The sequence below is a fragment of the Ornithorhynchus anatinus genome, chromosome 4 (genome assembly GCF_004115215.2).
Source record: "Ornithorhynchus anatinus isolate Pmale09 chromosome 4, mOrnAna1.pri.v4, whole genome shotgun sequence".
Lineage (NCBI taxonomy): Eukaryota > Metazoa > Chordata > Mammalia > Monotremata > Ornithorhynchidae > Ornithorhynchus > Ornithorhynchus anatinus.
Window position 1 is genome coordinate 89799556 of NC_041731.1, and position 144179 is coordinate 89943734.

At 41.4% G+C, this 144179-nt stretch overlaps 1 protein-coding gene across 2 annotated transcripts; it reads left to right on the forward strand.

Annotated features, from left to right (window-relative positions):
• Positions 1-17973: 17973 nt before the first annotated feature.
• On the forward strand, positions 17974-116847 carry PLPPR5 (phospholipid phosphatase related 5). 2 transcript variants are annotated; one of them, XM_029062053.1, is made up of 6 exons: positions 17974-18374; positions 54229-54361; positions 59444-59694; positions 84502-84678; positions 93533-93667; positions 114464-116847. In XM_029062053.1, exons 1-6 carry the CDS (start codon positions 18039-18041, stop codon positions 114494-114496), a joined length of 1065 nt encoding a protein of 354 aa, XP_028917886.1. In that variant the 5' UTR covers positions 17974-18038; the 3' UTR covers positions 114497-116847. The 2 variants fall into 2 exon arrangements, with proteins under 2 accessions (XP_028917886.1, XP_028917887.1); XM_029062054.1 differs by having other exon boundaries at positions 93533-93652.
• The last annotated feature ends 27332 nt before the right edge of the window (positions 116848-144179 follow it).

Genomic DNA, 144179 nt, shown 5'->3' on the forward strand with positions numbered 1-144179 from the left:
GACAGTGTGATTGATAGACTATGTGACTAACCAACCTCACTAGGTTGAGCGCATGTGAAGATTGTCTCTAGATGCATTTCTTTATTTGCTACCCATGGTAATTGCACCACCTAGTGCTAAAATCGCCCTGAAGCCTCTATTCCAAAATAATCAACCCTTTACTGAGTGCCACATGCCAGCATAATCTATCTCCTACTCTGCTCTGCCTGCTATTTTGCTGGAGGTTTTTCTTCAGTGTGGATTTTGTGACCATCTGCCCACATTTTTTCCATTTCCTCGTTGCAGCTTTCCAGTGAGCAGCCATAGCGTGTCCTCTGTTGTACAACTTATTAGATGAAAAGCATTGCTTTGATGCTACCGACTTAGTGAGGCATCAGGGTTTTTCCAAGACCTCATTTTTTCTGGTCCTGTCTGGATATCAGATATTAAATATTGCACATAGAAAGTGGTGGTGGATCTGCTCAAAACGTTGGATTTAGTGTGTTTTCAAGCTCTTCCTGCAATGGAAAGCTGACCATATAATAGAAATATGGGTACTATTGTTGATCTTTGGCCCTTAGGTTTGGTCTGAATCTTGATGCCACGTTGGCAGCGTATTTTATCAATCTTCCAAAGGTCATACTGGCTTTTTTTGAAAAAAAATAATGGTATTTGCTAAGCACTTACTACAAATCAGGCACTGTACTAAGCACTGCAATAGATACAAGCTAATCAGGTTGGACACAGCCTGTCCCCCATGTGGGGCTCCCAGTCTTGATCTCCATTTTACAGATGAGATAACTGAGGCTCAGAGGATATAATGACTTGCCCAAGGTCACATAGCAGATATATGGTAGAGCTGGGATTATAATCCAGTCCTCTGACTCCCAGACCCATCCTCTCTCCACTAGGTCACACTGCTTCTCTACTTCTTGATTCTTGATTTTCTTTTCTTCCATTTTATCTATCCTTCAGTCATTGAACAATGAGCCACCTAATATGCATAAGTTACTGACATCTTTCAACATTAGCAATAGTAATAATAGTACTACTAGATATGCAACCTGGTCCCCTAGAGGCTCACGATCTAAGAATGAAGGGGGTAGGTGGTGGGTAAGAGAGACATATGGAACAAAAATATGAACGATAAGGATGACGATAAATATGACAGGAGTGTAGGGTTTCAGGATCTCCCTGGATCTAACCAAAGGTTGGAGGAGTTTCAGCTGCAGCAGTGGCGACTGGCCAACCTAATGTTTTAAAAGTTGAGAAAGCCACCTGCTGCCACCATTTGAGTCCTTCCCAGGCTGGAACAGGGACTGGTGGTAGTCCTGGTGGCTTGGCAGTGGGACAGCTTCTCTCCGGTGTAGTGGCCCCAGAAACTGAGTGTAAGGTGAACACAGCTCAACACAGTGCTATTTGTTTAGCAATTGGCCAGAGTGCTTTGCCGATGGAGAGTCATGCTGAATAATAATAATAATGGTACTTGTTAATCACTTACTTTGTGCTAAGCACTGTTATAAATGCTGGAGTAGATGTGAGTTACTCAGGTTGGACACAGTCCCTGTCTCACATGAGGTTCACAGTCTTAATCCTCATTTCACAGATGAAGTACTTGAGGCTCAGAAAAGTTAAGTGACTTGCCCAAAGTCACACATCAGACATGTGGTGGGAATTACTACTAATAATAATAATTATGGTATTTGTTAAGCATTTACTATGTACAAAGCACTGTTCTAAGCTCTGGGGTTGATACAAGGTAATCAGGTTGACCCACAAAGGGCTCACAGTCTTAATCCACATTTTACAGATGAGTTACCTGAGGCCCAGAGAAGTTACGTGACTCTGCCCAAAGTCACACAGCAGGCATGTGGTGAGAATTGGAACACAGTTCCTTCTAACTCCCAGGCTCATACTCCATTCACTAGGCCACACTACATGGCTTAGTAGTTTAGGGATGCTAGCAGGCCTTGCTCATCGGTCAAGGTGTCACCATCCAGAGTTTTTCTCTGGGATGAACCTCAGAAAAGCTTCAAAGTCCAGCACTATGCTCCTTGGGAAGAGAGTCCAAAGACAGCACCTCTGCTAAATTTCTATATGCATTATTTGATTACTAACACATAAGTGTAGTGAATTAATCAATTCACTAATTCATAATAATTTTATTTCATCAGTGGAGTCTGTAGAGCAACGTGTTTCCTATATCTCATTCACACTACAGAGTCAGCACGTACATTATCTCATACATACATCAATCAACCAATCAATCAGTGGTGTTTATTGAGCGCTTACTATGTGCTGAGCATTATATTAAGTGCTTGGGAAAGTACACTACAACAGAATTAGTGGAAATGTTCCCTTTCCATAATGAGATTATAGTCTAGAGGTAGAGAGAGACATTAATATAAATAAATAACATATAATTTAAAGATGTGTACGTAAGTGTTGTGGGTGAGGCAAATATCAAATGTCCACAGGTCACAGATTAAAGTGCATAGATGACACAGAAGGGAGAGTGACCCAGGGGAGAAATAGGATTTAATCAAGAAAGCCCTCTTAGAGGCGATGTGAATTTAACAATGCTCTGCAGGTGGAGAGAGTGTTGTTCTGGTGTATATGGAGGGGGAAGGAATTCCAAGCTAGGGGGAGAACTTGGGAAAGTGGTCGTCAGTGAGACAGATGAGATTGAGGCATAAATAGTAAACTGGCACTAGAGGAGCAGAGTGTGTGGGCTGGTTTGAGGTAGGAGATTAGTGCGGTGAGGTAGGATGGGGCAAGCTGATTGAGTGCTTTAAAGCTGATAACAATAATAATAATAATGATGGTATTTGTTAAACACTTACTATGTGCAGAGCACGGTTCAAAGCGCTGGGGTAGATACAGGGTAATCAGGTTGTTGAGGCTCACATTCTTAATCCCCACTTTACAGATTAGGTAACTGAGGCACTGAGAAGTGAAGTGACTTGCCCACAGTCACAAAGCTGACAAGTGGCAGAACTGCGATTTGAACCCATGACCTTTGACTCCCAAGCCCGGGCTCTTTCCATGGATTTTCTGTTTGACGCAGAGGTGGGTGGGCAGGAATGGAGAGATAGATTGAATGTTTTCTTAGAAAAGTGAAAAATAATAGAAAAAAGGGTAACACATATTTACAAATTGTAATCAATAAAGTTCCAACTTGGACAAACCATGGAAACTTTTGGATAATTGATTTTTCTGAACATTCAGAGTTAGATCTTCAGAATTCTTATTCTTCCTATTTGAGGCATTACCATGTTGACTTCGGGGAAAAAATCAGAAAAAATTCAACTGGTCCATAATGAGACATTTACGTCACATCACCACCTCCTACCAATTCTGTTATGCTGTACTCTCCCAAGTGCTTAGTACAGTTCTTTGTACACAGCAAATAATGGATTGATTGATTGGGTGTTACAGGTCTAATAGGTCACTGAGTATTGAATAGTTTTGGAGAAAGAGCATGCATGATATCTATTGACATTGGGTTTTCCCCTACCGAATTTCAGATTATAGTATCACTCATATTTGAAAGAGAATGACTAATAGTTTCTTGGGGTTGAAAACTTGACATTTTGCTTTCAAAGCTTAGAAGCTTCACCTTCTAGGGTAGATCTTTTCCTCATGTGGAAAACATGGCATCTTCATAACCCTTCAACTTGCTATCTCTGCTGGAGCATAAACTCCTTGAGGGCAGAAATCATAATAAATACTGATTGACTCATAAAGCTTAATGTCCCATTGTTGCTATATTTCATTTAACCATCTCCAAATAACCAATTTTGCCTCCTGAAATTGATTTCCTATTGCTAAACTTCTCTGACCCCCTCCAAATAACCAATCTTGCCTTCTGAAATAGATTTCCTACTTATCTGTTCATCCATGAGTTTTTGAATAATAGACAGAGAGTGGATTTGGTGACAGCATTATGTCAATTGCTGAGAAAAATCTTTGTTTGTGTGAAGAGTTTCCCGGAACATAACTTCATATTTCATCACACTCATTGTCAAGCTATTTCATTCTGCTCACTCTGCAAAGTCATTCATAATCATTTGCACTTCTTGTGTATGTGCCTCAAAAGCACCAATTCAGGACGCTGCCATTCCTAAATGACTGATTCAAAGACTTTGACCAAAGTTTGCAGGAAAGGTTTTCTGGTAGATTGGAAGTATATCGTTAAACCAAAGGTTCAAGTGCCTAGATATGACTTCCAACTTGGAAGTATAGCCTTGATTGAATAGATATGAATTGAGGTAGGGTTGTCACTCAACAGAGTGAATGAAGCTTTGTTATAATAAAGCTCCTCGTTGGTAGGGAAAGTGTCTCTTAACTCTGTCATATTGTACATTCCCAAACACTTATTTCAGTGCTCTGCACACAGTAAATACTTAATAAATACCAATGATTGATTGATTATAATATTGTAAGAATGAAGCTCACACGTGTAGTTTTCTGGCTTATCTGTTTTGAGTGAGGACACTAAACACAAGACTGTAAACTCCTTGTGGACAGGGAATGTGTCTACCAACTTTGTTATATTGTAATCTCCCAATTAGTGCAGTGCTCTGCACAAAGTAAGCACTCAATAAATATAATTGATTGATTCATCTGTCAATCTTGCATTAAAAATGGGTCCCACGGTGCAGTTGAATGAATAGCTTCAGATTGCAATCAAACAGTGTGTTTGAAACTGTAAGCTCTTAGATATAGTCTTTAAAGATGTTATATGCTGGAGATCGCTGCACCAACATTTTCTGTGATTTTGTGATATGTAGGCATTGTAATATGTAGGCTTTCTTTCCTGTTAAACAGGTATGTAGTGGAGGTGGAAAGGAGGAGGCACTGAAACTCATTTACCCAGTATGAATGTGTGGATTAACCAACTTTTATAAAATTTCTTTGTAGAAAATTTCTAAGATTATGATTCTGTTTCATATTGTACCTTATTATCTGTCAGTGAAAGATCTGTGGTGAGCACAGAGCTTCACACAGTTCTTTATCTGAAGCAATTAGATCTTGGGCACAGGGTTAGACAATCAGTGCTTTACACACAGTTCCCCATATCTTAATCATTTTACATCATTTCTTGCTAAATGAAAGCACATATAAGTCATTAAGACGTGCACAGTTTCAGTTTTGAAACCTCAGTGAGGTTTGTGTATTAAAATTATATTACTGAATACAATAGTCGGCCATTCTATTTCAACTCAAGCTTTAGAATTGATAACTTGTAAACCATCGGTTGGTTTCCACTTTATCAAAGTCCCAGCTGGGATTAATGGCACGATTTTACATTTTTAGGGAAACGTGATTAAAGATGGCTCTTTTAAAGTAATAAACTCTCAAGTGAAAACAGGGACAGGAACTGTGTTTGACCTAATTAACTAGGTTCCTACCCCAGGGTTTAGAACAGTGTTCCACAAGCACTGAGCACTAAGCACTTAGCAAATACAAGCAAAACAAGCAATAAAACAAGCAAACAAAGGAACATCACTAACAGCATCACACCTGTTACTCCACACAGTAGTAACTGCTGCTGCTTCAGCAGCAAAGGACAATATGCCATACAGCAATTGTAAAACTGAATTAAAATTACTTAAAATTTAATTTTTATTATTGCCTTTATCCCTGAATTGAGCAAAAGCTGATCACCTACGGTTGTTGGAAATTATATTATTGTGAGAAAGAAGCAGGTCTTTTCACATATTCTTTCCTTTTCTACTTCACTTGAACTTCCCTCAAGGACAGCGGGTTTTTCTGATCTATTACTAAAATTCTATTACTAAAATTCTATTACTAAAATTCACATTTTTATGTCATTATAGTAAATGAAAAATGTCAAATATAATTCTTTGGTCTTGAATGAATTATTCTAGTGTGCTGTGAACAATTCACACCATGTAAACACTTATTTCCTTCTGCGAATACAATTATTGAAATGGAGAAGCAGAATCAAGTTCAAGGAGGATGAAACATCATTTTTATCCACATGCAAGTGAATGTACAATTTGGACTTGTCACAGTTGAAAAAAGTCAGCAGCTGGTTTAGTTGTTTCTTGCTAGCATTTCTTCAGTACATTTAGTAACAACAAATAAATGCTTATTAGCATTTGCATTTGTATCCTTGACAAAGAAACAGCAGCTGTAGTCTGTTTAATTTTGCCTATATGCTCCCAATTTCTGCTTGGGGTGCTTCCCAGGAGCATCAACAATATTTGGACTTTACCCCAAGTGCTCACCATTTAGCACTGCATAAATCATATATAATTTTATTGAACTCATTTTTAGTTTGATTTTAAAAGCCCAGTTGTGCAAGTTCTGATACAAATACCACTTATGTTCAATTAGAGCTTTATTTGCCCTGTGAATACAAAGTTGGAGTATGTTTATGTAAGCTCCCCCTTTAGACTATAAGCTCCTTGTGAGCTAGGAACGTATCTACCAATTCTGTTGCATGATACTCTCTTAAGGGCCTAGTATAGTGGTCTTCACACAGTAAGTACTCAGTAAATACCATCGATTGATTGATTGATGTGCTGGTCCCAAAGTTAAAGCCACACATTTCTCTTCAAAGGCCTGTTCCTCTCAAGACAGAAACCACACTTATTTGAAAAAAGATCTTGAATTCACACGTAATTTACAGTGGAAATATTAAATCCTTCTTTTTGCTCAAACAAAAGAGGGAGTGGAAATCTGTTGATTTGTTTGAAATTAGGGAATTGGCGAGAAGCCATGTGTTTGAGGTTCTAAAAGTGGACACAATTATTAAAATCACATATCTTTCAAGAGGCCTTCCCCTAGTAAACACTCCTTTCCCCTACTTCTTCTTTCTGTATCACCATGCACTTGGATTTGTATCCTGGATTCACCCCAACCTCAGCCCTACTGCACCTATGCCCATATCCATAATTTATTTTAATGTCTGTCTCCCCCTCTAGACTACAAACTCCTTGTGAGCAGGGAACTTTTCTACCAATTCTGTTATAGTGTAATTACTAGACCATTTGGTAAGTGCTCTGCACACAGTAAGGACTCAATAGCTATGATTGAGTGTATCCTTCAGATCTTCCAAATAACTCCAAAATCCCGATTCCTGGCTGCTGTCCAGGATGCTAGTATTGCCTCTGAACTCATTCATTCAATCGTATTTATTGAACTCTTATCGTGTGCTAAGTACTGAACTAAGCACTTGGGAGAGTAGAGTGAAACAGTGAAAGGAAACATTCCCTGCCCACAACGAGATCCCTCATTCCACAGTCTGCCTGGACCCTGGAAAACTCCCAAGGTAGCCCAGTGTGCGGGAGAGCCAGAAATGCCTTGTTCAGTCAGAAAGATACTCTAAAAACATGATAACCAGGGGCGATTCCAAGAGGAAGTAGTGTACATGGGCTTGAAACCAGTACTTTTGTCAGAGCAGTCATCTTCCTGCATGTTCACGTTTGGTGCTGGGGGTAAGATTTGCTTTGTGCAGATTCAGGTCATAAACAGATATTAAAAATGAAAAATGTTTTTACAAAAATGTACTTGCCCTGGATACAGAAGGCTAAAGATTGTTCCAACCATCTCTTGGGAAATGTTAAGAAATCTTAACAAAGTACTGTATGAAATTCACAATGATAATTAGCACAGTCTGCCTTTTAGCACTAAAGTTTGTTATGAAAAGTAAATTTAACTTTGACAGGAATAAGGACTTAATTTTATTAGTATAGTAGTTAACTCATTTTGCTCTTGGTTAACAAATATTATGTTACATGACCCAGCATATACCTTATGTGAAAAACTCTGGCAACAACCCCCCTGCACACACACACACACCCCCCACATCTACACACATACATAACACGTTTTTTGATTGATTCCACCCTACAAAGTGTGCTTTTTCATGAACTGAAAATGTAATTTAGCTTTAAGATACTACACTGCTGGCAGCACCTTTCATTATTTGCAGTGAGGCATAGTGGAAAGAATGCGAGTCAGAAGACCTGGATTCTCATCCCAGCTCCATCCTGCTTGATGTTTGGCCTTGGGTACATAACCAAGCCCCTTGGCACTTAGCCTCTCTGTCTCTCAGTTTCTTCATCTTTAAAATAAGGATTAAAGACCTATTTTCCCTCCCCTTTAGACAGTGAGCCCCATGTGGAACAGGAATGTGTCCAACCTGATTGTCTTGGATCTGCTTCAGTACTTAGATCAGAGTGTGCATATACTGTGTGCTTAACAAACACCATGATTATCACTGTTATTTTTGCTAATCAGTCAACCAATGGTATTTATTGAGTGCTTACTGTATTTAGAGCATTGTATTACACTCTTGGAACAATACAGTTATTAATAAAGCAATTGCTCTCCATCCCTTATTCACCAATATGGTGGGAACTTTAGAGGTTCTAGGTTGCTCTTGCTGCTTCTCACTTGGAATATTCTGTGAAGTTTGAGACCCTGTAAAATATACCAGTTTTGCATTGAGAATATCTTACTTTTTTGCCTATTGTCTGTGACTTGGTCAACATATCATACGTGGTGTATTTGATCAATATTGTTTGCCCAACTTGATCATTCAAACCATACTGTGGCTTGAATGACCTAGTATGGCTGTCTAGGTTGATCCAAATAATCAAGCCAACCAGAAAATCTCCATTTCAGCTGCATGGTGTAGGCACCAAAGGTATGTTTAGCACAGGGATGGACACAATGCTGCCCAGATTCCACATCCAATTCACTGACTGATTCCTTCAGCTCAGCACTGTTCAGAAAACGGGAAATGCACTCAGTTCTCATCTGCTATGGAGGTTCCATCTGCAGAACCCTATACTGAGGAGAAATCTTACTGTAGAATGTACATGTTAACCAATGCCCTGCACATATGTACACCATTTCTTCATATCACGTTCTATCAAGACAGGGTGGGTAAAAATAGAACTGAGAGTCAATACTTGCAAAACAGAATTCTGTTACATAGACAGCACCCTATCCAACAATGCATTGATCTGTACAATGTATGGCCTAGTGGAGAGAGCACAGGCCTGGAAGTCAGAAGGACTCAGGTTCTAATCCCAGTTCTGCCAATTGCTTGGGCAGGTCACTTCATTGTGCCTCAGTTTCTTCAACTGTAATATGGGGATCCCTGTTCTCCCTCCTACTTAGACTGTGAGCTCCAAGCAGGACAGGGTCTGTGTCTGACCTAATTAAGCTGTACCTACCCCAGCTCTTAGAACACCAGCTCTGTGATGGTACTGCTAGGAAGATAGGGACTGTGATTGGTCATCGTTTTGTAAGCAAAAACCCGAATTGTTAGCTAGCAACATGTGAGGGGAATTTGCGCTAGCATTGAGTGAGAGGAATTCACTGGTATTCTATTCTATTTATTGCTCTTGATTCTATTTATTGCCCTTGATTCTATTTATTGCTATTGTTGTTGACTGTCCGTCTCCCCCGATGAGCTTACAGTCCGTCAAAGGGCAGGGACTGTCTCTGTTTCCGATTTGTACATTCCAAGCACTTAGTACAGTGCTTTGCACATAGTAAGTACTCAATAAATACTATTGAATGAATGAATGAATGAACAGTGTTTTACACAGAATAAGCTGTTAAATACTTAACCTCTCTGTGCCTCAGTTTCTGTATCTTTAAATTGGGGATTCAATACTTATGCTCCTTTCTACTTAGACTGTGAGCCCTTTATGGGACAGGGACTTATATCAGACCTTATTATCTTGTATCTGCCCCAGCACTATAGTGCTTGGCACATAGTAAGCACCTAAAAAATACCACTATGATTATGATTATTACACTAGTAACAACTTCTGCAAACCTAAAAGATAGCTAAAATCAATATAGTCTAATGGGATGATCACAGGCCTGATTCCAGAGAACCCCTTTGATAGCTATTTAACCTTGGGCTAGTGACTTAACTCTCTGTCCCATAGTTATTTCATCTGTAAAATAGGGATAAAATACCTGATCTCCCTTCCTATTAGACTGGGATCTGTGTATCTACCCCAGTGTTTATTATTAATAATAATAATAATAATAATAATAATGATGGTATTAGTTAAGCTCTTACTATGTGCCAAGCACTGTTCTAAGCACTGGGGGAGATACAAGGAAATCAGGTTGACCCACGTGAGGCTCACAGTCTTAATCCTCATTAAGCAGTCTTAATCCCCATTTTACAGATGAGATAACTGAGGCACAGAGAAGTGAAGTGACTTGCCCAAAGTCACACGGCAGGGATTAGAACCCATGATCTCCGACTCCCAAGCCCCTGCTCTTTTTCCACTGAACCACTTAAATATTATTGTTAGTATTATTATCTCTCTCAAGGTTCAAATATTGCATTTAAATGGTGTTTCAAGTGATAATTCATTCTCACAACATTTACATTTACACATAGAAAATGGTGGCAGACTTTATCTATAATCACTGCAGATTGTATTAAGTGCTGGAGTAGATACAGTGTAAGCAGATGGGACATAGGCCCTGTCCCACATGGGGGTCAGTATATTGCCACATTCTTAGACCTTGTAAGCAAGTTAACTAATGCTCGAACTTGATGAAATTAGCAGTATCTTTCTTAAAAACAATGATAAAACTGCATAGACTAAAACACTGCCAGCCAAGCCCTAAATACAACTGAGCAAATTATATTAGCAATATAGAGGTAAGTGACGTCCCACATATAGGCAGCACACTCATTGTTAAAGATGCAGCGAGAGATGAGGAAGTAGAAAACCTAATGAAGAAGACCAGCACACCCTTTGGGAGACTGTCATAGTGCGACACAGGGTTCTAGACCAAGTTAAAGTTCTGCAGAGTTGCAATGTCTATCTTCTCTGTGGCTGTGAGAACTGGACACTACACAGATTTCCCAATTTGCCACCTTGAGCAGTTCAATCAGCTTCATTTACAGACTCCACCCAACATCAGATGGCAAGACAGACTCCGAAATACTGAAATCCTAGAACTAAACTACACTCACTGCAACCCAACAGTGTTGGGTAGGACTTGCAAGGGGAATAGAAAACAGCATGATATTGAAACGGCTATGGAATGGTGAATAGGAATTGGAAACCGAAAGTAAGGTGGGTAGAGGACGTACGTATTCTAAGGATACATTAAACCAAAGCTTCAGATAATGCTGTATCCCAAGCAGAAAACTGGGAGTCAGTTGCAGCACAGAGAACAGAATAGTGAACAGTGATCAAGAAAAAAGAGGCTCTTTTTCACCAGAACTTTCATAAGGATAGTGAGACAAGGAGTCAAAAGTGAAAAGTATCCAGGTGTTACAAATAAACAAATATGCCAACATATCTAGGGAGACTCGTGTGTGTGGTAAAGACAATATGTCCCACATGGGCCTTTTCAGCTACACACATCTGTTGATGAATTTCAACATCAGTGACATCATCTTTGTCTATGTTTGTATGCTTGTGTGCATGTAAATGGAAAAAGGCTAGCATGGCTTGTATAGAATATGTCTCTAGTTTAAATCATAGTACTATAAATACTAATATTTTTCAAAATCTGAGTTTAAAAAAGAACCATTCCTCAAGTGAGAATAATATTTTGATTATAACTTTGATTTTTTTTTTTACATTGGTCAGTCTGGGGCATGAATTTAAGTTTAGTTCATTATGTTTTCTTCTTTGCATATTTACCTAATAGGGTCATGGGGATTTTTATTCCCTGAAAAAAATATTTTATATGAATTAATTTACACTTTTTTGTGGATGAGCAGGGCTACTCCTTAATTTGCAACTATTTTAAATGAAAAACTATTTATTCAGCAAGAACCTGCCATTTTTCTTCAATTATTCACTCATTCAACTTTCTAAACCAAAGATATTATCTGGGAAACATTGTGAAATAGCTTAATTACTTGGTTGATTAAGAATAATATTTCTTTTACTGTTGTTCTGCGAAAGGCAGAAGATGGAAAAAAATAACTTCCCAATGTGCTTTCCAGACCAATGATTATTTTCTGAATAATGAAATACCATTGTTTCTAGGATTTATAATTGGGCTATGGCTGTACCCAGCCCATCAAGATGCTGATTACTCTAGGAGGGTAAGGCTGGCTGTATTAGTGTTGGGGAAATAATAATAATGATGTTGGTATTTGTTAAGCACTTACTATGTGCCGAGCACTGTTCTAAGCACTGGGGTAGATACAGGATAATCAGGTTGTCCCACATGAGGTTCAGTCTTAATCCCCATTTTACAGATGAGGTAATTGAGGCACCGAGAAGTTAAGTTACTTGCCCAAAGTCACACAGCTGACAAGTGGCGGAGCCAGGATTAGAACCCATGACCCCTGACTCCTAAGCCCATGCTCTTTCCACTGAGCCATGCTGCTTCTGATTTATAAAAGACCCCTCCATCACCAGTAGAATAAAAGCAGGGCTCTAGAGTAGACGCTATCTTCATTCAACCTAATCCCCACAGCCACGTTTAAAGGACTCTGATATCAAGAGCAAAATTCCAATACTTTAAGAAACTCTTTCAGTTCAACAGGCTGAGAGCATCAGGCTGAGGAAAATCACTTGAACAGACCTGATCTGGAGGCACAGACCCACGAAATCGTGCATACGGTTATGAGCCCACTTCTCAGAATCAGCAAAGAACTATGAATTGCATTTAATCTGAAGATCAGTCAATCAGTGGGATTTATTGAATGCTTATTGTGGATACTAAGTGCTCAGGAGAGTACAATAAACACAGTGACTAGACAAAATCTCTACCTATAAGGAGCTTGCAGTCTAGACAATGCGGGCTATGCCTTGTTCCAACATTTAGCAAACCCTCTGTGTAAACAGGAGGGCAGCGTGGTACCCAAAATAAAGATGGGATGGGAGAGAAGGCAGTTGCTGGCAGAGTACGAGGAGAGCCTGGGCACAGGCTGTAGGGAGGACTAGAGCCTGTAGCCCTTCCATGCCCAAATAGGCAGGGGTACCATCTTCCCTCCCCAGCTGAAAGAGCTAGAGCAGTGGGTGGGGGCCTGCTTTTCCCCATCCCCACCTGGGAGTGGCCCCTGTGACAACCTTGCCTCGTCCAGAGCCCTGCTGACGAGTGGTCAGCTCTGAGACGTCTGCCTGGCACATGACTCCTGGTCCACCGCAGTTCAGACCCAAACTCCAGCCTTGGGCAAGACTAGCTATGTGTCAGGGCCAACCCCTTTCCTCCACACTGCAACAGTGCCAGTGAGGAGTGGGCTGATTGCCCAGCTCCTGCCTCTCTGTGGTTTTCCCAATCCAGAAGCATCAATTATTCTTCTGGGACCCCCAAATTGACAGATTTTTTAAATTATTATTATTAATGTGCTTTTTCAAAGACTTCCAGCTTTCAGCGTTGGCTTTCACAGGCAGATTACCATCATCGACAAAACCATCTCCAAACCTGAAGGTGACTATATACATCTAGAAGTTAGGTATGTAATTGTGTTGTAATTATTTTCAAAGGACTGGAGGGGAAAACTTTTAGGTTACTTAATGAAACCACCCTTGTTCAAGAGATAGCAGTAAATATCTCTAAATGACGGCATCCAATTTCCTACTTGGGAACCCACGCACATTTTAAGCACCTGTCCCAGAACTTCAAAAAAGCAACCTATATGGGGTGCAAAGTCCGGCTCTTGTTCAGGATAATGGGAGCCATTCTAACACTGTTGTGGCAGTGGAGGGAAGGGAGGAGAGATACCTACCTAGGCAAGAGGTCGCTTTTTTTTCAACATGGTATTTGATAAGTGCTTACTACATGCCAGACACTGTTCTAACTGCTGGGGTAGATAGAAGGTAATCCAGTTGGACCTAGTCCCTGCCCCACATGGGGCTCACAGTCTTAATCCCCATTTTTCTTTGAGGCACAGAGAAGTGACTTTCCAAGGTCACCCAGCAGGCAAGTGACAGAGCCAGGTTTAGAGCCCAGGTCCGACTGACTCCCGGGCCAGTGCTTTAACCACTAGGCCTCACTTGCTTCTCCACTTTCCCACTGCACCTGATAGACTCAGGCCTGGTGGCCCAGCTGCTTCTGGAGTCTGTGATTTTCTTGCCCAGGAAACCAAGATCAATCAACCACACAGTATTGAGCACTTACCTTGTGCAGAGCACTGTATTATGTGCTTGGGAGAGCAAGAGCTGGACGACAGTCCTACAGTGCTGGAAGTAACTTCTGGTAGCCGAGCGCAGCAGCTAAATCCCTGTTCCCACCCTGCTCTTATTGCCAAAGCTGCAGCTGGGCAGGGGCCGTTTAGCTAGTTTTTCTCTCTGTTGGCCCACGGTGGCCACTGAAGACAATCAGGTTGGGGCAAATTATTCAGTGTTCCTCTTTATATTTTGTTCCTTTCCTGTCCTCCCCTTCTTTCCCTCCATCTCTCCTTCATTCCTCCTTTCTTGGCCCTGCCCTGTGGATTCTGTCACTTTTCACTGTCGACAACTTTATTCATCAATTATACTTACTGAGTGCTTCCTGTGTGCAGAGTACTGTACTAAGCACTTGGAAAGTATAATATAGCAATAGAGAGAGACAATCCCTGCCCACAACCGGCTAGTGCTTATCAGGTGCCAGACACTGTACTGAGCACTGGGGTGGATAGAAGCATATCAGTTTGGACCCAATCTCTGTCATTCATTCATTCAATAGTATTTATTCATTCAATAGTATTTATTGAGCGCTTACTATGTGCAGAGCACCATACTAAGCACTTGGAATATACAAATCGGTAACAGATCGAGACAGTCCCTGCCCTCTGACGGGCTTACAGTCTAATCGGTGGAGACGGCCAGACAAAAACAATAGCAATCAATAGAATCAAGGGGATGAACATTTTATTAAAACAATAGCAAATAAATAGAATCAAGGCGATGTATATCTCATTAACAAAATAATAGAATCGTGGGGCTTACCATCTTCATCCCCATTTTCCAGATGAGGGGCCGGAGACCCAGAGAGGTGAAGTGACTCACCTAAGGTCACTACAGCATCACACTCCATCCACTACAACAGAATGAGCTGACACGTTCCCTGCCCACATTCATTCATTCATTCATTCATTCATTCATTCATTCATTCATTCATTCAACTGTATTCATTGAGCACTTACTATGTGTAAGTAGTACATATGGCCACTGGCCCACATCCTACCGCTGCCCTGGAATGCCCTCCCTCCTCACCTCTGCCAAACTCATTCTCTTCCCCTCTTCAAAGCCCTACTGAGAGCTCACCTCCTCCAGGAGGCCTTCCCGGACTGAGCCCTCCTTTTCCCTCTGCTCCTTCTCCCCTCATCGACCCGACTCCTTCCTTCTGCTTACCCCCTTCCCCACCCCACAGCACTTGTGTATATTTGCATATATTATTTATTACTTTATTTTATTAATGATGTGTAGATATGTATGATTCTAATTATCTTGATGGTATTGATGCCTGACTACTTGTTTTGTTTTGCTGTCTCCCCCTTTTACACTGTGAGCCCATTGTTGGGCAGGGATTGTCTCAGTTGCCAAATTGTACATTCCAAGCGCTTAGTACAGCGTGGCTCAGTGGAAAGAGCACAGGCTTGGGAGTCAGAGCTCATGGGTTCGAATCCCGTTCTGCCACCTGTCAGCTGTGTGACTGTGGGCAAATCACTTAACTTCTCTGGGCCTCAGTTACCTCATCTGTAAAATGGGGATTAAGACTGTGAGCCTCATGTGGGACAACCTGATTGCTCTGTATCTACCCCAGCACTTAGAACAGTGCTCTGCACATAGTAAGCGCTTAACAAATGCCAACATTATTATTATTAGTAAGTGCTCAATAAATACAATTGAATGAATGAATGAATGCAGAGCACTGTACTAAGCACTTAGAAAGTTCAAGACAGCACCTTGAGAAGTAGCATGGCTCAGTGGAAAGAGCACAGGCTTGGGAGTCAAAGGCCATGGGTTCTAACCTGGGCTCCGCCACTTGTCAGCTGTGTGACTTTGAGCGGGTCACTTCACTTCTCTGTGCCTCATTTCCCTCCTCTGTAAAATGGGGATTCAGACTGCGAGCCCCCTGTGGGACAACCTGATTATCTTGTAGCCCCCACCACTCAGAACAGTGCTTGGCCCATAGTAAGTGCTTAACAAATACCATCATTATTATTATTATAACTGTGAAGAGAGGCAATCCCAGCCCACACCGGGTTTACAGTCTAGAGGGGGTGGAGATAGACAACAACACAAGTAAACAGAGCCCCTTGTGGGGTAGGGATTGTCTCTCTCTGTTGCCAAATTGTACTTTCCAAGCACTTTGTACAGTGTACTGCACACAGTAAGTGCTCAAAGAATGAAGATAAATAAATGGAATTATAGGTCTATACATGGCATAGTGGCTAGAGCCCGGGCCTGGAAGTCAGAGGATCTGGGTTCTAATTCTGACTCCGCCACTTGTCAGCTGTGTGCCTTTGGGCAAGTCACTTAACTTCTCTGTGCCCCAGTTCCCTCATCTGTAAAATAGGGATTAAGACTGTGAGCCCCACGTGGGTCAAACTGATCAACTTGTATCTGCCCCAGTGCTTAGAACAATGCTTGGCATTCATTCATTCAATAGTATTTATTGAGCGCTTACTAGGTGCAGAGCACTGTACTAAGTGCTTGGAATGTAAAGGGCTTGGCACATAGTGCTTAACAAATGCCTCAGTGGAAAGAGCATGGGCTTGGGAGTCTGGGGTCATGGGTTCGAATCCTGACTCTGCCAATGTCAGCTGTGTGACTGTGGGCAAGTCACTTAACTTCTTGGTGCCCCAGTTCCCTCATCTGGAAAATGGGGCTGAAGATTGTGAGCCCCACATGGGACGACCTGATTACCCTGTATATACCCCAGCGTTTAGAACAGTGCTCTGCACATAGTAAGCGCTTAAGAAATACCAACATTATTATTATTATTGCTACATATATGTTCACCCAAGTAGACATATATACACAAGTAGTGTGGGGGGGGGGCAATGGCCCGCAGGCCTCACACTTCTGGAAAGAGCACAGGCTGGGAAGTCAGAGGTCATGGGTTCAAATCCCAACTCAGCCGCTTATCAGCTGTGTTACTTTGGGCAAGTCACTTCACTTCTCTGTGCTTCAGTTCCCTCACCTGTAAAATGGGGATGAAGACTGTGAGCCCCACGTGGGCCCCAGGTTGACCTGATCACCTTGTATCCTTCCCCGCGCTTAGAACAGTGCTCTGCACATAGTAAGCGCTTAACAAATACCAACATTATTATTATCATTATTATTATTACACATATATATATACCCAAGTATATCTGTTACCAATTTGTATCTGTTACCGATTTGTACATTCCAAGCGCTTAGTACAGTACTCTGCACATAGTAAGTGCTCAATAAATACTATTGAATGAATGCATGAAGTAGACATATATACCCAAGTGGTGTGGGAGGTGGGGATGGCCCGCAGGCCTCGCACTTCTCCACCCCTCCCGCCTCGGGTGGAACCCGCGACCCCCGCCGCCGCCGCTCCAGCCGGGTGCCGCTGGGGGGCGCTGCTCTCCCTGCCGCCCCCGCTGCCGCTCCAGCCGGGTGCCGCTGGGGGGCGCTGCTCTCCCTGCCGCCCCCGCTGCCGCTCCTGCCGGGCGCCGCTGGGGGGCGCCGCTCCACCCGCCCCCGCCGCCGCTCCCGCCGGGCGCCGCTGGGGGGCGCCGCTCCCCCCCGCTCCCTCCGGGCGCCGCGACTCCCCCCGATACCACCGCCGCTCCCGCCGGGCGCCGCTGGGGGGCGCCGCTTCCCCCCGCCCCCGCCGCCGCTCCCGCCGGGCTCCGCTGGGGGGCGCCCCTCCCCCAAGGCGGCGGCGGCGTCCTCGTCCTTCTCCCGCCTGAGCCGTTGCACGGCTCGGAGCCCCAGGGGGGCCCTGCACCTCCTCCTCCTCCTCCTCCTCCTCCTCCTCCTTTTCCTCCCTCCTCCTCCTCCTCCCGCAGCTTCCCCCGCAGCCCCCCGGCGCATGCAGCCGCCGAGCGACGGCTCCGCCGGGGAGGGGGGCTGCAGCGCCGGCCGCCGGCTCAGCCCCGGCAGGAGTGCATGCCCCCTCGGCTGCTGCTGCAGCAGCAGCAGCAGGAGCAGCAGCAGCTGCAGCAGGAGCAGCAGCAGCTGCAGCAGGAGCAGCTGCAGCAGCTGCAGGAGCAGCAGCAGCAGCCGCCCGCGCTCACCAGCATGCTTTACTTCCAGATGGTGATCATGGCAGGGACGGTGATGCTGGCTTACTATTTCGAGTACACGGACACGTTCACCGTCAACGTGCAAGGCTTCTTCTGCTACGACGGGGCTTACCGCAAGCCCTACCCGGGCCCGGAGGACCGCAGCGCCGTGCCCCCGGTGCTGCTCTACTCGCTGGCCGCCGGGGTGCCCGTGCTGGGGGTAAGCCCGGGGTCGCCCGCAACCCCGCCTCACCCTTCTCCCACGGCCCTGCCCCGGACCCTGCCCCTCCTCCCACCCCCCTCAGCCCGGACCCTTCATCTCCTTCTCCCCCAGACCCTTCTCCTCCTCTTCTCCAGGACCCTCCTTCCCCTCCTCTTCTCCAGGACCCTTTCTGTCCTCTTCTTCAGGACCCTTCCCCTCCTCCTCCCCCAGACCCTTCTCCTCCTCTTCTCCAGGACCCTCCTTCCCCTCCTCTTCTCCAGGACCCTTTCTGTCCTCTTCTTCAGGACCCTTCCCCTCCTCCTCCCCCAGACCCTTCCCCTCCTCTTCTCCAGGACCCTTTCTGTCCTCTTCTTCAGGACCCTTCCCCTCCTCCTCCCCCAGACCCTTCCCCTCCCTTCTCCAGGACCCTTTCTGTCCTCTTCTCCAGGACCCTTTCTGTCTTCTTCTCCAGGACCCTTCCCCTCCTCTTCCCCCAGACCCTTCCCTTCCTCTTCCTCTGGACCCTTCCCCTTCACCTCTCCAGGATCCTTCCCCTCCTCCTCTCCAGGATCCTTCCCCTCCTCTTCTCCAGAACCCTTCCCCTCCTCTTTTCCAGAACCCTTCCCCTCCTCTTTTCCAGGACCCTTCCCCTCCTCTTCTTCAGGACCCTTTCTCCCCTCTTCCCCAAGACCCTTTCTCTCCTCTTCTCCAGTACCCTTCCTTTCCTCTTCCCCCGGACCCTTTCCCTCCTCCTCTCCGGCCTCCCCTGGACCCTTCTCCTTCCTCCTCCCCCCAGCCGTCCTGGACCCTTCCCCTCCTCCTCCCCGAGCTCTTAGGAAAACGCTTGGCACATAGCGCTTGGCACAAATACCATCATCATCCCTTCCCCTCCGCTGACCCCGGCAGCCCAGGACTCTTCTCCTCCCTGTTACCGGCCTCCAGGGACCCTTCCCCTTCTCCTCCTCCTGTTCCCTGGCCGGCCCGGACCCCTCCATCCTCACCCCCTAACCCCTAGACCCCCACCCTCCCCCCCACCATGCAGGTCCCTGTCCTCCCAGTTCTCCAACTTGTTGGTCTTCTCCCCGTCACTCTCCGGCAGGGACCGGCCAGGGGCCGACGGGGATGGTGGTCGCTGGGCCGTGCCCAAGGCCGAGGGGCTGGTGGACACTAAATCCTGCTCCTTCATTTCGGTCCCTTGCCTCATTTGGGTTTCCCTCCTAACCCTCATCCAGCCCAGAGCCACCTGGGCCCAGGGTCATCTCCCTACCCCGGGACTCAGCCGTCCATCGGGAAAATGGGCCTGTAAGACCAGGGGACCTCTTTGGAAGAGGGGAAGGTGCTTCCTAAAGGGCAAGGTGGAAAATCTGTCGCCGATTCAGTGAACGAAGGGATGCCAGGGTCCAAGGATCACTTGCCGGACATGCTCAGAATACGCCAAAGCCGTTCAGGTTCGGTCCTTTAGGGCTTAGTACACGGGCATGCCTCGAGTTTATTTTCAGCATAGCTTACTCTCCTGGACACTTCTCTTTCTATTTAGAAAGGCTCCTTTAGATTGGCTTTTCGTATGGTAACAATTTACTTTGACTCACTGTGTTCTGGTGGATCATGCCTACGGACCTATAACCCCACAGTATTTGCCGATCTCCATAAGGTAATATGCAAGAAGCTGCAACATTTAAGCGTGATGTGGGCATATGCAAGATTGTTGAATCACAAACCAGAATAGGCAGTATTCCGTTTTCAGGAGTACATCTGGTGACACTTTTTTTATAATCCTTCAAAAGGTAGGTATCTTTTCTTGTCATTTTCCTCAATATAGGAGTTTACCAAATAAGGACTGACTTTCAGTGACTTGAATATTCTTGTTAGAACCTCAGTGCTAATATAGTGATCACAGAGCACACTGATATATGTGAAAAGAGGGAGAAAAAGGGAAAACATTGTAACTTTGGCCTTAGGCTTCATTTTAATTTTACAAGTTTCAAAAGCATCAGTTCAGCCATTTTAAGTTCCAGGGGAGAGGAAAAAAAAGTCTATTCATCTCTGACATATATTTGTCTTGTTCAGATGCTTAAAGGCATTTCTTTTCATGCACATATTTTCCAGTGGACTGAATAACTCAGGACATTTGTCAGGGGAATTCAAAAGCCTGTCACTTCCAGGTCACTGATTTGGTTATAGTCAGATCGATGGAGACCTTATCCCTTTACTAAGTAATCACTCCGTGTATTTTGAATCAATAATAATTTCAGCCCCACTCAGCTATCCCAATCACAAAGCTCGATCTTATGGAAAGGTCGTATATGACAGAAAATACTATGTTGGTCCCAAAAGCGGATTGCTCTCGTCCTCTGAGAGCTGGGCTATTGAAGTAGATGGGTTGCAGGGTCACCGTTGTGTTATATAACATACACGTGTATTAGTGTTACCTATATAGTGAGAGCAAAACCTTTTTTGGAGGGTAGTGAAGAGAGATTGTCCCAGACAGGGGGCAGTTACAATATGCACTGTACCAAGGTTTTGGAAGAGTACAATACACTAGAGTTGGTAGACACAATCCCTGCCCACAAGGAATTTACATCTACAAGGGGGAGACAAATGTGGAAATGAATTACAGGTGAATATGCAAATATCTAAGTAGCTGAAGCAATTCAGACCTAAATACATAGGCAGTGCAGAAGGTAGAGGGAGTAGAGGAAATAAGGACTTAATTGGGGAAGGCCTCTTGGAATATATGTGATTTTAGTAGGTCTTTGAAAGTGGGAAGAGTGGTGGTTTGTCCTATATGACGGGGAGGAAATCCCGGGCCAGAAGGAGGATGTCAGCAAGGGGTCAGAAGGGAGGTCGATGAGGTCAAGGTACAGTAAGTAGGTTGACGTTAGAGGAGCAAAGCATGCCAGCCGGTTTGTAGTAGGGAATCAGTGAGGTAAGATGTCGGGGGTGGGCGGTGGGGAAATGGGGGGGACAAGCTGATTGACTGCCTTTAAAGCCAGTAGCAATGAGTTTCTTTTTGTTGCGGTGGTGGGTGGGAAACTATTGGAGGTTTTTGAAAAGTGGGGAGACATGGACTGAACAGATTTTTAGAAAAATGAAATATACAGCAAAGTGGAATAAATACAGAAGGTAGGGAGGTGAGCAAAGAGTGAGAAGCCATATGGCCTAAGGATAGAGCATGGGTCCAAAGGTTACAAGGACCTGGAATCCTAGCTCTGCCACCTATCTGCTCTGTGACCTTGGGCAAGTCATTTCACTTCTCTGTGTCTGTTACCTCATCGGGAAAATGGGGATTAAGACTGTGAGCTCCATGTGGGACAGGGAATGTGTCCAACCTGATTAGCTTGTATCTACCCTAGCAGTTAATACAGTGCTTGACACATAGTAAGCACTTAACAAATGCCACTTAAAAAAAAAGGATGATGCAACAATTAGGATATGATAAGTGCTGGGATCAACATATTAGCAATTTGGATGGAGAGGAAAGGGTGGATTGTAGCAATATAGTGAAGGCAGAACCAACAGGATTTGATGACAGATGAAATATGTGAATTGAATGGGAGAGATGAGTCAAGGGTAATGCCAAGATTAAGGACTTGGGAGAACGGGAGGAGAGTAGTGTCCTCTACAGTGATGGAAAAGACAGGGGATGACAGTTTGGAAGGGAAGATGAGTTCTGGTTTGGACATGTTAAGTTTGAGGGGTTGGCAGGATATCCAGGCAGAGATATCATGAAGGCGGGAGGAAATCTGAGACCGAAAAGAAGAGAGGTCAGGGCTGGAGATGTAGATTAAAGAATCATCTGCAGAGAGATGATAGTTGAAGCCATGGAAGCGAATGAGTTTTCCAAAGGAGTGGGTGTAGCTGGATAATAGAAAAGAACTCAGCTCTGAGCCTTGAGAGACTCCAGATGCGAATGGGAGGCAGAGAAGGAACCTGGGAAAGACACTGAGAAGGCATAGCAAGAGATAGGAAGAGAAGCAGGAGAAGAAAGTGTCAGCGAACCCAAGGTCAGATCATTTTTCCAGGAGAAGGGGGTGGTCCACGATGTCGGAAAAAACTGAGATGTCATGGAGGATTAGGATGGATTAGAAGGCTTTTGGATTTCCGCTCCCAAAGATCAAAAATCAGGTATGTTTCACAATAGAGCTTTTTTTCTTACGGTACTAGGAGGGGAAAAACGTGTGGCAGCTGAATCCACAAACACACATTTATTTGAAAGTTGAAAACTTTAACTGAATCCACATGCTTAACTGTTGCATAGCATTTGCTTTGTAAGCAATTTAATGCTAGGAAGTGTGCTAACACAACCTTTTATTTTATTTCAAAGGGTTGGAAGTCACATTTTTTTCCTATAAGAGTATAACCTTGATATCTCTTGATTGATTCCCTCATTGATCTATTGGTTAGCAGAAAGTTGACTTATTTTAACTACTCTTCCTGTTGGCTTCTAGGACTTTAGAGGGTAGACTATTGGACACCAGAAGCCCCCCAGGAAGTTAGTTACAAGGACTGAAGGACACAAAAAGTCCAAAATGCCATGTCACAGAGATATGCTGATTCCAGAGTTTGTGGTGGGTAGAAAAGCACAAGAGTCAATGAGTACTGAAATTTGTTTGTCATTTAGGTTATTCTGTGCAGTTTTAGACCCACAAAAATAATCTTCTAATATAAAATTCCTTCAAATTTATTTCCTAGAATGTTTTTGGCATTTTGTAGATACAGATAGTAATTGTCAATTGTCATCAACAGGAAGAAAAGATAAATGGAGGGAAATGTAATTTTAAAAAAGTAATCTAATTTCGGCCACCACCAAACATTGTTCAATTTCCAGAACAAAAAATTTTGAGGAATCTTGTCCCTTACCCATCCCTTTCCCAGCTTGAAAGTCAGGCGAGGCTCTACAAGGTCTAAGAGTTCTGGGATCATTTTGTAGAAAAGAAGCTCTTGTTAGCAGCAGTGGTCTAGAGGAAACTCCTCTGTGAGAAACCTATTACAGCAATTAGTTCCTTCTGTCTGTTAAAGACAGCCCTCAGATTGTGAGGGTTTGAATTACCATAAATGTCATTTAAATTGTTTCTAAATTTACACCCCTTTTCAGCTTTACAATTTTTCAATTTTGACTCTTTAACACTACTCTGGTTTACAACACTGGTTATGATGACACAAGTGGGTAGCTGCCCGGGCAGTAAATGGGGAAATATTTTAATAGCTGCTGATGGGGAGGGGAAAAGCGGCAAAGTTTAAAGAAGATGATGAGGGAGAGGGGTTGGGGGGTGTTTAGTCACCAGAGCAAAGCCTTCAGGGAAAGTCATTGTTACATTTTATTTACTGTGAAGTAAAAGTTGGCCACCTAGTGGAAAATCTCTGATTCAGTTTGAATGAGCCTGTTATATTATTACCTATTCATAATTGATTGGGTAGAGGAGTCAATCCCCAGTTTCTAACAGTGTCCTATGAGAAAATTGGTTCCAAATTATCTTTCAACTTGAAGCAGTTTTCAGAAACCTATTGTCATATACCCAAGACCTGTCTGCAATTAGTAGTGCATTCTTATTTTGTTTCAGGAAAGAAGATAAATTTAGACAGTGAAAGGTGTTGCTCAATAAATTGACTATATTTATTGAGCCCTTACTGCATGCAAAGCAATATTTGAAGTGCTTGGGAGAGTACAATATAGCAGTGTAACAGGGTTGGTAGACATGTTCTCTGCTCCTTTCCTTCCACCCATTCTTCTTCATCTTTGGAGAATTAAAGTTATTTCCTTGCATGGTTTGCTCTCAGGGTTTGAGGTAGGGAAAGGCATTAAAATCTCATTCAGGTCTTTCACCCTTTCAGTTTCATTCCAGTGAAGCATAGGTTTAGTGTGTATTGAAGGAAATGGCTTTGAAACCTGATAAATTGGAAATGTAGAGCGGAAAGACAATGAAGGGATCTGAAGAAATTTGTGAACCTCAAGCAGTGCTTCATGACTTTACTGTAACCTCCCCAGGTAGCAGCCACCCTAGCCTAGGCTGTTCCTTCCTGAGTTAGTGAAGAGGCATGCCCTAGTGGAAAGAGCAGAGGATTTAGAGTTGGGAGACCAGCATTTTAAATCTGGCTCTGCTATTTGCCTCTCAGTTGACATTGGGCAAACCCCTCAACTTCTCTGTGCCTCAGTTTCCTGGTCTTTAGAATGGAGATAAAGAATGGAGATAGGAAGCAGCATGGCATAGTGGATAGAGCACGGGCCTGGGTTCTAATCCCGTCTCCACCACTTGTTTGCAGTGGGACCTCGGTAAGTCACTTCACTTCTCTGTGCCTCAGTTACCTCATCTGTAAAATGGGGATTGAGTCTGTGAGCTCCATGTAGGACAGGGACTGTGTCCAACCCGATTTGCTTGTATCCATCCCACCACTTAGTACAATACCTGGCACATAGTAAGTGCTTAACAAACACAAAAATTATTATTATAATTATTTGCCCTGCATCCCTTTTAGACTGTGATTGTCCTGTGGGACAAGGATTGTGTCTGATTCGATTATGCTTGTATCTATTTAGAGAAGCAGCGTGGCTCAGTGGAAAGAGCATGGGCTTTGGAGTCAGGGCTCATGAGTTCGAATCCCAGCTCTGCCACTTGTCGGCTGTGTGACCGTGGGCAAGTCACTTAACTTCTCTGTGCCTCAGTTCCCTCATCTGTAAAATGGGGATTAAGACTGTGAGCCCCACGTGGGACAACCTGATTCCCCTATGTCTACCCCGGCGCTTAGAACAGTGCTCGGCACATAGTAAGCGCTTAACAAATACCAACATTATTATTATTATTAAATTGTGTTACTCATTGGTGGTGGTGCAGAAGGAGGGTTTAACTGTGATTTTAAATCAATCAATTAATGGTATTTATTGAGTGCTTACTATGTGCAGAGCACTGTTCTAAGCACTTGAGAAAGAACAAACTCTCTCACTAAATTCAGTCACAAAACCAGTGTATGGATGCAAAACAGCAACTGAATGTATTCCAGTGCCACTTCTTCACAAATGCACTTTCAAAATCTGTGTGCTATTTAAATGACTTGTAATTGGAAGGGGGCAGGGATATTTTGCTAGCTAGCCCTGAAGCATCATCAGTGATAATGGAGTAATAAAAGAAAAGTTCTGATGATGGCTAGTAGGGTAATCATCCCAAACCTGTAAACATTTTTGTATCTGTCGTGACAACACCATTGTCCTTATCATCCACATTTTTTACCAAGCATCTACAGAAAACTGTGCACCATGTAAAGATAAACATGACACTCACTGCTCTTGAGGAGTTTATGGCCCATATGGTAAGACGTGCAAATATAAATTGGTGCATTTACAACCAGACATGAATTAATCAGTAATGGGTTAATTCAATCCGGTAATGACATTTCTTTTGTTATTATATTATAATGTTGCTGATGAGACTCATTGTCTAGAAGTGCATCAAAGCTCTTGAATAAGCAAAATCGTGCTGTGCTTAGCATTCCTTGATAAACAATCTGCATTTCAGGACCTTGGATGTGAAGTCTGCAGTAGTTTCAAGTCTAACAATTATACAGGAGATTGGGTAGAACTACATAGAACTGCACTGCATAGACTTCTAGTTTGGTCTGAAGTCCAAAGTCAAACGACTTTGCATACTGCCTGAAATCTCCCAAAGGCATTGGTCTTCATTTGGTTTTCGGTTTCTTTGCCAGTAGAAGTGTTCAGTGGGCTGATGGGGTAACAGGATTCAGTGAAGGCTTTTAGTCAGCTGCACCAATGAAAGTCTTTTTTGTGTGTAGGATTTTTCTGATGTAGGTTGGTACATAATCTTCAGGTTTATCATCTGCCAAAATTCTCTGCTGACCTTGTGGAATGTTTTTATCATTATTGTTTGTCTTAGGTTTGCTCCAGAGCAGTTATCATTATGTGGTGATCCTAGGATTGCTGTCTCCAGGATTTCCAGTGATGCTCATAGCCTGTTGAGTTGGAGTAGTTTCTGGGGAATGGGAAATGTATTTTCAGCCCAGTTTCCAGGCCCTTGGATGCATCCTCAATCATGGATGAATATAATAGACTACACTTGTAACTATTGAACAGACCTACTTCACTCAGTTATAATGGGGATAGGGTCTGAGAAGAGACTTTGATTGATATTCCCTCTGCTTCGCAAGCATTCAGAGAGCAGGGAGGTCGTGACTGTTGGGCTTCATTGTGGCTATAAGCTCCCTCTAGACTGTAAGCTCCTGTCGGCATGGAACGTATCTACTGCATTATATTGTACTTTCCCAAGTGCTCTGCACTCAGTAAGGACTTAGTAAATATCATTGATTGATTCCAGGGATAAGTGATGGATTATGTTCTCCTCTAGTACTTGCCGAGAGACAGCGGGTAGGATCTTGCTAACAGTGGAGAGCCGTCCTGATTTTCAGAGTCAACATTTCTAATTTTCACCTTAAAGATTGGATGTGGTTACAACTTTGAAACCCAGGGGTAATTTCTCAGTTTTTCATAATAAATGATTACATTAGCATAATGCCTGGTACAGTGGCACTATAAATCAGAACAGTCAATGAAACCCTTTTCACATTTGGCCTTTTGTATCCTTCAGTCAATTTTTCTTTGGAATTCAAGGTGTCAGCATTAGGTGAAGATTTTCTGTTCTTCTGAATGCCAGAGCAGTAATCTTTCCTTGTGTAAAAAGGAAGAAAATTATACTTTGAAAATGAAAAGAAATATACTTTTGATTGATGGAATTTAAAAATATGTGAATTGAAATTTTCTATTCAGTGCTATTTAAGCTGTTTCCAAAAATGCCAGTTTTCACTCAGCAGACTGGATGCTTTTTTTGGTCTTGTTATGACAGCTACAGTTTGAGAAAGTTAGTCTAATTAAATCTTTAGGATGAAAAATTTGAATATTTTTTCAATATAGTTTCTCATGTGGCTAAATATAAAAAGCAATATCTTCTTTAGCATGGCTCATTAAAAGTATTTAGTATTTCTTTAAAAACATTGAAATTCTCCTGGCCTATCATCCTAAACTTGCATTCATTTAGTCTATATAAAGTAACTGTGAATTTGCAAAAACCCTCTTGTAGAGCAAATTACCCGCTTATTTTAGTGATGTGTTTAATATCACTTCTTAACTCTTCCTATGGTTTAATGCTTATTTTTACTTTCAATTATCAAGTTTATAGTTTTAAACGATTTACAATGCAAGTATCATTCTTATCAGATTCATAACACATTTTACAGAGAATCAACCAGAAACTTAAAACATTTATTTTCATATTGACTGCCAAACTGTTGAACTCAGTATATATTCTTTGAGGACATGTCTCCATGCGGAAATAAAATTTAAAAAACAGCTAGAGAAATAGTGTCTTGGATTAATAGAACTGATTTATAGTAGATCAGTTCATAGACATCAATCAGTGGTATTTAAATGCTCATTCATGTGAGGAACACTGTACTTAGTGCTTAGGTGAGTATATTGATAATAAAAATGATAATTGCAGTATTTGTTAAGCTCTTATTATTTGTCAGGCACTGTACTAAACTTTGGGATGGATACAAGCAAATGGGATTTTTGCACACTCCCTGCCCCGCTTAGGGCTCACAGCTTAATCCCCATTTTACAGATGAGGTAACTGAGGCACAGGGAAGTAAAGTGACTTGCCCAAGGCCACATAGCAAACAAGTGGCAGATCAGAGATTAGAACCCATGACCTTCTGACTCCCAGACCTATGCTCTAACCATTACGATATGTTGCTTCTAGAGTACGTAGATATGTCCCCTGCTCTCAAAGAACTTTCAGTCTCTTCAGTAATAGAAGAACCATTCCAGGACAGCAGTGAATCATTTATAGAGAACATCTTTTGTGGTTGGCTCTTTCCTGTATAAATAAAGTGGAGAATTGAGATAAGTGGATCCATCAATTCAAGTTAAAAAAAAAAACAAACTTTCCCATTATTATCCTGTACATAATAGTAATAGTGATAATTTTGGTAATTGCTAAGTGCTTACTATGTGCCAAGCACTGTTCTAAGCGCTTGGTATATACAAGGTAATCAAGTTGTCCCATGTGGGGCTCACAGTCTTAATCCCCATTTTCCAGATGAGGTAACTGAGGCACAGAGAAGTTAAGTGACTTGCCCAAAGTCACGCAGCCGACAAGTGCCAGAACTGGGATTAGAATCCACAACCTCTGACTCCCAAGCCCGTGTTCTTTCCACTGAGCCCACACCGATTCCTCAGTATTAGAAGAAAAAGTTGTTTTGATTAAGGGAACAATGATGTAAACTATTTTCCACAGTATGCAGTCTTTTTTCCAAAAATAGAGGCAAATATCCTTAAATCAAAAGCAGAGAAACAGGGTGGTATAGTGGATAGAGCACAGGCCTGGGAGTCAGAAGGACCGGGGTTCAAATCTCAGCTCCGCCATTTGCCTGCTGTGTGACCTAAGGCAAGTGACTTCACTTCCCTGTGCCTCAGTTACTCCATCTGTTAAATGGGAAGTAAGACTGTTAGCCCTATATGAGACAGGGACTGTGTCCAACCTGATTACCTTGTATCTACCTGGGGACTTATTAAAGTGCCTGGCACATAGAAATTGCTTAACAAATGTCATAAAAAACGGAAAGCATTAGTGTGATAATAATAATAATTATGGTATTTGCTAAGTGCTTACTATGTGCCAAGCAGTGCTCTAAGTGCTGGGGTAGATACAGGTAATTGGGTTGAACACAGTCCCTTTTCCACATGAGACTCACACTCTTAATCACCATTCTACAGATGAGGTAACTGAAGAACACAGAAGTTAAGTGACTTACCCAAGGTCACACAGCAGACAAGCAGACCTTGGCTTCACGGACTCCGTCCTCTCCTGTTTCTCCTCTTATGTCTCTGGCCGCTCATTCTCAGTCTCCTTCATGGGCTCCTCCTCCGCCTCCCATCCCCTACCTGTAGGGGTTCCTCAAGGGTCAGTTCTTGGTCCCCTTCTGTTCTCCATCTATAGGCAATCCCTTGGTGAACTAATTCTCTCCCACGGCTTCAACTAACATCTCTACACAGATGACACCCAAATCTACATCTCATCCCCTGTTCTCTCTCCTTCCCTCCAGGCTCGTATCACCTCCTGCCTTCAGGACGTCTCCACCTGGATGTCCGCCCACCACCTAAAACTCAACATATCCAAGATTGAGCTCCTTATCTTCCCTCCCAAACCCTGTCCTCTCTCTGACTTTCCCATCGCTGTGGATGGCACTATCAACCTTCCCATCGCCCAAACCAGCAACCATGGTGTCATCCTTGACTCCGCTCTCTCATTCACCCCACATATCCAGTCAGTCACCAAAACCTGCTGGTCTCACCTTCACAACATCGCCAAGATCCACCCTTTCCTCCATCCAAACCTCTACCTTGTTGGTATAATCACTCATATCCCGACTGGATTACTGCACCAGCCTCCTTTCTGATCTCCCATCTCCTGCCTCTCCCCGCTTCAGTCTGTACTTCACTCTGCTGACTGGATTATCTTTCTACAGAAACACTCTGGGCATGCACCCTCCTCCTCAAAAACCTCCAGTGGTTACGTGTCAACCTTCACAAGAAGCTGAAACTCCTCACTCTTGGCTTCAAATCTCTCCATCAGCTTGCCCTCTCCTAACTCACCTCCCTTCTCTCCTTCTCCAGCCCAGTGCACACACTCGACTCCTCTACCTCTAACCTCCTCACTGTGCCTCGTGCTTGCCTGTCCCACCGTCAACTCTTGACCCACGTCCTATCTCTGGCCTGGAGTGCCCTTCCTCCTTACATCTGCCAAACTAGCTCTCTTCCCCCCTTCAAATCCCTACTAAGAGCCCACCTCCTCCAGGAAGCCTTCCCAGATTGAGCCCCCCTTTTCCTCTGTTCCTCCTCCCCTCCCCATCGCCCCTACTCTCTCCCTCTGCTCTACCCCCTTCCCCGCCCCACAGGACTTGTGTATATTTGTATATATTTATTATTCCATTTATTTTATTAATGATGTGTAACATCTTTGATTCTATTTATCCATTTTGATGGTATTGATGCCTGACTACTTATTTTGTTTTGCTGTCTGTCTCCCTCTTTTAGACTGTGAGCCCATTGTTGGGTAGGGATTGTCTCTATCTGTTGCCCAATTGTACTTTCCAATTTATTAGTACAATGCTTTGCACACAGTAAGCGCTCAAAAAATGCGATTGAATGAATGAAAGTGGCAGAGCCGGGATTAGAACCCACGACCTCTGACTCCCAAGACCTTACTCTTGCCACCAGGCCATGCTGCTTCCCTTTGATGAATTGTTAAAATTAAAGGAAAGGAAGTCAAGCTTGTAATTACAATGGCCCAGCTTCCCAGGATGGGGCATGTGAGGAGAATGGCTAACGGTAGGATTCCCAGCCTGCTGCTGCAGCACTGAAGGCTGTTTAAAAGATGGCAAAGCAGTGGATGGTTGGGGGACAACTGCTGCAGACACAGGAGCCTGACATTCACAAGAGGCCTTTGAACAGAGTTTTGGGAAGAAGCGGCAGCGTGCCCTACTGTCTTGGAAATCCATGGACCTGGGTTCTAGTCCCAGCTTTGCCATTTGCCTGCTATTTGACTGGGCAAGTCACTTAGCTTCTCGCTCTCAGTTCCATGTCTCTAAAATGGGGATACCTTACCTGTTCTACTTCCTGCTGTGAGCCCCATGTGGGTTATGAACTGTTTCTGACCTCATTAACCTGTATCTGTCCTAGTGCTTAGTATAGAGCTTGACACATAGTAAGCTCTTAACAAGAGCCACTGTAGATATATAAAAACAGCATCATGTTAAAAGAGACAACCATATCAACCCAACAATGGAAAGTCTTTAAGGGCAAAAAGTGTATGAGGGATTTTTCACACTGAATACTCTTCAGTTACATCACCGGTATGGATGAAGTCTAAATGTTGGTAGATCCTCGATACGGTTTATTTTATTGGCTGTCTCCGCCCCCTCCCCCCCCCCCCCCGGCCAGTAAATTATAAGCTCCTTTTGGTAGGAAGCAATTTTATTATTTGTATTATGCTTTCCCAAATGTGTAATACAGTGCTCTGTACACAGTAAGTGCTCCATTAAACCACTATTTTTTTTTCCTGAAGAACAGCACTCATTTTCTTTTGGGCTTTCTCTCCTTCCTTCTCTCTCTTCTGGTACCTGTCTTTCGGGTTACTGATCGCTGGGTCTGTCTGTCCTTTGAGTTTGTCTGTCTCTGGGTCTGCACATCTTTGTCCACCTGTCTCTGGGTCCTGCCTTTCTGTCCATCCTTTTCTGGGTCTGGCCATCTGTCTCTGGGTTAGCCTGCCTGTCTGTGTCTCTGTGGCTCTTCATGTCTCTGTGGCTATCTCTGGGTCTGTCTATGTGTGTGCGTCTCTGCCACTGACCATCTATGTCACTGTCCATCTGTCTTCCTGTCCTTGACTGTTGCTATCACTGACTGTTCTCTATTTCTCTTTTTCCCTCTTGATAGAGAACTATGTATGTATGTGTGTGTACTTGTATGCATATTTGTATAGTTTTATATATAGATATGTATATGCATATACACATTTTTCAAATAGAGTGTATACTTTGCTTTAAATTTCTTGTGCCTATTTCTACTGATAAAATTCTGTGAAATGACCACAGAAAGGAATCCTAATGTGATTTTTATTCCTTTCAGTGGACTAACTACGCTCCAAGGGGAGTTGTTTTAAAAACAACTTGGAAGGGCTTTTTTGTTAATCATGCTCGTTGAAGTAGTAAGCATCCACATGTGCTGTGTACTGCACAAAACTTTGAAGAAGTTGTATGGAAGATGTAAAACACAGTTCCTTTTCTCTAAAAGTTATAATCTGGGAGGAGAGCCTCAAGCTGTGACTCAGTTTCTGCTTGTTCCCTACTCCAGCAATGAATGGGATTTCTAGTCATGATGGTGAGTGGGCGTAATGGAATGGGGTTAGTTATGGGCTCTTAGATGCCCACCCCACACAGAGGTGTTGAGTGTCCAGGAGCAGAGAGGGCACTCCCACTGACTTCTGTCCTCAATCGAGAAGCAGCGTGGCGTAGCGAGTAATAATAATAATAATAATGTTGGTATTTGTTAAGTGCTTACTATGTGCAGAGCACTGTTCTAAGTGCTGGGGTAGTTACAGGGTAATCAGGTTGTCCCATGTGAGGCTCACAGTCTTAATCCCCATTTTACAGATGAGGTAACAGGCACAGAGAAGTTAAGTGATTTGCCCAGAGTCACACAACTGACAAGTGGCAGATCTGGGATTCGAACTCATGGCCTCTGACTCCCAAGCCCGTGCTCTTTCCACTGAGCCACGCTGCTTCTCATAGAATAGAGCACGAGCCTAGGGGTAAGGAGATTATGGGTTCTAATCTCTGATCCACCACTTGTCTACTTTGTGACCCTGGGTAAGGCATTTCACTTCTCTGGCCCTCAGTTACCTCATCTGTAAAATGGGGATTGAGACTGTGAAACCCATGTGGGTCAGAGATTGTGTTGAACCCTATTTGCTTTTATCCACCCCAGTGCTTAGTACGGTGCCTGGCACACAGTGAGCGCTTAACAAATACCACAATTATTACTATAATCATTACTATAATTCTGGTTCTATCACTTGTCTGCTATGTGACCTTGGGCAAGTAAATTCATTTTTCTTCTCTGTAAAACGGGTTTGAAACTGTGAGTTCCATATAGTACAAGGACTGTGTCCAACTTGATTTACTGTATCCACCCCAGTGCTTAGTGCAGTGTCTAGGGGTAAGTGTTTAACAAATGCCATTGTTATTATTATTGTTATTATTATAATTCAGTCCTTGATGGGGTGGAGCAGGATGTTTTTGTGGTGGTAATGGAGAACGAAAGGGAACCCCTTATCGTAGGACAGTCATCCTCTCCCTTCCCACTGCATTTCTGTAATTTTTTTCTCATTGCAATTTGGAATTGCTTGAATTTGAAACTCTTTGAAACACCCCATCTCCACTCTCAAGGCAGGGACAGAGCAGGATGATACCAGTGGAAAGAAAAAGAGAATCAAAAAATGGGAAAACTTCACAGCTCTCCCCATCTTAAAAGCCATTTTGAAATCATATCTCCTTCAGGAGGCCTTACCTGATTAATTTTTGATTTTCCCACCTTATATCCCCCAACTGCCATTCCAAAACCTATGTGGCAAAGTCCCCCATTGCATTTATTTGCACATCTTTCTACTTCATTACTTTCTCTTATTTCTAATTTATCTCACTGCCTGTCTCCATTGCATGACTGTAAACTCCTTGAAGGCAGGGCTCATATCTAATATTTTACTCCCCTAAGCGCTTGAGTTCTCTGTGCCCTAGTACTATTGAATGGAGATAGAAATGCATAATTTGTTACGACGACGTGGAAAGGAGTGAGAGATGAGAAAAAGTAGGACTTAGTCTAGAAAGTCCTCTTGGAGGAGATGTGCCTTCAGTAAGGCCTTGAAGGCGGACAGAGTGATTGTCTGGCAGATTTGAGGAGGGAGGGTGTTCCAGGACAGAGGCAGAATGTGGGCCAGGAGTTGGCGGTGAGACAGGCAAGATCGAGACACAGTGAAAAGGTTAGCACCAGAGAAGCGAAGTGTGCGGGCTGGGTTGTAAAAGGAGAGAAGCAAGATGAGGTAGGAGGGGGCAAGGCCGTGGAGTGCTTTAAATCCAATGGTAAGGAGTTTTTGTTTGATATGGAGGTGGATAGGCAGGCACTGGAGATTTTTGGGGAGGGGTGTGACATGTCCTGAACGTTTCTGATAATGATGATGGTGACATTTGTTAAGCACTTACTATGTGCTGAGCACTGTTCTAAGTGCTGGAGTAGATGCAGGTTAATCAGATTGTCCAACATGGGGCTAACAGTCTTAATCCCCAGTTTACAGATGAGGAAACTGAGGCATAGAGAAGTCAATTCACTTGCCCAAAGTCACACAGCTGATCATGACGAAGCTGAGATTAGAACCCACGACCTATGATTCCCAAGCCTGTGCTCTTTCCACTAAGCCGTGGTGCTTCTCTTAAATTTCTGTAGGAAGATAATCCAGGCAGTGGAGTGAAGTATGGGGAGAGGCAGGAGGTTGGGAGGTCAGCAAGGAGGCTGACGCAGTAATCTAAGTGGGATACCACATTATCTCTGCCCTGCCATTTGTGGGGAAGGAGTTTTATGCAACTGGAAAATACAGGTCTTGAGTGTTTGGAAGACTTATATTGAAAATTATCAGTCAGGAGTTTGGACCAGCCTGGATTTAAATCTTTGCAGACTCCTTTAGAGAAGAGATTATAGATGAAGAATTCACAATGATTATGAGTTAGGAACTGCATTAGTTACTAGTGGAGGGGATTGGCCACTTCATGGGGCTTTAATGCTCGTGTATTTTATTTCTCCAAAGTGGTCTTTGGAAGGCCAAATGACTCGATTTAGATTAGAATATTTTGGACACATAATTCGGAGGACTAATTTTCTGGAGAAGACACTATGTTAGGAAATGTCCAGGGAAAACGTGGAAGAGGCAAACCAGTAGCTAGACCTATAGAGACCATTCATACATTCAATCATATTTAATAATAATAATAATAATGTGGGTATTTGTTAAGCGCTTACTATGTGCAGAGCACTGTTCTAAGCACTGGGGTAGATACAAGGGTAATCAGGTTGTCCCACGTGAGGCTCACAGTCTTAATCCCTGTTTTACAGATGAGGTAACTGAGGCCCAGAGAAGTTATGTGGCTTGCCCACAGTCACACAGCAGACAAATGGCAGAGCCGGGATTCGAACCCTTGAGCTCTGACTCCCAAGTCCGTGCTCTTTCCACTGAGACACGCTGCTTCTCTATTTATTGAATGCTTACTGTGTGCAGAGCACTGTACTTAGTTACAACGATAGTGGAAGAACCATTAGAAGGGTTATGGATTATAACAGAGTACAGGATGTTCTGGAGAAAGTAGATCCATGGAGTCACTGTGAATCGGAAACGACTCAACAGCACTTAAATAAATAAATTTTATTCCTCAGCACTTACATGTGTATGTATATTTATTAGTTTATTCAGTTATTTCCTAAGCTCTTTCATCCTGACATTTCTTTACTGATATTCTCCTGCTCCCACTATTTGTAAATAATTTGTGTGTTTTTCCCACAAGGTTGTAAGCTTTTGGAGGGCAGGAATTGTGTGTCTCGCTTTTGTTCTGTAGTCACGAGAGCTTGTTTCAACACTTCGCCCTCATTAGGTGCTTAGTACCATTGATTGATGGATGTATGATACGGGCCAGGATAGGTCTTTCACATTATGTTGTCCAGAATCCAATCATTCCTCACAGTCAGTTCAGTAGAGGGTCATGAGACATAAGTACGCTTGTTCAGTCCATCTTGTTTGTTGAGGGGGACAGGGGCTATGTCTGATCCAGTTGAATTTGCCACAGTGGTTGACACAAAACAAGTAATTTACAAATGCTGTTATTATAGTTATTATTATCATCATCATCACTATTACTGTTATTAGGTAGGTAAATAAACTTAGTCATGAGAGTTCCTTGAATCTATTATTTTAACAATAACAATTTTAAAAGTTGGCTTTGCAAAATGTGATTTTCACTTTAAACCCTCATTTCTGACAAAACGATTCACTCAGCACTAAATCATCCTTTATTCATTCTCTTGATTAGAATCAGAATATATCATAACAACATTTTGTGGAATGACAGTTTATTATCCAGTGTCTTTCTTTCAGTTTTCCTCCCATGTTGTGATGATATATACAGGGAGAAACCACTCACCTCCAGTTAAGTGTTTCTTTATTTCTGTGTTTACATTCAGAGAATAGCATCCCCTGAGAATACCAGTCTTGATACAAAATGCCTGTGTTGCTTAAGCATGCTATGGTTGAGGTTAAAAGAAGGGACCAAATATTTGGTATGTAGATTTCATATATTTCCAGTGTAATTAGAATTCCATGAAATTAAAACTAATTTCAGCTGCTTATAATGTTTGCATATTGATGGTGATGGATGATGACTCATCTTGTGTCTCCTCAGGAATGATCAATGAGTCCTGCCAAATAGTAACCTGCTTCCCAGGTTAAACTTCTAAGAAAAGACATGTTAATTCTTTTAGATCACCAAAGTTTCCTTCTGTTCTGCCAAGAAATGGGAGATCAGGATGTTGCCCAGTGCATAGTCTACCTATGATTTAGAGCACAGTATATCAGTGCAAAGGAAAGAGGTAGGGGGAAAATGGAGTAAAATGAAGGATTGGAAAGAGAAAGATATTGATTCCCATATCTGCATCTCCAGCCCTGATGTCTCTTCTTCCCTGTAATCTCTTTTACTCCTGCCTTTACAATTTATCTACTTGAATTTCCCGCTGACACCTCAAATTAAACATATCTCAAACTGAACTCCTTATCTGCACACTCAACCCCCGTCCACCCCTTGTCTTTCCTATCACTATAGAAAACACCACTATCCTCCCGACTTCACAAGCCCAAAACCTTGGCATTGTCTTTGACTCATCTCTCTCATCCCACCCACATATTCGATCTGTTACCGAATCCTGTCGGTTCTACCTTCACTACATTGGTAGAATCTTCCCTTTCTTCTCCATCCAAACTGCTAACTCGCTAATCCAAACGCTTACCCTATCCCACCTTAATTACTGCATCTGCCTCCTCATTGACCTCCCAGTCTCTTCTCTCTCCCCACTTCAATCCATACCTTACTCTGCTGCATGAATTATCAACAAAAATGTTCAGTTCATGTCTCCCCACTCCTCAGGAACCTCCAATGGCTGCCCGTCCACTTCTACATCAAACAGAAACTTGGCTACAAAGCACTCAATCAGATTTTCCCATCCTACCTCTCCTCACTAATCTTCTAATGCCACATCTCTTCCAAGAGGCCTTCCCTGATTAAGCCTTCTTTTCCCTAGGTCACGCTCCCTTCTGCATTGTCTATGCACTTCAGTCTGTGATCTTTGGACATTTGATATTCATCTTACCCTCAACCCCTCAGTGGTTATTTATCTTTAAATTATATAATAATAATGTTGGTATTTAAGCACTTACTATGTGCAGAGCTCTGTTCTAAGCGCTGGGTTAGATACAGAGTAATCAGATTGTCCCACGTGAGGCTCACAATCTTAATTCCCATTTTACAGGTGAAGTAACTGAGGCACAGAGAAGTTAAGTGACTTGCTCACAATCACAGCTGACAAGTGGCAGAGCCGAGATTTGAACCCATGACCTCTGACGCCCAAGCCCAGGCTCTTTCCACTGAGCCACGCTGCTTAAATTACTTATTCATATTAATGTCTGTCTCCCCCTCTAGATTGTAAGCTCATTATGGTTAGGAAATCTGTCTGCTAATTCTGTTATATTGTACGCTCCCAAGCACTTACACGGAGTAATTGTTCAGTAAACATGATTGATTGATTGAAGGGCAGTGTAGGTTGAGAGGGAGAAGGTAAGACACAGAAATCTAGTACTGTGCTCCTGAAGTGATGTGAAGGTTTGAGAGTCTTCCAGTTAATTATATCTACGAAGACAAGTCAATTAGATATTTCAAGTGACACAGTCTATTTGGGACCTTGAATTACCAATAATATTTGGACTCTATATAGAGTAAATTCGATAGATAGTTGTCAGGTGCCCACTTCTCTAGGGCGGGATAGATCCAGAAACAGGGAAGGAGAGTGAGGTACTGGAAGATGAAGTTATATTATTCCAGACTCATCATCAGACTTTTCTAAAATGCTCTGTAATTTCCTTTTGACCCAATGGCTGTGGACAAGTACTTGTATATATGAATAGGATTTTGATCTCTAGTCTGCAAACTCAGTGTGGGCAGAGAATGTGTCTACAAACTCAGTAGTAGTGTACTCTCCCAAGTGCTTAGCACTGTGCTCTGCACACAATAAGCACTCAATAAATACCATTGATTGATATAGGATTCTTGAGGGCAGGGTCTCTGACTTTCAATTTCATTGTACTCTCCCCAGTGCCTAGAATAGATTTCTGCATTTAGTGATTTCTCAGCAAATCCTACTGAATGAATTAAATTTTGTAAGCTCATTCTATAAACTGTAAGCTTGTAGAGGGCAGGGAAAGTGTCTGCCAACTCTGTTGTACTCTCCCAAGTGATTAGTACAGTACTTTACACATAGTAAGCATTCAATAAGTACCACTGATTAATTGATATGCAAATAAGATTTTGATGTATTTGCCTATCACTTTAAATGTGATTTATAAATGTGTGCGTATATATGTATGAATGTGCATGTATGTCTGTATGTCTGTGTGTGAGCGTGTGTACGCCAGTAAAATTTTGATGTAAATTTGGAGTGCAGTAATTTGGAATAGGATATGGAATAGTATTCCAAATTACTCTGCCCAGACCCATCATTTGTTATCTTCTTTTCTATCTCTGCCAATTAATTTGAAATTCATTTGTAAATTTAATTGTATACAAGTTAAGGAATCCATTTCTAAATGTAATCAGCTCATTCATGTGTGAAAGGTATCACAATAATTTTTGCTGCTTAAATTTGCAAAATTATCATATTTTGATTGGAAATCTTCAATATGATTTTTGTTTCCCTTTTAATTGTACCCATCAGAGAATAGTACAACTTTAAATCAAATCTCTGTTTTATGCATATTTATCTCCTAAGATATTTTATCTGCAACCACTACACTTCTCGTTTGAATATTTCTGATGTTTTTATTTGATTAAGCCCAAGGATGATGAATAGGAATATTTTCTTTTTTTCTAATTGGGAAGGTTTACAAACAGATGGACTTCAAGAATGAAAAACATACTATTGTTACATTTACAAATTTTAGCAAGCAGGATTTAAACTTTATAGATCCAGATAGCTGTACAGGTTTAAATGGGATGAGTCATGGCTTCTTCACCAAGCATGGTCCCTCTTTGAGAAAATTGCTACACATTTTTATTAAGATTTTAAAATTAGAGGTGAACACATTTAATTCAATCAATCCCATCTATTGCTTTCTGTGAGCAGTTTCTTGATGTAGGATAAGGATGAAATTCCAATGTTAGAGGACTCTAATCAGTGCAGTTGGGGCAGGAAAGCAATTGATAATTTAAATCAACTTCAAAAATAGTTTTGCCCATGCAGAGAATAAGGGATTAAGCATTTAATTGAAATTTCTGATTTCCAAATCTTTAAAACACAAACCACATACAACTTTGCTGAATGGATGCAAATGGAAAGAGCAATTGTTCATATAAATGTTGAAAACCCAAATTAGAGGATCTTTTTCTGTCCTGGATTTTTCGGGATAAAGTCCTGCCCCTGGGGCTGGGTATGGTTGGTGGGGTCCTAATGAACCAATCTGGGATTTAACAAAGCTGAACCTGAAGGAAGGCCACAGCACTGATCCTTTCTTCCCAGCTTCCATCATTGTTTGCCCCTGAATTTTATCATTCCCATCTCATGTGGTCCCATCCAAGAGAGTTTGAAAGCTTGATGACTTTATATTTGGGAAGCCAATGGACTCGCACAGTGTTTGTATGTGGATTTCCTCTATACAGTAATAATGATAAGAGTAATAATAATAATAATCTTGCCATTTGTTAAGCACTTACTTTGTGCCAGGCACTGTATTAAGCCCTGGAATGAATAGTAGCAAATCAAGTTGGACAAGACACAGTTCCGATCCCACACAGGGCTCACAGTCTTAATCCCCTTTTTACAGATGAGGGAACTGAGGCGCAGAGAAGTTAAGTAACTTAACCAAGGTCACACAGCGGACGAGTGAAAGATAACGAGATTAGAACCTCAGTCCTTCTGACTCCCAGGCCTATACTCTATCCACTAGGCTCTTATGCTTCTCTAACTTGTTCATGGAATATTTAGAGTCAAGAAAAATACCTACAAAACTAATTGTCTTGACACATTATTCAAACAGATCATAGTCTATAGGAAGTAAGGCATGGACAAGGGAACTCTACACAGCAAATGAGGCAATTAAGTGGAGAGAGGAGGGGGTAGGAGGGAGAGAGGGGCCTAGTTCTGTGTTGAAAGTACGTAACTAAGATGTAGCTTATGGTGGTTTAAAAAACCCTATTTCTTCCCCAATTTTCTTGTTTTAAATTCAGGATAAATCCCCCAAACCCAGATTGTATGAGTGAGTAGGTCATGGATGAAGAAAATTTGTTGAGGACAAAGTGCAATGGTGACTTGATTGTCTTGTCCTAGTGGCAGTTTTTTTTTTAAATGATATTTTGCTCAGCACTTCACTATCTGCTAGGCACTCTAGTAAGCACTGTGGGAAATCCAAGATAATCAGGTTAGACACAGTCCATGACCCACATATGCCTCACAGTTCTAATCCCCATTTTACAGGTGACATAACAGAAGTACAGAGAAGTTTAAGTGATTTGCACTTAAAGTCACACAGCAGACAAGTGGCAGAGCCGGGATTAAACCCCCAGGTCCTCTGACTCCCAGGCCTGGGCCCTTTTCACTTGGTCATGCTCCTTCCTTTATGTTGTGCCGGAGATGGTGGAAAACTCTGAGTTATCCTCAAGGTCCAGGATCTAGCATCTAGCCCTAGGTACCCACTCCATACATAATATCCTCTACAATTATATGAACTAGATTTCCACACATGGTCTTCCCAGCTTTAGGAAAACATCTTCATTCAGTCTACTTACTGAGTGCTTACTTTTGCAGAACACTGTACTAAGCACAATAGAACAGTAAATAGGTACATTTCCTATCCACAATGAGCAAGAGCTTTCAATCCATGAGGAAATGATCCCAATTGGTTGATTTTGGGCTTATTCACTCTATGAAACCTGTTCCCTCCCACTCCTCATCCCCACTAAAATTCCTACCCTCTCTTGGCCCCTCAGATTCAAAATTAGAAGTTGACACGTGGGCTCTGTCACTTTTTCCAGTCCCAATAAATAGTGTTATTTCTCCACATTTTACAATCAGTTATTAACTATAATGCGAATGTTCATTTTGTGTGTAAATGCAATAGAATAAATAATCTATAAATAATCTAATAGAATGAATAATAAATGCAATTGTGACATCCAAATTTTTCATCACCAAGATGCCTATTAAAATATATATTTATGACTATATATTTATTCATATATGACTGTAGATATGTAATTACAAATGTTTATATAATACATGCCTAAATTTATGTGCTTATAGAGCTATATCTAATTAAATACCCTATCATAAAAAATAAAAATAGAGCATTTGTCTTATAACCCCTGTGTTTACATCTCAGCAATCTAAGAAGCTTGACAGACACATTCTTGAGGATAATTTGGACTGTTCATCCAAGATAATTTAGAACAATTTAGATTTAGAACTCTTCTCCTGAAGTGATGAACTTAATAGTCCAAATGTATGACAGGCTCTCTCTGGGTTTTCCCTTAGGCTGTCAGATGCCCAGGTGTTTCCTGATCTGTTTTACTTTTACTACTGTGAAATAACAATTTACTTAGTTGTTTAGTTTGAAATCAAATTTTATTCTTGCAAAACCCTTTTCCATTTTTCAAATCATTATTTGCAATATTGACTTGCTTAAAGGATTTCATTCATGACTTCAGAACTTGATTATATGCAATTAGAGCGAAGTTTGTTTTTGTTGGAATGCAAAATTAAAGATAAAGAAGCAAAGTTTTTTGATCCTTGTTGCAATGTTTTGCTGATGTAATTATATGATATTGAAGTTTTTCATTTTCTAAATTATCTATAAGATGTTATCACCTGTCAGATAAATTTCTCTAATCAAACCTCCAAAACCCTTCTATAAATATGATAGACGCTATTTATATGCTTCTCTAGAACTTCTTTGATTTTTGAAACTACTAAATATCATCTCTTTGCAATGATATATTTATTAATTAAAATGTTGAGCAGGAAGCCCACATTTTCCCATTTAGTTTTTCCATAAAGATTAAATATGTATTTTTTTCTTTTTGAGATGCACCATTTCTCTTAGTTTGCCATTTAAGTTATATTTACATTCATGGAATAAGTCTTTGAATATAATTTGAAACAAATCTTTATGCAAAGAGGTTTTGATTAGATCAATTGGTTTTGCATAAATTTCAAGCTAGTCATATATTTTTATTTATACCCTTACATATTGATCTCAAGGGATTTGGAAAGATTATTGAGAATTATTTTTAAAAAATAGGTTACTGGCATGGCATCCAAAGTATAGATATGAGAACTGTTGGAATAGAAATAGTATTTATGAAGTGCTTACTGTGTGCAGAAAACTGTACTACATGCTGGGAGAGAATGTACATGTAGGAATTGGACATGGTCCCTGTCCCTCGAGGGCTCACAATCTAAGAGTTTAAGTGGGGAGAAGGCAGTGGAGAAAGAAACATCAAGGGTGATGAACATTAAAACACAAGACTGATATATGCACAAAATAAAAGCAAAATCAGGAGGGAGCTGTATCTAGAGGAGGAGAATTTCAGATTCCCTGGGGGTTCAGAGTTCAGGGCACATCCACCAGCCACCAGTTTTCCTGGGCTTTTGTGGAAGCCTCATGCCATGGGTTGATGCAGTGGGCATGAAGCAAGCTGGGAACAGGGACCCATGGAGGGAGAGAAGACAATGGTGTCTCCATGCTGCTAATCTCAGTGGTTGTGGCAAGGTTTGAGAGCCCGTGGAAGCAGCCTTTTAGGAATGTGGAATTAGAAGACAATTGTAAGAGAAAATGTTGTGGGAAATCAAACAACTTTTTCCCATATCTCATTATTAGGGAAAAAGTAGGTGAGTGAGAAAAGGTATAGGAGCAACAGAATAGATGAGTATTGGTGATGCACACAGATTGAGAACAGTGAAATGTTCAATATCTTTGATGAGCCACTAAATGTCAGAAGAGAGATAACTGAAGAAATATATGAAAAAAAGTCCACTTGGGAGTCCAAAAATGAGCAAATTAGGATGTGACAGTTTTGGAAAGAGAGTTTGGATAAGATATAAAGACAGAGTTTGAGAAATATGGATCCAGATGAATCCTCGATAAACATTGCAAATGCCAGAATGAGAATTACTTACAAGAGAAAGGCTCCACCAATTATGCATAAGGGAAAAACAGGATTACCCCCAAAAGCCATTTTATTTAAATTTCAATATAGGTGCCTGCCAGCAGTTGATTAACCTTTGTTTCTCTGACTCCCTCACCATCTGTGTCATCTGTCCTCTTGTATCTGTACCCTTTGGGAATACGGTAACCACTCCATCCTCATCCCCACAACCCTGAGGTACATATATAAAAATTACAATAATATCTGTCTCTGCCTCTAGATTGTAAGCACCTCTGTGGGCAGGTAACTTGTCTACCACCTCTTCTCAGCACTTAGTTCAGTGCTCGGCACACAGTAAGCACTCATTAAGTATCACTAAGTGACTGAATGATAACACCAAAAAGAAAAACAAATAGTCCCATAAGAGGACTCTGTTGAATAGTACTCTCCCAAGCACTTACTATAGTGCTTTGCACACAGTTAGCACTCAATAAATATGGAAGATGGAAAACAAGATAGTAATAGTTCCATTTTCTGAACACCTGCTTGGTGCAGTTGATTATATTTGGTGGTTGGAAAGTGCAGAATAATGAAGCGATACATTTCCTGCTGTCAAGGAGCTCACATTCTAACTGGGGAGACACTCTCACTTAATAAGTCAATCAGTCAATGGTATTTATTGAACGCTTACGGTATGCAGAGCACACTACTAAGCCTTTGGAAGAATGCAGTCAGAGTTGGTAGATACGTTCCCTGCTCATAGTGAACTTAACCACCAAGAGCTTTTCTTGTTCCCATGATGGGTAGTGGTAATTTAGTAACTTTCCACCTAACCAAGCACATTGTAATATTCTGTTCCCAGAAAATGTCTCTGATGATAAGTCTATTAAATACATAAGTATTGTGGAGCGAGGGAACGGGCAGCTTCCACCTGTGTGCTGGTTTTACTGCTGAACTCAGTGAGATCTGACCGGAGAATCCCAGTTGGGCGTACTGGCACCAGCATCTTCAGTGACTCACTTGAATTTCATTTGGTTCCATTCCCAGGCTCGGTGATTGATGCGGATCGGAGTGTATGTTCCCGATGTAGAAAATGGGCAGAGGTGGTGTGTCTGCTGGGATCGGTTGTGGAAATGGTTAGGTTCCACTCTCCTGACTTGGGACTGAGTAGCAGGGAACTTCTCTTCTGGGGCTCATTGGGAATTTGGGCAAAAGAAGGGTGAGGGTGAGGAAGAGAAGTCAGGGGAGTGTGTGCAGAGCACTGTACCAAGCATTGGGGAGAGTACATTACCACAGACTTGGTGGACACAATTCCTGCCCACAGTGAGAAGTTAAATTAGCTATGAAAATCCCAAAATAGCCTTTGAAGATCAGCAAGGATAGGAGGGAAGTAGTAGATAGAGAATCACTTTTATGCACACCCCAACCCTACTGTACTTATATACAGATCCTTATGCTCTGCCGCTTCACCTATTTCTAATTTATTTTAATATCTGTCTCCCCTACTGCATTGTGAGATCCTTGAGGGCCGAGTTCATATATAGCAAACTTTTGCATTCTACTCCCAATAATTATAATGGTAATAATAATGATATTAATAATTGTGGTATTTCTTCAGGGAGTACTGTGTGCCAAGCATTATATTAATCGCTGGGGTAAATACAGGTTAATTAGGTTGGATGCAGTCCCTGCCCAATTGGGGATCACAGTCTAGAAGAGAGGAAGAGCAGATGAGGAAACTGAGGTACAGATAAGTTAAGTGACTTGCCCAAGGTCATAAAGCAAACAAGCAGCAGATCTGGGATTGGAAGCCGGTCCTCTGACTCCTGGGCCCTAACTCTTTCTGCTAAGCCAGTCTGCTTCCCAAATGCTTAATACTTAATACTTAATACTTAATGCTTAATGCTCTGAGTAGAGTAAGTGGTTGATAAATAACATTAATTGATAGGTCAATTTGAGAGTTTAAAAAAATGAAAACATATAAAAAGGAATGGAAATACTGGACTGTGAACTCTTATTCATAAAGAAAATAAGTAAAAAATGAGGGATCTTGAGCTCCTAGAGAAATAAAGAAACAACAAGGGAAGGAAAAACTCATGAGAAAAATGAAACGAATTGTTAATAAGTGAAATTGGAGGCAAAGCGATGGTGCAGTATGAAACAGCACTTTATTGAAAAAGATTCTCAAAAACATAAGGAAGGAGGATGGGATCCAGACTAATCAAATAGCAGTGAAATGGACATGGCCAGGCCAAGGAAATAAAAGGGACCAGTAAAGCATCACAGTGGAAAGTCTGTATCAGTTATGACTTCATAACTATCTTTTCACCACTGCCATAACCAGAGCAAGGCTGTCATGGATGGGCAAGTTTGAGTGTCACTGTGAAAAACGCAATTACCATACCAAATCGTGTTCCTTTTTCTCTTAACAACTTCAGAATGTGTGTCATCATTTCTGCCACCATGCTGCCAACAGTGCCAACCAACCTGCCACCCTGGTCCAAACACTTGAATCCCATCGTAACTGCTACCTGAGTAATCAACCTCCTCACTGATCTCCCCACACTCTTCACTCTGCCTCCCAGTTCATCAACATCTCCCCACTCATCGGTAACCGCCAATGGCTATCTTTTCCTCTCTGCATCAAGCAGAATCTCCTGATCATCTGCTCTTTTCCCTCTACTTAAACTTGCTCCACTCTCACTACACCTACACATTTCGCTTATCTCAATTCAAATTAATCACTGTACCTCAGTGTAGTCCCTCGCCACTAACTTGTCACTCACATCCTCCTTTCTGCCTAGAACTCCTTCCCCCATCATAGCTGCCAGACCACTGCTTTCTCCATCTTCAACACCTTTTGGCAATAGCAGCTCCTCCAGGAGGCCTTCATTGATTAATCTCTCATTTTCCCATCTCATTTCCCCTCCTACTGACCCTTCAGCTCTTCCAAGTCACCTGAAAACTTGGGCCCCTCTTTTCCCCCATTATCCTCCTACCACACACACAAACACCAGCTCTTATATACATAGGCTTAAACTCTGTTGCCTCCCACTACCTGTCTCCCCGGCTAGATTGTAAACTCCTTGTGGGCAGGGATTGTGTCCACTAACTTTATTGTACTCTTCCATATGCTTAATACAGTGCTTTTAGAGGGTAAATGTCAATAAATTCCAGTGATTGATTGTGCAGATTCTTGGACCCAAATTATTTGTGACTGGACGAAGACTCAGCCGTTGTTTCCGAGTGAAGGCTCCACCTACCTATTCACTTCCACCTATGTGATTGCAATTATCAAATTTTTAAAGTATGGCTGACTAGAGAAGATGTAGTTGAAGTTGTCTGAAGCGTTGTGAGAAATGCATCCGGCTGAAAGATTGAGCGCAATGAAATATCTTACATAGGAATCAGTGTTAGATTAAGATTTATTGCATCTCTTAAGGACCCTGTGCTGAATTCCTGCCAAAATAATGGTTTTTATTAAGCTCCTACTGTGTGCAAAGCGCTGTACTAAGCCCTGGGAAAAAGAACTCAAATGAGAATGTCATGTACTGATCTAAGCACTGATCAGGGAGGTGTAAAGTAGGAGGGGGTGAAGTGATTGAGTGCTTTAAATTCCCTGCTAAGGAGTTTAATGTACAGGTGGATGGACGGCCCCTGGAGGTTCTTGAGGGGTGGGGAAAGATTTTAATTTCAAAGATATTAGAACTGACATGAGCTCATAACACCCTTACAAAGAACTACATGGACCAGCAACGTAAAGAAGGGATCAGAGATCGTGCATAATTTGGACATTAAAAAAATCCTCTAAATGCATCTTTCAGTATAATATGTTGTCACGAAAGGTTTAAGTCATTTAACTACTAGTGTCAGCTGATAATCTCAAAGGGAACGAAAGAAATAATACGGCATTTCTTTGAACCAGAATTATCCTGGTTGCTAGAATACTTTTTGGGCCTGTAAATTAGTTCCAAAAAATTGACAGTAATATGCAGACTACAGCAAGCAAATATAATCTCTGTATTACTTTATTCCTCTTTTGAGAAACTATCTAAAATAGGAACTCCACAACAGGACTTGTCAGACTTGTTTTTCTTAGCAAGAGCATGTCTTTTATATTATGAATTCTTTGTGATAGCTTCACTTAAACGTAAAGACACAACTCATAGTTTTGAAATATATTGCAGGTGGCTTGAAAAGAGCTAATTGAATCCCACGGTTTTCATGTTGGCTACAGCGTACCTACAAGTTTTAAAAAAGGGAAACAAAATGGACACCTCCAATTAAAGGATTGCATTCCTAAATACTCAACACAATTTTCACAATTTTCCCATTCACGCCGAGGATGCCAAGAGTAACATCCTCCCAGGGAAGATAAGCCATTCTGTGCCCACTTAACAGATGGTCTCCTGTAGCTGCTGGCAGTGCCCACGAGGCTGCTGGCAACACAGATCTTTTCCATTGCTCTTGGTCTCCTGAAAAGAAGCCAATCTGAAGGCAACCCAGTGGTGACACAGCATGAAGAGTAAAATCTCTGATCAAGCGCTCAGATCGAGAAGCTGTGCGATCTAGTGGATAGTGATAATAGTGAGAGTAATAATAATTGTGATATTTCTGAAGAATTTCCTAGAACTCACAGAGCTCACATTTAATAGGAATTGAGGAGTAGGTATCTCATCCCCATTTTACAGATGAGGAAACTGTGGCTCAGAGATTTGCCCAGGGTTACCCAACAGGTCAGTGGCAGAGATGGGGTTAGACCTTGGATCAGCCTGTGCTCATTCTGTTGGATGGTGGCAGAAAGGGAAAAAAAATGCAACGTATAAAGAAAGAGCAGATTAGCAATTGGTGCAAGTTCTATCTTTCTCATTGCTGATAAGGAATATGGCCTCACCACATTTTAACTAAACATAATATACTGAATGTACATAATGTACATAGCGAACTGAACTGAATGTAACTGGACAAATACCGTATAAAGCCATTAATCTATGGAGAAATTGCATTTGTAACTTGTCTTTACCTTTAGGTTTGCTGAAAATGCTCATTGTTTAAAATTCAAAATTTCAATTTCTTTTTATATATCATAAATTCAGAAAACTTCGAACTAAAATAACCATGGGAAATTTGGTAGTGTCATATTTGCTATTTTCTAATTGACCATGGTGTATACTAACCCTTCTGATTTCATGTGATTGAGATTTAATGTAGTTTTGAATTTCCATCCCATCAGAATAATAATGATAGCATTTTTAAGCACTTCCTGTGTTCTGTAACACTGCTACACATTGGGTAAGATTATACTATAATCAGATCTGATAAAATTCCCGTCCCGTATGGGGATCACAGTCTAAGAGGAAGGGAAAACAGGTATTTTATCCCCATTTCAGTATTTAGGAGAGCACTGAGGCAGTAGTCAAATGAAAAATGCAGTGCTCAACGGATGTCTCGAAAAAGTTTATCAGAAGTTCCATTTGGACAGGAGAGTCATCTTTCTGCCACCTGACTGGTATAAGAGAGGACACATTAAGCATCCTGCTGTGGGCTAACATGCAGTGCTTGGCACATAGTAAGTGCTTCAAAAATACCATAATTATTATTATTATGTTGGGATGGAACTCCTCAGCCTCTCCCTCTAGTCTTGCTCTTCAGTGTGGGTGTGAGCAGCAGTCACTATGACCACCACAAGTCAATTGGTCCTGCAGGCCTTGAATAGGAGCCTCTGGTGCTGCAGGATGAGGCAAATGCCCATCATCGTGGATTTCCTATTCATAAGCTAGTTTAGTCATGGCTGGATTGCCATGATTGCCACTGCTACCTGCTGCCCAACTCAGGATTTCAAAGTCCATGACAGGGGTGGCTGGGAGCCAAGATGCTGGGCCTATGAAGTGGCAATTGGCAGAGCTTAACGGTGGTAGAAGTGAGCGATAGTGGGGAAGAGTTAATTATCTCCTGCCCCATCCCATCCCTAACTCTTCTATTTTCCTTGCGATTCCTGTGCTTTCCTATATTCCATCATCCCCATTCCACTTCCTCTTCGCTCTTCTTATTTTTCTTTCTTTTCCCTGGTGTCTTCTTAATTTTCCTATACTTTCTATTTTCCACTTTTTCATCTTGGTCTCCCTTCTTTCTTTCCTTCTTCTCTTTTTTTTACCTCTCCCTTCCCCTTTTCATCAATCCTTCAATCTGTATCGCAAAACAAAACTACTCATGTCCCCTCCAAAACTCTACTCTCGATGACTTTCCCATCACTATAGATAGCACCACATTCCTCCCTGTCTCATAAGCCCATAGCCTTGACCTTATTTTCATCTCATCTCTCTTATTCAACCCACATAACCAATTTATCACCAATTCCTGTTGGTTCTACCTTCACAGCATCGCTAAGATCTGCGCTTTCCTCTCCATCCGAACTGCTACCACGTTGATCCAGGCACTTATTTTATCCTGTTTTAACTTGTGTGTCAGCTGACCTCCCTGCCTCCTGTCTCTCTCCACTTCAGTCCCTATTTCACTTTGCTTCCCAGATCAGTTTCCTAAAAAAATCATTCAGTTCATCCTTCACCACTCTTCAGGAATCTCCTTGCCCATCTACCTCCACATTAATCACTTTGGCCCCTCCAGTGTTATGTTGCTGATTTACTTCTGCAATCCATCCCAGTCAGATTGCTCCACCTACTCAATGTACCCCGATCTCTCCACTTATCTCTCACCCCTGTCCTACCTCAGGCCTGAAATGCCCTCCCTCTTCTAATCTGGCAGAACATCACTCTCCCTTCCTTCAAAACCTTATTAAAATCATATCTCCTTAAGAGGCCTTCCCTGACTAATCCTTCATTTCCCCTAATCTCTCTCCCTACTATGTCACTCTCACACTTGGTTTTGTACCCTTTATTCATTCCCACCCCCAGCCCCACAGAACTAAATGGTGAGCCACCTCTTGACTGTAAACTCCTTGTGGGCAGGGAACCTGTCCACTAACTCTGTTATATCATACTCTTGTGTATTGGGAAATGGCATGGCCTAGTGGACAGTGCATGGGTTGGGGAGTGAGGAGGGCCTCCACTTAACAATCTCGGGTCCTCCACTTGTCTACTGTAGGACCTTGGGCAAGTCACTTCCCTGTGCCTCAATTACCTCATCTGGAAAATGGGGATTAAGACTGTGAGCCCTATGTGGGATAGGGACTTTGTCCAACCCAACTACCTTGTATCTACCCCAGCGCTTAGTACAGTGCCTGGTACGTCTTAAGTGCTTAACAAACACCAATAATAATAATAATAATGTTGGTATTTGTTAAGCGCTTACTATGTGCAGAACACTGTTCTAAGCGCTGGGGTAGACACAGGGGAATCAGGTTGTCCCACGTGGGGCTCACAGTCTTAATCCCCATTTTACAGATGAGGGAACTGAGGCACAGAGAAGTTAAGTGACTTGCCCACAGTCACACAGCTGACAAGTGGCAGAGCTGGGATTCGAACTCATGAGCCCTGACTCCAAAGCCCGTGCTCTTTCCACTGAGCCACGCTGCTTCCACCACAATTATTACTCTCCCAAATCCTTAGTAGATAGCTCAATAGCTATTATTAATTCTTCTATTTTAGTGTTTCTTTCCCCCTCTGGACCGTAACTTCCTTGTGGGCAAGGAACATGTCTACCAAGTCTGTTATATTGCAATCTCCTGGGCACCTAGTATGGTGTTCTGTACCCAGTAACCACTCAATAAGTATGATTGATTGACTGATATATTTATTGACTGCTTCCACCATGGATAGCACTTCTATCCCTCCCTTTCCCATTCTCCCTTTCATTTACTCCACCTCCCCTCTCTCTGCCCCCTTTGACTTGGCCCTTTCTAGGCCCTTATGAGCTTTGTCCACAAATGGACAAATTTTCCAGGACAGCTACTACCTTGCAGTGGGCACCATGTTCCTCCACCTGGAGACTTTGCAACCATTTCAGAAGCACAGTCCTGTCCCTGTATTATCCTCTACATGTCCCCACAACTCCTCCTCATAATTTCCAGTTCCCACTTGTTCCAGAAATTGCCTGTCAACTCCACTTTCCATCTGTGTAGGAGGTCAGAGGGTCAGTTTTCTAGCAATCCCCTTGGCCTATCTGGTTTAGAATTGCATAACAAGGTCTAGATTTTAACTCTAGAAGTTCAATTCTCTGGAAATTACCCTGTGAAATTCATTCAGATAATTTTGCCCTGATAAAATGAATAGGGAAAATATGGAAGTATTAAAAAAATGTGATTTCACTTTAAAGTAAATCTATAGGAAATCTTAATAAATAGCAGCTTTGGTGGTACTATTCGAAATGACAGGCTCAACTAGTAAACCACAAAATGGGGTTCAATTTGCTGAATGTAGTATGAGGTGTTCAGTGTTAGGTATAATGAGCTTAGGGAGGATATAGGATATCCATATGGATAGGTCTTGGAAGCAAGAGGAAATGTAAGATTGCAGAAGATGTAAGAGAGATTTTGGGAGTCATCCGTGTCGAGTTGGTAGTTGAGGTCATGGGGCGAGGTAGCTACTGAATAAATGAGTTTACTGAGCCTCAGTCTCATCTGTCCTGCAGCTGATCTCTTTTTCGAGTTGAGACATCTGTCTGGAATTCTCTCCCCATTCTCACGTCAGATCACTATTCTCCCCATCCTCAAAGGTCTTCTAAAGCCACATTTCTTTCAGGAGACTTTCCCAGGTTGATTTCTCATCTACCATCTTGTATCTCCTACTGACATTTTCTTTCTTTCTTTCTTTCTTTCTTTCTTTCTTTCTTTCTTTCTTTCTTTCTTTCTTTCTTTCTTTCTTTCTTTCTTTCTTTCTTTCTTTCTTTCTTTCTTTCTTTCTTTCCTTCCTTCCTTCCTTCCTTCCTTCCTTCCTTCCTTCCTTCCTTCCTTCCTTCCTTCCTTCCTTCCTTCCTTCCTTCCTTCCTTCCTTCCTTCCTTCCTTCCTTCCTTCCTTTCTCTCTCTCTCTCTCTCTCTCTTTCTCTCTTTCTCTCTCTCTCTCTCTTTCTCTCTTTCTCTCTCTCTCTCTCCCTCTCTCTCTCTTTCTTTCTCTCTCTCTCTCTCCCTTCCTTCCTTCCTTCCTTCCTTCCTTCCTTCCTTCCTTCCTTCCTTCCTTCCTTCCTTCCTTCCTTCCTTCCTTCCTTCCTTCCTTCCTTCCTTCCTTCCTTCCTTCCTTCCTTCCTTCCTTCCTTCCTTCCTTCCTTCCTTCCTTCCTTCCTTCCTTCCTTCCTTCCTTTCTTTCTTTCTCAGAGCTGTTCTAAGTGCTTGGAAAGTACAATTCATCAACAAATAGAGACAATCCCTGCCCACAACGGGCTCACAATCTAGAAGTGGGGAGACAGGCATCAAAACGTGTAAACAGGCATCAACATAAATAAATAGAATTAAAGATGTATTCACATCATTAATATAAATAAATAGAATTATAAATAAGTACATATATACACAAGTGCTGTGGGGGGTTAGAGCAAAGGGAGTGAGTCAGAGTGATAGGGAGTGGAGGGAAAAGCAGAGGAAAAGGGGGGCTTAGCCTGGGAAGGCCTCCTGGAGGAGGTGAGCCTTCAATAGGTCTTTGAAGGGGGGAAGTCTAATTGTTTCAGCACTTCTGCATTATGTAAGTGCCAAAATATTCACATGCTTCCCTTTATATCTTCACACTCTAATACATCCCCCTTTATGTTTATTTTAATATCAGTCTCCATTCTAAGATGTTAAGATCTTTGACTTTAAGAGAATCATGTCTAGTGTGGCGTAGTGGAGATAACATGGGCCTCAGAATCAGAAGGTCATGGATTCTAATCCCGGATCTGCCATTTGTCTGCTGTGTGACCTTGGGCAAGTCACTTCACTTTTCTGTGCCTCGGTTACCTCATCTGTAAAATGGGGATTGAAACTGTGAGTCTCACATAGCACAGGGACAGTATCCAACTTGATTTGCTTGTATCTACCCCAGCACTTAATATAGTGCCAGGAACATAGTAAGCACTTAACAAATACTATCATTATTATTATACTGTATTCCTCGACGCATTTGATAGAATAGTATTATGTGAACAGTAGATGTTCAGTCAGTATTGTTGATTGAGAGTAGAAGGGGAAGCCAGAACAAAGCTCCAAGGACACCCACAGTTAGGAGATGAGAGGTGAATGAAGAGGTGAAAAGAGAGACCAAGAATGAGGGGCCAGAGAGTTAAGGGAAGAATGTTGAGAGAACTGACTCAGAGCAAAGTTAGGGAACATTTCCAGAAGGAAAGAAAGGTCCATGTGGCTGAAGGCAACTGAGAGGTCCAGAAATACTAGAAGAGTGTGGAATACATTAAAGCTGGCAGTGAGAGGGTATCCCTGGTAACACTGGAGAATACGATATCAGTAGCATGTGTGATCTCAGATGGTAGAGGGTCAAGAAGGAAGACGGAGGAAAGGAAATAGAATCAGCAGGTGCATTTAACACATTTGAGGAGTATGCACATGAATGGGAACAGAGAGATGGGGTGAAAATAGATAATAAACAGTTTTTACAGCATACTTCCTTTCTGATTGACTGTCAAACTTTAATCTCATATTCTATTATTGCTAGTTTATAAATTGAATAAATAAATGCATTAAATTAACTTTTTTCCTGGAAGTTATGTTATGTCAGTTTGTTCCCTGAATAGACAGATTGGTAAAACAAGGAATATGACATAGAATTATTGAATCTGGCTCATTGTTTTAATGGAATAGTTATTTCTCTATCATTAACATGTTTACCTGATGTATTCTAATATGCTTTTTGTATCTTTATATTTTTCCCCAAGATAATAGTTGGAGAAACTGCTGTGTTTTGTCTACAACTAGCCACAAGAGATTTTGAAAACCAAGAAAAAACTATTTTAACAGGAGACTGTTGTTATATAAATCCACTGGTGCGCAGAACTATCCGATTTCTTGGTATGTGTTCTTTTGTTGTGTTTTTGAAAGAATGATTATTTAGAAACTTAAACTAATGGGTAAATGATTAAGATTATAAGTGCCTTGTTTTATCCCTGCAATTCTTATTATAGCTTAAAGCAAACTCTTTGCACTATATACTAAATTTAGAGATAACCCCTTCTCAGAATCGAGACTCTATCTAATCTATCTATAAGAATAATGTACTATCTATAGAATCTTAATAAATCTGAAGAAATGAAATTTGATGAAAACATTGTAGCCTACAGATAATAAGAATTACAGAATCATGGAAGCATGTTTATATATTTAGTTTTTATTTGTTTTCTCTGAAAACAAAGAAAAACTTTGTTCCCCTTTAGACTGTAAGCTCATTATAGGCAGGAAGAATGTCTGCTAATCCTGTTGTATTTTTGCTCCCAAGTACTCCCAAGTACAGTGCTCTGCACATAGTAAGTGCTCAGTAAATGTGATTGTTTGATTGATTGATTCAAAGAAGACCCCTCCAAAGGTTGCATTCATCTGTTGGTATGTGAAGTGATGAAAGGACCTATATGAGACCCAAAGTCCTGATCAAAAAATGACTTCTCATGTTCAGTGCCTGAAATATCATTTCAATCTCATTTGAATTGGTCAATACCTATTTATTAGTTCTTCCCATCTAGACTCTAAGCTCCTTGAGGGAAGGGAACATATCTGCCAGCTCTGTTGTATTCACCCAAGTGCTTAGTACAGTGCTTTGTACATAGTACGTGGTCAGTAAATTCCATTGATGGATTGATTCTGCAATTCTCCATTAATGGTGTAATAATAATGGAATTAAGCACTTATGGTACTAAAGTTTGGTGGAGAAACTAGCTAATCAGATCAGACACAGTCGTTGTCCCACATGAGGCTCACAGTCAAAGAATATTTTATCCCCATTTTACAGTTGAAGAAACTAATGCCTTAGAGAGGCTAAGTGATCAAGCCCAAGGTCACACAGCAGGCAAGTAGCAGACCTGGGATTAGAACTGAGTTATCCTGAACCCCAGTATTCTCTCCCTTAAACCACCCTCCCTCCCATTATAATGCACTTTTTTAGCATTTTTTTGCAATAGCATTCTTGAATTTTAGTGATGGTTTTATTTACAGTGAAATAGTACTTTGAAATAGTACTGCAAAGTTTACACAGCCTTTTTATAAAACATCCTATTTGAAAATTGAATTCAAAATTTATTGGTATGTAATATCTTGCTGTTCAGTTATGTAACTAGATTGTATTTTTATCACTTTCTAAATTTTATAAGTTTAGATCAGTGTTTCTGGATCTTGGGAATGTGTTAATGCACTTTAATTTTTACTATAGGAACCAATTAAGAATCCCAAATTGGGGTATAGCAATATGTTTGTTAAAAAGAAGGAACCTTACCTCTATATGAAAATGATGAGGCTCAGATTTCGTAGCTTATATTTAATTTTCCAATCTACAATTGATTTCAGTATTTGTCATTGTCAAATTTTTGTATCTCATAGAGATGATCTGTAACTAATTAGTAACCCCAAAATGTTATCACTCTTGTGATGCTGTAAAATAAGAAGACATCTCCCTTTCTAGAGTTTTCCATGTATGAAACTCCTAGACTCTCTCCTCACAAATTAATGTTGCCTTCTATTGAGAGCCAAGGGGTACCTCACCCTTTTACCTTCTAGACTGTAAGCTTACTGTGGGCAGGGAATGTTTCTACCAACTCTGAGAGGCAACATACTGTAGTGGATAGAGCATGGGCCTGGGAGTCAGAAGGGTTCTAATCCCAGCTCCGGCACTGCTGGGTGACCTTGGGCAAGTCACTTAATTTCTTTGTGCCTCAGTTACCTCATCTGCCAAATGGGAATTGAGACTGTGAGCCCCACTTGGGACAGGGACTGTGTCCAACCCGATTTTCATTCAGTCATATTTATTGAGTGCTTACTATGTGCAGAGCACTGTATCCACTCCAGTGCTTAGAACAGTGCCTGGTACATAGTTTGCTAAGTGTTTAGTGAACATCATAATCATAATTATTATTATCCATTATTAACTCTGTTGTACTCTCCCAAGTGCTTACTACAGTGCTCAGTGCAAAGTAAGTGCTCAATAAATGAATATCATTGATTGATCAATTGATTGTGAGTGTTGGCCTAGGTTGTATGTTCTGGTGAGATTTTGATGAGGGTGGGGGTTAGGGGAGGCAAGGCTCATATTGGTTTTCTAATCCACCTTTGAGCCCTCTCATACTAGCCATGGAAACACTTCAGTCTCTCAGCGGTTTCCTCAGCCTAGTCCCAATTTCCCTCAGTGTCTGGGGTCATTTGAATAATAATAATAATAGTATTTGATAAGCTCTTACTATGTGTCAAGTGCTGTTCTAAGCACTGAAGTCAGAGCATGCCATCTGGGCCAACCTCAATATTGCTGAGTGGACTACAACCAACAAATCCTTGTCCTACTGGACTAGTAAGAGGAAGGAGGTATTTCTAAATAGCAAAAATAGCAAATGCCCCAGTATCATTAAGATAATAGACTTCCAGAAGATAAATCATAGTGTTTCAACCATTTTCACAGGAACAGTTGGCCCGATAACTTCATACACACCTGTATATCGTCGTATCTGTATGAAGGAATGCTAAATAGTCTCTCTTAATCACTTCCATGTTTAGTCAGATTTCTTAAGCCAGGCATACTTGCAAATCTATCACCTCCTTACTTATGCATGGATTTGTTTACACATCCAAATATGCTGCATTTGTTATTTGTTTGCAGTAATTCATTATATGAAATTTTGTCATAGAGTTAAGGTCTCCTGATTTCAATCTTTAAAACAATAGTTAATAAAATTTTTAAAAGGCATTTGTTTTACACACTTTAACCTCCCCAATTTCTGGATCACGTAGTAAGGTGCATGTTATATATTAATCATTAGCTTTTCCAGTACTCTATAACCTGTGTTTCCTACTTATAACTTTTTTCTGTTAAAGTAGGGAAGCATTCTGTGGGCTCTATTTTGCAGCCATTTTTGCTCTCTGATTTCTCTGCAGAAACCATTCCACATAATAGACCCTGAAGTTTTTCAGCACTAAATCACAAAAACTTCATCAAAGGACAGTGTTTAAAAATTCAAAGATAAGAAGCTTGAGTTTATTCTTGGAGCTCTCACTCCTCAGTGTGTGAATATCATGGGTGATAGTGGTGAGAAGAGGGATGTGAGAAGAACAGGGAACTTAGTTGGATTAAGGAAAAAGTCTATAGATGGCATTTTAAATGCAGAGCAACTGGGTTTAGGGAATAATCTTGTAATGGGGATTTCAGTAATACCCAAATAAAGGAAAACCTTTCTATCACCAGCTCTATTGTTGACTTCTTATGATCTTGGGAAGTTATTTAGCATTGCTTCAATTTATGTGTTCAAAGAGAAAAAGAGGATTTTCCCTTGACTGAAGCTTCAATAAATGAATGGCTTTAAAATGCTTGTTTGGGGAAGGAGTATTGAGTGTTTTAGATTAGCATTATCATAATGGACTTTAATTTATATTTTTAAATCAATTAACTTCCTAAATTTTTTTCTCTTTGAGTAGTGATATTTACGTATGTATTGATCAGTTTCAGTTGGGCTGGTACGATAGTTCATTAAATGATTTTTAAAATTTCTTTGAGCTATTCAGATGTTATTACGTATTAAGGTAAAATGTGTCTTTTCAGAGTGGGTCAGTGAAATGCCTGCATAAGCTCATTGTACCTCACAAAATTATCAACATTTTTAATATGGCCTTGTCATAGTGTGGGCCAACTCTACCTTATCAATTAATGAGTCAGTGGCATTTACTGAGCACTTTCTGTGTGCAGAGAACTGGGCTAAGTGCTTGGGAGAGTACAATACAGCAGAGTTGATAGGCAAGATCCTTGCCTTCAAGGAACTTAGAGTCTATCTTTCCTTGCCGGATCACTTCTTATCAGCAACCCCATGCAAAAAACAAACAGTTGAAAAGAAAAGCAGATAAATATCTTTAAATATTGTGAATACAGATAAGTAGCACTACCTTGACAAGTCACATCTATTGTTCTCTGTAGGTATATCTATCTGAAAGGACTGATAGGAATAAAGAGAAAATCCCAATTGACCAAGTTGTATAGTATTTATTAGATATGGGTAAAAATAAATGAAAAGTTAATTTTGGGTAATGTTGACATATTATTTTCAAAGACAAGAATATTGTCGTTTGCATCGCTATCCTTTTATTTGTAGGATACTTTTGTAGGGCTTCTGTGATCATGACTTAAGTGGGAGTTTCACTTATAACGGACAGAGGAATCTTGGGATCTGTTTTTTTGTTATTTTAATGGCCACAGCACGTCTAATTCCACGTTATGTAAAAATTACTTTATGTTTCCATTATCATTCCCACATTTTCCCATATCTCGGTCAATGTGCATGCATGAAGTAGCTATCAAATGAAAATGGTGGTTTCAAATCAAATTTATAACTCTTTCCTATCTAAAATTCGTTTTTCAAGCAATGCAGGTCTTTCTCTGAACATTTCTGGTTCATTTACATTTTGCTAGATATTGAAATGAAAACTGATGGCTTTGGGCTTTAGTGCTAATTTGCAACTCCAGAAAAAGAACTGCCTACCTGGATGGGGCTTTAGAGATGTTCATCAAAAGCTAACACATCTGTTCTGCCTTTGAGTAATTAAGTGACAGCATTTCCAAACCAAAAAAAAAATAAAGGTTCCCCAAATATATTTAGTTGGTGGTAAGTATAGACTTTAGGAAAAAGTTGCCTTAGATAAACTCTTCAAGCAATGCAGTTTTGGTCATTCAGAGTATATTTTTGTGCTTTACATTCTCTTATAAACCTGCTATGCATAAAAATGTAGCCAGTGGCAAACAGCTGAAGAAAACCATTGTTATAGTAAATAATTCAACCCTCCCTCCAGTGCAAACAGTGAAGGTTGGAGGAAAGATTCTTCTGTTCAAAATGCTTGTATTGCTAAAGTGTTGCCATTTTGCTTTGTTTAGTTGAGTCTCCCAAATAAAAAATTCATCACTTTGCTTTTCCCCAGGCATTTACACATTTGGACTGTTTGCTACTGATATCTTTGTAAATGCTGGACAAGTGGTAACAGGGAATCTGGCTCCACATTTCCTTGAACTCTGTAAGCCCAACTACACGGCGCTTGGATGCCAGCAGTTTACTCAGTTCGTCAGTGGTTCACAGGCTTGTACTGGCAATCCCGATCTCATCATGCGAGCCAGGAAAACATTTCCATCCAAAGAAGCAGCACTAAGTGTTTATGCAGCTATGTACCTGGCAGTAAGTAAACACAATTGCTATAAAATGTCATTATAATGTGTATTATCACTTTGGATTTGGTATCAATGGTCAGAATATCATTCATAACCTTAGTCCAATCAATGCAGTACCTACCTCAGGTAAAAGTAATAGACTGTTGGCTGGGTTTGGTAGAGGGATGGACAGCTTCGGGCATTTCTGTTTTAGAATATGATTGTCCCATTAGATAAGATGTAATGGAAACAGGGGTCTTTGAGCATTATTAATGAGCTTATTGAACCAGAAAGAAGACATCATGTTCAGCTATGGGTCTTATTCTTTCTTGATAATCCTAGCGTTAAAACCAATCCTTTATATTTCTTTCCAGGGTCATTCAAAGACTGCTTTTACACAAATATACCTTCATACTTCAAGTTGCTAGGCAATTCTTTTAATCTCACAGATTTCAATTTTAATTTTTGTTTGGCTCTCAGTCATAGACCAAACTTTCTCTGAGTTAGGATTAAAAATACTCACACATTACTCATATTGATATGTGTTCATTCAGTTTGCCCTAAAAGTAAGGCAGAAATGAGACATCTAGAAAAATGCAAATTGAATTTTGGTTTTGGTAAAATTGCTTCTTTCAATATTTGGTGTTGAGTTGTAAGCTCCTTGTGGTCAAGGGAATAAGTCTACCAACTCTCTTATTCTGTACGCCCCCTTAAGCACTTAGTACAGTGTTCTGCACATGGTAAGAGCTTAATAAATATGACTAATTGAGATGCAAATCAAGATCCAGCTTAGTGGGGAAATTTGAATAATTAAATTCACTATAAGATTAAAAAGTCTGCACTGTGTAATATAGTGGTTGATTGACAACCAAGGTTAATGGAAGGTTTTTTTCTTCACCAGTGGACTAAAATAGCAGTTTGGTGCCTGTGGAGCTATAAAAAATTTCCTCCAGAAGGCCTGACCATGTAACCTAGGGAAAATGCTACATCCAACTCCCATCCAAGTGATCAAGGCAGGGGGCTGGGGAACAATTTCATGCTTCAAAGCCATTAGTCTGCACAACCAGTGGGATAGCTTAGCAAAGCTGAGACTAACCTCTATTTCTGGAAGTTATGCCAGTGCAAGCATGTTTTTTTGGTTGTTTCCCATGTATGCCAGGCAAGTCTCATGCCAGGCACCTACCTTGTGAAATAAGCTGTTCGGACACAGCCGTTGTTTCTGGAGCCAGCGGCAATGGTCTCGTCTCCAAGGCAACCCCAGGAACCCGATATTATCTTGTCCCCTGACTGACAGAAAATAGCTCAGCATCCTCCATGTAGCAGCAGCTATCAGGAAGGCATGAACAAGTAATATTAAAGTCATCTTGCCTTCTTTTCTCGAGAATATCATAGAATTTTCCAGACCTACGGGGCTGAATTATGACATAGCCTTCTTTTCTTCACTGGCTAATGGTTCACGCCAGTGCTTTTAAGGAACTCCTGGAGTCTGTGAACTTGTTTTTAACTTCATAACAGAGTAGCATTGATGCACATTATGAGTGAAAAGTATTTTCGAATACAGTATTTACTCATATAACTCCATTGCAAAATTTCCCCTACCCAATTTTGGAGATAGGAATATAGGATTATTTTATGTATCACTTATTTATAAGCACTGGTAGCAGTGTGAACTGGGGGGAAGAAAGGATCAGAACCGGATAACTGGGCACAGCTGGTTTGACCAGGAGACAGTATTTCTCCACTGAAGTCTGGGTACTCCAGGGTAGGAAGAGGAGAAGGGGGATGGAGAAGGATCAACTCTTCAAGTGCCTATTAAATGCAATGCTTGTGTGAGTGCAATAGAAGTAAGAGATGGAGTCTCAAGTGCTCTCTTACTTTCCTCTTCCTTCTCCTCTCCTTCCTCCTCCTTTTTCCTTTTCCTCATTTGTCCTGTTCCCCTGGTTGCTAGACTTAATTCTTACATGACCCCACATACTAGCCCTACCCTGTTTTTGTGTTGCAAAAATGATGCAAAAAGTAAGGCAGTTATGCAAGTAATTATGGACATTCATTTAGGAGATAAATCTGTAATGAGAGATTGCTGAATGTCTCAGTGTTGGTGAAGAAAAATTAATTCTACTCAGCATTCATTATTATGTCCTCATTTTTGATCATTTTATGACTACTAAAGTTGTGTGGCTATTTCAATTTTAAGTAAATTTATGTATTTGAAGTACATTTACTATCAAGGAGATAATAGCTAAACCCTATTCTCAGTAACCATGCAGGTTACAAAGGGGGCCTTCTGCAGGACCAACTCTGAACTCTTCAGGAACCAAAAGTTTGTTTACTTCACAGGAAAATTTAATTTCTATGTAAGTAGGAGTTGGGATTTGACTAAGTCCAACCTGGCTATAAAAAATAATTTCCCTGGTATGGAACTAGTTCCTGGAGTCCCTGATCTGATTTTCAGCATCTTGGCATTTGTGTTGCCCTCAAAGATGCTCAGTGGGTTGAGGCATTCATAACGAAGTCTGGGCCTGGGAGTGGTAAAAGCCTCCAAGACTGTTCTCTGTCAGTCAACCAATGGGGTTTGTTGAGCCCCTATTCTGTGCACAATAATATACCAAGCCCTTGGGAAACTATAATAGAAAGTACAATAGAATTAATAGTCACAATACCTGCCCTCAAGGAGCTAATAGTGTAGCTCTGGGGACAGACACCAAAAAAAAAAAATACTGATAGGAACTCCACATAAAGTTCTTAATTTTTATAGTCTGTCTTTGTTGTCTCCTACTGCTTACAATCTTCCCTCTCTCTACGTTTCTATTCTCCCCACCTTGAATTGTGAGTCCCTTGAGGGAGACAGTGACTGGGACTGAACTATTCAGTAAATTTAATGAACACCATCACCATGGCATTCAGGTGGTGGAGGCTAAACCGCTAATGATGGTATTATTGCTAGTTTCAGAGAGTCTCTCTGAAGATGAAAGGATTAGCACTGAGTATCTAATAACTAGATATGTGTCTTTGGGGGACAAGTAGTGAGTGTGGGAACAGCAGAGACTCCTGAAACCAGTTTTCTAAGGTAGACTGAAAGGAAAAGTTCTAGTGCCTTTTGGAGAGCTATTCCTGAAACCCCTGATGTCCTGGGTATCTCAGGACAGCCTGATTAACTTAACCATCAGAGTTTATGTCAATATAGTATCAAATTCAATAGCTAGCTAGAATCAAAGCCAGATTTTGACAAAAAATATTTCCAGCAATCTTTCGTCATGCTTTTCCATCACTCCTTTCCAAAACATAAACTAAATTTCTATTATCTATTTTAGGCAGCTAGATATACACATATATGTGAACTTTTAAAATTGTATATGTATATATAGGTGAACTTTTAAAGTTGTATATTTGCGTATGTATGTATGTATGTATGTATCTATCTATCTATCTATATATTATTACAATGCATTTGTTAAGTGATTATTATGTGCCAGGCACTGTACTAAGCACTGGGGTAGATACAAGCTGTTTGGGTTGAATACAGTCCCTGTCCCGAGAGGAACTGAGACCCAGAGAAATTAAGTGGCTTACCTAAGTTCTCAGACCCACTCTCTATCCACTATGCCATGCTGCTTCTCTCTATATATAGATAGATACATGTACACAATTTAAAGTTCTGTGGAGTGTGAGAGCCTGCCTCTACCCTGAGCAATCTTTTCATGAGCGAAGCAGCGTGGCATAGTTGATACAGCACAGGTCAGGGAGTTAGAGGACCTGCTACTTGTCTCCTGTGTGACCTTGGGCAAGTCACTTAACTTCTCTGTGCCACACTTACCTCATCTATAAAATGGGGATTAAATCGTATTCCCTCCTACTTAGACTGTATGCTCCATGTGGGACAGAGACTGTGTCTAACCTGATAAACCTGTATCTACCCCAATGCTTAAAACAGTGCTTAACACATAGTAAGCACTTAATTAGTAGCATAATAAAATTAGTTGTTCAGTGAGATGCAATGCGTGGGCACTTGACCCAGCTACTGAGGAAGTTGCCCAGCTTCCAGAGCCATGAAAAATGAAGATACATCTTATTATTATAAATTTTACAAGCACTTAGAACAGTGCTCTGCACACAGTAAGTGCTTAATAAATATGATTGAATGAACCCAGTGGCAAACATGTGAAGGTCTTCCAGCATGGAGTGGAAACTCTGTTAAGTTCATTAAACAGGGTTTAAACACTTCCATAACCATAACTTCCATAGCACTTCCTCAACATGTCAAACACTGAGGCAGTGTCAACATCATCAACCTCTTCAAAAAGATCAGGTTTCAATTAGATCCATCTCATTCCTCTCTATTGCCTTCAGCAAGATCTCAACCAGAGGAGTCCTGTTCCATCTTCTAATTATTACCACTTGCCAAAATTTCCCAGAATCGCAGTGTGGCTTCAGATCACAATGTGGCATAGTGGACATGGTCTTTTCTGCTTGTCAGATAATTATAAGCACTTCCTATGTATCAAGCACTGGAGTAGATACAAGTAATTCAGATTGGACATAGCCTCTGTTCCACTTGGTACTACCGGTCTAACTAGGAATGAAAACAGGTATTGAATCCCCATTATATAGATGAGGAACCTGAGGACCAGAGAAGTTCAGTGACTTGCCCAAAGGCACACAGTAAGCGATTGAGAGAGCTGGATTAATACCTAGGTCATCTGACTCCCAGACCCAGACTCTTTTCACTAGGCCACATTGTTTTCCAAATGCAGGAGAAGTGCAGGGAGGTCTACCAGCATCTCTAGGCTGTTCTCAGTGACCTGACCCAAGCATTTAATCCTCTCAGCAGGTCTGAATCCTGGGAATGATTTAGCAAATTTGGCTGCCCCGAAGTTCATTGATATTTTGAGACTACTTCATGTCAGCATGGAAGGCTGATCAGACCCTGTAGTACCTTATCCGATTGATTCCCTGTCAGTGATGGAATGAAATAGGGATGCACGGTTGACTTAGTTTTCTTCAGTTTATTCTATGCTGTCATGTTGGAAGATGCAACAAGAGGCCTGGAAGCAGATGTTAGCATACACATTTTCACCTCCAAGAAACTCTTTCAATTTAACAGATTGTCACTTACAGGGTATACTCTATCTGCAGTTGTAGGGAGCCTTCCCAAAGCCAGTGGACCCAAGGTAGTGGTCCTTCTTCTCATTCATTAAAATGGCTCCTCTCAGGAATATGCAAAATAACAGCTGTTGTCCAGGGCTCATGTGTGGGTGTAAGATTGGTATTGCAATTAGAGAAGCAGCGTGGCTCAGTGGAAAGAGCCCGGGCTTGGGAGTCAAAGGTCATGGGTTCTAATCCCAGCTCCGCCGCTTGCCAGCTGTGTGACTTTGGGCAAGTCCCTTCACTTCTCTGTGCCTCAGTTTCCTCATCTGTAAAATGGGGATTAAAACTGTGAGCACCACGTGGGACAACCTGATCACCTTGTATCCCCCCAGCGCTTAGAACAGTGCTTTGCACATAGTAAGCGCTTAACAAATACCATTATTATTATTATTATTATTATTATTACAGGCCTCAATAGAGAAGCAGCTTAGCTAATGGAAAGAGCATGGTCTTGGGTGTCAGAGGACAAGGGTTCTATTCCCGCTCCGCCACTTGTCAGCTGTGTGACTTTGGGCAAGTCCCTTAACTTTTCTGTGCCTCAGTTATCTCATCTATAAAATGGAGATTAAGACTGTGAGCCCCACGTGGGACAACCTAATTAGCTTGTATCTACCCCAGCACTTAGTGCTTGGCACATAGTAAGACCTTAATAAATGCCATAATCATCATTATTATTATTATCTTTGTATTAACACAGCCAAAGCTGAGTTTTAGGGCCTGGATCTAAGACTTATGCCGAATGGATTCATGGCTCGCCTGGAACTTTCTAATGAAAAGTTCAACTAAGAAAGATGTAGCCCTGTTCTAGGTGGGGTGTGCCTCAAGAAAACAAGTATTTTGGCACTCTAGAACAAGGCATGGAGCCATGTGTGGTAGCATGTTAAAATAAGGGAGCTGAAGCTATCTAAGGCATGAACAACTTAAAGAGAATCTGCTGCCAATTTTAAACATTGTTTATCTGATTTATTAAACACTTACTATGTGTAAAACACTGTTATAAATGTTATGGTAAGTACAAGTTAATTAGGTGGGCTAAAGTTCCTGTCCCGCATGAGGTTCATAGTCTAAGAGGGAGGGATGATTCATACATTACACCTGGTTCTTAATGCATTTTCATGGTCTGCCTTTGTTAGTCAGGTACTGAAAGGGGATTGGCTGTTTAATTAAACAGCCCTGTAGTTTGACAGATATGGATATGTGAAGAAATATCCAGTGAGGGATATTGTAGCAGTATTAGGGCTCTTGAGGTAGTTGGATCAGAAACCAGGTTTGGTTGCTTCCAAAATACTGATTTCTGTGTTCTGCTCACTCACTACTCAAGCTAGGGAAGAAATTGTGAGTGAAAGCTCAATTTGCTTAGAGGTTGCCAGAAAGCAGATTTATTAATGCTGACAAAATGGTTTTGTATGAATGCAGTTAAGTGATTTTGCCATTTATCCCCACATGACTCTTGTATTGGCATGCTGCAAAAATACTGCAGGACTGTGTTCAGATCTGAAACTACATTGCATTCAGGTAGTGTCTGGTTAGCAGTATCTTTAGAAGCTTGTCCAAAATGAATGGTTAAAGCCCATGCTGGCACTGGAGAACTGAGAAAACAAAGGAGTTTCATACCAAGTCAGCTCTCTAAACTTTCTTCTTGAAGATAGAGAATATGGAGATGGGGGAAGGGCCATTAAAGACCTACGATCGTTATCCAGTATTCTACGGAATGAGGAATAGCCAGTGTAAATAATAATAATAATAATGTTGGTATTTGTTAAGCGCTTACTACGTGCAGAGCACTGTTCTAAGCACTGGGGTAGATACAGGGGAATGAGGTTGTCCCACATGAGGCTCACAGTCTTCATCCCCATTTTACAGATGAGGGAACTGAGGCACAGAGAAGTGAAGTGACTTGCCCACAGTCACACAGCTGACAAGGGGCAGATCCGGGATTCGAACCCATGACCTCTGACTCCCAAGCCCGGGCTCTTTCCACTTAGCCACACTGCATCTCTAAAGGTTTAAGCATAAAATCCCTTCTTTTCCTGAACTTCAGGAACACCATCAGATCCAGGAACTTGGCCACTTTACATGGATTTTAATGAGAGGCAATTTTTTTAGAGCACAAATCAGCATCAGAATTCAGGAATGGCCACCTAGGAGGCTCTTCCAATCCTGCTCCTTCTCTGAGCCTTGAGAAGCAGCCTGGCCTAGTGGAAAGTGCACAACTGTAAAATGGGAATAAAATTCTTGTCTGCCTTCCCCCTTAGACTGTGGGCTGAACACTATGTGGAATAGGGGCTGTGTCTGAGCTGATTATATTTGGTCTACGTGAGGACTCAACATAGTATTTGGCACATAGTAACCCTTCAATACCATTATCATCATTATCATTGTTACTATTATTACTATTATTATTATTGGTTTGCAGCTTTCAGTTTATTAGTCAATCATATTTTTTGAGCACTTGCTGTGTGCAGAGCACTGTACTAAGCACTTCAGAGAGTACAGTATAGCAATAAACAGACACATTTCCCACCCACAATGAGGTTACAGTCTAGTAAGGGCAGAGAGTCAACCCCAGCCCCTCCCTTGACCCCTGCCCCTCCGTCTCTCTAAATCACCACCCCTACCATAGAGACCAGCCACTCCAGTCCCTTTTGTTTGTTTATTTTGTTTTTGGTATTTGTTAAATGCTTACTCTGTGTCAGGCACTGTACTAAGTGCTGGAAGATATAAGGTAGGAACTGTCCCTATCTCACATGGGCCTCACCATCAATCCTCATTTTACAAATGAGGTAACTGAGGCATGAAAAAGTTTAGTGACTAGCCCAAGGTCACATAGGAGGTGGCAAGGCTGGAATTAGTAATAATAATAATAATAATAATGATTATGGTATTTGTTAAGCGCTTACTATGTGCCAAGCACTGTTCTAAGTGCTGGCGAAAGGTAATCAGGTTGTCCCACATGGGGCTCACAGCTTAGAGAAGCAGCGTGGCTTAGTGGAAAGAGCATGGTTTTAGGAGTCATAGGTTGTGGGTTCTAATCCTGGCTCCACCATTTGCCTGCTATGTAATTTTTGGCAAGTCACTTAACTTCTCTGTGCCTCAGTTACCTCATCTATAAAATGGGGATTAAGACTGTGAGCCCCAAGTGGAACAACCTAATAACCTGTATCTCTCCCAGTGTTTAGAACAGTGGTTGGCACATAGTAAGCACTTAACAAATATCACAGTCTTAATCCCCATTTTACAGACGCAGTAACTGAGGCACAGAGAGGTTAAGTGGCTTGCCCAAGGTCACACTGAAGACTCCCAGGTCCATGCTTTACCGACTAGGTCTTGCTACTTCAGTAGTCCCTTCCCCGAGAATGCCAACTCTCCACTATTCACTGCCACTTCCCTCCTCCCTACATCCAAAGCACCTGCTCTATGTTTCAATTAAAGGAACTTTTATCTTTCTGCAACTATGAACCACACTGGGATTTTGGTTTGTAACCTTTCAGTTTGAGGCTTGGCTACCCCTGTCATGGGTTTAATGCTTGGGATTTTAGCAGTCCTACATAAGAGCATAGGTTGGTGTTTCTGTAATGAAGAGGGTGTATTCCTGCAGAACCTTACGCTCACCAAAATGTATTCATTCATTCATTGAATTGTATTTATTGAGCACTTACTATGTGCAGAGCACTGTACTAAGTGCTTGGAAGGTACAATTCGGCAACAGAGACAATCCCTGCCGAACAGTGGGCTCACAGTCTATACGGGGGGACAGGCAACAAGACAAAACAGAACAAAACAAGTGGTCTAGTGTCAATATCATCAAGAAAAATAGAATCATAGATAGATACACATCATTAACAAAATGAGTAGAGTAATAAATGATATATGCAAATATGCACAAGTGCTGTGGGGAGGGAAAGGAGAAAGAGCAGAGGGTGGGAGAAGAGGGAATGGGGAGGGGAGGAGGAGCAGAGGGAAAGGGAGGGCTCAGTTTGGGAAGGCCTCCTGGAGGAGGTGAGCTCTCAGTAGGGCTTTGAAGAGGGGAAGAGAATTAGTTTGGCGGTTGTAAGGAGGAAGGCATTCTAGGTCACCGGCAGGATGTAGGCCAGGGGTCGATGGCAGGGCAGGTATGAATGAGGGACCGTGAGGAGGTGATTAGTAGAGGAGTGGAGTGTATGGGCTGGGCAGTAGAAGGAGAGAAAGGAGGTGAGGTAGGAGGGGGTGAGGTGATGGAGAGCTTTGAAGCCAAGAGTGAGGAGTTTTTGTTTCATGCAGAGGTTGATAGGCAACCATTGGAGGTTTTTTGAAGAGGGGAGTGACATGCCCAGAGCGTTTCTGTAGGAAGATGATAGGGCAGCAAAATGAAGAATAGACTGGATCGGAGAGAAACAGGAGGATGGGAGATCAGAGAGGAGACTGACACAATAATTCAGTTGAGATATTACGAGAGCTTGTACCAGCAAGGTATCAGTTTGGATGGAAAGGAAAGGGCGGATCTTGGCGATATTGTGAAGGTGGGACCGGCAGATTTTGGGGACGGATTGGATATGTGGGGTGAATGAGAGAGCAAAGTCAAGGATGATACCAAGGCTGCGGGCCTTTGAGCCGGGAAGGATGGTAGTGCTGTCCACAGTGACAGGAAAGTCGGGGAGAGGACATGGTTTGGGAAGAAAGATAAGGACCTGAGTCTTGGACATGTTGAGTTTTGCGTGGCGGGCGTGCATCCAGGTGGAGATGTCCTGAAGGCAGGAGGAGATATGAGCCTGGAGGGAAGGAGAGAGAACATGGGAGGAGATGTAGATTTGGGTGTCATCTGCTTAGCGATGATAGTTGAAACTTTGGGAGCGGATGAGTTCACCAAGGAAGTGAGTATAGATGGAGAACAGAAGAGAGCCAAAAATTGACCCTAGAGGAACCCCTACAGTTAGTGGATGGGAGAGGGAGGAGGAGCCTGCGAAAGAGACCAAGAATGAATGGCCAGAGAGATAAGAGGAGAACCAGGAGAGGACGGAGTCGGTGAAGCCAAGTGAGATAAGGTGTAGAGGAAAAGGGGATGGTCTACAGTGTCAAAGGCAGCTTAGAGGTCGAGGAGGATTAGGATAGAGTAGAAGCCATTGGATTTATAATATGAGCACCTCGACCCACACCATACACATGCACAAAACTGTTTCTCTGACACTATATTGTGCTATATCCAGACAGATTCGTGTGAGGGAGGACTGTTCCCTGACGTAATTCAAGTACTTCAGCAACTAGTTACACATCTACTCTCCACCTTCTCCGCTACCTGGGAATTTTCTTTTATCTGCTATCCAGGCTGTAAGCTCGCTATGGGCAGTTGTGCCAACTCTGTGGTATTGTACTCTCCCAAGCGCTTAGTACAGTGCTCTGGACATAGTAAGCACTCAGTTAATATCATGGCTTGATTATCTAAATGTTGGTCAGACAGGCAGAAATCATTTCAGCTCAAAGTTGCCTAGCCAAAGCAATCATCTGAGTTTGTTTATCTGAAAATGGTGAGTATGAAAGTAATCATATCTTCACTGCTAGACCACCTTGAAAAAAATTATTTCAATTGCTACTGTGCCAGATCTTCACTTTATTGTTGCTTTGATTTTCAAAGGCCAACTTTTCATCCTCTTTCTTCCTTTCCGGCTTTGTGACCTCTTGGTTTCACAAATGATTTTTATCCCATTGGCACTTTTTTCGCATGATATATTTTCTCTTCACTATTCACCTTCACATTACATTCTTCCTGAGTTAGCTCCTATCTGATCTGTAGTCTGATGACTCCCTTTCATTCCCTTCATGGTTCTTTTCAGTTCACCAGCTTACTACATGACATGCATATCCTCAGCTAGAGTGTGATAAATCCAGTCTTAAAATAAAAATTTAGGGCTGAATGAATCAGTAATCACAATCTGATGAACTGAGTACCCTAAAATTCATACATTTCATGTGCTCATTGGTCTATTTTTATATGTATAACACATCAAATATATACATAACCAGTATATATATATATAAAACATTTACATGCTGATGACATAATGAAAGTTATTACAGTGTATATAATCAATACATCAAAGCATGTTACATTGAATTACAGGGACAGCTCTAATTTCCTATATCAATAAAGGCAGAGCTAATCTGTGGTATGATGTGAAGCCAATTATCCCACTCTCATAATTTAAACTGTGTAACTCATCTATCAGAAAAACTGTTTTTTTTCCAAAATAATAGATTGAACTTTTTTTATATTATGTTTTTCCAAATAAGTGCAAAGTTAAGTATTTCCTGGCATTTCAGAGCCAGCACTATTCATGGTATGGACATTTATCACCAGGTCCCAACTCACTTCCTCTGCCCTTAGAGGGGGTTACAAGTGAAAGTTAAAGCCCAGGGCACAAAGTCCAGGAGTTTTATAAAAAGAAAGATTGGCAGGAAATGTCCATTAGTATGACATCCATAAACATTGTGTTACTTCAGAACTGAAATCAGACTGTCTGAATATAATTGCCATCGATGGACACTACCATTTTGTTAACTGTAGATTTTTTTATGCCTATCTCTTTTGCTTTCTCCATCTTGCTCACATTTTTTTTAGTGTGGGTGGGCTGCTATGGCAACTTTGAATTTTATTCCTGATTTCCTGATGCAAGCTTAGTTTTTGCAGACATTCTTGCTTTTAGATTTAAGCCTATATACAAATATATATATTTTTCAGCTTTTCTAGATACACCTTGGGAAATCTTTATAGCATAATACTGCAATGTTTCAAAATCCCTCCCAGCATTTTGATTTGTAGGTAAATAAGAATCTACACTCAGCCGAAGTAGCTTTATAGCCTTATTTAAATGGAGATATATTTTTAACAAGAGTGTAGGAGTTACGAAAGCATGTAAGTACATAAATAAAAAATAAGTAGCTCAAAAACATATGAAATAAGATCTGATGAGTTTTTTATGCTACTCGTAATTTAATAAACAAAGTCACAGATTCTCTTAGTCACTGATTTTACTTTCATTAAAGATTTCAAAGCGATGAAGAGTGAATAAATTACACTCAGTCTCTACCAGGAGCCTGATGGATAAAAATATGCTCTATCCATTAGAAAACATAGCTGTTGTTTTCTCCAGATACTCTCTCTGTATTCTCTGGAGAATTGTTTTTGACTCTCAGTGTGTGATTTAGAGATAAATGTATTGAAATTTCATCAAGCGTTTTCTAATTGAAAGTCATACCATCTTTGAAAGACATGGGAGTCAGAGAACAAGAGATTTGTGTTTGACTGTGATACTGAGAGCTGTGAGCAGAGGGGAGAAGCTTACAGTAGACATGAATGTTGCCACTGAGTCCCTCTTCTTCCCTAGAAGTCACAGCCCTCTTCCTTTAGTTTTTCTTTCCCTTTCTCTTTTTTTCCCCCACTTTTACTTTCTTCTTTCACTTCACACACTCACAATTCACTTTCCAAGTCAGTCTTCTCTTGCATCAATTAGCATCAACTTCCACCCACCTCTTGCCACTACCATAATGTAGAGCAGCTCAAATGACCCCTTTTCTCCTTTCAGTATTCATAGTGTAGGTCATTTCTTCCACTTTCTGAATTCTGAAGATGGAAAAATGGGGGATTATCATTCTATTTTAGAGAATGGCAGGAATTGGAGAGCATGGTCGCAGTTCCAGAGTGCTGGGAGAGATAGGAAGGGAAAAACCTTGAGGGTTCAGGACGTATGTTTGGTAGAATGTTTGAAAACCCTCTTGGGTAAAAAGTTTCTTCAGAGTTGCTAAACTTTGAATTTCTTGATATGTCCAGGTTCATCATAACAGGAAAGAAAACAACAACAAACAAACCTAAAAATGTACTTTGAAGTAGAATTGAGAAGCAGGAATAGACTGAAAGTCAGAGGATCTTAGTTCCAGTCCTCGTCCTGCCACTTGCCTACAGTGTGACTTTGGGCAAGTATGTGCCCCAGTTCACTCATCAGTAAAATGGGGATAAAATACCTGTTTTCTCTCCAACGTAGACCATTAGCCCCACCTGGGAAAGGGATTGTGTCCCACCGGATTATTTTAGTGCCGTATTTGGCATATAGTAAGAATTTAGGAAATGCCACAATCATTGACGTTACCATTATTAACAGTTATGGTGCTTGTTGAGCACTTACTATGTGCCAGGTGCTGTACTGAGTGCTGGGGTGGATACATGCAAATTGGGTTGGACACAGTCCCTTTTCCACAAGGGGCTCACAGACTTAATCCCCATTTTGCAGATGAAGGAACTGAAGCACAGAGAAGTGAAGTGATTTGCCTATAGTCACACAGCAGACAAGTGGCAGAGCCAAAATTAGAACCCAGGCCCTTATGACTCCCAGACACATGCTCAATCCACTAGGTCATGCTGCTTCTCTGAGAATATTCATATTTATTACTATAATTATTAATAAATTCCATTAACTTCCAAATAGAGGAAGCTTGAAACTAGGGCTTAGTTTTATTCCCCTATTAGATGAATGAGGGGATAACTGTTCAAATTTTTGAGTGTTTGCTTGTTCACCTTTAGCCCCGTAAAGACCTAAAAATTTACATCTCCCTGCCTTGTTTCATCATGACCAGTGAGGTATGAAACACCCTAAGGACTGATCTTGGTTTACCAGAACCAAATTGACTTTGATTTTAAATCTTATGACTCTCTGTGCTCTGTAGATAACTTGTAGTGTTAATTAATTTTAATTGCATTTTAAATAACTTTTAGTCACCTTTGAAGTCCTCACTATGTGCAATAGCAGGCCATGAGATTGAATCATATCCCTGATTAAAACTAATGTCATATATTACAAGGGTGGAATGGAAAATTGGTTCATGAAGTAATCTCAAAGATAGAATGGAAGAAAATGGCATCTTTAGAGCATGTAAAGAAGCAGTGTGGCCTACTGGATTGGGTACGGAACTGGAAGTCAGAAGGACCAGAGTTCTAATCCCAGCTCCACCATTTGTCTGCTAGGTGTCCTTGGGCAAGTGGCTTAACTTCTCTGTGCCTGTTACCATATCTGTAAAATAGGAATTAAGACTGTGAGCCCCATGTTGGACATGGACTGTGTCCAACTTGCTTAATTTGTATCTACCCCAGCACTGAATACATTGCCATGGTAAGCACTTAACAAATACCATAAAAAAAAAGCAATGTCTGTGTAGGTATTTGTCTTCAGGGTTTCTCTGGCTTATTTTTGTTATCAAGCAAGTGGCTTGGGCAGGTTCCTAAAACTTCATTTTTAAAAGAGAAGGCTCATTTTAAGGAAAAATTGGAAAACAAAATGATTGGAGACTAAATAGCCATGCTAATCCTTGTTGCTGTTGCTGATGCAAGGAATGTGTCTATTTATTGTTATATTGTACTCTCCCAGGTGCTTAATACAGTGCTCTGCACACGGTAAGTGCTCCATTAATACAATCAACTGCCTGAATGACTGACTGAAAAGTGATAGATGGGAAACCCCACAAATGAAAGTTAGTGGATTATGGTGTTTATCAAGGTCTTACTCTATGTTGTGAGCTTGGCCGAGGCCTGGACAGATACAATAAATAGCTCAGACACAATCCCTGGCCCACATGGAGATCAAAGTTAAAGTAGGGGAGGACAGACACATTGAGAAACAGAGAAAATTGTAAAGGATGCAGTGTCGGTTATCCCATCGTATTTATTATGTGCTTATTGCGAGCAGAGCACTTTACTAAGCACTTGGTAGAGTATGCTATAACAATAAGATACATTCCCTGCCCACAGTGAGTTTACAGTTTAGAGGGATGCAGAACTGAAGAAGATTACTTGGGAAAAGAGTTCCTAAAGAGGAGATCCTCAGAAGTCCTTGTCACAGCTCTTATTGTTATTAGTACTATTGTTATTCTTATTATTCATAATAATTGATTGTGTTATTTGTTAAGCCCTTACTCTGTGCCAAGATAATCAGGTCACACACAGTCTCTGTCCTACCATGGGCCTCACAGTCTAAGTAGGAGGGAGAATAGGTATAGAATCCCCATTTTACAGATGAGGAAACTGAGACACAGAGCAGTTAACTTGCCTAAAGACCCCCACATAGGCAAATGGCAGAGGGAGATTTGAACTCAGGTCCTCTGATGCCCAGGCCTGAGTCCTTTCCAAGAGGTTATGCTATGAAAGACTCTGTAAAAGTAGTAGTAGGAAGAATGATATTCATTTAACAATGAAGAGGATATCTCTGACGAGGGTTTCTATGAAGAGGGTTTCAGAAGCTCTCATTTCCTCTTCTCCCACTCCCTTCTGCATCACCCTGATTTGCTCCCTTTATTCACCCTGCCCCTCCGCCCCTTAGCACTTTTGTACATATCTGTAATTTATTTATGTTAATGTCTGTCTCCCCCTCTAGACTCTAATCTTATTATGGCCAGGGAGTATGTCTTCCAACTCTGTTATATCATACTCTTCCAAGTGCTTAGTCGAGTGTTCTGCACACAATAAGTGCTCAATAAATGTGATTGATTGATTGATGGAGCACCAACTGAGTGTGATGCACTGTTCTAAGTCCTTGAGCAAGATAACAGAGGTACAAGGCATATTTTCTGTCCACAAGAATCTTACTGAAATTGAAGAGAAACGCCTAGGAAATATAGAATAAACATAGATTCACATGTGCTGAGGCTAGGCTCAGTCGACTTACTATTTTTGTTCATTTCCCTTCCTTTATACCTTTACTAAAAACTTAAATTTAGATTTCCTGTTTTCATAAGAAGCAGAGTGGTTGGCTGGGAATGAAATAGAGATCATATTTTCTCCTGAGTGTGGCTCTTCCTACACTAATTTTTCTTTATCCCTTTTTCCTTTTTCCACGCTCTTCTGTCTTTCTCTTTTTGCTTTTTTATCTTTTTCCCTTTTAATAAGATAACATGGATTCAAGTGGTCTGTATAAACATACATAGGATACTATTTGAATAGTGGTTTTGCACATATCAGTGCTATCTATACTTTGAAAACTTACTTTCAAGGAAATGGGAATGGGGAACCCTTTAAATAGCTCATTGAAATTATTTAATTTCTCTTGCATCAGCAGACTGAAATTAATGATAAATTTGATGGCCAAACATATGTTTTGTCTTCAATTACCTGGATATTAAAATCCAAAATTGTCTTCAACCATTAATCAAATATAAAATTCAATCCAATTTTTGGATATGGTTTATCTTGATACAATCACTTCTATAATAATAGATTAACTGTGTTTATGAAGAGTTTTATGATTTTTTTATGGTATTTCTTAAGCACTTACTCTGTGCCAAGCACTGTTCTAAGCACCGGGGTAGATACAAGTTAAATCAGGATGGACCAAGACAGTCTAAGTAGGAGAAAGAACAGATATTAAATCCCCATATTTCAGTTGAGAAAGCTGAGGTATAGAGAAGTGAAATGACTTTCCTGAAGTCAGACAACAGAGCTGGGATTAGCACTCGGGTCCTCTGAGTCCAGGCCCAAGCTCTTTGCATTAGATCGCACTGCTTCCCAAATCTTTGGGAATCATAGTTTAGGGGTGGATGGTTTGCAAATACCACCTGGTCTGATGTTTCAGAACAAATTCCTGTTATTGTTTTGTACCCCTTGAGCAAAATGTAAAGTGTAAAATACTGCAAATATTGTAAAGTTGCAAAAATAAACATGGAATACTTTAAGGTCAATCAATTGAGCATATTAATTGAGCACTTCCTGTGTGCAGGACACTGTACTAAGTGTGTGGATGAGTAGAATACCACAGTGTAGCAGAAACATTCCCTGCCTGTCCAATAAAACTGAGGCATATTTGGGGAAGTAGAAACAGTTCAAGATTTTAAAATTTTATCTGGGTTTCACAATTTAACAAGAGTAATGAAAAATATTAACTGGGAAATAAAGGTATATTTATTTTCCAAATTCATTCAATCATAATTTTTGAGCACCTACTATGCACAGTACTGTGAATAATAATGATAATGCTGGTATTTGTTAAGAGCTTACTGTGTGCAGAGAGCACTGTTCTAAGCGCTGGGGTAGATACAGGGTAATCAGATTGTCCCACGTGAGGCTCACAGTTAATCCCCATTTTACAGATGAGGTAACTGAGGCACAGAGAAGTTAAGTGTCTTGCCCACAGTCACACAGCTGGCAAGTGGCAAAGCCAGGAATCAAACTCATGACCTCTGACTCCGAAGCCCAGGCTCTTTCCACTAAGCCACGGTACTGTGTGTACTAAGCACTAGTGAAGGTACAGTGCAGCAACAAAGAGAGACAATCCCTGCCCACAACGAGCTCACAGTCTAAAGACAGACATCAATACAAGTAAGCAGGCATCAATACATCAATGTAAATAAAATAAAATTACAGATATATACATATGTACTGTGGGGTGGGGAGAAGGGGGAAGAGCAAATGGAGAGAGAGTCAGGGTGAAGCAGAAGGGAGTGTGAGATGAGGAAAAGTGGGGTTTAGTCTGGGAAGGCCTCTTGTAGGAGATGTGTCTTCAGCAGGGCTTTGAAGGAGGGGAGAGTGATTGTCTGGCAGATTTGAGGAGGGAGGGCGTTCCAGGACAGTGGTAGGACGTGGGCCAGGGGTCAATGGCGAGACAGGCGAGACTGAGGCACAATGAGAAAGTTAGCACCACAGGAGTGAAGTGTGTAAGCTGGTTTGTAGGAGAGAAAGGAGATGAGGTAGGAGGGAGCAAGGTGATGAAGAGCTTTAAAGCCAATAGTGAGACATTTTTATTTGCTATGGAGGTGGATAGGCAACCATCGGAGATTTTTTAAAAGGGGGGTGGCGTGTCCTGAGTGTTTCTGCAGAAAGATAATCCAAGCAGCAGAGTGAAGTATGGACTGGAGTGGGGAGAGGTAGGAGGTTGAGAGATCAGAAAGTTGGTTGATGCAGTAATCTAGGCAGGATAGGATGAGTGATTGTACTAATGTGGTACCAGTTTGTATGGAGAGGACAGGGCAGATCATAGCGATGTTGTGAAGCTGAGACTGACAGGTTTTGGTGACAGATTGGATATGTGAGCTGAGTGAGAGAGCAGTGTCAAGGATGACACCAAGGTTACAGGCTTGTGAAAGGGGAAGGATGGTTGTGCCATCCCCAGTGACGGGAAAGATCGGGAGAGGACCGGGTTTGGGAGGGAAGAGAAGGAGCTCTGTTTTGGACTATTCAAAGATAATGTAACCATTGGGAAAGTTTACCTATGAGTGTGAATGTGGCTGCTGAAAGGGGTGTTGTGTGATTGATAGGAAATTAATCAGCATTATTAATTGAATGTCTACTACATAGTACAATAAGTTAATAGACATTATCCTTGCCCTCAAGGAGCTTATACTCTAGTAGGGAAGATGGAAATTGAAATGTCACAGATAGGAAAATGTAGATATGTATACATATAATGATAATAATAATTACGGTATTTGTTAAGCGCTTACTATGTGCAGAGCACTGTTCTAAGCACTGGGGTAGATACAGGGTAATCAGATTGTCCCACGTGGGGCTCACATTTTTTATCCCCATTTTTACAGAGGAGGTAACTGAGGCCCAGAGAAGTTAAGTGACTTGCCCAAAGTCACACAGCAGACAAGTGGCGGAGTCGGAATTAGAACCCACGACCTCTGACTCCCAAACCCATGCTCTTTCCACTAAGCCACGGCTATATATACATACACATATATATGTGCAGTAGAAGATTGAGCATGAACAAATGAGGAGTTTTGGAATGGTATTTGGGGAAAATAAAGCTAGGGGGAAGAGAAATTAATTTTGGAAGGCTTCTGGGCCTTAAAGATGGGTAGAGTAGTGGTCTGAAGGATTCAAATGAAGACAGTGCTCCAGGCTGGGTGATGAGCATAGTCAAAAAATCAGTTGCAGGAATAATGAGAACCAGGCAGAGTAAATAGGTGAGCTTGAGAGAAACAAAGAGGGAAGGGGTGGCAGAAGATTAGATGGTAGAAGGAAGTGAGCTGTTGAGTGCCTTTAAAGCCAATGTTGAGTTTCTGAGAAGTGGATAGAAGACCAATGAAGGTGTTTTAGGAGTGGGGAGGGATGTTCAGGGTGACATTTTAAAAAGATGGTAGCAAAGAAAAGTATGGACTGAAACAGTGTGAGACTGGAGGCAGGGAGATCAGCAGGACGGCTGATGCAGTAGACAGTCAGGGATATGACAAGTGCAGTTCTGGTGTGGTACGGGGGGGCATGAGGGGAAGGGGTGGATTTTAGAAATGTGGAAGAAGAATCAACAGGATGTGGTGACAAAATTAAATATGAGGTTGAAGGAGAAGGAGTAATGGATAATGACAAAGTTATGGGATTCATAAAGGGAGAGAATGCTGGTGTTCTCTTGCAATGGGAAAATGAGGTAAAGAAAAGGATTTGTGAGAAGAGATTGAGGAATTTAGCTTTGGACATGATGAGCTTGAGGTGCTAGTGGGATTTGGGATAGAATTTGTAGGCTCCACACATACAGAGATCACTCTTTGGCATCTCCTTAGTTAGATATTAACATCCAGCCAGTATTTACTTTGTTAAAGGTTTCGACAGCAGTAGCATTTGTAATGTTCCTAGCTACTATAAAGAATCGATATAGAATCTGCGTAGCACTTAACACTCAGCATATAAATTGCCGAGAAGGCTACAGTAGGTTGGTACAAACGGAACCTTAAAAAAGATCTGAGAATAGCAGCTTATCTCTGCTCCAGTACTTGCCCTAATTTATACTCTAAGCTCACTGTGGTCAGGGAACGCATTCACTGACTGTCCTTTCCCAAGAGTTTAGTATAGTGCTCTGCACAAAGTAAGCGCTCAATAAATACCAAGATGATGATGATGATGGTTATTGGCCCCAAAACATTTTCTTTCCTTAGTATCTCTTCAGTGGGCCTGCCTTACGTGGGTTCTTCCTTGGATATTGACCTCTTCTGAGCCACAGCTTTCCTGGTGAACTCCAGCTTCTGTCAACCATTCCCTTTGAATGTCTCCCTCAAGACTCTGGGTTCCTCGCTTCCTTTTAAGCTCCTTTACATAGAGCCCATTTCCACCCACATCAGCTCCAGCTCCAGCTGATGTCATCAAGTGAGTGATTGATATCCTGTCCAAATAAGCTTCGTCTCCAGCGTGACCTAGCAGATAGAGCATGGGCCTGGGAGTCAGAAACATCTAGTTTCTAATCCTGGGTCTGCCACTTGTCTGTTGTATAATATTGGGCAAGACCTCGAGCCCCATATGGGACAGGGACTGCATCTAACCTGATTATCTTGTCTCTACTCCATTGCTTAGTATAATGCCTGGCACATAGTAAATACTTAACAAATACCATAAAAAGGCTAGTCCTGAGGAGTATGAACAGTTTCACTGTCCTAGAAACCTCTGTCCTTTCCCCCTTTTCTCTGTGAGTAGTAGAACAGAAGGAAAAGAGTCACTGGAATAGCAGAAAAATAACAGTAGCTTGTATTAAGCTGTGACTTGGTGTGGTACATAATAATAATAATGATGGTATTAGTTAAGCACTTGCTATGTGCCAAGCACTAAGTGCTGGGGGAGATACAAGGTCATCAGGTTGTCGCACAGAGGGCTCACAGTCTTAATCCCTATTTACAGATGAGCAAACTGAGTCTTAGAGAAGTGAAGTGACTTGCCCAAGGTCACACAACAGACAACTGGCGGAGCCAGGATTAGAATGCACGATCTCTGACTCCCAAACCCGTGCTCTTTTCACTAAACCATGCCACTTCTAAGCATTGTATTAGATGCTTAGGGAGTACAGAATAACCAAGTGATATACACCCTTGCCATGAACATGGCCTTGTGGAAGAAGCCTAGGTGTAGGATCTGGGTTTAATCCTGGCTCTGCCACTTGCCTACTGTGTGACCTTGAGCAAGTCATTTAAATTCTCTATTTCTCAGTTTTCTCACCTGTAAAACTAAGTAACCCAGTTAAAACTGGAAAATATGGAAAATTAAGTATCCTAACCTTTGACATGGGACAAGAGACCATGTCTGACTTGGTTATTTTTTGCCTACCCCTGTGCTTAGTGTAGTGCTTGGCACATAACAATTGATAACCATTCACTGTCCCATTAGAGTGTAAACTTGGTGAAACCATCATACACAACACATAAAGACCACCCCTTCTTGTGCTCAAATGCTTGTCTGCACTCTAGTGCTTTTTTCATTTTTGTCACAATCCCATAATCCTCTTGAAACTCTATTTTTTTGTTTGCCTCACTTCCGGTTGTCTCTGCGTTAGAAATCTAACATATTGGCTTTTTCATCTTTCTTCTTTCTGCTAGCCAATTAATGCCAATCGCTGTTTGCATTTAACCCCCTGCATGCTAGGTCTTTCTCCCACTCCATACCCCCTTTCCTGTTTCACATTTTTGGTGGTTCTCAGCCTCTTCCTCCCCCTCCACTTCCCTTGCCTTCTTCTCCTTCCTCCCTTTCTCTCTCTACCTCCCCTCCTTCTCCTCCTCCTCCTTCCTGAGAACAGTGTAGTTGTCACTATTCTTTCCTGTCTTGAATGTTCACCCACTTTCAAAGTCTTTCCCACTCTGCCTCCCAGATTGCTTCACTCTGGCCACTCTTTTGAAGCTGCACTTCCCAGATAGCCTTATCCACCCTAATTACCTTTTTCCACTGTGTATCCAGCAGCTCAGAGAGGAATCTTTTAGCTGTTAAGGTTAGATGCATCTCCTTTGAAAGTGGTCCTCCCCTGTGGTTGATACAATGTTTAAATATCTCAAACCCTAAATACTAGCTATAAGAATTCAAATTAATATTATAGTAGTAATATAATAATAAGTATGAATTTGTTAAGTACTTAATATGGGCCAAGCACTGTTCTAATCCCTGGAGTAGATTCTAGGTAATCAGATTGGACACATTCCCTCTTCCACATGGGGCTCACAATATTAGTCCCCATTTTACAGATGAGTTAATTGAGGCACAGAGAAGTGAAGTTACTTGCCCGAGGTCATACAGCAGACATGTATCACTGAAGGTTTAGAACCCAGGTCTTCCAACTCCCAGGCCTGTGCTCTTTCCACTAGACTACATTTTAACTTTTGAACCAGCATGATATGGTCTCTTACTCATTCTGATTCAGCCTGATTAGTAGTTTTTGGTGAATCAATCAATCATATTTGAGTGCTTACGTCTGAGCAGACACTATATTAAGCACTTGGGAGAGCACAATAAAAGAGTTGGTGTACACACTCCCTGGAAGACTCAGTCCTGTAATTGAGTCAGGTCTTGACTTTGAGAGAAAGCAGTCTGAATAGATGTCAGAAGATGTCTTATGAATCTGCTCTCAATAGTTCTTGTTCTTACATTCTTGTCTCTTTTGTGCGGTTGTTTGACTGTTTTGCATGGTTGTTTGATGAACAAGCTTTGAATATTTTGTCTCTTTTTTTAAAGATAAAGGGATGTATTCTAGCTGTAGTCATTCATTCTTTGTCTCAGTGTGTTGTATCCTAAATTTTCATAGCACTTATTCAATGAGTCCCCACTTTCATTCATGCATTTTTTTTTGTTATTTAGTGCATTTCAAACTGGGTGGTTATTTTATTAAAAGAGTACCCAAAGGGATCGCCGCTTGGTCGTACTGGCCTATGTAGAAGCATTCTGTTTGCTTTATATCAGACTCATGAGAGCTTTTGAACTGAGCTTTATTCTCTGCTTCTATACACATTCTGGCTAAGTAATAGAGTAGCTTTCATCCAATTTGTAGAAAATGTGTAATACATAAAGTGCAGCATTTCCTACCCTGGTGTCACTGGTAGCAAAAATAGCAAAAGTAAAAGTCTTTTTGTTCTTCTGGAGAGGTGGAGCAAAGCCCAAACCAAATGCCCTATATACTTATTTTGGTTCCATCTAATTAAAATCAATTATGCCTGAGCTTAAATGATTAAGTAGAAACATATGGCAGAGTAGAAAAAATGACCACTGTTCACTTTGATGACATGCCTGTATAGATATGGTTTATTTCATATTTGTGACTCTGGTCTCACCCTCTAGACTATAAACTCGTTGTGGGCAGGGAATGTGTCTGTTTACTGTAATATTGTACTCTTAATACAGTATTTTGCACATAGTAAGCACTCAATAAATACAATTGAATGAATAAACAAATGAATTAATAAATGGACTATCACCCTAGGTAGTTTTTTTTTAATTCACCACAAGTGAGGACCTGATTATATGGTTGAACAAATCACTGTCAAAGCATTTCTAAGGGTGTCATCTGTGCTAGAATCATTTTACAGTCATTTTGTTAATACAGTCAATTCTGCCCCAACATGTGTTTTCACCACCTGTTTGGTCTAGTATGCTATTAGGGAACTAGCGATTAAGCTCCCTTTTCCCCTACTCCCTCACCCTTCTTCATTACTGATCCACTTGGATTGTACCCTTTAAGCACTTAATACTCACTACATCCTCAGTCCCAAAGCATTTATGTACATATCTGTAATCCATTTTAATATCTGTCCTCCCCTCTAGACTATAAATTCCTTGTGGAGAGAAAATGTCTGTACCAGCTCTTTTATACTCTTCCATGTGCGTTGTACAATGCTCTGCACATAGTAGGTGCTCAATAAGTACAATTGATTGATAAGAAACATTCATCTGGCAATTTCACACTGTTATTACGTTACCTTATTATGTTATATGGTAATAATGTTACCTTCTTACCTGCAGAGTGCATTGGAATGGGACTACAGTACAAGTTTTCCTTAACCTTAGGTTTTACCAGATTGCCTCAGGAGAACTGAGTGTATTTTGATACCATTAGTTTCCTAAAGAAGCTGTGAAAATTCCCTTTTCTTTGGTGGACCAAATTTACATTCATATTCAAAAAATAACTAGCAAGTCCCATCTGTGGGACTCTTTCTGTCTCTCTCTCTCCCTCCCTCCCTCTCTCTCTTTTTCTCTCGCTCACTTTCTCATTTCCTGCCACTTGGTTTGGATTGTGAGTTATTTAACAATAGAACAGATTGGGTTTGGGGGAGGAACCATGTTATTGTTGAAGAGCTGTGACTTGTAGACTTTTTAAGCAATGAGGTTAATTGCCACTAATTCGTCTTGATTAGCATGTGTGAATATGCCAGAGCTACAGGTATCTATTCATTATTTCTGATGCTGTCAAATTTTCCCCATTGTAATTAACTATTTTGTTGTAATTAAGATTTGCTTCATGTGATTAAAAAAAGTAAAGAACATCTATTAATAGCAGAGTCAGCATTTTGTTTTGGAACAAAATCTGATTTCAAACTAGCATGAACTCATTTTCTAAGTTTGCTTTTCCAAATATTTTATGTTTCATTGCTAATTTTGGTAGCAAATAGATTGTGTGTTTTCTGAACATATGACTAGAAAATTTCCAAAATTGTAAAAACTAGAGACAAATTTGACAAAATTAGAAGGAATGCATTACCTTATTGGTATATGAAACTTGGTATCTGACACTTCTAGTACCATTCAGAGAAGGCTTTCTGTTGATCATTTTAAAATATTAAGAGAAGGCAACTTCAAGTAAGTATAATTTAACAACCCACACTATGACTTGTTGGAAGGTTTATAACTATTCAAAATTACACTAATCAGAATTGTCTGGTTTGAAACATTTTAATTAGAAGGGAACCTGCATGATTGCTTATCTTTTTCCTTTTGCTATTTCAGATGTACATTACCAACACAATAAAAGCCAAAGGAACAAGACTCGCTAAACCAGTTCTATGTTTGGGCTTAATGTGTTTGGCCTTCCTTACTGGAGTCAACAGAGTAGCAGAATATCGGAATCACTGGTCAGATGTGATAGCAGGGTTTCTTGTTGGAATATCTATAGCTGTGTTTTTGGTAAGTACAATGAATTGAGTTAGACACAAAGGGTTGGTTCAGCCATTGATATTGCAGACATTACTTAGAAAAGTCTGTCTCTAAAACCAATAAACCAACCATTGTTGGGCTCCCTGTAGCTACAGTGACTAGATGCTCCACAATTCCCTGCCAGTGTCCACTGGGGCGACCAAAAAGTGCCTCCTTGGGACACATCCGGTGACCAAGGTAAATAATAATAATAATAACAGTGATGTTTGCTAAGTGCTTACTGTGTGCCAGGCACTGTACTAAGCACTGCAGTGGATACAAGCCCCAAGTGGGGCTCACAGTCTCAGTCCCCATTTTACAGATGAGGTAACAGGCACAGAGAATCGAAATGACTAGCCCAAGCTCACACAGCAGACAAGTGGCAGAGCAGATTTAGAAGCCATGACCTTAGATTCAAACTCTAACCCATGAGTGGATTAGGCCCAAGATCTACTCACAAGGGAGAAAAATTGGACAAAGAGATAAAAGATGCATATACATCTACCTCCACTGTAGCCTAATAATAATAATGATGATGATGATTATAATAATAACTGTGTTATTTGTTTAGCGCTTACTGTTTGCCAAGCAATGTACTAAGCACTGGGACAGATACAAGATTGTCATGTAAGATAAAGTCCCTGTCCCACATGGGGCTTACAGTCTAAACAGGAGGGAGAACAGACTTCTAGTCCCCATTTTCCAGATGAAGAAACTGAGGCACAGAAAAGTTAATTGATTTACCCAAGGTCATACAGCAATCAAGCAGCAGATCTAGGATTAGAACTCTGGTCCTCTTACTCCCAAGCCTAGCAATGGTGGAGACGGGATAAAACGTCAGAAAAGATGGGTAGACATCCCTGCTTCTTTTGGTTTTTGTGAATGACACCCACCACTATTATTCATTCACAAGCACCTTTTGTATATTCAAAGCCAGAGAATGAGCAACTAGCAAATGGCAGTCCTGAGAAACCAAACACCAATTTTCTGTTCATGAAAATCTAGTCTGCATACCATATGAGCTCATTATGGGGAGGGAACGTGTCTGCTCACTCTGTTGTACTGTACTCTCCCTAGTGTTGAGCATTTAGAACAGTGGTCTGCACGTAGTTCAAGCTCTCAGTACAGTGCTCTGCACAAAGTAAGTGTTCAATAAATATGATTGAGAGTCAGTGCTCAAAAAAAGCCATTCATTGATTGATTGTTTATGAGTACTCATGCCGGTTTGGCAGGGTTTGCCCAGTTGGAAGGGGCACTCAGTCAGCAGGTCCTGATGCAAACCAGAAAGTGCTGAGTCCTGCCACAACAATGAGCGGCAACTGAACTTAGGGCTGCCCTCTCTTCACTCAGCATCTGGGTGCTATTGGCAACCGGAAGTCAAGCCTTGCTGACCAGAGAGAGATGGGACCAGGCAAGTCTGGTGAGAGAGCAGTGACCAGGGGAGGATTGGAAAGAACAAAGCGGATCTCTGGAATACTGTGAAAGGGTTACAGTGTCTGCAGGAGAGGCAATATGGACCCATGTCTCCACAGCATCTGGGCCTCTGATTTGTATCCTAGGAGATGATCCTTCCCCATCACCGTCCCTATGGACTATCCAATGTGCAATCTTGGGGGTTCTCAGGACTTAGCTCTTCCAGAGCGGCAGGCTCTTTGCTATCCCACCTGTCACTGACCTGAAGAGGGGGGGCCTAGCCATGGCTGCTTTCGCCTTTAGGGGGTAGGACTCAGTGATTCCTGGCTACTCCATTCCTTCCTGGAGGAAAAGATCCAGCATCATTGATCCCGATTCATGCCGGCAATTTGGCTCGACCCTTAGTGGGTTGGGAGCGTGGGAGGGACAAGGTAGGTGAAAACTCCAGTGAAGACTGAATTTCTGCTAGTTTCTATAAGAAATCTAGAAAGAGGGAGGGAGGGAACAAAGGAGAGTGGAAGAGAGGGAGGGAGACAAAAGGGACTCTAGAGAGAATAAAAGTGTAGGTAGAGACAGTTTTCCCTTTATTCATATATTATTCATTTGGACTAAAATGATGGAGTATATAACTGTGGTTATTTCCAAAATCTCAGTTCCCTTATAAAACAAAACTGACACACAGTCAGAGGCTTAAGAATAGAACCAAATCACTTAACCCTGAACTATGATTCTAACCCCTGATTTTCAGACTGAAACAAAATGTGGGTTGAGATGGAAAATTCTGTCACTTCTTAAGATTAGTTTGCCTTACTGAGCATGCAAATTCGGTATTCAGCCTCCAGCATAAAACGTGGTAAGATCATTGATTGCTACATCCCTCCTTCAAAAATGTGTGGTTGAGGTGCTTTCTGATGGAGATTAGTTAGACCAAGTAAACAGTTGACTAAAGTGGCAGATCTTTAGTGTGACTTATGTCAGATTTCCTTCCCTGTGAAAATGGGGGGTGGCACAGGGAAGCCATCCTGGGACTGAGCATCAGCAGGGGACACTTAGAAGAGGTCAAGGAGGAAGCCCATCAAAGGGCAGGGACTGTATCTGTTGCCGATTTGTACATTCCAAGCTCTTAGTATAGTGCTCTGCACATAGTAAGCACTCAATAAATACTATTGAATGAATGAATGAGAAGGAGGGAATAGGAAAATGGGAAGAATAGGGAGAAAGGGGCAGAGGGGAAAGTGAGGGAAAGAGGAGAGAAGGAGAATAAAGGAAAGGAATAAGAAAGGAAGACAGAAAGGCGAAGGTAGATGAAGTTGAGTGGACTTGAAACTGTGCCTCTTCTACTGTACTCTGCTAGACAATATTGCACCCTACTGTACAGTTCTGTTCTATCAAAGCAGCATGGCTTAATGGATAGAGCACAGACCTGGAAGTCAGAAGGACCTGGGTTCTAATTACAACTCTGCCACTTGTCTGATGTGTGACTTTGGGGAGGTCACTCAAATTCTATGTGCCTCAATTACCTTATCAGTAAAATGGGGATAAAGACTGTGAGCCCGTTGTGGGTCGGGGACTGTGTCTAACCTGAGTAGCTTGTATCTCCCTCATTGCTTAGAACAGTGGTTGGCATAATAAGTGCTTAACAAATACCATTATTATTATTATTATTATTCCAAGTGTCAGTTACAATGCTTTATACCCCTATGCACTCAGTGTGAATCAACACCCCCCTACTATCCCACAGTCATGTTGCTGCATCTCTTCCTCCTCCAGTGCCACCATCATGTTTGTCATCACCAGACCCAAAGTGCACTGATATTAATAATGATAATAATAATAAAGATAATAATCATGGTATTTGTTAACCATTTACTCTATGCCAGGCACTCTTGTAAGCACTGGGGTGGCTATAAGCAAGTAGGGTTGAACACGGTCCCTGTCCCACATAGGGTTCACACCCTTAATCCCCATTTTACATATGAGGCAACTGAAGCACAGAGAAATGAAGTGATTTGCCCAAGGTCATACAGCAGACACGTGGCAGAGACGGGATTGGAGGCCAGGTCCTTCTGACTCCCAGGCCATGCTCTATCCACTAGACCATGATGCTTCTCAATTTACCCAGGCCCCGACATCCATGAGGATACCCAGACATCTGGAACTGTTGGGCTCCTTTTCTGCCCAGCTCAGCTGGCCACCCCTCCCCTGCCATCACCAGTGAGACCAGCGACCTTATGAATGAGCCAGCTGAGACAGGGCTCCGTGGCTCACCTTACGCTGGGGGCGATGGTCACTCTGGCTCAAGTGGTCCTTCCCTGACATCACTCCAGCTGGCAGGTTGTCCGTGTTTGCACTGGACAACTGGTCTACATACCTACATACCTGGGCCAGGAACAGGATGACATGATCCCCAAATGGGACTATATCACTCATTTCATCATGTTTCATTACTACGACTTATCTGTTAGGTCCTCATTCTTCATCCTATTTCCATTATTCTTTTAATCGTATTTGTTAATCACTTACTATGTGCCAAGCACTGTACTAAGGACTGGGTTATACATTTGTAATTATTTGGAATTATTTGTAATTAATTTACCTGTCTGTCTTCCTCATACTATTATAATCACTTTGAAGGCAGGGAATTTATCCTGCTTCTGTATTATTTTCCTAAGCAGTTACACAGTACTTTCCTTTCAGGAGGCATGCAATATATACCATTAATTGATTAGTTCATAGTGATTAGTTGTGGCACTTTGCTATCGGTGGTTTTCAGACATAAAGAAGCACTGTGACCTAGTGGAAAGAGCCCAGACCTGGGTTCTAAATCAGGCACTGGCCTGCTGTGTGATCTTGGGAAAATGACTTAATTTCTTTGTGCCACCGTTTCCTCATCTGTAAAATGGGACTTCAATGCCTGTTCTCCCTCCTATTTAAAGTGGGAGCACCTGGTGGAACAGGGACTGTGTCTGAACTGACTATCCTCTCTCTACCCCAACGCTTAGTATAATAATAATGAGAATGGTGGTATTTGTTAAGCGCTTACTATGTGCAAAGCACTGTTCTAAGCACTTGGGGGATACAAGGTAATCAGTTTGTCCCACATGGGGCGTAGAGGATTAATCCCCATTTTACAGATGAGGTAACTGATGCACCAAGAAGTTAAGTGACTTGCCCAAAGTCACACAGCTGGCAAGCGGCAGATCTGGGATTCAAACCCATGACCCCTGACTCCCAAGCCCAGGCTCTTTACACTGAGCGACGCTGCTTCTCTGTTTTGGCACATATTGTTTGGCACATAGTAAGTGCTTAACGATTACCACATTTATCATAATTATCACCATCATTATCAAATATACTATTGAATGTAATCAATTTTTTGTTGCCAGGACTATAGTTTGATTATGCTCTGTATCTGTCCTTCCCTCAACCTAATTATCTTGTATCTATCCCAGTGCTTAGTACAGTGCCTGGCATATAATAAACATTAAACAAATACCACAGTTTATACTCTCCTTATTGACTTTTCAAATATTGATATTTGGGTGATCACCCAAATGCTTACTATGGTGTTTGCCCATTGTTAAAAGTAGTTTAGGTTGTAATTGGGTCCCTAAACGTTAGCATTAAAACACTGAATGATCAAGTTCCTAATGATGGTTGTGAAAGACCTGAGGTCTTTATAAATAAGAGAGTATCTCAACTGCATAGAGTCCTTTAGATATGACCCTGTCCAAGGAGTGAGTGATGGGCTAGTTCAGAGGTCAGGAAACCATGGCTCTCAAGATAGTCTCTAGAGTAGGCACCCTTTCTGGAGAAAGACCCAGCATCATGAGGTGCCATAAAATCTTCCTCACAGTTTTCTGGGCAGCAAGTATTCATTCACTTATTCAATCGTATTTATGGAGTATTTACTGTGTGCAGAGCACTCTACTAAGTGGTTGGGAGAGTACAATATAACAATCAACAGACACATTCCCTGCCCACAACAAACTTACAGTCTAGAGGATCGGACAAGCACTAATATATATAAATGAATTACGGATACGTCCGTAAGTGCCGTGGGGCTGGGAGTGGTGGGGAGAGGAATGAAGGGAGCAAGTCAGGGTGACGAAGAAAGGAGAGGGAGAGAGGAGAGGAGGGCTTAGTCAGGGAAGGCCTCTGAAGGATATTCATTTAGTCGTATTTATGAGCGCTTAATGTGTACAGAGCACTGTCCTAAGCACTTGGGAAAGGATACGTGCTTGTTTGCTCTCCTACTCTTTGCAGCTGGAAAGAGGCCAATGGAGCTCCTTCCTTGGCCTCTACTGGTGGACGTGACCTTGGCCCAGAAAACAGGCCCCACTGTTTTTACCACACAGTAGGGCAAACTGGTGCTGCTCTCTTTCTCTGACCAGCATTCCCCTTCTGTACCCATGGAGAAGCAGCAGTGCCAAGGCCAGCCAAGCTTTCCACAGGTGCAGGCCACTGTGTGAATTGATGATGGTGGTGGTCAGCTGCATTCTGGGAAGGAAAGTCCAGGGGCAGAGGGCAAGAATAGTCTCAGCACTGGGTTCTGCATGCCCCATATGCTCTGGTCTGACTGTGGGGTGCTGCACTTTGGGCTGGGGGCAAGAGGAGTCTCTGACCTGGGTTTCATGTGACCATACACCCTGGCAGAGCTGTGATCTGCTACACTCTGGGTGGTTAAGAGGAAAGCCCAAAGCAGGCTAGAGGAAAAGATTCAACCCCCACCCCAGCCAGGTCCAAAACAGGAGAAGCAGACCAGGAGGAGGTCTCCGTCTAAACTGTAAGCTCACTGGGGGCAGGGAACGTGTGTACTACTCCCAAGTGCTTAGTACAGTGCTCTGTACACAGTAAGCACTCAATAAATATGATTGATAGAGGGACAAGGTGATGAGTTAGATAGAAGTCAACTCAGTACCCCTCTGGCCCCTTCTCTTCCCCCTTCTCATATAAACCAGGAATAAGGAATTCATTCCTTCCCCCTCTCCTTTACCCCTACACATCATTCTCTCCCGCCTCCCCCAACTCTCTGTCTTCCTTATTTCTATCTTTATCTCCCTTGCCCATCTCACCTTGTCTTCCCTTCCCCTGTTAATTCCTCTTCCCTCCCCCTATCTTTCATTCATTCAATAGTATTTATTGAGCGCTTACTATGTGCAGAGCACTGTACTAAGTACTTGGAATGTACAATTCGGCAACAGAGATAAAGACAAACCCTGCCCAATGATGGGCTCACAGTCTAATCCGGGGAGACAAACGGCAGAGCAAAACAGAACGAAACAAAAACAAGACAACATTATCACGATAAAGACATCTTTTATTTGAATTTTATTTATTGGCTCTTTGTACACCAACTTCTCAAAGGTTTCATTTAATGTTACTCTTCTGCACAAGAAGAATCAAGATCCCTGGGTAGGTAAACTCTCATGGTCCCTTAAAGCCCCTAGATCCTATGCAAAAGGAATAACCGGAACAGACCATAATGACTTTGGACAGGCCATTCCTCATTGACAGCGACAGCCACAGCTCATAATAAATGACAGTGGATACCAGTAATAATGCCTCTTGATGAAGGGATCTTTTTCCCACCAGCACAATTGTTCTTTACTTTAATCGTTCAGTCTTTTTTTGGAATGGCAGTGGCAATCCGTGGTCGTTGTTGTAAGTGTGCTATAAGTGCACCAAAAAGGAATGTTCTTTATCTGGCATAAATACCTCAGCTCATAGTTTTATTATTGTTCACAGTAGTTTTGCATGCAAAATTGGAGAGAAATCAGAATCTAATTGGCTATTAGGGAAAATTCAGTGGTAAAAGCCTCGCTAAATCAAAGGCTTGCCAATAGGAACTTTTGAACTTCATGGAATTTATAACTATACACTACACATTTATAAAAAATTATCATATCCAGTTGTAACTGGGTGTAATCTTCATAATTTTGTTTTACCATAAACCAAATTAAAGCAAATGTTATAAAGTGAACGGTGTGCAGAAAAATAGCAGGCAATAAATTGAACATCAGTTGCTCTATGCAAACAATAAATCATTGTGGTGTTTAATAATTGTGGTGTTTGTTAAGCGCTTACTGCGCGCCAGGTACTGTACTAAGTACTGGGGTGGATACAAGCAAATCAGGTTGGACATCGTCCCTGTCCCATATCGGGCTCACAGTCTCAATCCTCATTTTACAGATGAGGTAACTGAGGCACTGAGAAGTGAAGTAACTTGTCCAAGGTCACACAGACAAGTGGCCAGGGAGGGATTAGAACCCACAACCTTCTGATTCCTAGGCCCGTGCTCTAACCACTGTGATGCTGCTTCTCATAAGCATTATGAGTTTATTCATTGCATTACATTACATTACATTACAAGCTTAGCATTACAAGCACCTAATTTATATCAGTCAACCAGTAGGAAGTATTGAGTGCCTATTCTGTGTAGAACATTGTACTAAGCTCTTGGGAGGTACTGTAGAATTTGTAGATATACTACTTGCCCACAAAGGGCATACGATCTAATGGGAGAGACAGGCACATAATAAATTACAGATAGGAGGAAGAACTCATTCAGTTGTATTTATTGAGTGCTTACGGTGTGCAGAACTCTGTACTAAGCACTTGGGAGAGTAAAATATGACAATAAACAGACACATTCTCTGCCCACAATGACCTTATGGTCTAGAGGGGGAACTAGAACTGCATAAATAGTAATGCAAATCACTAAATACAAAAGTGCAACTATCTATAGGAAAAATGGTTACATTCATTTTAGTATATACTTTTGTATAGCCATTGGTCCAAAAGTTAATTTTCTCTTCTCTTAAGAAGTCTCTAGCAATTCAAGTGGGCTGTTCTTTAAATGTCAAGTGCATGAAACAAATGTTAAAACTTAATAAATAAAGATGAATGGAAGGAAAAGTACTGATTTGGAGAAGGTCAGTTGTTGATGAGGTATTAAATAAGATATTAAGTGCAGACTATATTTCAAAGCATTGTACTAAGTATTATGATAGAGGCGAGGTAATTCCATCAGAGGTACCGTGTGAATACAGTGTTCTTGGAGTAACCCAAAATTATTCACATTTAAGAAATAGTGAAGGTATGCATTTTGTTTTTGTTTTATTACAAGGTATAGATTTTAATCAATAGAGAAGGTACTACGGTACTTTAAAAATTCCTGACTCAATAAGTCTGTTTTTGTAATAATTAAGAGTAAACTTCTTCAATGATTCAAGTAATTGTTTTATTATAATTATATTATCAAATATGTTCAAGTTGGTTACCTTGAAATTTAGATAGATCATTTCATAATTTTAAATATTAATAAGGAATATAATATTTTGTAAATTGACTAGAATTGCATTAACCATAATGGTCAAAACCAGAAGCATGATGTTTTGGACTCCCTACAATAATTTTCTAAATCTTTTAGGTTGTGTGTGTCGTAAATAATTTTAGAGGAAGACAACCAGAAAATGAACACATTCACATGGACCCTCTAGCCCAGGTGCCGATGATCAGCATTCCTCGAGTAGAAAGTCCTTTAGAAAAGGTAACATCCATCCAGGTGATTCATCATTTAATTTCTAAAATTTCCTTCTTGTTATCTAGAATGAGTAAGTGATTATTCATGTAGATTTGGACAGCATGCACTGCTGATTTGATGAAAGAATCCTGGGCTAAACAGAGTTTGTGCCACTGAAGAGATTATTCATTTAACTTCGAGGAGCTGCTTCTATGAGCCATTGAACTGATCACCTTTACATAGAAGGAATAGGTCAGAACTTTACTTGCTAATTACAAAATATATGCTAGGCAGCCTGGCGCATAGATGAAATTAGTCAGAAAAATTATCCTGGGAACATAAACTGTGATTCTAAGACATACTCCTCCATATTAGCTTAGATATGAGTGTGTCCTGAGAAAAATATAAAAATATAGGTATAAGATGAATACATGCTATGTTCACATAAACCTGCCTTCCAGGGTTAAAAGCAGACATTATTGGAGGTGAATTATTACTGAGTGTGTCTAACACAGTGATGCAATACCGGTTCCCAAAGAATGCCCCTTGTATTGTAATTTTTGCCAGTGCCAGGTACCAAGTTTGTTTTCGCTTCTTGGTAATGAAGTCTTCTAGAAATCTTTGCTCCAAGATAATCATTTAAGATGTAGTTGCCTAGATGTCTTTATAGCTAATGAACTAGCCATTCACTACTACCATCTGTTTGTGTGTACTTGAAGAGCTCAATCATTCCATTGAGAAGTAGTGTGGCCTCGTGCATAGTCAAAAGGATGTGGCTTCTAGTCCTGGCTCCACCACTTGTCTGCTGTGAAACTTTGGTCAAGTCACTTAACTTCTCTGCACCTCAGTTACCTCATCTGTAAAATGGGGATTAAGACAGTGAGTCCCATGTGGGGCATGGACTGTATCCAACCTCATTAGCTGGTATCTACTCCAGTGCTTAGTTCAGCACCTGACATAAAGTAAGAAGAGCAGGGGCTTTGGAGTCAGAATCTCAGCTCTGCCACTTGTCAGCTGGGTGACTGTGGGCAAGTCACTTAACTTCTCGGTGCCTCAGTTCCCTCATCTGTAAAATGGGGATGAAGACTGTGAGTCCCACGTGGGACAACCTGATTCCCCTGTGTCTACCCCAGCACTTAAAACAGTGCTCTGCACATAGTAAGCGCTTAACAAATACCAACATTATTATTAACTTAACAGATACCATAAAAACATCAATCAATAGTATTGATTGAGCATTTCCAAGCACTGTGCTAAGTGCTTGGGAAATAACACAAGAGATTCCATGCTCAGAGAAATGTAATGACTTTGTGCAAGATGGCGCTGTGATTGTCTCTACACTTAAAACTGTTTGGTCTGGATCATTCTAGTCTAATTCAGGTTTCTTCTGTTCACCCTTTTTGTGACTACTGCATGTGACCTGTTTGGGTATGACTGTCACTCCTTCTCTTCCTGTGTACCTCCTAGTAAAGTGGAGTGTGACCAGTGTGCTTCATTGAAGGCGGTCTGGCTCACTGTTTGTCATCCTGCTTTACCACCATGTTTAATATTGCATTTAGGTGATGCTGAGGTAACTGCTGTAGAGGTCAAGTGTGACCTCTAAGAAAGATTGGACTTTATAGTTTAGTATAAATCTTGATGACATGGTGGCACTAACATTCTTTTCCCCAAATGCCATGTGTACCTTGTCAATATTTATCTATCCCATGCATCACTGGCCTGTGTGCTTCCTAAAGAGAAGAATTTAGTGACAAAATTCAGCTTCATATTGCTAATGGAGGTCCTTGATTGTTTTGGGTTTACAAGTTAGGAGCTGGTCTGTAACCTCAGTCTTCTTCAGACAGTGAGCAGTTTGAGCATTTTGCTGATTCTGAAAAGCAGCTCATTCTCATTTGCATGGCTGCTTAGATTTGTCCTCTCAAAGCACCTATGTGAGAGAGTCATGAGCTTTCTATGATGCTCTGCACCTGAGTTGAAAGTGTTTTTCTCAAGGAGCAGAGCTATATTCTGATGCCAGTTTCTAGGTTCCTCATGGGTTCCTCAAACATTGCTGGGTAGGCTGGCTTGAAAAAACCTGGACATACTAGCTTTTTTGAGATGCGGTATGGCCTAGTGGACTGAGCACAGGCTTAGGTGTCAGAAAGACCTGGGTTCTCATCCTGCTTGTTTTGTTCTGTTTTGTTTTGCTGTCTCCCCCCTTTTGACTGTGACCATGTTATTGGGCAGGGATTGTCTTTATCTGTTGCCCGAATTGTACATCCCAAGTGCTTAGTACAGTGCTGTGCATATAGTAAACGCTCAATAAATACAATTGAATGAATGAATGAATCCTGGTTCTGCCACATCTTCTGGGTGAGTCATTCAACTTCTTTGTGTCTCGGTTCCCTCATCTGTAAAATGGAAATGAAAACTGTGAGCCCCATGTGGGATATGGACTGGGTCCAACCTGATTAGCTTGTATCAGCCCCAGTGCTTAGTAAAGTGCCTGGCACATAGAAAGCGCTTAGCTAATATGAAGGACAACTATGTATCAGACATACAGATGGTATTATGTCCACTGTGCTTCACTCTGGTATGAAATAGAGATCTCCATGACCAATATGGGCTGTGAGTACTTGAACCAAAGATGAAGCTTGGGTCAGGTTATTAGTCTTTCTAGGCAGGTGCAGGTCCAATAAGGATTCATTCATTCATTCAATAGTATTTATTGAGCAGTATTTACTCTGTGCAGAGCACTGTACTAAGCACTTGGAATGTACAAATCGGCAGCAGATAGAGACAGTCCCTGCCCATTGACGGGCTTACAGTCTAATTGGGGGAGACGGACAAAAACAATAACAATAAATAGAATCAAGGGGATGTACATCTCATTAACAAAATAAATAGGTAATAAAAATATATACAATGAGCAGAGAGCACAGTGCTGAGGGGAGGGGAAAGGAGAGGGGGAGGAGCAGAGGGAAAGGGGGGAAAAGGGGGCTTACCTGAGGGGAGGTGAAGGAGGGGTAGAGAGGCAGCAGAGGGAAAAGGGGAAGGTCAGTCTGGGAAAGCCTCTTGGAGGAGGTGACCTCTCAATAGGGCTTTGAAGAGGAGAAGATAATTAGTTTGGCGGAGGCGAGGAGGGAGGGCATTCCAGGACAGCGGGAGGACGTGGCCCAGGGGTTGACGGTGGGATAGGCGAGAACGGGGGAACGGTGAGGAGGTGCGGCAGAGGAGCGGAGCGTGCGGGGTGGGGAGTAGAAAGAGAGGAGGGAGGAGAGGTAGGAGGGGGCAAGGGGATGGAGAGCCTTGTAGCCTAGAGTGAGAAGTTTCTGTTTCGTGCGGACGTTGATAGGCAACCACTGGAGGTTTTTAAGAAGGGGAGTGACATGTCCAGAACGTTTCTGCAGGAAGATGAGTCGGGCAGCGGAATGAAGAATAGACTGGAGTGGGGAGAGACAGGAGGAAGGGAGATCAGAGAGAAGGCTGACACAATAATCCGGCCGGGATATTATGAGAGCCTGTACGAGCATGATAGCCGTTTGGATGGAGAGGAAAGGACGGATCTTGGAGATATTATAGGGGTGAGACTGGCAGGTCTTGGTGACGGATTGGATGTGTGGGGTGAATGAGAGAGACGAATCAAAAATGACACCGAGATTGCGGGCCTGAGAGATAGGAAGGATGGTCGTACCATCCACAGTGATAGGGAAGTCAGGAAGAGGACAGGGCTTGGGAGAGAAGATAAGGAGCTCAGTTTAGGATAAAGAGCAGGCAGCGATTACTTGCTAAATCACAGTCTAGATCAAATCTTAATCCTTTCTGACCAAATAATAGCAAAGAGGAGTTCTGATTTATAACTCCAGGATAAAAACTTTAAAAACCAAGAGACTCGACCTATTCACGCTACTGTTTGGGAATCTGCATTGTCCTCACAGATAGGGGTTAAGCTGGGGAAGTAATCCTTCTTTTAAAGTACTGGTCAGACATGAACGAGGAGGTGATGCAGGTCAGATGTCGATGTGAAATAGAATATCCAAGCCCAGATCACTAAGGTCTCTAGACTAAAGTCTTATTGCAATCTTGAGAGCTTTTATTTGATTAAAATTGTTCTTTGGTGGTTGGTCCAAACGTGCTCAGCAGTGGAAACAGTAAGAGTTACAAGCAGTTTCTAAAGTCAGCTCTATTCGCTCCTATTTGGAAGTTAGTATAATGGTGATATTTTTAATCATTTTGGTATTTGTTATGCGCTTACTAGGTGTCCAAGACTATATTAAGTGCTGAAGTAAGTATAAACTAATCAGGTTGGACATGGTCCTTCTCGTCTTTAAAATCCAATACCCTTTCCTCAAGGTTCTGTTTGTTGCGGAAGAAATTGTACCGGTGACTCAGGATCACATTATCTTCCTCTATCTGGCTTACCCTGTCTGCCAGCAAATTTAGAAGATGATGGCCATTGTTCTTCGTGGCTCCCACTGCAGGGGACTTCACTAAGAGTTGGAGAAAAAGACGGGTCTTCTTATGTTGCCAGACAAACTAATTTCATAAAATGTTGTCTCCAGTAAAGGCAGATTTGGTGAGGGGAATCCTGGAAGTGTTTTTTTCTTTTTTCAGTCAATGGTATTTACCTAATTCCCCCTCCCCCTCAGATTATGAGCTCAATAATAATAATAATAGTACTTCATAAGTGCTTCCTATGTGCACTGTTCTAAGCGCTGTGGTGGATACAAGTTAATCGGGTTGGACACAGTCTCTATCCCACATGGGGCTCACACTCAATCCCCATTTAACAGATGAGGGAACTGAGGCCCAGAGAAATCAAGTGACTTGCTCAAGGACACACAGCAGACAAGTGGTGGAGCTGGGATTTGAACCCAGGTCCTTCTGACTCCCAAGCCCGTGCTCCATCCACTAAGCCATGCTACTTCTTCATAAGAAACAGAAACTGTGTCTGACATGATGATTATCTTGTATCTGTCCCCAGCTCAGAGTACAGTGCTGGACACATAATAAGCTCTTAATAAATATCGCAATTATCATTATTATTTGGGGAGTGCCTACTCTGTGCTGAGAGACAGGTGTTGCCTATCTCTTTAAAATTTCCTTTTTGGTGCTTTAGGGAGAAACTATCTCTGCTAGTTATTAGAACTGTGCTAGTGTGTAACCCCGATATACTCTTTAGAGATGGAAAGAAGCCCTTTGGTTTTCTGTCTGTGGAGCCTTGTTGTCCCACTGATTGTCTCACACATTTATTAGCCTGTCTGTATTCCTCCACAAAGGCTTTGTGAGGATATGCTGTTTCCAAGTTGCCTTGCTTGTTTCACTGCTATTAGTACTTTAATATCGGAGTCATTCTCATCAAACCATGCATGGGTTCTCTTCTGATATCACATTCACTCTGCTTTCTCCTGCTGGGCAGGAGAGAGTATCCCAGAGAGCCTCCCAATTCTTAGTTGCCATGAAGCAGCGTGGCTCAGTGGAAAGAGCCTGGGCTTGGGAGTCAGAGGTCATGGGTTTGAATCCCAGCTCTGCCACTTGTCAGCTGTTTGACTGTGTGCAAGTCACTTCACTTCTCTGTGCCTCAGTTACCTCATCTGTAAAATGGAGATTAAGACTGTGAGCCTCACGTGGGACAATTTGATTACCCTGTATCTACCCCAGTGCTTAGAACAGTGCTCTGCACATAGTAAGCGCTTAACAAATACCAACTTTTTTTTTTAGTTCCACTGCTAGAGAAAGATAAGATTTTTTTATGGTATTTGTTAAGTGCTTACTACATTCCAGGTACTGGACTTAGACCTGGGGTAGAAACAAGCTAATCCGGTGGGACACAGTCCATATCCCACATGGAGCTCACAATCTTAATCCCCACTTTACAGACAAGGTAACTGAGGCACAGAGAATTTAAGTGATTTGCCCAAGGTCACATAGTGGACATGTGGGAAAGTTGGGATTAGAGCCCAGGTCCTTTCAACTCCCAGGCCTGTGCTCTATCCATTAGGTCATGCTTCTCCTCCTCCTTCTTTCTTGTTCCATTGGGCCTGCTTGGCTGCCTGGGTGTGTTAGATTTCACTTTGTCCAACTTTGGTTTTATTATGTGAAAGTGTGCACAGTTACGGAGTGATCGGTTCAGCAGTCAGTGTTGCAAAAAGTAGTAATAGGTACATCATTCAGATCCTTTGTCAGACAGTAGGATAATCAATTACCGGGCCTCTGCTTGGACACTGGGCACATCGCCTCCTTCAGTAAGTGAACACCTGTCCTGGTTATTAAAAACAGATAGTTTTACACTACTCCAAGCAGGATTTGGCTTTTGGTGTTTATCTTACTCCTTTCATGTTGCCCACTGAATCTTCTCCAAGTTTCTCTATAACTCCTCAAATGGACATGGAAATCTCACATAATAATAATAATAGTATTTGTTAAGCATCTACTATGTACCAGGCATTTTAATAAGTACCGTGGGGGGGAGACAAGCAAATTGGGTTGGAAAGGGCCCCTGTACCACATCAGGCTCCCAGTCTTAGTCCCCATTTTATAGATGAGGAAGATGAGACATGGAGCAGTTAAGTGACTTGCCCATGGTCACCCAGTAGACAAGTGGTGGAGTCAGGATTAGAACCCATGACCTTCTGACTCCCAGTTCCGTGCTATATCCACTAGGCCATGATGCCATGAGAACTGATTGATCGACTCATTAACTATTGATACGGCAGCAAGGAGCTTATTTAGATTCTCAGTCATGCATTTACATTTTTTTCCCTTTATTCACCCATATCTTAGCACCACAACACTTATGTACATATCCATATTTTATTTATTCATATTAATGTCTGTCTCCCCCTCTAGACTGTATACTTGTGGGCAGGAAACATGTCTACCAACTCTGTTATATTGTACTCTTCCAAGCGCTTAGTAGTGCTCTCTGCAAACAGTAAGCACTCAGTCAATATGATTGATTGATTATTATAAAAATATATCTTTTCAGTCATTTCAGTCATTGTGGGGGAGTTGGGGAGGGAGCACATGTATTGAAAAGAATATTCCTTGAAAAATGTTTAACTGATGTCACCTGGGAACAAGAAAACTGAAAGTCTTATGCAAAATGCACATTATCTTGATCTCAAATTGGGTGCTCTGGAGGAAATCAATTTGAAAAGTATAACGACAAAGACAACATCAGAGGTGGGCTTGACAGAAATGAGAATTTCCAACAGAAATTAAACAATTTAAGAAAAGGCTAATGCCTACATCCAGGGCCCTTCCAGTAGTATACACTAGGCAGTAAAGATTCATCCTGTGGACAGCCTAAGGACCTGCACAACCATACATGCAGAGATAGTGTGGCTTCTCAGGGAACAGAACTCTGTTTTGTGGATTGAATTGCTGTATTTCTCTACCCTTAAAACATTCAATGTCATTTTATTTTATTTTTATGGTATTTATTAAGCACTTACTATGTGTCAAACACTGTTCTAAGAACTAGGGTAGGTACAATTTATGTCAGACACAGTCCCTGTCCTGCATGGGGCTCACAATCAAAGTAGGAGGGAGAACAGGTAATGCCATTTTACAATTGAGAAAACTGAGGCACAGAAAAGATAAGTAGTAATTATGGTATTTGTTAAGCGCTTACTCTGTGCCAAACACTGTTCTAAGCACAGGGGTAATAATAATAATGTTGGTATTTGTTAAGCGCTTACTATGTGCAGAGCACTGTTCTAAGCACTGGGGGAGACACGGTAAACAGATTGTCCCACGTGAGGCTCACAGTTAATCCCCATTTTACAGATGAGGTGACTGAGGCACAGAGAAGTTAAGTGACTTGCCCACAGGTAGATACAAGGTAGTCAGGTTGTCTCCCATGTGAGGCTCACAGTCTTAATCCCTATTTTAGAGGTGAGGTAACTGAGGCACAGAGAAGTTAAGTGACTTGACCAAGGTGACACAACAGATAGGCGGTGGAGGCAGGATTAGACCCCAGGTCCTTCTGACTACCAGGTCCATGCTGTTTCCACTCGGCCAAGCAGCTCCTTATGATATTTAGTCTTATATCGTCACCGTGCTTGGAGTTACGTTCCACTATCACAGTCAAGTTATGAGAGGACTACTTCCAAAGTTTCGAGTCGTGCTTTTCCTTCCAATATAGATAGTGGTATTAATAGTAGTAATGCTAGCATTTATTGAATGCCCACTTGGTGAAGTGCACTGTACTAGATGCCTGGTAAGTACAGAATAATGAAGTGACACATTTCCTTCCCATGAGGAACTTAAACTATAAGGGGGAAAACGAACATAAGAATATTTACAACACTGTCAACATAAATTGATCAAACAGATATAATCAGTGCTCAGGAAGGTGTAAATAATAATAATTATGCAGTAATAATCTACCAACTCTGTTAAATTATACTCTCTCAAGTTCTTAGTACAAGTGTTCTGCACAAAGTAAACAATAAATAAATAAGATTGATTGATCGATCCGTAACTCTGGTATTTGTTAAGTGCTTACTATGTGCCAAGCATTGTTCTAAGTTCTGGGGTAGATATAAATTAATCAGGGCCCACATAGGGCTCACAGTCTAAGTAGGAGATAGAACAGGAATCGACTCCCCATTTTGCTGATGAGAGAATTGAGGCATAAGGAAGTTAAGTGACTTGTTAAAGGTCACATAGTAGGTCAGTAGTGGAGCTGGGATTAGAATCCAGGACCACTGACTCCGAGGCCTAAGATCTTTCCACTAGGTTAAACTGCTTTACTATATAAAGTTCGTCAATGCTAAAGATGGCTGAAAGGCTGATAAAGGAGGTGGGATTTAAGGAGTAATTTGAGTATGGGGAAGACTGTAGTCTGATGTGGGAGTAAGGGATTTCCAAGCAGGGAAAATAATAATAATAATGTTGGTATTTGTTAAGCACTTACTATGTGCCAAGCACTGTTTTAAGCGCTGGAGTAGATACAGGGTAATCAGGTTGTCCCACGTAGGGCTCACAGTCTTCCTCCCCATTTTACAGATTAGGGAAGTAAGGCACAGAGAAGTTACGTGACTTGCCCAAGGTCACACAGCTGACAAGCGGCGGAGTGGGAATTAGAACACATGGCTTCTGACTCCCAAGCCCGTGCTCTTTCGACTAAGCCATGCTGACAGAAGCTGACAAAGATGACCAAAGTACAACTTAGTTTGAGAGGAGTGAAGACAGCAAATTGGAGAAGAGCAGGTGATGAAAGTAGATAAGGTGGAGACCAGATGCTGGGAAACCTGGAAATGAATTGTGATGAGTTTTTATTTGATTCCAAGGGAAACAGGAAGACTGTGGGGTGTCTTCAGGAGAAAGTGGACTAAGCAATGCTTTAGGAAGGTAATCCGAGTAGCAGCATGTAGGATAGATTGGGTGGGGGTGAGTCTGGAGTCTGGAAGACCAATGAGGAGGTTAATCAGTCAATCAGTGGTATTTACTGAGTGCTTCCTATGTGCAGATCACTGTACTAAGTGTTTGGGAGACTACAATGCAACAGAATTAGCAGACAAGTTCCCTGTCCCTAATGAGTTTACAGTCTATCCATGCAAACCATTGTTTGTAAAAGGGTGGAAGGGGGTGGTGGGAAAAGTTGTAATTGCTCTAATTTATTAAATGCAGTTCCAAAATGAAAAATCAATACATATGGTTTGTTATCATAGAGTTTATCTGACTGAAAATTTCCATTATAAAATGATGCATACATTAGTGTCATAGCAACAGCAAAAAAGGTGGCTTTTTGCCAAAACAAATAAGCCTCCTGTAAATAGAATCTTTTGAGATTTTAGAGTGCTGTGAATGAATAGCCATTGTAATCTAGTTAGTATTCAGATGCTTTTTCAGAATGCCAACTGCTGTACAGTTATGTAAATTGGAGCTGGGACCTTGTCAAAACAATTTCCGTAAAGATCGGCTGTTCGAATAGATTAATGTAAATAAGGAGACCAATATTTTACCTATTTTTACCTAAGTTTTTGGTTCTGACAAATTTTTTTGAGGTAACTAGCATCGTATGCCTTTTTCTTTATTTTTTTTAAATTTTGCATACTGAATTTAATAATCATCTTAAAATATTTCTGGATGAAAATCAGTGTCTTATTAATATTCACACATCATATTAATGCTTGCAAATGTATTACACTGGTCCCCGTGGGCATTTCTTATTTTATATCACTTCACCAATTGAAAATGTATAACCTTACATTTATAAATAATATATTATTTGGATGTTTCTATGAAACAGAGTACAGCGATTTTGACAATTGCTAACTTAATCTTCTCACCCCAGTAAATGTAGGTGTACTCCACTGTCGTCATGTCTGACAAAGATTTCAGCACACTGGCTCAAACAAGTAGTCCTCTTCAAATTATAGAATTCATTATATGATGATGGTGTCTCCCATCACTACTAATAGACGAACCCTCCATCCAAAGAATTCAGGGCTGAGAACCTGTGCGAAATGATTGATTATAATGCTAAGCACTCAGTTAAATCGATGGTATCTATTGAGTGCTTACTGTGTGCCGAGCACTGTGCTAAGTCCTTGGGAGAATAGAACAAAGTTGGTAGAGTCATTCCCTGCCCACGATGAACTTACAGTTTAGTGGATAATAGTAACTGCTCGCATATTGCCACTCATGCTGTCGCGTCCCTGCCAGGCACCTGTCCTCTGAGGCATGGCCTGCAGTGATAGAGTACGCAGACAGGAGTGCAACACACTGCCAAGGACACGTGACCTCAGCGGAGTATCAGTGCTGTGCCGTGATCCAGCAGGTGATTTCTCGGTAGACTCTGTGGACTCTTCTGCCCTTGTTAGGTATTTTTCAGGATTTCTGTTGGGCCTGTCCACTTGGTACAATGCCCCAGGCAACTTTTCAGCCACACATCTTCACCACTGATGGCGCAGCTCCAGAAGGCAGGCTGGCATTAGAACCTACATTTCCTTCGACAACAGAAAATCTAATTAAATGAGTAAATACACTGTAAAATATTAAAGCAGGATAAACCTGGGCTATAAAACCTTGACATTTAAAACGGTGGGTCAAATCGAAACTTTTGAGTGTCCTTGTTAACCGTCCTCTATAGCATGGCTTCTGAAGACTTGACTGTAAATATATATTTTGTGACATACAGTATGTACAACATAGAGAATAATAATAATAATGGTGGTATCTGTGAAGTGCTTTCTCTGTATCAAGCACTGTACTAAATGATTGGTAGTTAATCAGGTTGATGACAGGTTGGGCTCACAGTCCAAGCAGGAGAGATAGATACTGAATTCACATTTATATAAGTGAGGAAACTGAAGCTCAGAGAAGTTAAGTGACTTTCCCAAGGTCAAACAGCTGGCAAATGGTAGAGTCAGAATTAGTACTCAGGTCAACAGACTCCCAGCCTCACACTCTTTGTAATAGTTTACGCTGCTTCCTGACAAGCCAGAAGGGATTCCCTAGGCCATGTCATTCACCTCCCAACCACCCCCTCTTCCAGGAAGAACTGCTCTTGAACAACTCTAGGAAGATACACCTGTCTAATCCCATTCCTTGGAACTTCCATGGAAAATTCCGTATCCCCTCTTGATACCTTAGGATTTGAGAAAGAAGAGATAGTGGCTGTGTCTGCCACAGACAAAACAAGTATTTGTTAGGCAAATAACAGAAACAGTGGGTTTTTGAATGTTCCAGAGGCTACTAATGATAGTGAGATATGTCATTAACTCTTTGTTGTAAATTAGTATTAAAGGATGTCATCCAGGAAATATTGTTTTTCCCCTAAGAAGATGTTGGTATTTAATAATGTTGGTATTTGTTGAGTGCTTACTATGTGCAGAGCACTGTTGTAAGCGCTGGGGTAGATACAGGGTAATCAGGTTGTCCCACGTGAGGCTCACAGTCTTAATCCCCATTTTACAGATGAGGGAACTGAGGCACAGAGAAGTGAAGTGACTTGCCCGTAGTCACAAAGCTGACAGTGGCCGAGCAGGGATTCAAACCCATGACCTCTGACTCACAAGCCCGGGCTCTTTCCACTGAGCCACGCTGCTTCTCTGCCACCTCAGAAGCCACCTCAGGTATAGCTCCTGACTGCTTGCTGCTATCCCAAGGTGCTGACTCTTGTACTCGCTTCAGATAAATGGTGTCCATTACAGCCCAAGTCTGTGTAGGAACTGGGGAAGGCTTTAGGGCTCTTAGTGTAACTCTGACTTTTGTTCCAGGAGAGAGAACAGAAGCAATCACTGTAGTATCACCTGAACTGCTCCAGAATGATTTTGCTTTATTTCTTCCAAAATGAAGAATTTGGGGTCAGGCTCTCACATAACTGCCCCTCCGCCCTCAACCAGTTTGCCTGGGGTTCTGGAGGCCCTTCAGTGTTCAGTTAGGCAGTCCAAGATTGAAGCAGATTGGATGTGACTCTGGAAAGCCTGAAAGCATCTGGATAAATGCTGAGGCAGGAATGAGGTCATAGCTAAAAACCAATTACTTTCCTTGGTAAGGTTATCATATGCAGGTTTTGGAATATAGTCCAGCCTCTAGTGCTTAGTACAGTGCATTGCACCAAATGCGTGCTCAATAAATGCCATTACTACTAGTGATACCACGAGTAGTGCTCTGCATACAGTAAGCGCTCAATAAATACGATTGAATAAATTGTGGTATTTGTTAAGTGCTTACTATGTACCAGGCACTCTACTAAGCGCTGGTGTGGATACGGGTAAATCAAACTACTATTACTACTGCAGCTACTGCTATAACTGACTATTGAATAGATATCAAGTACTGACTAATTTATTTCATAATATATATTAGCTACTTGAGATGTTATATGATATGTGTTCATAAGTTTTGTAATGTTTGTGAACAGTTGATCTCTAACCAAGAAATAAGGTAGTTTCTGGCTGCCCATTTGCCTGGCTATGCCAGGATTTGGGATTTCATGACAGACTTTGCTAACAAAGGAGGGATTCTTTGAAAATACATTAGTAACACTGGTCATTTTTTTTTTCACTTCATCCCCATTCATTCTGCAGCTATTCTATTTGTGGGATAAATGAATTTCATGAACACTTATCATCTCTTCACAGATGTTTAAAATAACAGTATAACACAATAACTTTGTATTGATATATTCTGATTCTAAGGGAAGACTAAGCTATTTTTGTTTATTTTGACTATTTTGTTTAAAGGGCACAAGCATTCAAATTCACAGTGCTTTTATTCACACCAAGGGAGAGAATATTCTGCAAGCTGAGCTGACCTCATCATTATTATTATTATTACTTAGACAGAATCCACCTCAGCAACTGCCTATCAGTTGGTTCTGGACATTGATTTGTGGAGGATAGGATTGAATTCCCACCCCCAGTGGGAATTTTCAGGGGCACTATTGGGCAGACACGTATTCCAGTTTGGCTCCCTCTTCGATGAATCGATGATATTTTTTGTGCTTACTGTGTGCAGAACACTGAGTTGGTAGACATGTTCCCTGCCCACAAAGAGCTTACAGTCCAAAAGAGGTGTGTGGGTGTTGGGGTGGGGAGGGAGGGGGTGGGCGGCAGAGGTTGAAATATTTATTTCACCAACTGCATGTTTATACTACTTCTCTATCCATCATCCTCTCTTGGCCAGTCTTAAACAAAGGAAATACAAGATGAGTTTTGGAGGAGAAAAATATTCCATGACTTTCTTCTTGTCCCAAACTCCAAGTAAGAGAAGTAGAGGTGGATAACTGAAGCTTTTTCAATACTAGCCAAATGTCTGGTGAGCCACAAAGCAAGGAATGGTTTCATTGCTGGTGTAAATTAATCAATTATTAAATAATTTTCATTGAGTACTTACTGTGTGCAGAGCACTGTACTAACTACTTGGAAGAGTACAAAAATAACAATATAACACATTCCCTGCCCACAACAAGTTTACAGTTTAGAGGTGGAGACAGACATTAATATAAATAAATAAAATACAGATATGTACATAAGTGCTGTGGGGCTGGGGTTGCAGGGGCGGGAGGATGAATACAGATGGCAAGTCAGTGTGTCACAGAAGGCAATGTAAGAAAAGGAATAGAAGTCTAGTCTGGGAAGGCCTCTTGGAGGAGATGTGCCCCCAATAAGGCCCCAAAGCAGGGGAGAGCAACTTTCTGACGAATATGAACAGGGAAGGTATACCAGGCTAGAGGGAGAACATGGGTGAGAGTTCGGTGGGGGAAATCTGCCCCAGACTGACTGCTCCTGATCAAAATGTAACTGAAACTGTTTGGAAGGGATCCCACTCAACATTTATAGGACAGACCATTTGATGAAGTTGGGATATCAAATGGAAAAGGTAATGGTGAAATATGTTTACCCTAATACATGTTTATAGGTGCTACCCAACCAAGGTGTTGACAGTGGTCAAGAAGAAACAATACAGGACAGGTCTTTTAAAGACTGTCTCGCTAGGTTCTTCAGCTGGATAAGTGGAATCAATCGCTTTGAACACCTTCAAATTACAAGGCAATAAACGTATGTGCGCAAGTGCGCACTGGTTGTGTGTGGATTTGGTTTCCAAATAAAGCAGATTCAGGCCAGACCTTCCTTTTGTGCAGGCTCAATTGACAGGGCATAAGTAGTATTGATGATTTTTAATCTATTTTTCAAAATATCCCATGGGTGTCAATATTGAGAAGGAGGGGCTGAGGGGGTGGGAAATGGAGTGCAGGAGTTCTGTGTACAGTTTGCTGCTTTTGAAAACCAGATGAATTTTAGAATTCACAATTAACAATTAAGAATTTACAAGCTTGCACAAAGGAAGTGCTATTTTTCCCTCGGGAAGCCTGCACTCAAGGTTTGGCATGTAGCGGTTTGGCTTTCCTATTTGCTGTGGATTTAAATGATTTCTTTCAGAAGCCTCTTCATTTCAAACATTTCACTGTTCTTTTCACTTGATTCATACTATGTCCTTACAGTAAAAACCACTGAATGTAGTAGTGCCTCAATGTACTGGTGAGTTATTGTATTCCCAACTTAAGAAATGATATAACTATTTCTCCTCTCTATAGTTTGAGCTTTTTGCCTGCATTTTTGTCTTATTTAAACCTTGTGTTTGTACTGTTGCCTGTTAATGGGATTTACCCTTGCATGCACTGATTCCCAGGCCACAGTGTTGCCTTTGTTAAACAGTTCAACTAGTTTTTCAGTTAGGGAGGCTGTTTTTCAGAAAAGGGTTCCGTAGAAGAGAGATTCAGTTCTTGCTTTTGCTTTCAATTAGAACAGCTGATGTAAAACATAAGCAAATAACCATGCTTCCTTTGATAATGATGCTGCTGTATATAATTCAACTTAGTAGTGTCATTAGGTGATATCTAATTTTTTTATCTCTTTTTTAATGTGATTTAAGCCCTTACTATGTTCCAGGCACTCTTCTCGGTGCTGGGGTAGATACAAGCAAATCAGGTTGGACACAGTCCCTGTCCCACTTGGGACTCACTCATAGTCTTAATCCCCAGTTTACAGATGAGGCAATTGAGGCACAGAGAAGTGGAGTTACTTGCCCAAGGTCACCGAACAGGCAAATGGCAGAGCAGGGATTAGAATCCAGGTCCTTCTGACCCTCAGGCTCATGCTAAAACTATTAGATAACACTGCTTCTCTTTCTTATTCAGGGACTCATTAGCTTAAAGGTCATCCTGTTCACCCCTCCCTCCACCTATTCAGAGCTGTAGAGACATAGAGCCCCAAATTCCCCTAGACAGCTATTCTCAGGGTTCATGAAATGCACCCAGTTTGATTTTGTTAAAACCAAACTGTGCTATAGAAATCTTTGATTCAATAGGAAACAATGGATTAAGAGGAAGATGGGTTAAAACATAACCATGACAAACATTTTTTTGGTCCTAAACTCTTTAAAAATCCCAAAGCCCTATAGCATCTATATGCATTATGTGTATCTATATGTATTATGTGTATCTATATGTATTATGTGTACTTTTATATGAACATGAAGAATTAGTTGACTGTATTAAATTTGCTCTAGTAAAAAAAAAAACTAAAAACATAGAATTTGTTGCAGTTCTGTGAGCTTAGTGCAATTCCATAAACAGAGAAGCAGCATGGCCTAGTGGAGAGAGCACAGGCTTGGGAGTCAGAGGACATGGGTTCTAATCCCTCCTATGTGATCTTGGGTAAGTTACTTAACTTCTCTTTGCCTCTTTGCCTCAGTTACCTCATCTGTAAAATGGTGATTGAGACAGGGACTGTCTCCAACCTGATTACCCCAGTGATTAGAACAGTGCTTGGCAAATAGTAAGAGCTTAACAAATACTGAAATTACCTGCTAGACTCTGAGCTCATTGTGGGCAAGGAATGTGTCTGTTTATAATTATATTGTACTCTTCCAAGAGCTTAATATAGTGCTTTGCACACAGTAAGTCCTCAATTGTACAAATACAATTGAAAGATTGAATGAACAGTGCAGATGTTTAAGTCTGAAGGAGAGGAGAGGCCCTCCTCCTGAAGGAGAGGAGAGGCTGGGAAAGATCCCAGGTGCTCAACTCTTTACCTTTATTGTTGCCACTCCAAAGGAGGAATTCTTTGCTGATAATAATTATGGTATTTATTAAGCAATTACTATGATTCAAGCACTGTAGAAAGTGTTGAAGGAGATAAGATAATCAAGTTGGACATTGTTCATAATAATATAATACTATTATTATCATAGCAAGATAATCAGGTTTGTTCACAGTATACAGGGGTAGGATGGAGTAGGATTTTTATCCCCATTTAACCAAGGAGGAAACTGAAGCACAGAGAAGTTAAATGACTTACACAAGTTCACCAACAGGTAAATGGTCTTAGAACCCAGGTCCTCTAACTCCCAGGCCTGTGGCCTTTCCACTAGAACACTCTTCTTCTTGACCTTAATTGTCGATCACTTGGCAATCTAATCTGTTTTGTATCTGAAGGCCTGCTACAGGCTTGCTATAAGGGGTGGGGAAAAGGAAAAGTGGGGAAGAAAAGAGAAAAACGTTAGTACTCATGGGTAAATAGCAATTATGTCCTGGCTTAATTTTTTAATTTGGGGGTAGCAAAATTGGAGGGGTTAGGGGAAAAAACCACCCTGTCCCTCCTGCTACGAGAACCTCAGTACATGTCCTACTTCCCATATCAAAGGTAGGAAGTTTTGCTCCCATTTTCACAGTCTCCATCCCTCCTATACCAATTTACAAACGATCATTGGTGCTTTAATTGAGTGATCCTCCAGATTCCCCTCTTTCCCCAAACCAATGTGGTTTGGAGTCCCCTTTCCCTTCAGCTGAACCTCTCAGCTGCTACAGACACCAGGCCCAAATTCCAGTTACAGTGGTGATAAAACAATGTTTTTAAGAAATGAGTAGAATTTATTAAATGTCCACTGGTACACTTTAGGAAACCTTGGGACGTACAAGAAACACAGTTCCTATCCACATGGAGCTCACACTGTAAATAGGGAGACAGACCTACAAGTATTTACACACACTTATGATAAGTAAAGACAAAAGTGCCAGAGAAAGCTGGTGTGGACTTGTTCAATGTGGGATGCTGGGAATTAATCGAGGAAGGTGTATTGGAGGAGGGGGGATTTCAGTAGGGTTTTAAAAACTGGAGAGGGTTCTAGTCTGGTAGACCTTTTGAGGGAGGGAGTTTCAAGCTGGGGAAACAGCGCGAATGAGAGGGATGAAGACGAATGAAGATCGAGAGGGACAGCTAGAAGGTGAAGGTGGAGGGGATAAAGAGAGTGAGATGGGAAGAAATGGGTGAAGAGAGCATGTATCTCAAAATAGAAGGAGTATTGTCAAGAGCCTAAAAGCGAATTTTGAGGAGTTTTTTCTTTTTTACAGAGAATAGAGGGAACCAGTGGACCAAGTTATATTCTGGGAAGAAGATCTATCCAGCAACTTATGTATAGAAGCTGTGTGGCACAGTGGATAGTGCATGGGCCTGGGTTCAGAAAACTGAGTTCTAATCCTGCCTCCACCACTTGTCCATGTGTAACCTTGAACAAGTCAGTTCACTTCTGTGCCTCAGTTGCCTTATTTGTAAAATGAGGATTGAGAGTGTGAGCCCCATGTGAGACAGAGCCTGGATCCAACCTGATTAACTTGTATCTACCCTTGTTAGGAAAGTGCTTGGCACAAAGTAAGCACTTAACAAGTACCGTTATTATTATTTTTATTACTATTCTAATTAGATTGGAGAGGCTTAAGGCAGGGAGACTAGCAAAGGGGATGGAATGATATTCAAGTAGTGCTTTGGCCAGAGCTCATTCTGAGGGAGAGGCAGGGGTGGATCTCGGAGATGTTTTTTTGGAAGAACCAGAAGGATTTGGCTGTAGATGCAGTGTGAGAATTGAAAGGCAGTAATGCATGTTTAAAATATGAACAGGGTCTCCTCTGCAAGTGCTCCGCCACTAGTCTGCTGTGTGACCTTGGGCAAGTGACTTAACTTTCTGTGCCCATTACCTCAACTGTAAAATGGGGATTAAAATTGTGAGCCCGCTATGGGACATAATCCAACCTGATTAGCTTGTCTCTACTCTAGTGCTAAATACAGTACCTGGCATACAGTAAGTGCTTCAGAGATACCGTTAAAAAAAAAAAAAGGCTCTAACTTCTTTGTGGGACATCACTGGGCTGTCTTGGCTGAGAGAAGAAATATAACTAAAATAAATACAAAAGCAAGAGTCAGTAGAATCAGGCAGCTAATAGTGACATGTTCTAGTTCAAAAGTTCCCCAAAAGGTTTGCTGAACTCGCTTTTGCAAGTACTATAATTATTGTGTGTCATCACATCAATTTCTACCAATTCTATTAATTTGTATTTTCCCAAGTGCTTAGTACAGTGCTCTGCATGCACCTTAAGCACTCAATAAATACTATTGAGGATCTATTTTGTACGAAGCACTGCATGGTACATCACTGCCCATTTTTAGAAGATCCTGCAAATGATGATGTACCTGGTTATTTCAAATTGGGCAAATATTTGGAGTCATTTATCGTTTTATTGGTATTCTTGTCTACCCAGTCTGATCCCCTAGGATAGTTTGATAAGGCTTGTTCTTAATCAAGCTAAGATGATAAGTACCCAGTTAAGCCTTTTGTTGTCTTAAGTGCTTAGTACAGTGCTCTTCATTCAATAGTATTTATTGAGCGCATACTATGTGCAGAGCACTGTACTAAGCGCTTGGAATGAACAAGTCGGCAACAGATAGAAACAGTCCCTGCCGTTTGACGGGCTGACAGTCTAATCGGAGGAGATGGACAGACAAGAACAATGGCAATAAATAGAGTCAAGGGGATGAACATCTCATAAAAACAATGGCAACTAAATAGAATCAAGGCGATGTACATTTCATTAACAAAATAAATAGGGTGATGAAAATATATACAGTTGAGCAGACGAGTACAGTGCTGAGGGGATGGGAAGGGAGAGGGGGAGGAGCAGAGGGAAATGGGGGGAAAAGAGGGTTAAGCTGCGGAGAGGTGAAGGGGGGGTGGTAGAGGGAGTAGAGGGAGAAGAGGAGCTCAGTCTGGGAAGGCCTCTTGGAGGAGATGAGTTTTAAGTAGGGTTTTGAAGAGGGGAAGAGAATCAGTTTGGCGGAGGTGAGGAGGGAGGCAGTAAGCCTCAATGAATATCAATGATTGATTGTTTACGCCTTTCCTTCTAGGGATCAAAGATGCCATATAATAAGTTCTCCCAAACTCTTTATCAGACCATTTGGAAGCAGGTGGTATTATCGTTTGGTTGATGTTTCTCTGTAAGGAACCAGAATAGAGAGCTATATCTATTATTCTCCCACTCTAGGAGATGCTTTTAGGTTCACTGCATTGGCTCTATAACACTCCAAGAACTGTTCTAAAATAATGGTCGATTATAAATATTGATATTTATGCTTATCACAGTTACTGTCTTAAACTCAGATTCTTCTCTTCAAATTTTTCAGTAATTCACACGTGGGAGAAATTGTTTTCCCTGTCTGATAAAGGTTATTTGCTTCATCCAATTAGAATTGAGTAAAGAATAAGGTATAAAGCCATTTTGTTTTACAAAACCAGGGTTCCAGTATGATGTCAAATAGCACTTTTAAAATTAATCTGTGAAGTATGCTTTTTTTGGAAAAGAAGAACGTGAAAGCATCACATCTATCAGTCTAATAACTTAGGGTCTTCTTGACCACACTTTTAAAAACCGTGAAAGCAGACGAGTTCCAACCTAAACCTAAATATTCCATTATGGATTGTGCTTTGAAACCGAGAAAAGACACACAGAGATCCTTAGTAGTCTGACTACACATGCATCGTTGTATTTCAAAAGCTTAGAAACTGCACTGTTGAAGAAAGCAGAATAACAGCATATACAAAGAAATTGAAATTATATGTTCAGAAATGACTTTTGTCAACTAGTAAATGTCATTTGAGCTTGAGCCTTTCACCACTTCATTCTCTACCACCTGTCTCATGGGGCGCAATTAATTTAAAAATCCAACAAGCAACATTAAAATTCTGTTACTGTTGAGATTGAATATTAGCAGCTGCCTTGTCATTTCCATTTCTCCCACGTTTTAATTATGTCTGGTTCGTTGTTCTGAGTCATTTAAAAATAAGTACCACAGACAGCTAAAATGGTACAACAATTTCATATATATATGGGTTGAATACTGTACAGGCTGTGGGCTATAGAAGAAACAACAACACTACTGTAACAGTTTTTTGTTATTGTTATTAGACTCTGCTTTGTCAGAGCATTCAGAATATTTCAAAGGATACTAAACTCCTGCAGTACTTTATCTCACCAATCTGATTGGATGCTCTTCCCCCTCTCACTTATAGAACCACATCACTGCCTTCGCCGAAGTCACATGATGCTGAAGCGGATGATTTTTCACTTCATTGGACGTCATCCCTTTTCACCGTTCACTCATAATGTCCAGAAGGCGTTGAGAGCAAGAACAAAGTTGAAAAAAGAGTCTGGTCCATTCTCATTTTTACAGTTTTAAAATCCATGTCAACCTTTAAAGGAGTCTTCTTATATAGTTAATAGGTTCACCTTATTTTATCCCAGAATCATTGCACCTGCTCAGTGAAAGGAAACCTGGATATAGGCAGATTCCTACATGAGAACTCTGAGGTTAGTTTAGGTTTTTTTAATTATTCATGTAGCAATTCAACAGTATGTCATATATGGTTTGAACTGGCTTTTCATGTCTGTTTTGTTTTCCGCATGTTATTGTTTCCTTTCAGGCAAGTTTCAGTGTGTAAAACTTCTAAAAATTTAGGTTTTATTCTTAAACACTGTTTGCACATGGCATTATGCTGTATTTCACTTATATATCATTCATCCTGTACATCCTAAGACTGGTGCTTCTGCTATTGACGGGAAAATGCCAATTTTTACTGTAATAAGAAATGTATTATAATTAAAAATATTTATTTGGACTTTTTCCTGACAATTGTGGTTGAATTCTTGATATCAGTTTTTGAATATACATTGTATTTAGGATAGCTATAACATGAGGAATACAGCAGTGAGGTCGAATTTCTGCCCACCCGAGTAGAAATGTTTTCCCAACTAGGTTAAGGCCTCTGGGCCTTGTCCTTGTAAAGCTAAGATCCTTAAATGAGAGGAAAAGTATCTGACACATTAGATTAGCCTTTTGCATGATGTGAAAAATCACAAGACTGTGTTTGGCAGCATATCTGGCTCTGCCCTCGAATTCTGGGAAAGAGTTTGCTGAAGGGAAGAGGGATGTGTTCACCAAATCCCCAAAATGAGACTTTTGCTTCTACAACATTGATTTTAGAATCTTGAAAGACTGGAGCAGTAAAGTTAAGAATGTTTTTGAGGTAGCCAGGTCTGTGTTAGTACATTAGTGGTCTTGGGCAAACACAGCCCTGCTTAGTTGGGACTGCCTTTGCAGCAGAACTCTCTGTCACTCCATGTACTCCACTCCTTAATCCACTTGCTATCTGCATTGGACTTCAGAGGCATGAGTTCGGGGTGCATATCATGCCTTAGGTCCTGGAGTGAACCTCTTTAACTGCTCTTAAATTCCTTGCCTTACAAGCCCCAGCCTGTTTTTTTAAATTTTTTTTATTTTTTTTTGGCCTGGGGGGCTAACCCCTGTCACCCCACCTGGATTAAGAATGGTAGAGGCCAGAAATGGCAATCTCTAGCTCCTATCCACTTGAATCAATTATGCCTGTTTTAATGCATTGATTTCCCTTTTCTCTCAGTACCAGCAGTGATTGAGTCCAATGTACTCATTAAACAGAAAATTCAACTCTCCACCAATCTCAGAATTCTTTATAATTCAATCCATTTTGGTGGAATAAAGGTGGATTTCCCTTTTAGTCAAAAGTAGCAGTTGCAGACATCCAGAACAGATGACTCACCTTTCAAGACCCATTGGGGAACGGAAAAGGGAATAAAATTTCTCAGGCAACACAAAAAGGGAGACCAGGGCTAGACCAATGCTAACCAAATCCATTTTACAAAATTCATGGAGTTTCTGTCCACTCCTTAATGTTATGGTAAATATACCATAAATTCAACTTTATACAATTATGCAATTGTCCTCATTTTGACCAGCAGAAAGTTCTATAAAGAAAAATGCTGTAGTCAAAAACACAACCAGGTAAAATCTGCCCATTGGTCCTAATGAGGCCACAGGCTGTAAAAAAAACCTATTAGGCAGCTTAGATCCACTATTATTGAATAGCTAAAAATCCCAAAGGAAAGGGAAACCCTGTTTGGAAACAGATGCTAACATAAATCACTTAACCTGGTTGATTTTGTTCAGGTGAAAGAAAAACTGTGATTAAGATATCACTATCATGCAACAGTGATATGGATAAAGACACAGATCCACAGGGTACCTGAAGATATGTATCATTCGGATGTAGTAAAAGTTGGGCTCCACAAATTTGGACACCCTGAAAATGGAAATGAATTTTTTTTTTTGCATGACAAACTATTGACATTGTAACTGATTTTTAAGATGATTAAAAAGGCTCTTTTATGTTAAAAGAGGTGAGCCTTATTTATGGGACTGTTTCGATTCAGCTTCCAACTTGGCCTCCCTCTCTCTTCTCAGGATCTACCCCAGCCAATTGTTTAGTTCAATTTACCATGAACCTTTGTGAAGCAGCGGTGATAAAGGATACTCTGCTGTGTACTGTATTTTTCAAATAAAATCTAGAAAAAATAAATGAAATGAAAGTGTTATTTTTTTCCTCTGCATATGGATGACCCCTTATCTGACTCAAGAAAGCTCGGGGTTGGATTTGTAAATGAGATTTGTCACTGAATGACTGGAAATTTGTTATAGGCCATTAAACAGAGAGAAAGAAAAAGTTGTTTTTTGTATATATAAATGAGATGGGTCATACTAGAAAATCACACTACCTAGTTTCTCCTCAACCATTGAACCCCCTCAAGAAATAACAAGGACTATTTGGAGGGTATACATTTTGGGAGTGAATGAAAAACACCAGCACTTTGAAATCAATCATATTAAATTGAGCACTTATGGTGTACTGTATTAAGCATTTGGGAGAATACAACACCACAGAGTTTGAGTTGGTAGACTCATTTCCTGACTACAACTTTACATTCTAGAAGGGGGAAACAAACATTAAAATAAATTAGAGATATATCCATAAGTACTGTTGGGCTGAGGGTTGGATGAATAGTAGTTGCCTAAAGTGTTCAAATCAAAGTGTATAGACAATGCAGAGGGGAGCAGGAGTAATGAGGTATTAGTTGGAGCTAACATGATATATTCTAAAATATAGAGAAGGAGCATCTCCTAGTGGAAAGAACATGGGCCTTGGAGCCAAAAGCTGGGTTCTAATTCCAGCTCTGCCAGTTGTCTGCTGTGTAACCTTGGGCAAGTCACCTAACTTCTCTGTGCCTCAGTTACTTCATTTGTAAAATGGGGATTATGACTTTGATTCCCACATGGGGCATGTACTGTGTCCAACCTGATTAGCTTGTATCTATCCCATTCCAATGCCTGCCATATTGTGAGCTTAACAAATATCATAAAAAATTATTTAAAAATAAAAATCTCCTTGGCTCATGGCACAAGGTAGCAGTTCTTAATTTCCTATTCTGAGAGTCATTAGTTAGCCCTAGTGGAAATGGATGGATTTCCCCCCCACCCCCCGCCTTTAGACTGTGAGCCCATTGTTGGGCAGGGATTGTATCTGTTGCTGAATTGTACATTCCAAGTGCTTGGTACAGTGCTCTGCACATAGTAAGCGCTCAATAATACGAGTGAATGAATGAATGAATAAATATGTTTGAATGAATGAATTTCTTTTTTTTTTAATGGTATTTGTTAAGCTCTCACTATGCTTCAAGCACTGTTCTAAACTCTAGGGTAGATACAAGCTAATTAGGCTGGATATAGTCCTTGTCCCCCAGGGGTCTCACAGGCTAAGTAGGAGGGAGAAAAGGTATTGAATCCCCCTTTTGCAGTTGAGGAAACTGAGGCACAGAAAAGATAAGTTACTTTCTCAAGGTCACACCACAGGTAAGTGGCAGAGCTGGGATTAGGTTCTCTGTCTCCCAGTCCCATGCATTATCTACTAAAGCATTTTTTGGAGAAAATGCAAGCAGTGAGAATATGCTGGAAGACTGAACACTCGGTGATTTGGACTGGTACTACTGAACTTTTAAGGCACTTAGGTTGAATCACTTGATGTTTAATATATCAAAATACCAAAATGTGAAATGGAAGGTCTGATGTCTGTACATGTTAAATTCCTAATGGGGACAACATCTGGCTTAAATCTGCATCCTCACAGGCATCTGTCTTGTCTCTTTGGGTGTTTATGAATCTTGAAATGCACCGACCATATGGCTACACCAGCTGGGCTCCTCTGGATAGAGACTTAATTTAAGACTATTTATTTTAACATCGATTTTCAATGCATTTGGTGGGGGAGGGTTGTTACTTAATTGGGGGGTTACCACTTTGTAAAACTCTAGTTTCCAGGAATATGGCAAGGTTGGTGAGAGCAAAATTCAATGCTCTTTCTTGTCCTGTCAGTTTTGAAGTCGGCACTACAGCCCAAGTCCCTCAGGAAAAGCTTGTGGATATGTAAACTTTATCATGACAACCTAGCATAGTCAGTAAAAAGAATTTCAAACATTATCATTTCCAACCATCCATTTCCCTTGCCTTTCTGATACCTAGGAGAATTTTCCCAAGAACCAGTGGTAAAAGCTTAACAAATATTATTATTATTATTACTATTATTAGTAGTAGTAGTAGTAACCAAATAAAGAGATAGACCTTCACTATAAAGTGCACAATGCCTTCTTTGGCTCCTGGGAAGTTCACGGCTTATGAATTTGAATTAAAAAAACCCAGAATATCTAACATGAGCAGTTGTTTCCACATTGCTTTATGCCATAAGTCATTCTTTTGATTTTTAAGCACATCATCTATGTTAAGTGCCCAAATGGTTTATTTCACTTATTTCTCAAGTACTAAAATGTCTGATGAAGATTCAAGTGTTTTACATTAAATGCGGACTCGTGTACAATTCGAGTAACTGCTTGAAATGGTCTTAATGCTTTTTTTTGGATGTTGATTTTATAAAATAGGATAGAGTGGATGGCCCTTTAAGAAGATGAATTGCATCTTGATCCCTCAGGAATAAATTCATGGAACACTTAACAAAGAAATGCTACTTGGCCTTTTTTTCTGAATACAAATGTCTAGCTTCAAGTGATTCCTGTTAGAATTTCCCTATTTTCAAAGCCATCTTAAAATCACATCTCCTTCAAGAGATCGTCCCTGATAACCCTCATTGCCCCTATCTGCCACCGCCTCTGCATAACCTATGCATTTGGATCTGTACCCTTTTAAGCACTTTATATTTTTTAATGGCATTTGCTTAACACTTAATTTGTGCCAAGCACTGTACTAAGTGGTGGGGTGGATCCGTAATTTATATATCAGTAATTTATTTACATAATGTCTGTCTCCCCTTCTAGACTGTAAGCTCATTGTGGGCAGGGAATATGGCTGTTTACTGTTATATTGTACTCCCCCAGTTGCTTAGTACAGTGCTTTGCATGAAGTTAGCACTCAATAAATATGAATGAATGATAAATGAAAGAGCCTGGGCATGGGAGTCAGAGGTCATGAGTTTGAAACCCAGCTCTGCCATTTGTCAGCTGTGTGACTGTGGGCAAGTCACTTAACTTTTCTGGGCCTGTTACCTCATCTGTAAAATGGGGATGAAGACTGTGAGCCTCACATAGGACAACCTGATTACTCTGTATCTACCCCAGTGCTTAGAACAGTTCTCTATACATAGTAAGCGCTTAACAAATACCAAAATTATTATTATTAAATGAATGGTAGATATACCTTGATCAGGTTGGGAAGTCTATGTCCCATCTGGGGCTCAATGTCTTAATTCCCATTTTGTAAATAAGGAAACTGAGACACAGAAAAGTTAAGGACTTTGCCTAAGGTCACACAGCAGACAATCAGCATGGTGTAGTGGATAGAGCACCGGCCGGGAAATCAGAAGGTCATAGATTCTATTCCCAGATCTGCCTCATGTCTGCTGTGACTTTAGGCAAGTCACTTCACGTCTCTGTGCCTGTTATCTCATCTGTAAAATGGGGGTTAAAACTGTGAGCCCTATGGGGGAGAGGGACTATGTCCAACCTGATTTGTTTGTATCCACTCAAGGGCTTAGTACAGTGCTTGGCACATAGTAAGAGCTTAACAAATACCACTATTATAATTATTATGTGATAGAGCTGGGATTAGAATCCATATTCCTTGACTCCCGGGCCCTTGCTCTTTCCACTAGATCATGCTACTTCTCCACCCTCAGTACCACCGCTATTATACATATCTATAATTTATTTTAATATGTCTCCCCTTCTAAACTGAAATCTCCTGGTGGGCAAGGAATGTGTCTATTGACTCTGTTGGGTTGGGCTTTCCCAACCATGTAGTAAAGTTATCTGTGCTTAGTAAGCACTCAATCAATATCAGTGATGGACTGATTGGTACCAGATGGAGCCTTCTGTAGGAAACATAATAGCCACCACAAATAAAAGTTCTTGTCAATCTACCTTCTCCTAGAAGAACAGCTTGAGAAATGAGCACAAGACTGGAGATCATCGTTCTTTAATTGTCCCTGACTCCTGGTCTGACAGGTAAGGTGACACTAACCTCTTTAGCACATTGAATTACTCATCTAAAGAGACAGCAGATAACTGTGCCCGGTTGGGCACTTGGATGAAGAACTGAACTGCATGTAGCCTCTCTTCCCAAACAGAACTCTCCTGAAGCACAACCTAAGAGAAAGAGCCTGAGCCTGGGCCTGGGAATCAAAGGACCTCAGTTCTAATCCTCACTCTGTCACTTCCCTACTGTATGAACATACACAAGCCACTTACATTTTCTGTGCCCCGGTTTCCTCATCTTTTTTTTATGACATTTGTTAAGTGCTTACTATGTGCCAGGTACTGTACTAAGTGCTAGGGTAGATAGAACATAATCAGGATGGGCATAGTCCCTGTCCCATAGCAGGACTCACAGTCTAAATCCTCATTTTAGAGATGCACTGTTCTAGCCCAAAGGATGTCTGTTGCAGTGCTATGAATATGGACTCTTTTAAGTACTCAAATCCATTTGAAAGTGAAAACAAAAGAACCTTTCTACAGGCCTACTTTTCACTGATCACGACCACGGCATTTGGCTGTTAACTTGAATGATAAATATAGATAATGGATATCCAAATGAGAGGATATAGCCTACTGGGTAAATTATATATTTCAAATACTTTAAATCATAATACTGTCCAGGGGAATGGAAATTAAGTCCAATGAACTCTATGATAGAGGAGGAATAAAATATAAGATAAGCCTATTCATCAGTCCTTGTCGATCTGGACTTCTGGCTTAACTATATAGTTTTTGGTTCTAGGCACATCTTAAATCTTGAACACCAGACTCAGCTTTCTTTCATGTATCCTAAACTCCCCACTCTTTTCCTCCCCTACCCACCTCCCAATCAGACTCCTTGCTCCGAACCTCCATTCTTGGAACTAAAGAAAAATAGCAGGGAGCATGCCCACATTCTGTTGGATTACAATCTCTTTTACAGTTTCCAGAATCTTGTAAATATAAGTAACTTGAATTCTGGGAAATATAGTTAAAAGCAAGTTTCCTATTCTCCCTTCAGTCCCTAGACCTCACCTCTCAGAGAAAACTGAAACATTCTTCTGATACTCTTACAAAACACCATGTCCCACAACTCTCTTTTCTACAAAGATCTCTAGATTACCATATCTCTTCGTATTAATCAAAAATTTGTCACAATCTGCTTCAAGTCTCTTCTTCAGCTCACCCCACCATACTCAACCAATCATATTTTTTGAGCACTTACTGTGTACAGAACACTGTAACATAAGCTCTTGAGAGAGTACATTAGGACATTATAACAGACATTCCCTGCCCACAATGAGTTTACAGTCTAGAGGGGGAGACAGACATTAATATAAATTGCAGACACATATATCAGTGCTGTGGAGTGGGGGAGATGAATAAAGGGAGCAAATGAGGGCAGTGCTGAAGTGATTGGGAAAAGAAGAAATGAGAACTTAGTCATGGAAGGCCTTATGAAGGAGATGTGCCTTCAATATGGCTTTGAAGTTGGGGAGTGTAATTTTCTGTGGGATATGAGGAGGGAGGACATTCCAGGCCAGAGGTAATACATGGGTGAGAGGTTAGTGGTGAGATAGATGAGATTTAGGTACAGTGAGTAGTACCTCACTAGTATCAGTGAGAATGGAAGTGTGCAAGTTATGTTTTAGTAGGAGAGCCGTGAGAAGAGTAGAAGGGGGCAAGGTGATTGAGTGCTTTAAGGCTGATGGTAAAAAATGTCTGTTTGATGAGGAGGTGGATGGGCAACCACCGAAGATTCTGGAGGAGTAGGGAAACATTGACTAAACATTTTTGTAGAAAAGTCATCCAGGCAGCAGAGTGAAGTGTGAACTGGAGTGGAGAGAGAGAGGAGGCAAGGAGGTCAGCAAGGAGACTGATACAGTAATCAAGGCAGGATAGAATAAATGCTTTATTCAGTATGGTAGCAGTTTGGTTGGTGAGGAAAGTTATCAGTTGTCTTTGTCTGCTAATCTCAACTCACTGTTTTTGCTACTCTTCTTCTCTCTCAATTCTCCTGCCTCTATCCCCGTCACTCACCCCGTTTCTCCAGTTTGGAGCACCTTCCTGCCTTCCTGAATTCTCTCTCCACACTCAGAGTCTTAAATCCCACCTCCTCCAACTAGACTTTTCTGAATAATTATACACACCCCAAGTCTTAATAAACCTATCAGCCAGCCGTTGTCATCACGTATGAATTTATCTCTAGCCATCTTCAGTATTCTTGTATACATGTCTAGTCAATTGAACATTTGGACTACTCCTGTAAATATTTTCATCTCTCCCTCTAGAAGGTAAACTCCTAGTGCAGTGCACGGCACAGAGTGGGTGCTTGATCGATACTACGATCCTCCTGATTTCCCAGAATGGAGCAAAAGTCAATACCCTGTGAATTCCCTAAGGTTCCCAAGAGTCAAAAACTGAGGAAGAGGCTACATATGATGTGAAACTGGGACCAGAGACCAGGAGACAGGTCGGAATTTGGGGTTGGATTGGGGACTGGCCTAGAATCAGTCAACAATATTTAAGTGCTTACTATATGCAGAAGCAGCCTGGCTTAGTGGAAAGGGCACAGGCTTGGGAGTCAGAATTTGTGGGTTCTAAGCCCAGCTCCTCCACTTATCAGCTGTGTGACTTGGGAGAATCACTTAACTTCTCTGTGCCTTAGTTACCTCATCTGTAAAATAGGGATTAAATCAGTGAGCTCCACTTGGGACAACCTGATTACCTTGTATCCACCCTAACTCTTAGCATTTTGCATATAGTAAGAGCTTAACAAATACCAGAATCATCAGTATGTTAAATGCTTGGAAAAGTACCATATAATAAAGATGGTAGATGTGGCTGGTACTTGCTTACGTAGAGCTTACAGTCTATGGGGGGAGAAAAACATTAAAGTAAAAGTCCAGATGTGTGGACATCAGAATTGGTTTTGCTCTTGAGCAATCTGGATGCATTAGGTTACACTGTATTTTATAAAAATCCTATATTGACTGGCAAGGCTTGAGTCACAGCAGGACCTATTAATACACGTTCCTGTCACATATTTCTTCATTCCAGAACTTTATTTTAAACGAATTTCAAAGGTAACCTCATTCATAAGAGACTTGTAATATCATTGTAAATTGTCCCTTTCATCATTACAGTTCTGAAGGGATTTTGCACATTTCGCTCAATGCTGAGATGTACTCGTGATTTAGGTGAAAAATGAGAATTTTTTTCACCATGACAACTAGATATAATGCTAGGAAAAGAAGAGCATTCTGTGTTCAAAGTAAAGCGAAGTGGTGGTGGAATGGAGGGTGTGGGGGTGGTGGGAGGCGGTTGCTTCCAGCAGGCAATATAAAATGATTTGCTTCTGCAATTCTAATCTAAGGACACGATAAATGTTTGTTACAGCACCTAGAATGTTTGGGGAGAAGGGCATTCAATAATAATGATGCCTTTTACTAATGAACCCAATTATCCTTCTACCTAGTCTTATAACAGCTTGACTATTACATTAGCCTGTTCGTTGCTCTCCCAGCCTCCAGCCTCTCCCTACTCCATTATATACTACACGTTGCTGGGCGGATCATTTTACTGAAGCATCTCTCAGCTCTCTTCTCTCCTCAAACCCCCTGACTGGCTCCCTGTGTCCCTTCATATAAAACAAAAACTCCTCATAGTTGGCTTCAATACTCTTCACCAGTTGGACACAGTTTACCCATCTGCTCTCTTGTCTTGCTATCCACCAACTCACTGTCTTTGTTTCTCCCAACCCAACCTCCTAGCAGTACTCTCTATTCTCCTGCTTCTCTCTCCTCACTCACACTGTTTCTCTAGCTTGGAACACTCTGCCTCCCCACACTAGACAGACCCAAACTCTCCTCACATTTGTATCCCTCCTAAAATACCACTTTTAATACCACCTCTTCCAGCAGGCTTTTGCATATTAATTACCCAGCATCCTAAACCATTACATCCCTCCACCTAACTCTAGGAGAAGCAGTATCATCTAGAGGAAAGAACAAGGGACTGGGAGTCAGAGGACCTGGGTCCGATCCCTATTTTGAAAATACTTTGTGTGTGACCTTGACCAAATGACTCAACTTCTCTGGGCCTCAATTACCTCATCAGTAAAATGGGGATTAAGACATTGAAAAGCAGCGTGATTTAGTGGATAAAGCACAGACCTGGGAGTCAGAAGGTCATGTGTTCTAATTCCAGCTCCGTCACTTGTCTGCTGTGTGAACCTGGACAAGTCACTTCACTTCCCTATACCTTAATTACCTCATCTGTTAAATGGGGATTGAGACTGTGAGCCTCATGAGGGACAAGGATTGTGTCCAATCTGATTTGCTTGTATCCACCCCAGCATATTCCTACTATCAAGGAGTAGCTTTTAGCATGGAGTCCATATGACTAGCTGATACCTTTGGCCACTTACAGGTTTTGCATGTGCCTTCTTTCCCTTTTCTTTTCCCCCTGTAACCTTGAGTCTTCTTTATCTGCTGGTTGAGTGTGACTTAGGGAACAGGCATGCCAAGAATTTTATTTCCTTCACTTGTCAATTATCCTATCTTCTGCATACCCACCTTACCAATTCCCACAGAAAAAGGACTTTGCTTTTCTGGTGCTAACCTTCTCACTGTGCCTCGATCTCACCTATCTCGCTGCTGAATCCTGACCCACTTCCTGTTGGCCCACTTCCTGCCTCTGGCATGGAATGCCCTCCTTCCTCAAATCCGACAATTACTCTCCCCCACTTCAAGGACTTAACGAAGGCACATCTCCTTCAAGAGGCCTTCCCAAACTAAACTCCACTTTTTCTCATCTCCCACTCCCTTCTGGCTTGCTCTGACTTGCTCCCTTTGCTCTCCCCACCCCCCACAGAGCCCCACAGTACTTATGTATATACCTCTAATTTTATTTGTATTGATGTCTGTTTATTTGTACTGATGTCTATCTCCCTCATACCCCTGCCGGCCTGTTAGCTGGTTGTGGGCAGGGATTGTCACTCTTTATTGTTGTATTGTACCTTCCCAAGTTCTTAATACAATGCTCTGCACACAGTAAGCACTTAATAAATACAATTGAATGAATGGACATCCTTCCTTAGGCCTAAATTAAATTGACCCAACATTACATTCCCTGATCTTCCAGAAAGCCAAAAAAGCAATCTTTAGACACAAATAGCTAACCAAGAGACTAATAGTGTTAAGAGCCAAAGAAGAGACAGCAATGCCGAGTTAGACCAATATTCCATCCTACCCAGGAAAATCAAAATCCAATATGCTTAGGAGATACGAAGTACTAGTCAGTCAAATAAGCTATAAACTCTAGATTGTAAACTCTCCACACTGTAAGCTCTCTAAACTGTAACCTCTCTAAACTGCAATCTCCTTGTGGGCAGTGCTCTGCACATAGTAAGTGCTCAACAAATACCAACATTATTATCTACCAACTCTGTTATATTGTACTGCCCAGGTGATTAGTTCAGTGAACTGCACTCAGTAAATGTTTAGTAAATAGGAGTAATTGATGATTGATAACCTGAATATTGAAGTCAGGGCTGTCACCCGGGAGATTTTCATAATCAGAAAGGGCTGAAGGTGGAGGTCATGAAGTAGAGGAGGCTGTTTCTGAGTAGATTAGGAGATAACCTGAATCTGAAATTTAATAATAATAATGTTGGTATTTGTTAAGCGCTTACTATGTGCAGAGCACTGTTCTAAGCACTGGGGTAGACACAGGGGAATCAGGTTGTCCCACGTGGGGCTCACAGTCTTAATCCCCATTTTACAGATGAGGGAACTGAGGCACAGAGAAGTTAAGTGACTTGCCCACAGTCACACAGCTGACAAGTGGCAGAGCTGGGATTCGAACTCATGAGCCCTGACTCCAAAGCCCGTGCTCTTTCCACTGCGCCACGCTGCTTCTTGATTTAGTTATTGATATGTTGAGTTAAAGTCTTTTGCTAAATAGATGAGCAGAAAGTATATGCAGATGTCCTAGGGAGTTGTAAATTCCAGGATTTTCTGAATTTGGAGTTAGAGCAGAAGGGCTGTCATCATTGAAATCCACTCTCCTCACTGGACATGTACTTTTTAATGTGAAAACATTTCTTCTAAATCCTCATAATGGACTGGTTCTCCCCAAATCCCACGGACCTTTCAGGCTCCTCTAGCCAGGACTCCAGCCAGGGAGTATATGCTCCCTTTCCTATTCAAATTCATGAAATTCATGATAGTATATGCCAACTGCCTTGCTTTCCTTTCTGTTTCAATTCCCTATTATTGTTATTGTACTAAAAATGCTTTTTCTAGATGTTGAGCACTGTTTTAAGCATTCTTGATCAATTTTTTGTCCACCAGCTCACTATAATCAGGTTTTCACCCCTTTCATTCCACTGAAGTTGCATTCTCCTAAGACACCGATTGCCTCCTAGTTTGAATAATATATTTGTTAAGCACTTGCTCTGTGTCAGGCATGGGTATATATTAATTTGCGTTGGTCACAGTCCCTGTCCCACATGAGGCTCACGTTCTAACCCTTAGCCAATGATCTCCACTCTGCCTGCCCTAATTGTCCTTGATCTATCAGCCCCCACTGACATGGGGAACCATCCCTTTCACCTATTTTCAAACCCTTGGTTTCACCTGGTTCGTCTTCTGCCTCCCACCCTCTGACAGGAAGGTCCCCCAAGACTCAGTTCTATGTCCCTTTCTAGTCTCCCTATAGATCCACTCCATTGGAGAACTCATTTGCTCTCCTAGCTTCAATTACCATCTCTATGCAGATGATTCCCGAACTCTACAACGCCAGTCCTGACCTCTCTCCTTCCCTGCAACCTAGCATTTCCTCCTGCTTTGAAGACATATCTACTTAGATGTCCTGCTGACACCTCAAATTAAACATGTCCAAAACTGAACTCCCTATCTTTCCACCCAAGCCCCATCCACTCACTGTCTTTCCCATCACTGTAGACAACATCAGCAGCCTCCCTGCTTCACAAGCCCGTCATCTTGGCATTGTCCTCGACTCATCCCTCTTATTCCACCCACGTGCTCAATCTGTCACCAAATCCTGTTGGTTCTACCTTCACAACATTGCTAAAATATGCCCTTTCCTCTCCATTCATTCTCCATTCAAACTACCATGCTCATCCAACCACTTATCCTATCCCACCTTGACTACTGCATCTGCTTCCTCTCTGACCAAGGAATACAGCAGACAAGTGGAGGAGCAGGGATTAGAACCCAGGTCCTTCTGACTCCCAGAATCATGCTGTACCCTCTGTACAGATGATTCATAAATGCCAACTCTGTAACTACAGATGTCCTTTTGCTTGAAGGGCATCTCTAGGACATCTTCACTTAACTCATCAATACACAAACTTCACTTGATTAAACAGAACTTTTCACCATCTTTCCCAAACTCATGCCTCCTCCCACATCTGTGGATAACATCAGCATCCAAAAGTCAATAATCTTGGTGCCATCTGTTACTCCTTAGTGTATTTCAGGGTACACAGTCATCTGCAAAAATACGACAGGCTAATTTTCAGATCAATCTCATTTATTGAGAGACTAGTCTGTGAAGAGCACTGTAATAAGCATCTGAGGCAGTACAATAGAATTAGAAGGCAAGATTTCCATCCTCAAGGAGAGTGCAGTCGTGATATTGAAATAAAGTTAAGAGAGAGGAAATGGCAGAGTTAAAGAACATTCAATATGTGTTGTGGATTTGGAGTATTAAAGTGCTTAGGTGGCATGGAAGAGTTGAAAAGGCCGTTGAGGAAAATAAGGCGGGGAGATTAAAGACTAATTGAGGAAGGCTTCCTGGAGGAGATTTGATTTCAGAAGAGCTTTGAAGATAAATGGCCTAGTGGAAAGAGTGTGGCCTCAGAGTCAGGAGAGATCAGGCTTGAATCCCATCTCTACCTGATCTCACAATTTCTTTGTACACTTTTCTTATCTGTAAAATGGGGCTTAAATATCTGTTCTACTTTCCTCTTTGACTGTGAACCCCATGTGGGACAGAGATTGTGTTTGACCTGATTATCTCATATCTAACCCAGTGCTTAGTACAGCATCTAGTACATAGTAAGGACCTAATAAATTAATTTTATTATGGGAAATGAGTCATTCAATCAATAAATTGTATTTATTGAGTGGTTACCATTTGCAGGGCATTGTACTAAACACTTGGGCATGGTTCTTTCTCCACAACATTTTGCAGATTTATTTCTATCCACCAGAACAGCTATCATCCTAGTTGAAGTTCTCGTCATATCTTGATTCTGACACCTTCATCAGGCTTCTCATTGGTTTTGCTTCCTATAACTTCTTTCCCCTGTAGGCTATAAAGCAAACCACTGCCTGTATCATTTTCCTGAAATTTTCCCACCATCAACTCCTTGTTCACATCCTCCTGCTAGCTTCAAGTTCTCTCTTTCTTCATAACTGAGAGACCAGGCCCCACCTTTAAAATCCTCCAAAAACCACATCTCTTCCAAGAGGCCTTCCTTTACTAAGCTCTCTCTTTCCCTACCTGCCCTACCCTCTGTGTCACTTATCAACTCAGATCTGTATCCCTTAAGCTCTCAATATTCACTGTACCCTCAGCCCCTCAGCACCTATGTATATATTTTTACAGTCTGTCAATTCCTCTATCTGTACCTTAGTTCAGGTCACTGCACACAGTAGACACTCAATAAATGCCATTGATCCTTTGAAACAATGTTGCTTGATATACATCTCCATTCTCCATTGGATACCCATCTTCTTCTGCAGCAAGCAATATGCTGTGTGAATGACTTCAAGGCTCTTCACTAACCTTAATATATTTGCTTCTCTTCGCTCACTACTTTCCAGCTCACACTCTTCACTTCTCTCATCTCTCTTTTTAATTGCTTCTTGCTCCTTATTCTCTGGCCTCCTCCTAATTCTCTGGCATCTGAGTCTTTGCTTATGCTGTGACCTAAACCGCATTCTCCAAACATCTCAGATCACAGCTATCCCAGTCTTCAAGACCTTCCTAAAAACTACTTCTTCCTGAAAGTCTTCCTGGGTTACTTTACGATACCCCAATTCTCCATTGTAATAGAATGACTAAAGTATACATTTATATATATAGTCTATATCTTTACTCAATATGGTGGTCTGAGTCCAATTTAATGACTTTTTGGGAGTCGTTCATAGAAAGGATAGCAGGGATGATTCAGAGACACTCAGTCAATCAATAATACTTATTGAGCACTCACTCTTTGCAGAGCACTCTACTAAGTGTTTAACACTCTGCTTGGCACCGGGGTTCAGCAGGCCCAGGGTTATAAACACAATCTACTGTTTCTATCTGACCTCTGATTTTTCATCCCTCATATAAAATTAGAATACTATGCTGTCACATTTTATTCTCTCCATTATATTATATTCTTATGATACATCTCATTTTATCCTATGGCCTGAATGTGTCGGGAATTTAATTCTCCTTTTTCTGTGTAAACTGGGTTTCTTTCATCCTGTTTTGCTCTGCACTGACTTACATCAGAATGGCAAGTCTAACCCCTTTGTTTTCACAGCAAATGCCAATAGCCTATTACTTTCAAAAGTATTCTCACTTCAGAGCAACAAAAGACCAGTCAGACCATGGCAGCAGAAACTGGAATAATTATTTGGACATTCCTGTGCCCCTTGAAGATTTTGGATGAGTCACAGAACTGGCTTGAAGAGAAAGCCCAATTTCTCATTAGTGTCCTGGAGGCGCTACAATTGTCTCCTGCAGCTAGTCACCTTAGCATGAAATGAGAGGCTGCAGCCAGAGAGAAGGGGGAGGGAGTGGAACTCACAAAATGCTTTTCAGCCCTCTGGATATGTTTAGCAATCCTTAAAAGAGAATCACATTTTCTGGGACTTGGGATTTCCTTTTGGTCTCTAGGTCAACTTACAGGATCTGAAGACTCACTCTAAAGTCCGTGTCCTGAAATGACGATCTTGGGCACCTGGAACTGTCCTTTTTACTTAGACTGTGAGTCTCAAGTGGGATAAAGACTAGCTCCAATCTGCATTTACTGTATCTACCTCATTGCTTAGTACAGAGGTTGGCACATAGCAAGCACTTGACAAATGTGACTATATTATTTCTTTTTCAGTTTAGCTACCACAAATTTCAGATAACAAGAGGTGTCAAAGGAGAGACTTAGCTGTAGTAGTTTCAAAAGACAATGATAGACCAGCATCGTCTATTGGAATTTCGGAGATCTGGGACTTAGAAGGCCTGAATTCCAATCCCAGCTCCTCTATTTGCCTGATGAGTAATTTTAGGCAAGTCACAACTTCTCTGTGCCTCATTCTCCTTGTCTGTAAAAGGGAGATTCAATACCTATTCTCCCTCCCCCTCAGATTATGCTCCCCATGTGGTTCACAGACGGTGTCTAACCTGGTTATCTTGCATTTACTCCACCTCTTAGGACAGTGCTTGACACATAGAATGCACTTAAAAATTAATTACTTAATACTTAATAATAATTGTCAATAGTCGCTGTGGGCAGGGAACATGCAGACTGACTCTGTTACATTGTACTCTCCAAGCACTTAATAGAGTGCTCTGCACCCAAGCGTTCATTAAATACAATTGATTCCTTGAATATTCTAGTGCCAATGGGGTAGCAATGTCTTAGTTCAGTCAACTGTTGATTCTACAGGGGTTTCATTTGTCCAGAGTCCTTGATGGTCTAAATTCTAGAATCTTAAAGAGGCTTGCAGCTTAGAAGCTTTTCTCTTTCCCATCCTACTCATTACCTCCTCTCTCTCCTCCTGGAATGGGTCCTCTCATCTCTGCTCCTGCTTATCTTCCTGCTGCCTGTCCTGTGGCCATCTCCATCACTTCCTCTGGAGGGTAGGACTTCCTCTGGAGGGTAGGCAGGTAAATAAAGGAAAAGTGTAACATGTGAGAAACTAGGATCAAAACTTTTAAGGGAGCTCAAACTCTTTGACTAAAGAGTTTTGAATGATCTATGGACTTCAATTACCCACATATATCTGTCCCCCATGCCTCAAAACAGAAAATTAAGTGTTGATGTGAACATAAACTCAAATGTAAATCAATACCGATCTACAGGATCAAAGCCTTAACTGGTCTAGTTTAACTGTATTGAAGTTTGTTAAATGTTTGCAGAGTTCTTGACATAAAGTGGCTCCTGTCTACTGTAGTCAGTTCCCTACTTGCTTGCTGGGTGACCTTGGGCAAATATAATAATATTAATGATAATAATAATAATTGTGGCATACGTTACTATGCACCAGACACTGTACCAAGTGCTGGGGGTAGTTACAAGCAAATTGAGTTGACACAGTCCCTTCCCCACACAGGTCTCAAAGTGTCAATCCCCATTTCAGGGAGAGGGAACTGAGGCCCAGAGAAGTGAAGTGACTTGCCCAAGGTCACAGAGCAGACAAGTGAAAGAGCCAGGATTAGAACCCAAATCCTTGAGATTCTCAGGCCCATGCTCTCTCCACTAGGCAGCTCTGCTTTTCCCCGCCTCAGTTTTCTCATCTGTAAAATGGAGATTGATTATACCCAATAAAAATGGAGATTGACCAGCCAAAGAGTCTGTGCTATTGATGCTCAAATTAGTTTTAATGTGATCATGCAGGAGTACTCTTTCTCTGAAGCTGACTGACTCCTGGAAGAGATGGAAGTTTGGAAGCCTATGCTGTGCCTGAAAATAACAAATTATGAAATAGAAGCTTGCAATTGGACAAATGCTATGGCATGGCAAGTGGCATGGTATTTGCCACTGAGAATGAGCAACAACCTTGGTCCTTATTCCCTCTTCTCTCTCTCGTACCTCTCACCTTATCTTTTCCACCAACCATAGATCTCTTCTGGGAGTAAATGGGGACTCTTCAGCAGAAAATAAATGGTTTCTAGTTCTTCCTTCTATGAAGAAGAGTTTCTCTGAAATTGGTTTCAAAACTGCTTCCAGGATATTCCTCTGGACTTCTTCACTCTCTCTCTCACAGAGATGCTGGAAAAATATGAAACAAAGCATTATTTTAAGCCGAGGTACAATCATCAGTATTCCCTCCCTTCATATTCTGCAACTGTTTCAAGCAAACCATGGGAAACAGAAACAAATTTGGAGATTTTGATCATCATCATTATCACTATCAGTATCACCATCCATTCATTCAATAGTATTTATTGAGCACTTACTATGTGCAGAACACTGTACTATGCACTTGGAATGTTCAAAACGTCAACAGATAGAGACAATCCCTGCCCAATGATGGGCTCACAGTCTAATCGGGGGATGCAGACAGCAGAGCAAACAAAACAGAACAAAACAAAAACAAGACAACACCATCAAGATAAATAGAATCAAGGGGATGTACACCTCATTAACAAAACAAATATCACCACAGTGCCAACTGTGTGCAGAACCCTGTGTGAGATTCTTGTGAACATATAATCAAAGTAGGAAATGTGATAGTCTTTTATATACATAAAATCCTAGGTAAATAGTCTTTATAATACCATGAAGGTTGCATAGACCTCATCAAAGTGATATTTATACAATTCTTGAAGTGTAAAGGAACAATAGGCTGGAATTGTACCCTTAGCATGATGGAAGGAGGATCTGATGTGACACTGCTAATTCTTATAATTATATTTTCAAGTTGGGGAAAATGTAGAAACTCATTTCTTAGAAACCTTTGTTAACAAAACCTTTGTTAACTCAGTTTAGATAATACTGACCACTAGCAAAAGACGCCTCTGGCATTGTGCTTTTGATCAACACTAATTAACAAATCAGAAAACAAGGAATAAAATCTAACCTACAGAATGGTCTATTCATTACTGGGAACAGAATAAAAAGGTTTGCTTAGATTGTGTTTGAATCCATAAGAACTAATAAGAGAAAATTTTGCTACTCCTAGGAGAGAAGAAAATTTGGTTGAATTTACAGCTCAAATATTTAGCCAAATATTCAGGGTTCTGGCAGATACCACTGGAATAGTCCATTAAGCAGATTTATCCATTCAAATACATTATTGGGAACGCTAGGGTTGTGTTTTTGAAGAAACTCATGAAAAGGAAAACTCACATTTTAGTACTTACTGTTTCCAATGCCTTTTGTGCAACTGCTTCTTCTAACACTGTTTTCCATTGTAGCCAGACAGATTTGCATTGTTAGCAAAACGTTACCTAAATAATAATTATAATAATGACAATAATTGTGGTATTTGTTAAGCACTTATTATGAGCCAGTCACTGTACTAAGCACTAGGGTGGTTACAAGCAAATCAGGTTGGACACAGTCCCTGTCTCACATGGGATTCAGTCTCAATTCCCCTTTTACATGTGAGGTGACAGACACAGAGAAGTGACTTGCTCCAGACCATGCAGCAGACAGTGATGGACCCGGGATTAGAACTGATGACCTTCTGACTCCAAGGCAAGTGCTCTATCTACTACGTTATAATTCTGCCATTGCATTCTTTCCAAAGATATAGCGAGAACTCACATTGTGGGAGAACTGAATGTTATGTTTTACAAGGGTTTGGGGTTGTGTTCTGTAATTGAAGTTGGTAATAAAAGCTATATTTGCCAAGCATTTATTATGTGCCAAGAACTGTACTAAATCCTATGATAGATGCAATGTGAGCTGATTGGATGGAGTTCCTGACACACACGAGACTCACATTTCAACCTCTTCCTTGGGGTTTACACGAACCTTGGGAAGCTGAGGATTCCTCCTGCAAGAGGTGGCTAGTGGGAGAGACAGGCTGCTTCTTGTTTCCCACTCTATTTGGAGTGGAAGAGACACACAAACAGAAAAACCAGCCCATACCCAGAAACAAATAGGCACACACACAGAGACATAAATACACATAGGATACACACACAGGTGCATATCATAATGAAGAAAAACAAATACAGGGGCATATCCTTTCAAAGTATGCATGCTTCAAAAAATTTCAAATATGCAAAATATGAGACTCACGGACCAAACCTCTTAACATATCAACAGCTTGTATCTCAGGCTCACAAAATACAGTGTTCTCCAGAAACATGACAAGAGCATTATTTGAGGTTTTGCAGTATTAATATCATGATATACACTTGCTTTCTTAGACTTCAATCCTAATAAATACCCATAAAAATGAAGTGGAATTTTTAAATAATGAAAGCAGAGAGCACTGTGTAATCTCCAACTCTTGAAGTTTGGAGAAAATAAACTATTTCTATGGAATCGGGGAGGGTAGGGGAAGATGGAGTATTCATTCATTCAAGCGTATTTATTGAGCACTTACTCTGTGCTATGCATAGAACTGCACTAAGAGCTTGGGAGAGTACAGTATAATAACAACAAACAGACACATTCCCTGTCAACAAAGAGCTCACAGTCTAGAGAGGGAGGGAGACACAGCTTTTGTGTCACAGAAGGGAGTGGGAGAAGAGGAAGGGAAGGCTTAGTCAGGGAAGGCTTCTTGAAGGAGCTGTGCCTTCAATAAGGCTTTGAACTGGGGAGAGCAATTATCTGTCTGATATGAGAAGGGAGGGCATGCCAGACCAGAGGTAGGATGTGGGTGAGAATTTGGTGGCGAGATAGATGAGCTCGAGGTACAGTGAGAAGGTTAGCACTAGAAGAACGAAGTGGGTGGGCTGGGTTGTAGTAGGAGAGTAGTGAGGTGAGACAGGAGGGAACAAGGTGATTAAGTGCTTTAATGTCAGTGGTGAGGAGTTTTTGTTTGACGCGAAGGTGCATGGGCAATCTATCACTGGAGTTTCTTGACGAGTGGGGAAACATGATCTGAGTATTTTTGAAGGAAAATGATCCAGTCAGCAGAATGGAATATGGACTGGAGTGTGGAGAGACAGGAGGAAAGGAGGTGAGCAAGGAGGTTGATACAATAATCAAGGCAATATAGGATAAGTGGTGCATTAATGTGGTAGCAGTTTGGAGGAGAGGAAAGGCTGGATTTTGCTTAAGTTATGAAGGTAGAACTGACAGGATTAAGGGTTGGCTTGAATATGTGGATTGAATGAGAGAGAGGAGTCAAGGATAACGCCAAGGTTATGGGCTTGTGAGACAGGAAGGATAATGGTGCCATCAGTGGTGAAGTTGTGGGTAGTGGGTTGAGAGAGTGGGTTGAGGGGGTTGAGAGGGAATAGTGGGTTTAGAGGTCTTTCTAGTCAACTGATGGTATTTACTGAGCATTTACTGTGGGCAAGCCACTGTACTAAGTGCTTGGGAGAGTGCAATGCAATACAGTTGGTAGACATCATCCCTGCTCTCAGCAAGCTTTCAGTGTAGAGGACAGTGTACAATCTAGTCAGGCCAGGCAAGGAACTCAGTATGTCCAATCAATGCCATTTAGTTTTAGGCAGCTGAAATTGGGCCTCACTCTGGATCATCATCTGAAGTGGTAAAGCCCCAGTCAACATGCCCTGCAGTGCTGTTTTTGAAGGGTCAGTTGGTACTGGTCAAAATTACTCTACTTTCCCATCTTATCCCAAACCTCCCATCTTGGTTGGATCCACATTGGTTTGGATGTTCTGTGATTCAAGGTGCCCATTGTCAAGGCCAGAGGGAAAGCCTGAACAAGATGTTGGCACACTACTAACTCTGCAGGATTTTAACACAGCAGCAAATCACTGAAATGGATCAGGCTTTGTTCCAAATGGAAGATTAATCATCAAAGGTATTTACTGAGCATTTACTCTGGTCAGAGCACTGAACCAAGTGCTTGGGAAAGTACAGTTCAACAGTCAGCAAGCATGTTCTCTGCCCGCAACAAGCTTTCAGTGTAGAGGAACTTCAGTAGTATTGAACTTCTGTGAAATGAATGACCAAACCTCAGTGTGATCCAGGTAAATGGTTAAGGAGTTTAGAATCAAATACCCCAGAAAAATTGGAAAATTCCAATTTCCAATTCCATTGAATTGTTCGGGTGCTAAGCAGGCCATGCCAATGCCCGGGGTGGGCACAAACCCTACTGAGGAGTTGGGGCAGAGTTGCTTCAGTTTGCACCCACCCTTGTGCCCACCCCATAGTCCTGCAGAGGAAACTTTGCAGGTGCCCCTGCTGGGCAGTCCACAACTCCCGGATAAACATGACCCCAGTCAGCCTGGGTTCCTTCCTTCAGCTCTTGACAGAAAGGTCTGCCTTCCATATTCCTCGGTGCTCCAACCCTACCTCTCCAACCAAACTGTCATCATATTGGTCCAAGCACTTGTCATTGTTTGTCTCGACTTCTACATCAGCCTCCTCTTAGTCTTCTCTGCTTCCAGCTTTGCCCCACTCCAGTCCATACTTCATTCTGATTTCCAGATCATTGTTCTAAAACATCAATTTGCACCTGTCTACGCACTCCACATAATATTCCAGTGGTTGCTCATTCCTCCCTGCTGTCTTTACAACAGTCAGCTCTCCCATCTACTTTGCTTAACTCATCTCCCGCATTCCAGCTGACAGACCTCACTCATCTCAAACCTACTGTGCCTAATCCTCATCTCTCTCAAACTTATCTCTAACTCATATTCTTCTTTCTGCTTGAAACTCCCTTCCTCTTCACATCTGGCATTTTACTGTTCTCCCCATCTTCCAAGCCCTTTTGAAATAACATCTCCTTCCCTGATTGATGTCTTATCTCCCCACCTTATTTCTCCCGCTTCTGCCACTTCAGCATGTCCACATCACCTAAGTACTTGGAAACCCATCTAATATCACAAAAGAGCACGGGCTTTGGAGTCAGGGCTCATGAGTTTGAATCCCAGCTCTGCCACTTGTCAGCTGTGTGACTGTGGGCAAGTCACTTAACTTCTCTGTGCCTCAGTTCCCTCATCTGTAAAATGGGGATTAAGACTGTGAGCCCCACGTGGGACAACCTAATTCCCCTGTGTCTACCCCAGCACTTAGAACAGTGCTCGGCACATAGTAAGTGCTTAACAAATACCAACATTATTATTATCAATCAGTAGTATTTATTGAGAGTTTACCAAGTGCATAGCACTGTACTAAGCCCTGGGGAGAGTACAATACAACAGAATTAAGGAACATGTTCCCTGCCCATATGATATACAGAAGATTCTCAGTAAATGCCGTGGTGGAAGCTGCTGGAGCATGGCCTAGTGGATTAAGCATGATCCTGGAAGTCAGAAGGACCTGGGTTCTAACCCCAGCTTAGCCACCTATCTGCTGTGTGACCTTGGGCGAATAAATTAACTTCTCCGTGCCTCAGTGGAGTCGTCTGCAAAATGGGGATTAAGACTGAGAGCCCCATGAGTGACATGGACTGCATTTGTGATTCATATTCACAAATTGAAAATGAATCTTCCAGTAAGGGAAATGACTGGCCTTGTTGCAAATCTGGTATTAGGGAGACAGCAGAATGGACTCAGAGAAAAGAGAGTTTAATTGAGGAAGGCTTCTTGGAGGAGATGCAAATTTAAAAAGGCTTTGAATGTAGAACAGTAGACGAGTGTATAAAGAGGGGAAGGAAATTACAGGCCAGAGAGAGGATGTGGGAAAAGGGTAATAGTAGTCAGCCGTTCCTTTAAAAAACATTTATCAGAGGAATATGCATTTGAGGAAAATGCAACATTATTAGTAAAGCATCATATCAGCAATACAGGTTTAATGTAAGCTATTAGTTACATAGACTAGCCTTGCTTTGTATCAAGAAGAGACTGGCTAGGTCGTAGAAAGAAAAATGAAAGTCGGGGCAAAAATAAGTTATTCATTAGAAAGCTTCAGTGATGACTTACAATACTGATGGATTGGCTTCATGGCAACTCATTTACTTTAGCAGAGTACGAAGTAATCATTTTTCTACATATCACAAGATTGGCAAACTGTTGGCTCCAGTGGGAGGTGTTTGAAAAATGAATCTCAGAAGGTCTATTAGGGTCATGCCTGCTTCCTGTCATAATTTATTATGAAATTTGTTATTTGATTTACAAAATATATACCCTTAGGTTGAATGAATATAACAAATAAAGTGGAGTCCTCTTATAAAAGGGATACAGGCAAACACCATTGAGCATTGTGAGTAGTATTAAACCAGTAGAGGTAGAGTCAGAGAGAACAATTTAGTTTTAAACTCTTCTTCTTCATTAAATATTTATTTGTAGTTGGAACTTTAAACCCATTAGAAAAAAAACCCAATAAACCTAAGGTAGCCAGAAAATGTACATAACACATTTGAATTATACTTCATTCTGTTACCCGGATCATTTTTTCAGAAGAACATTCAGTCCAGCTCTCCGCAGACCTCAAAAGCCTCCATCGGCAGCCCATCCACCTCCACATCAAACAGAAACTTCTTACCATCAGCTTTAAGGCACTCAATCAGCTTTCTCCCTCCTACCTTTATTCATTGATTTCCTAATACAACCCAGACTGCACACTTTGCTTTTCTAACACCTATCTACTCATTGCTCCTAGATCACATCTATCTCACCACCGATCCCTCACGATGTTCTTCCTCTGCCCTTGCTCTCCCTCGGTCTTGTTATCTGGACTACTATATCCCTATCTTCAAAACTCTACTAAAATCACACTCCAAGAGGTCTTCCCTGATTAAGTCCTCATATCCCACATTCACCCTTTCAGGTACATCACCTAGGCACTTGGGTCTGTACCCCTTAAACACCTTTATATTCACCCTTCCCTGAGCCCCACGGCACTTATGTACATGCCCTTACACTCTGCCATTTTCACTGCCTGAAATTTATTTTAGGGTCCCTCTTAAGCTCTTTTATGTGCAAGGATCGTGTCTCCCAACTATATTGTATTGTACTCTCCTAGGTGGTTAGAGCAGTGCTCTGCACACAGTTGGCACGGAAGAGATTTAGGAAATGATTTCCTTCACCTGGTTTCCTATACAGGGTTGTGCCCATTCCCTGACTGGTGTTGCCTGGTGGGTTTTACCTTGTATTGTGGCCTACAAATCTTGGTCTCCGCTGGACTTGTGGAACACTTTATTTATTTAGTCTTACAGATGCTCAAATCTAGTATGTTTACCTGAAATTGGGGAGCAGAAGCCGGGAAGCATGCACTTGGTCAGTAAGGATTGGGGAAGGGAGGAAGAGAACCGATGCATTTAATCAGTCTAATCTGAGCTTTATTTTTGTGGAAGGATTTCTTATTTTTTTTAACTCTGTCCATGGCAGAAGGTTTGGCTGCTCCCAGAATCCTACTGTTCCTTTCATTTCATGGCCTATGGAAATAAACTCTGCGCGTCTCTATCTGGTTTGCACTTCCCTTCATGATTTCACTTATCTGCTGTTTGACCTTAGGCATTTCTCTGAGCTTCAGTTACCTCATCTGTAAAATGAGGTATAAAACTGTGAGCCCTATGCAGGAAAGGGACTGTGTCCAACCCGATTTGCTTGTATCCACCCCAGCGCTTAGCAGAGTGCCTGGCACACAGTAAGCACTTAAATGCCACAATTATTATTATTATGATTTCCCAGTGGATCTGTTTGCCTTTTGTTTTTCCATCCAGAACTGCAAATCCCATGCTCCTTGCTATTTGGGGGACTATGGTCCAGTGTGGAGAAGCAGCGTGGCTCAGTGGAAAGAGCATGGGCTTTGGAGTCAGGGCTCATGAGTTCGAATCCCAGCTCTGCCACTTGTCGGCTGTGTGACTGTGGGCAAGTCACTTAACTTCTCTGTGCCTCAGTTCCCTCATCTGTAAAATGGGGATTAAGACTGTGAGCCCCACGTGGGACAACCTGATTCCCCTTTGTCTACCCCAGCGCTTAGAACAGTGCTCGGCACATAGTAAGCGCTTAACAAATACCAACATTATTATTATTATTATAAGTACTAAATAAATACTGTTGATTGGTTTACCTATACTGCCATCTGTCTCCCCATTCGATTGTTAGTTCCTCGAGGGCAGGAATCCAGATCTTCTGACTCTCAGGGATATGCTTGTTCCACTAGGCTATGCGTTTCTCAGCCCACGCATGATCCTCTCCGTGCGTTTAGTTCAGTGCTCTGCACACAGTAAGCATTCAATAAATACCACTGATTGATTGCTTTTATTGTACACATTCACCCCTCATAGTGCTCTGCATACAGTAAATGATAAATATGAATAAAGGAGTGCTGCCCAAAAAGTGGTGGAGGGTGCACCAAGTGTCCCCTTTTTTCTGTGAAGAACAGGATGCCCATGACAGCAAAGGTGTCTGGGAGCTATAACAGCAAAAGTGTCTGAGAGCTTAGTGCCAGACAGGAAGAGGTAGCAGATGATGCAGAGAATAATAATTGTGGAATTTGTTAAGCGCTTACTATGTGCCAGGAATTATGCTAAGTGATGAGATAGATACAAGAAAGTATGTTGGACACAGTCCCTGTCCCAAGTGAAACTCACAGTCTCAATCCCCATTATACAGGTGAGGTAAATGAGACACAGAGATGTGAATTGACTTGACCAAGGTCACAACAGACAAATGGCGGGCCAGGATTAGAATCCATAACGTGCTCTTTCACTAAGAAAAGGGCGCTCCCTGTAGTATTCCACCTCCACTCCAATCCAGGAAGTCTGCTAGTGAAGCTATTCTGAAATGTCTTAAAGGTCTGGAGTGTTTATCTAGGTACACCTGCTTTAAAGGCATCACAGTAAATTGGGCTCCAGTTAAAAGTTGCACATTTGTTTCTACTTTCAATCGAGGTGTCCCAGGTCAGATTCCATAATCCATTACTGTAGGATGAATTTTTCTGAAAGCAAACAGTTGGCAGCAACAAAACCTTGTCAGTAGAGATTAGCTTACTGAGTCAAGAGTTCCCTGTCTGTCCTTAAATCTGTTCTCCAGGCCATATTCAGGTTGCCACCAGCTGGCTGTAAATCCCAAATCAGATGCTGGGAAAAGATGGTGGCTTTGGCAATACTTTTTTAGAGTGCCTGGCTCTTTTTTTTTTTAATGGTATTTGTTAAGCACTTACTGTGTGCCAGACACTGTACTAAGCAGTGGAGTAGATGCACAGTCCCTGTCCCACATGGGCCTCACAGTCTGAATTCCCATTTTACGAATGAGATAAGTGAGGCCCAGAGAAATGAATGAAGTGACTTACTTAAGGTCACATAGCAGAGAACTGGAGGTGAAGCTGGGATTAGAACCCAGGGCCTTCTGACTCCCAGGCCCATGCTCTATCCACTAGACCACGATGCTTCCCTGTTTCACTCCAAATAGCAGACCGTCATTTCCGGCTGTCAGTCCTGAGATACCTATACATTCAGGAAAAAAAAAATTCCTCAATGTGGGAGAAGTGAAACAAGCAAAAATTAAGTAAGGGGAAAGCCCCCCGCACACTATTCACACCAGGTATGGCTCCTTTCAGGTTCCTGCTAATTATTCAAAATGTAGGTAAAAAATAAGAAACCATGGGGATGCTGAGAACAGTTTGCCTGTTGAAGCCTGGCTAACCATTCCTCGAAAAACTCACCTGGGTCTGTGGGGCAGCCATGCTGAGCTCATCTGCTATGCGACGGCAGACACCGCTTGCCATTCCACGAAGGTCACTGTCGACAGTTGGTAGTTAATTTTCCAGCCTGGGGCGCTTGCTTCTTGCCAAATGTGGAAACGATACTTGTGTACACTTTGGGTTTTCACTCATCAGATACTTCAGCACTGCCAGGGAGAATCGTGGTTCATTTTCTGAATGACACCTCAGTAACTTTTCTGAACTCCGAGAAATGTTGTCACCGGGGCTTTCAGAAGATGAATTATTTTCTTGGCTGGCACTGTGGCCTCCAACATGCTCATTAGGGCTTTCTGTGGGAAGATCGGATGTGTGCTGTTGAATACTATGAAAAGGAGGTGATTTGGGTGAAATTCCTAATGGTCCACTGCTTCCATTTGATCTCTGAATTCCTAAGTAGTAGATCCTTCTGACTTGTCATTTCTATGACTGTTCTTTTCCAGCGATAGTGTCCTTCTTTTCCAAATTTTTCCCATCTGTTTTTATTTTTATTTTCCCACACAGTAGACAGGAAGCTCCTTTGTATATTTAACTTGTGAGTTCCTTGAGTATTGGGAACGTATCGACCAACTCCACTGTACCGCACACTCCCAATTGTCTTTTTTTAACAAAACGAAAGATATTTCTTAAGTGCTTATTATGTGCCAGGCACCATACTAAATGCTGGGGCAGATACAAGATAAACAGGTTCGACTCAATCCAGATCCCACATAGGGCTCACAGACTTAATCCCCATTTTACAGATGAGGTAACTGAGCCACCGAGAAGTTGACTTGCCCAAGGTCATACAGTTGACAAGTGCTTAGTACAGTGCTCTGCACACAGGAAGCGTTCAATAAATATCAGTGATTGATTTAGCAATACTGATAGTTTTAACTGGTCCTTAGCTAGAATTAAAAAGACATTTTTGTCACAAAGCGTAGAGGTTTCCTGAGCTTGGTTTTTCTAAGCTGGGCACTCAAATGTTATACCCAATAAGTGCTTCTCAGTATACATCGCATATGCTTGCTTTGGAGGCTTTCCCATTCGATGCCTTACCCAGAATTGTTGATGTATTGCTGGATACCTCTGATGGTTTTCTCTAAGTTCGCAGTTCTGTCCTGAGTTTTTACAAAGATCGATAGATATTCCAAACAGTGGTCATTTTCTGATGCATTACAAAGCAACACTATTTTCTTGATTTTTAATAAATATATCACATACAGCTGGTGACAAGATGGATTTTAAGATGCTTGCTTTGTGCTTCAAAAATACACATTCCCAGTGTCTTTACAGAAGCTCATATGCTTTATGAAGAGAAAAAGATAACAGTATGATATATCATTGATAAAACGATTAGCCAAGCCAAATAAATATTAGTGGAGCAAATAGAACATTCAACCTGAGAAAGAGTATGCACAGTTCACCAAAATGCATTCATTCATTCATTCAATTGAATTTATTAAGTGCTTACTGTGTGCAGAGCACTGTACTAAGTGCTTGGAAAGTACAATTCAGCAATGGAGATAATCCCTGCCCATACCAGGTTTACAGTTTAGAATGTGCATCTCCAGTCATCTGGTCTATTGCTCTATAACAGGGGTTGGCCCCCTTGGCTCCAGAGTCTTATCTGGTTCTTCTTGGAGAACTCATTCTCTTCTTTGGCTTCAACTGCCATTTCTATGCTGATGATTCCCAAATTTACATTACCAATCCTGATCTCTCTCCCTCTCTGTGGCCTCACATTTCCTCCTGCCTTCAGGACATCACTACTTGATGACCCACCAACTCCTTAAAACAGAAACATGTCTTAAACACAGAAATCCCTATCTTCCCACCCAAATCCTGTCCTCCCCTGATTTTCCTATTATTGCAAATCC

Coding starts and splice junctions, on each gene's coding strand:
- PLPPR5 (XM_029062053.1), top strand. CDS start 18,039: ATGCCCCCTCGGCTGCTGCTGCAGCAGCAGCAGCAGGAGCAGCAGCAG. Junction 18,375..54,228: donor CCGGGGTGCCCGTGCTGGGG/GTAAGCCCGGGG, acceptor TTTTTCCCCAAG/ATAATAGTTGGAGAAACTGC. Junction 59,695..84,501: donor ATGCAGCTATGTACCTGGCA/GTAAGTAAACAC, acceptor TTGCTATTTCAG/ATGTACATTACCAACACAAT.